The following is a 144,179-nucleotide window of genomic DNA, read 5'->3' as shown; positions in this document are numbered from 1 at the left end:
CTGACAGCCATATATTTGTATATTTTCCTATGTGTAGTATGTGTTGACATATCTCCACCTTTTTGCTTTTCTCCTCCATAATAATCAAAAAAAAAATCCAGAGTGAAAGAGATGAGATAACTGATCCCATAGTTTCCCATGGAGTCAGTTTTCTCCCTGGCAGCCTCATTTATTTTTCTGCTGAAAGTCTCCTTGAGCCAAACACTGAATGGAATATTTCCCTGTCTGACAGTAGATAAAAAAAACAGTATGTAGTCCTCAATATGAGAAACTAAGTGAGAGCCCTCTGTGTGTTCTTTGTTTTAGGCCTCATGCACACGACAGTTGTTTTTTGCGTCCGCAAAAAAACCCGGATGCGGCATCCGTTTTTTTTGGGAGGATCCGTTTATTTCCACAGATCCCTTGTAATAAATGCCCATCCTTGTCCGCAAATGTCAGTTGTGATGCCAGATGTCAAATAGCACCAGATGGAAAAATGTTGCATGCTTGGTTTTTCTGTCCGGCACTCCAGTGTATAGACGCTGGATCTGTGCGCTGGCCAGGCACAACTGATATACTGTATGTGAAGTGGGCTTAAAACTGATATTTGGATGGGTGCACTGGACACACAGATAGTGCACAAGGTCAGATTGACTAGAGCAGGGATGGCCAACCTGGGGTTCTCCAGCTGTTGCAAAACTACAACTCCCAGCATGCCCAGACTGCCTACAGCTCTTAGCCTACAGCAGGGCATGGTGTGAACTGTAGTTTTACAACAGCTGGAGAGCCACAGGTTGGGCATCCCTGGACTAAAGGATCCTCTAGGCTCTGACCCAGTGGTCCAGCAGAAGACAACCCCATCTTGAGGTGACTTTGGACACTAAGATTTGTTTCTGATGGGATGATTCCCATACAGGGGCGGGCTGGGACGGGGGGCAGGGAGGCAATTGCCCCCCAGGCCGCCCTAAAGCATGTTAAAAACGGCCGCTGGGCCGTCTTTAAGAAATATATATATTTTTTAATTCCTCAGGGCCGCACCGCCGATCACATTGGCTGGCACATTATGGGGGGGGCACCATGGGGGAGAGAAGCACTATGGGGGCATCTGGGGGCTCTAAAGGGTCTTTTTTTTATTGGCACACTATGGGGGGCACTATGGCATCTGGTGGCACTAAGTAGGCTTTTTTTACTGGCACATTATGGGAGGCACTATAGGGGAGAGCGGCACTATGGGGCATTATTTGGGGGCACTGTGGGGGAGTGTAGCACTATTGGGGCATCTGGTGGCACTAAGAAGGGGCATTTTTTACTGGCACATTATGGGGGAGAGGAGCACTATAGGATCATCTGCTGAGGGCACTAAGAAGGGGCATTTTTTTACTGGCATATTATGGGGGACACTATGGGGAAGGGGGAGAGGAGCACTATGAGGGCATTTATTGGGGCACTATATAGGGGTATTTTATACTGGCATACATTATGGGGACATTAGCTCAAATGCGGGCACTAAGCGGAAGTATTTAATGTACTGTCATATTATAGGGAGAATTATTACTACTAGGGGGTATTATGGGGAGCTTTACTACTACTGGGGGGCTATGAGGAACATGATTACTAGGGCACTATAGGGGCATTATTACTACTAAGTGTGCTCTGGCAGAGAATTATTTCTATTGGTGGGATTTTGGGGAGGACTGTTACTTTGGGGGGCACCCTGGCACAGTATCAGCTTAGCACAAATATTTTTGGGGGACATTATCTTTATACTATTAGTGTCTGGGCGCAGTTATTTAGAGCACTGTGTGCCAATAATTGTTGAAGGGGGCACTATCTGTGTGGTAGTAGTATTCCCAGGGGGACTGTTTCTGCAGTATAGTATTGGGGGCATAGCGGGTACAGTATTGGGGGCACTATCTGTGTGGTAGTAGTATTTCCAGGGGGACTGTTTCTGAAGTATAGTATTGGGGGCATAGCGGGTACAGTATTGGGGGCACTATCTGTGTGGTAGTAGTATTTCCAGGGGGACTGTTAATGCAGTACAGTATTGGGGGTGGCAGAAAAAGGTGTTCAGAAGATGTGAAGATGATGGCAATGTGGGAAACTAATGTCTGTTTGTCAATCTCTGCAGAGACTGGGGATGGCTAAAAAATCATCATGGCGGTCTGGTCTGAATGGAGAAGATAAAGAAAGAGAACGTCTACAACAAAGGTGACATCACTGGATGTAAGAGGTAAGTGGCGCTATGTAGGAGAAGAGATGCTCCGGCTCCTCCTCCTGCTATTTGCAGAAGGAGGATTCAGAGCTGGGTGAGGACGGCCAAAGGGGGCAGCAGGTCACAGGCGGGTGGCAGATGGTAGGGGGGAACCACAAGCCTTGAGCAGGATCAGGGGAGGGAGGAGAGCGGAGGAGCTTCCTGGCTGTAGCCGGCTGTCTATTGTATAATGTGAAGCAGGCAGTGCAGCCAGGATGGGCCCCCCCTCTCCGTATGATGTGTAGAGACAGGCCGCAACTATAGAATGTCAGCTGTAAAGTGTTTGTTGGGAGTGGCCTATTATATGTAGGAGGGGTTTATAATAATGGGCGGGGCTAAACATGTGCGCCGCGTTTTTCCACTCCTACAGGGTTTTTAGAAATGGCCAGGCAAAAGAATTGGTGCAGCGCGCTACACGTGCCACATTGGGGGCAGTAAATGCAATGTGTTCCTGTATAAAAGAAAAGTCTGCAAAATAAAAATGGGCCACTTGACTGGATTTGCCCCCCAGGACTAAGGCTGCCAGCCCTCCCCTACCTTTTAGGTCTTCTTGATGATCTGTCCTGTGTGTACAGTGATTAGATGCATCGAAATCTTTGCAGTTATAATAGACGTACACATGAACTGTATAGATGGAGGGTGGAACCCCAGAATCACTTCTTCTGGTGGCCCCAAAGAACTCCAGTCTACCTGGTGGTGCAGGTCTTTAACTTCCTGTAGGACATGGACTTTACAGTCTCCTCCAAAGTAACGCAGCATACAGTGTTCCCTCAATCGGGACTGGCAGGTTTTAAAGACTCCTAAAATTAGTTGGAGCTGAGAAAAATAGGGCTGCCTGCTTCCAAAAACAGCGCTACCCCTCTCCACAGGTTATGGGTGTTTTATTGCAGCTAAGCTACATTCTCTTCAATGGAGCTGAGATGCAATACCAGACAAAACCTATGGACAGGTTCCATTTCTAAAAAATTCTGTAGGGTACTGAACTGAGAAGGCTGTATGCGAGTACGTCCGTCTATATACACACCTCTTGTGTCTATTTCTTTAAAGGGGTTCCCTGAGTCCAATTTTCTTCTAAGCAGCACAAAAAGAACAAAAAATCCCAATATACTTACCTTTCAAATCTGTAGTCATTACCATGTCACTGTCCCCTTACAGTGGAATCCATTCGGTGACATGTTGCTCATAATGATCTCCCAGCAGCAGCCTGAAATTGGCTTCTTTGGTCTGTCAGGGCATGTTGGGAGTTGTAGTTTCACGGCAGCTGTAGAGCCACAGGTTAGTGCCATATTTGGACAGTTTTACTACATGGATACTACCCTTTACCGCTACTTTGTAGCACAGTGTCTGGTATCGTGCTGGTGCTGGAGAGATGAATAGTTATATATTCCCTGCTATACAATGGCGCATATCATTATATAACAGTTTGCAGGGATATCATACATTGTCCTACAGTAATGTTATCTTGACTTGTGGTGGGGAGAGATTAATCGCTGTTGAACTAAAATCCAAACCAACCAGCACAGTATTAGAGAAGTCAATTGTTCATATATAGAAGGCTTTCTAAAGCTTGCCATTCACACTGAGCCACCTTGCCACTCCATTCATTTTCTATGGCAGAGAGCCGGGTACAGCGGCAGTTGCATAGAGAATGAATGGAGCGGCAGTGCGCATGCTCAACCTGCAGCTCCATCAGATCAGGGGAACAGGACCCCCATTCTCGGGATCAGTGGGGGCCCCAGCATTCGGACCTTCAGCGATTAGTTAGCTATCCTCTATCCTGTGGATAGAAGAAAACTTGGCACAACTCCTTTAGGCCTCATGCACACGACAGTTGTTTTTCTCGGCCTCCGTTCCATTTTTTTGCGGATAGGATGGGGACCTATTCATTTCAATGGGTCAGCAAAAAAATGCTGCTAGTTCATCCGTTTGTGTTCCGCGTACGTTGCCCGTGTTTCCCTTCAGCAAAAAAAATTGTGGATGTCCTACTTTTTTCACATTTGCGGACAAGGATAGGCATTTCTTACAAGGGAACTGTGGAAAAAAACGGATCCTGCCCAAAAAAACGGATGCCACATCCGTTATTTTTTGCGGACGCAAAAAACAACTGTCGTGTGCATGAGTCCTTAATGTCGGCTGAATCCACTGACCAACTAAGGCTATATATGATATATGGTGCTCATATATCTCAATGTACACTACTTACAGCACATAATTAGCATAAATACATTGATAAATCTCCCCCATACAGCTCTACGAGGCACATTTTGTAAGACCGGCGCCGGCTTCTTCATAACTTCGGCATATCCAGCGCTAGTCTAAGGGTAAGCCAGCTTCCTTGCTGTCTTACATTTAGACCATTTTCTATGCCTAAAACAGCCAGAGAAAATGGTAAATGAGACGGGCCTGCCAGCCCGCCCCCTTCCACGCCCGCACCACACTCAATTTTTTAAACTTGGTGTGAGCGGTGAAAAGTCGCAGGGCCTTCGCGCTTCAATCTGCGCCAGAAATACGCCTAATATATGCATATTTCTGTTAAAAAAATGACACCCTATATCGTTTTGCATCCTTTCACACAGCATACTATAAAACTAGCTACCTGCAACCACCACTAGGGGGAGCTCAGTGCATAAGAATTTAAACAGTTACTATTGAAATCAGTAGAAGCTGTACAAACTATTTGCACTGAGTTCTTTCCAGTCGAGGCTGCTGAAAAATGCAGTGGATGTATGTCAATAAGCAGGAAAGGTTCAGCAGTGAGCAGTCTTCCTCTCTCCATAGTAAGCAGTATCGCAGTGGAGCTAAACTGCTGTCTGAAGTGCTGGGGTGGCTTACTCCCCTCTCTCCATTGAGAACTCCTTGTTGCTCATTTATAATCATTCTATCCATGGAAAACAGTTTTACATGCTGCACTGACTTCCCAATGAACTGGTTTACTGCATCCTATCATAATGGAAAAACAGGATCTAACATTAACTTCAAAATATTTTCTCCAACTATGGTGCATTAGGACCTCATTAGTTTAGAAGGGAGTCATTTCACCAGTCCGTCCATGACCATCTTCCATGTATACAGTAATTCCAGGAGGACCACTTAAAGGCCTTGTCCAGGCTCTGAACAAATATTTGGGGATTGCTGGGCATGCTGTGTGAGGAAAAAAAAACCCTGCTGACCTGCTCTGGTCAGCCCGGTTTCTGCAGCACATCTCTGCCCTCACCACTTCCAGTCCCAGCTGGGCGGGAAGTGCAATGTGCCAACTCCCCGCACATCACCCCTACGAGCCAATCAGTGGCCTCAGAGGTGACATGTGCCATCCTTAATTTTTTCTTCAAGCCTGGACTTCTTTAATTATTCATTTGTTTCAGGAAGCGCATTGTAAATTGAAACTACTATAATTTAATGGGATTATCCAAGACTGAAAAAGACCTCCCAGAGTGGCCAACCCATGGTGAAGATCATACTTACCTGGTCCCAGGGGGTATCTATAGGGGGTGCAGAGGTAGCAGTCACTACCAGGCCCAGGAGCCTGAAGGGGCCCAAAGACCGTTGTGGCGCATAATAAGACACCGGTATTATAGAAAGTGCATGCTGGTCAAGTTGCACTTCTGGCTGAAGGAAAGGGGTTAGGCCAAGAATTTGGCAGGGGGAGGGGGGGTCACCGTTTCAATCTTTGCCTCAGGCAGTACGAAGGCTGCGTGCTTCCCTGCCCCTGTCCACAAAGCACTGAGGGACCAGGGGCCCAAGCTGAAGTCTTGCACCAGGGCCCATTAGCCTTTAGCTATGCCCCTGCTTGGTCCACACTGTTGGGTTTTGTCTCTGTTGCTCCCGGGCCGGCTCTTCCTCTCCCTGCAGTGCTGAGATCAAAATCCGTCAACAGGTGGACATATACCACTGCAGCCAATCACTCCCCTGCTCCCCTTGAGTCACGACAACTGGTCACATGACGCAAGGGGAGCAGGTCACCGCTGCAGCCTGAGTTTGGCTGCAGCAGTCACATGTCCCGCAGGCCGCAGTGGTGACCTGCTCCCCTTGCGTTACGTGACCGGTTGTCGTGACGCAAGGGCAGCAGGTGACTGCTGCAGCGGTCATGTGTCTCCCTGTCAACGGATTTTGATTTTCATCTTCAGAGACTGAACCCAAAGGTGGGGACCAGGTAAGTATGATCACTACTGCAGGTTGACCTCTCTGGGAGATCTGTGTTAGTCTTGGATAACCCCTTTTAAGATCATAACTCTACAGAGAACTAGTAACTGGTTCCATAGCCATAAATATCATCCCAGTATAAGAGGAAAATAAAAAATAAAGCAAAATAAGCAGATAACTACAGATCAAGCATGTCCATAGTCTTAGGTATGTACAAGTCCGAAATAGAGGAGGGGTCTCCCTTCAGGAGCAGTTACAGATGTTGGGGCAGATTTACTGATCCTGTCTAAAATGTGGACAGCGTAAGAAAGTCTAAAGATCCCCCAAGTTTATCACAGGGGCTCAGGCAGGATGATAACTTTTTTTTTAATAGGCTTTATTTTTCTTTTTTTTTTAAGTTACAGAAAAAGAATAAACCCAACAAAGTGGAGGAAAACAACTCCGCAAGGAGCTTCAAACAAGAAACACCCAACCACTGCTATCATGGCCGACAGTCATGGAAGGGAATTCGTATGTTATTATCATATTCCCCAAATGCAGACATTTCGTATTTGTTCCATAGCTTCAATAAATCCCCAATGTCAACGATCTTCCTCACAGACTGACCGCCACTCACACTAACATTCACTCAGGCAGTGACCTACAGAAATCAAGGCCGTTCCTATGGATTAAATGGATAACGAGTTGGCACTCAACCAGACACCCCAAATCTTGTCAAACCTCTCTGACGCTCCCCTGGCTTCAAAGGTCAATTTGTACAAGGGTAGTGTTGCGTTAATGAGCTGAATCCAGTGAAGGTAAAGAAGGCATCTTCAGAGGTTTCCAATTGAGTAGGAGAGACTTCCTAGCATAAAACAATAGTAGCCTACACAAGATTCTCGTGTATTTAGTTGGAATAACGTCATTAACAAGGCCTAGTAGACTAATCTCCGGGGACATAACTGCCGGAAGTCCTAACCTAGAGTTAAGATGTTTGTGTACCTCTTCCCAGGCAGGATGATAACTTGGGTGCATGGCTGCCAAAATTGTGTGCCACAATTATGTTGCACAATGTTGCACATTAAGCGGTGTCCCCTTCTGCTTAACCGTGTCCCCTCCGGCATGTGATTTTCAGTAGATTATTCTTTCTGACTATACTATAAATATGTCTTAAGCAAGATGTGACATTTCATGCCCAAAGTGTGGTGCCAGATCTTGGCTCAGAATAAGCTAGAATTCAGGCACAGTCACAATAGTAAATATGAGCCAGGTCATGTCCTGCTGTACTGCATTACACACAACCCATTGAGTTAAAGGGGACATGTCTGGTGCTTAAAGTGGTGTCCGATTAGGGTATTTTTATGCCATAGAGAGGGAGATCCCTGCTTGGTATCCCCCTCTATGAGCCAGAGTGGAGAGTTGCTCTATACAAGCAGCATCTATTTTGGAAGACTCAGGCAACTCAGCCCTATAACCATCCTCTTTAATGGCACTGCAGGGAAATTGAAAATGCATTGTCAACTATCCCCTACAGCTGATTACAGGCGTCACGGTTCATCTTATGTTCAAGGGACCCTTCTAACAATTAAGAAAATGTTGTAGGAACGCCTTGAACAGCTTATCCAAGTGGGACTGTGTAATGTCTGGTTGCTACACATGGCAAAATGCAAATCTCTAGGGCAAACTTGGGCAAATAGTGCACTATCAAGAAATTCTCTGAGATTTCAGCTCTGAAGAATGCCGAATAATGAATGCAGTTCTAAACTATAAGGGTACGGCCAACGGTCGGGTTTCTGCATGCAGTTTTGGAAGCCAAAACCAGGAATAGATCATAAAAGTAGAGAAAGTATGAGGGCTTGTTCACAGGACTGTGTGAAGCCCGTGCCCGTGCTGTGGACCGTAAATTGCGGTCCGCAATGCATGGACACCGTCCGTGGGGCAGCCGCATGGGGAACGCAGACCCATTCACTTGAATGGGTCCGCGATCCGTCCGTTCCGCAAAAAGATAGAGCAAGTTCTATCTTTTTGCAGTGCGGAGGCAGGGAACGGAACCCCAGAAAGCACTCCATAGTGCTTCCGTAGTGTTCCGTTCCGCATCTCCGGATTTGCGGACCCATTGAAGTGAATGCGGAATGCATACGGAACGGTGCCCATGTACTGCGGGTCCGCAATAAGGCAACGGGCAGCACACGTTCGTGTGAATGAGCCCTAAAGGACAGATACGACGACTGCTCATTTTTGAATTCACTCCGGGTTTTGGCTTCCAAAACTGCATCAAGAAACCTGACCGTGTGGCCGTGCCCTAATACAGGCTGTAACTCAGGAGCCTTACAGTAAATTCTACGTCCCTGTAAACTGTAATTGGTGCAAAAAAGTGGATATATGAATCTGAAACCACACATGCAGTCTTTGTGGCAGTTTTTGATGGAGGTTTTTAGCTAAAGCCACAAATATATCCAAAACAAAGGGAAGTTTAAAAACTAGCACTTCTCCTCTCCTTTGGATACACTCCTGTGTTTGGCAAAAAAATAAATAAAAAAAACTGCCACAAAAACGGCATGTGTGAATCCAGACATATAGAAATATAGGGAAATCTGCCTGGAATCCTATACCTATACACACCATTAACCAATTTAGGATCCAGAACAGACGATCCTCTGATGTCAAGTACGTTTAGCTAAAGTTCTCCAGTATCGCCATGTTTTCAGTCATCATGCGCTTGCCCAGACACACCCTAATGTCACACACCCTAATGTCGCACACCGGAATTGCTTACCAAGAACATTTATTGTTAGCATGGGGTTGAGAAATATGGAGAAATATGGTGGCAACGCTCATCATTCGCATTTCTTTCAGTCTATCATAGCACTGGCTGAGTGCACACCCACCAAATGTGCTGCACCCAATTCTGGTAGTAATGGCGGATGACGTCCAAAACAATGTGCTGCGACCGGCTCTAGAAACACCCTTCAAACAACTTCCTGAAGACGGCTGCGCAGATGAACAGACAGACACACGGCTTTTCTCCAGAGACCTTGGACTGAACTCCGTTAAGAACAAATAGCAGTTTGCGGCAATGTTATTTCCCCCCAGATAAAGCTCTATTTTTACACCCGTGTTTCACCTAGGAAAAGTCACACATACGACTCCCCGGCTTGGCCCCTCCACCCACGCCCTCCTTTAAAGGCTTGTCAAGTCTTGACAGGGCCAGATAAAACGTACACATTCTGAAGCATTGGAAACGGAATTGATGTAGATTACAGGTAATGTAAAGAGAATTCGCAAACAGAACGCAGTGATGCAATTCCTTTGAAACACAGAACTACACTACACACGGGTTGTGAAATGGCTCAATCGTAATAAATCCTCATCTTGCACAAAAAAATCTATGCTTTTTGCTTTACATCAGGGGACATATTAGATCAGTGAATGTATATGATCTATCCTTCTGCAAAGCAGACAAATCCTATTTTACTACTTGTGCAGCGAGCCCCTCAGGAGCCGGTGTAGAGGATGGGAGTGGTAGTGACCCTGATGAGGTGTTGATTCACAATGTACTCCCTCAGGTCGTTGCTCCCAGGGAATCGGTGCTGTGGAAATTGTTGTGAAATAGTTTGAAGAATCAGGCCAGAAGTAAACGTATAAAAGTCTATTTTTATTAAGTGTACAAATAACTGGCTTTACATCCAATAGCAGCGTATTCAAGGTGCAGTTTCTGGCACCAGTGGAGGAGGTATGGTGGACGTTTGGATGACTTATGCATTGGCACTTGTGGGTATAGGTGTCCACTGTAAGGTTCTCACTTGAGTTTTATCTGGCCTAGTGCTGGTATAGGTGATGGGTGTCCTGAGCTGTAGTCCTTCACCTTGCAGCAGGGTCTGTCAAGTTGTGTTTCGCTGATCACTCTGCTGTCTTGTCTCTCCGGTGCCTTCTTGAAGCTGGTCTGTCCGGAGTGTTGGCCTTACAGGGGAATGATATATTGTTCCCAGGAGCAAAAGCTCAGGCATATGCCCTATGTCCTCTCTGTGGCTACACAGGAATTGCCTCTCCTGGGAGGAAGTGGGACCAGCCCACTCCTACCAAGAGGCGAGGAACAGGGTGGTTAGCGCTGTTCCTGTCAACCTTTGCCAACCATATCTCCTCTTACTAGAACACAAAGCCATTACAATGAAAATAGATAACATTACATTACAAATATTTTCAGAACCCCCAGGTCTGTGATACCGCACTTTTATCAGATTCATCATCAATAGGCTTACATAGTAACAGTTTATAAGGTTGAAAAAAGACATCTGTCCATCCAGTTCGGCCTGTTATCCTGCAAGTTGATCCAGAGGAAGGCAAAAAAAAACCTGTGAGGTAGAAGCCAATTTTCTCATTTTAGGGGGAAAAAAATCCTTCCCGATTCCAATGAGGCAATCAGACTAACTCCCTGGATCAACGACCCCTCTCTAGTAGCTATAGCCTGTAATATTATTACACTCCAGAAATACATCCAGGCCCCTCTTGAATTCCTTTATTGTACTCACCATCACCACCTCCTCAGGCAGAGAGTTCCATAGTCTCACTGCTCTTACCGTAAAGAATCCTCTTCTATGTTTGTGTACAAACCTTCTTTCCTCCAGACGCAGAGGATGTCCCCTCGTCACAGTCCTGGGGATAAATAGATGATGGGAGAGATCTCTGTACTGACCCCTGATATATTTATACATAGTAATTAGATCTCCCCTCTGTCGTCTTTTTTCTAACCCTAATTTTCATAATCTTTCAGGGTACTGTAGTCCACCCATTCCAGTTACTTTAGTTGCCCTCCTATGTCTGCCTTGTTCACAGGGGCCCAGAACTGTACACAGTACTCCATGTGTGGTCTGACTAGTGATTTGTAAAGTGGCAGGAGTGGACTATGTTTTTTTTTTTTCCCCATAAAGGGCTCTGGACGCTGTCTATGAGCTCTGCCAGACCTTGGTGATCCATATATCAGAAGATCAACTCTTCATTTGAATCTCTAGCCACAGCCTGCAGGGTATATGTATGGCCTCCCAAAGCATTCCCTAACCCCAATGCGGAGGGTTCAGGAGCTAGATCTATAGAAATCACTCCTTTAACCACCTCCGGACCGCTGTACGCACAGACGCGTCCTGGAGGTGGTTGATTCATTCCTCCTGGACGCGCCGGCGCGTCCTCTCGCGATGGCCGAGATTTCCTGTGAACGCGCGCGCGCTCACAGGAGCGGAAGGTAAGAAAGTGGATCTCCAGCCTGCCAGCGGCGATCGTTCGCTGGCAGGCTGGAGATGTGATTTTTTTTAACCCCTAACAGGTATATTAGACGCTGTTTTGATAACAGCGTCTAATATACCTGCTACCTGGTCCTCTGGTGGTCCCCTTTGTTTGGATCGACCACCAGAGGACACAGGTAGCTCAGTAATATGTTGCACCAAGCACCACTACACTACACTACACCCCCCCCGTCACTTATTAAGCCCTTATTCACCCTTGATCACCCCTGATCACCCCATATAGACTCCCTGATCACCCCCCTGTCATTGATTACCCCCCTGTCATTGATCACACCCCTGTAAAGCTCCATTCAGACGTCCGCATGATTTTTACGGATCCACTGATAGATGGATCGGATCCGCAAAACGCACACGGACGTCTGAATGGAGCCTTACAGGGGCATGATCAATGACTGTGGTGATCACCCCATATAGACTCCCTGATCACCCCCCTGTCATTGATCACCCCCCTGTAAAGCTCCATTCAGACGTCCGCATGATTTTTACGGATCCACTGATAGATGGATCGGATCCGCAAAACGCACACGGACGTCTGAATGGAGCCTTACAGGGGCATGATCAATGACTGTGGTGATCACCCCATATAGACTCCCTGATCACCCCCCTGTCATTGATTACCCCCCTGTCATTGATCACACCCCTGTCATTGATCACCCCCCCTGTCATTGATCACCCCTCTGTAAGGCTCCATTCAGACATTTTTTTGGCCCAAGTTAGCGGAATTTTTTTTTTTTTCTTACAAAGTCTCATATTCCACTAACTTGCGTCAAAAAATTAAATCTCACATGAACTCACCATACCCCTCACGGAATCCAAATGCGTAAAAATTTTTAGACATTTATATTCCAGACTTCTTCTCACGCTTTAGGGCCCCTAGAATGCCAGGGCAGTATAAATACCCCACATGTGACCCCATTTCGGAAAGAAGACACCCCCAGGTATTCCGTGAGGGGCATATTGAGACCATGAAAGATTGAAATTTTTGTCCCAAGTTAGCGGAAAGGGAGACTTTGTGAGAAAAAAATAAATAAAATCAATTTCCGCTAACTTGTGCCAAAAAAAAAAAATTTCTATGAACTCGCCATGCCACTCATTGAATACCTTGGGGTGTCTTCTTTCCAAAATGGGGTCACTTGTGGGGTATTTATACTGCCCTGGCATTCTAGGGGCCCTAAAGCGTGAAAAGAAGTCTGGGATCCAAATGTCTAAAAATGCCCCATAAAAGGAATGTGGGCCCCTTTGCGCATTTAGGCCGCAAAAAAGTGTCACACATCTGGTATCGCCGTACTCAGGAGAAGTTGGGGAATGTGTTTTGGGGTGTCATTTTATATATACCCATGCTGGGTGAGAGAAATATCTTGGCAAAAGACAACTTTTCCCATTTTTTTATACAAAGTTGGCATTTGACCAAGATATTTATCTCACCCAGCATTGGTATATGTAAAATGACACCCCAAAACACATTAACCAACTTCTCCTGAGTACGGCGATACCACATGTGTGACACTTTTTTGCAGCCTAGATGGGCAAAGGGGCCCACATTCCAAAGAGCACCTTTCGGATTTCACAGGTCATTTACCTACTTACCACACATTAGAGCCCCTGGAAAATGCCAGGGCAGTATAACTACCCCACAAGTGACCCCATTTTGGAAAGAAGACACCCCAAGGTATTCCGTGAGGGGCATGGCGAGTTCCTAGAATTTTTTATTTTTTGTCACAAGTTAGTGGAAAATGATGATTTTTTTTTTTTATTGATTTTTTTTTCTTACAAAGTCTCATATTCCACTAACTTGTGACAAAAAATAAAAACTTCCATGAACTCACTATGCCCATCAGCGAATACCTTGGGGTGTCTTCTTTCCAAAATGGGGTCACTTGTGGGGTAGTTATACTGCCCTGGCATTCTAGGGGCCCAAATGTGTGGTAAGGAGTTTGAAATCAAATTCTGTAAAAAATGACCAGTGAAATCCGAAAGGTGCTCTTTGGAATATGGGCCCCTTTGCCCACCTAGGCTGCAAAAAAGTGTCACACATCTGGTATCTCTGTACTCAGGAGAAGTTGGGGAATGTGTTTTGGGGTGTCATTTTACATATACCCATGCTGGGTGAGAGAAATATCTTGGAAAAAGACAACTTTTCCCATTTTTTTATACAAAGTTGGCATTTGACCAAGATATTTATCTCACCCAGCATGGGTATATGTAAAAAGACACCCCAAAACACATTCCTCAACTTCTCCTGAATACAGAGATACCAGATGTGTGACACTTTTTTGCAGCCTAGGTGGGCAAAGGGGCCCATATTCCAAAGAGCACCTTTCGGATTTCACTGGTCATTTTTTACAGAATTTGATTTCAAACTCCTTACCACACATTTGGGCCCCTAGAATGCCAGGGCAGTATAACTACCCCACAAGTGACCCCATTTTGGAAAGAAGAGACCCCAAGGTATTTCGTGATGGGCATAGTGAGTTCATAGAACTTTTTATTTTTTGTCACAAGTTAGTGGAATATGAGACTTTGTAAGAAAAAAAAAAAAAATCATCATTTTCCGCTAACTTGTGACAAAAAATAAAAAGTTCTATGAACTCACTATGCCCATCAGCGAATACCTTAGGGTGTGTACTTTCCGAAATGGGGTCATTTGTGGGGTTTTTCTACTGTCTGGCCATTGTAGAACCTCAGGAAACATGACAGGTGCTCAGAAAGTCAGAGCTGCTTCAAAAAGCGGAAATTCACATTTTTGTACCATAGTTTGTAAACGCTATAACTTTTACCCAAACCATTTTTTTTTTACCCAAACATTTTTTTTTATCAAAGACATGTAGAACAATAAATTTAGAGCAAAATTTATATATGGATCTCATTTTTTTTGCAAAATTTTACAACTGAAAGTGAAAAATGTCATTTTTTTGCAAAAAAATCGTAAAATTTCGATTAATAACAAAAAAAGTAAAAATGTCAGCAGCAATGAAATACCACCAAATGAAAGCTCTATTAGTGAGAAGAAAAGGAGGTAAAATTCATTTGGGTGGTAAGTTGCATGACCGAGCAATAAACGGTGAAAGTAGTGTAGGTCAGAAGTGTAAAAAGTGGCCTGGTCTTTCAGGGTGTTTAAGCACTGGGGGCTGAGGTGGTTAATATATACCTTCACACTGTTTTAGATACTTTACATCCACATGAAAAGGTGTACTAGGTATAGGCATACTATACTGGAATATTGATAATGACTGGCTACAGTTGGGTAGTGGCATATTGTATTTACCATATAGACAGAACATTGTAAAATATACACTCACCTAAAGAATTATTAGGAACACCTGTTCTGTTTCTCATTAATGCAATTATCTAGTCAACCAATCACATGGCAGTTGCTTCAATGCATTTAGAGGGGTGGTCCTGGTCAAGACAATCTCCTGAACTCCAAACTGAATGTCAGAAGGGGAAAGAAAGGTGATTTAAGCAATTTTGAGCGTGGCATGGTTGGTGCCAGACGGGCCGGTCTGAGTATTTCACAATCTGCTCAATTACTGGGATTTTCACACACAACCATTTCTAGGGTTTACAAAGAATGGTGTGAAAAGGGAAAAACATCCAGTATGCGGCAGTCCTGTGGGCAAAAATGCCTTGTGGATGCTAGAGGTCAGAGGAGAATGGGCCGACTGATTCAAGCTGATAGAAGAGCAACGTTGTCTGAAATACCACTCGTTACAACCGAGGTATGCAGCAAAGCATTTGTGAAGCCACAACACGCACAACCTTGAGGCGGATGGGCTACAACAGCAGAAGACCCCACCGGGTACCACTCATCTCCACTACAAATAGGAAAAAGAGGCTACAATTTGCACGAGCTCACCAAAATTGGACTGTTGAAAACTGGAAAAATGTTGCCTGGTCTGATGAGTCTCGATTTCTGCTGAGACATTCAAATGGTAGAGTCCGAATTTGGCGTAAACAGAATGAGAACATGTATCCATCCTCTGATGGCTACTTCCAGCAGGATAATGCACCATGTCACAAAGCTCGAATCATTTCACATTGGTTTCTTGAACATGACAATGAGTTCACTGTACTAAAATGGCCCCCACAGTCACCAGATCTCAACCCAATAGAGCATCTTTGGGATGTGGTGGAACGGGAGCTTCGTGCCCTGGATGTGCATCCCTCAAATCTCCATCAACTGCAAGATGCTATCCTATCAATATGGGCCAACATTTCTAAAGAATGCTATGAGCACCTTGTTGAATCAATGCCACGTAGAATTAAGGCAGTTCTGAAGGCAAAAGGGGGTCCAACATCGTATTAGTATAGTGTTCCTAATAATTCTTTAGGTGAGTGTATGTACACTCCAATTGTCCCAATGCATCTAAAAGTTAAAATTTAGCAGCTTTAAAGTAGAAATAAAATATCTTACTGTATTGGGTCTACAGCTTCTATGCAGACCTATGAGTCTCCGTGGTTACTAACTACAAACAAACTGTGTAGTTTGGTACTGTATTCAATTTAAATTTCCCTCCATATACCCTGGAAAGGGTTCAAAGTTGGGCATCCAGATTAATATATGGAATTGAAGGTTTCTTATAATGAGAGGATTAAAAAATTTGGGCTTGTCCAGCTTGGAAAAAAGATGCACTGGAGGTGATAATACTTATATGTATAAATATATGTGAGGTCAATACAAATGGCACATGATTTATTCATTCCAAGGACTTTACAAAAGACCAGGGGACAATCATTACGTGTGGCTGAAAGGCGATTTACACATCAGTAGAAGAAAAGATTCTTTACAGTTAGAGCAGTCAAACTATGGAATGACCAAGAGGCAGTGGAGGCAGATACTATGTCAGCATTTAAGAATGACTAGATGCGTATCTAGTAGCAAATGGCGTGGAGTGTTATAATTAAAGGGGTTTTCCCATCTCAAACATTGGGGGCATATCGCTAGGATATTCCCCCATTGTCTGATAGCTGCGGGTCCCTCTGGGATCCACACCTTTAACGAGAACGAAGCCCTGAAAGTAGTGGAGGGAGCACTGTGCATGTGCAGGCACCCTTTATTCATTTCTATGGGGCCTCCGAAAATAGCTGAGCGCCATAGAAATGAATAGGAGCGGTGGCCAGGCAAGCGCAGTGCGCTCCCATTCACTCCTATGGAGAGCGCTTGGTGGTGGTCGGACCTGGGGAAACCCAGGGTCCTCTGGCTGCCACCTTCCCTGCTCTGTTCTCAATATAGGTGCGGGTTCCAGCAGTGGGAGCCGCACCTATCAGACAATGGGGACATATCCTAGAGATATGCCCCCATTGTCTCAGATGGGAATACCCCTTTAATCTTAACACTAATGCACGTTTGTACGCAGCCTATAAGCTTGCAGGTAAGTACTGCCCTTAAGTAAGTACTGGCCGAAACGTGTCATCGGGTGCTATATAGCACCCGATGACACGTGTTCGGCTCAGTATTAGTCAGGGAGAGCTGGAGAGCAGAAGGGAGAGATAGTGTTGGGAGTGAAATAGGAATATTTTAGTTTTTATACTTGTTATAGACCCAAAAGTCCTTTTAAGGACTATTGTTGTGTGTGACAGCAATATATATTTTTAGCGCAACCTGCACTAAATTGCTAAAACTTGTTAGAGATCCAAAAGTCCTTTTAAAGGACTATAGTTGTATCTGGCAGCAATATATATTTTTAGCTCAACCTGCACTAAATAGCTTGCAATTGTTTGGCTGCTGCAGACAGCGACATTATCTGCTCTACATCTCCTGACTAATGTGTGCGCAGCCTAAAAATAACTGACATCCAGTGTACTTTTTCCGTAGACGGTGTCCGCTGCGGACAGTTACATTACCTGCGCTACCTCTCCTGTATAACGTTTGCGTATCCGAAATATCAGTGACATTCAGTCAAATTTTTTTGCTGCTGGTGGCAGCGACATTACCTGCGCTACATCTCCTGTATAATGTTTGCCCATCCTAATTATCAGTGACATTAATTCATTGTCATTTTTTATTAGCCGCTGCAGACAGCGACATTACCTGCGCTATACCTCCTGTATAACGTGTGCACATCCTAAATATCAGTGACATTCATTCAGTGTAATTTTTTATTAGGCGGTGGTGACAGCGACATTACTTGCATTATACCTCCTGTTTAACGTGTGCGCATCCTAAAAATATCTGTGACATTCTGTGTACTTTTTTGGCGCATACACTTATAAAACCTGCGCTACTGTGCGTGTGACATACTTGCAAGTATATATACCATTTAATATGCACAAGGTGAGCAGTAAGGGACGGGGAAGTGGCCATGCTGCTGATGGTGTACGCAGAGGCCGTGGCCCTGGGCACGGTAAAACTGTGCCTGCTGCCAGAGCACAAGAAAAACACTCATCCACGATACCTAGCTTCATTTCCCAGTTTGCAGGGCGGCGCAGGACACCACTCTCGAAGTCAGACCAGTGTGACCAGGTGGTCAATTGGATTGCAGCAGATAATGCTTCCAGTCGGTTAAGCACCACCCTGTCTTCTACAAAGTCCAGTCTCAGTAGCCAAGAGTCTGGTCAACAGAATCCTCACCCTGATACTCCTTCCACCCACCATGGAGAGTCTTGGCAAACAAGTGATCCCACACTCGGATATTCTGAGGAACTGTTTTCATCGCCATTCCTTAATTTGGGCCTCTCACCAAGCCCGCTTGAAGAGGGACATGAGGAGATCTTGTGCCCTGATTCCCAAACTCTGGAGCATCCACTGTCAGAAGAAGATGACGGTGGGTAACGGCAATTAGTGTTTCACGAGGTGGATGATGATGATGAGACACAGTTGCCAATTAGTCAACCGCAATTAGAGTCTCAAGAGGTTCATGATGAGGATGAGACACAGTTGTCAATAACTGAGGTTGTTGTTAGGTTAACAAGTCAGGAGGATGACCAGAGTGAGGAAGTGGAAGAGGAGGTGCTGGACGATGAAGTCACTGACCCAATCTGGAAAGGTGACAAGCCAAGCGAGGATAGCAGTACAGAGGGGGAGGGATCTGCAGCACTGCAACGGGCTGGAAGAGGTAGTGGGGTGGCAAAAGGGAGAAAGCGGGCCCCATCAAACAGGCCCACAACTGTTCCCTGAAGAAATCCCCTTGCGGCAATCTCCCTATGTCACCCAGCAATAGAACAGAGGATTTTGAGAGATTTAGGCCCCTGTCACCCAGGCACAGCAGGGGTTCATTCACAGCAAAAAGGGGATCTTGTCACCCAGCAATAGAAAAGAGGATTTTGAGAGTTTTAGGCCCATGTCACCCAGGCACAGCAGGGGTTCATTCACGGCAAAAGGGGGTTCATGTCACCCAGCAATAGAGCAGAGGATTTTGAGAGATTTAGGCCCCAGTCACCCAGGCACAGCAGGGGTTCATTCACGGCAAAAGGGGGTTCATGTCACCCAGCAATAGAACAGAGGATTTTGAGAGATTTAGGCCCATGTCACCCAGGCACAGCAGGGGTTCATTCACGGCAAAAGGGGGTTCATGTCACCCAGCAATAGAACAGAGGATTTTGAGAGATTTAGGCCCCTGTCACCCAGGCTCAGCAGGGGTTTGTATACGCCAAAAATTGTAAAAATGGCACCCGACAATTGAAAATAAGATTTTTTCAATTTAGGGCACTAAAATTTGCATGGCTATAAAATAGTCCTTGAAAAGGCTAGAGGGATGTAAAAGGCAGTAAAATGTGCTTAAGAGCATGGCAACTGCTCTGCAAACAAATGTGGATAGGGAAATAACTTAAAATAAAATAACTAAAAATTACAAATTATTAACCTGCAACTCAGAGAAGGAAGTGGATATGGAGTCGGAGGTTGAGGAGGCGGTGGATGTGGTGTTGTAGGTGGAGGCAGCAATGGAGGAGGAGGAGGTAGCCAACAATGTTTTTTTATTTTTTTATTGGGGTAGGTAGCCCCCAAAATATTGTGACAAATAAAAAAAAAGAAAACAAAGAATCATTGCACTTGACTTGAGTACAAGAATGTATGTTTGATGGTGGTATAAATGTCTATTCTGCACAAGGTACAGACAAGTCTTGTGGGATCCAAGCCTGGTTCATTTTAATGAACGTGAGCTTGTCCACGTTGGCTGTGGACAGGCGGCTGCGCTTGTCTGTGATGACGCCCCCTGCCGTGCTAAACACACGTTCAGATAATACACTGGCTGCAGGGCAGACCAGCACCTACAAGGCGTAAAGGGCAAGCTCAGGCCATGTGCCCAATTTGGAGACCCAGAAGTTGAAGGGGGCAGACCCGTCATTCAGTACATGTAGGCGTGTGCATACATACTGCTCCACCATGTTGGTGAAATGCTGCCTCCTGCTAAGACGTTCCATATCAGCTGGTGGTGCTGGTTGTTGTGGCGTGCTGACAAAGCTTTTCCACATTTCAGCCGTGCTAACCCTGCCTTCTGAGGTGCTGGCGGTGCCCCAGCTGCGTTGGCGACCTCTTCCTCGTCCTCTGCCTTCGCCTTGTGCTTCCACTGTGCCCCCGCTGTCAGGTGGGAATGCCACCAGCAGTGCGTCTACCAGCGTGCGCTTGTACTCGCGCATCTTACGATCACGCTCCAGTGACGGAATTAAGGATGGTACGTTGTCCTTGTAACGGGGATCCAGCAGCGTGGCCACCCAGTAATCAGCACAAGTTAGAATGTGGGCAACTCGGTGGTCGTTGCGGAGACACTGCAGCATGTAATCGTTCATGTGTGCCAGGCTGCCCAGAGGCAACGAAAAGCTGTCCTCTGTGAGAGGTGTATCGTCTGTGTCCTCTGTATCCCCCCCATCCACGCACCAGTGATGGCCATGAGCTGGTCTGGGTGCCACCCTGCTGTGAACATGGTTCCTCCTCCTCCATCTCCTCATCCTCCACCTCCTCATCCTCCAGAACTGTGCCCTGGCTGGACAATTGTGTACCTTGGGTTTGTGGGTGCAGGAACCCACCCTCGGAGCCACTTGGGAATGACTGGCCGGAAACCCTACGAAATGATCCCCCTTCCTCCTCCTGTGCCACATCCTCTTCCATCATCGCCATGAGCGTTTTTTCAAGGAGGCATAGAAGTGGGATAGTAACGCTGAGAACGGCGTTATCGGCACTGGCCATGTCGGTGGAGTACTCGAAACAGCGCAACAAGGAACACAGGTCTCGCATGGAGGCCCAGTCATTGGTGGTGAAGTGGTGCTGTTCCGCCCAAGCGACTCACCCGTGCGTGCTGCAGCTGAAACTCCACTATCGCCTGCTGCTGCTCGTACAGTCTGGCCAGCATGTGCAAGGTGGAGTTCCACCTTGTGGGCACATCGCATATGAGGCGGTGAGCGGGAAGGCCGAAGTTACGCTGCAGCGCTGACAGGCGAACAGCAGCAGGGTGAGAACGCCGAAAGCGCGCACAGACAGCCCGCACTTTATGCAGCAGCTCTAAATTGTCGGGGTAATATTTAAGGAATCTCTGCACCACCAAATTCAGCACATGCGCCAGGCAAGGGATGTGCGTCAAACCGGCTAGTCCCAGAGCTGCTACGAGATTTTGCCCATTATCACTCACCACCAGGCCGGGCTTGAGGCTGACTGGCACAAACCACTCATCAGTCTGTTGTTCAAGGCCCGTCCACAGCTCCTGCGCGGTGTGGGGTTTGTCCTCCAAACAGATAAAGTTTTAAAACTGCCTGCTGTCGTTTACCCCTGGATGTGCTGAAGTTGGTGGTGAAGGTGTTACGCTGACCGGATGAGGAGCTGGTAGAGGATGAGGAAGCAGAGTAGGAGGAGGAGGCAACAGGAGGCAAACTGAAGCGCCCTGCAATCCTCGGTGGTGGAAGGACATGCGCCAAACTGCTATCCGCCTCAGGCCCAGCCTCCACTGCATTTACCCAGTGTGCTGTTATGGAGATATAACGTCCCTGACCGTGCTTACTGGTCCACGTATCCGTAGTCAGGTGCACCTTGCCACAGATGGCATTGCGCAGTGCACACCTGATTTTGTCCCCTACTTGGTTGTGCAGGGAAGGGATGGTTCGCCCTGAAAAGTAGTGGCGGCTGGGCACGATGTACTGTGGGACAGCCACATAAGGTCTTTAAAACTATCCGTCTCCACCAGACGAAATGACAGCATTTCAAAGGCAAGTAATTTATAAATGCTGGCATTCAGGACTAGGGATCGCGGGTGGGTAGGGGGGTACTTTCTCTTCCTCTCCAGCGTTTGGGATATGGAGAGCTGAACGCTTCCGTGGGACATTGTGGAGATGCTTGGTGACCCAGGTGTTGGTGTTGCTGGCAGATCCTCTGTTTGTGGGGTGCCAGGTGGCACTGTCACTCCAGAGGTGGATGAAGAGGCCGCGACTGCAGCAGAAGAGGAAGCAGGAGGAGCCAGAGACCTTTCTTGGTTTTTGAGGTGTCTACTCCACTGCAGCTCGTGCTTTGCACTTAAATGCCTGGACATGCAGTTTGTGCTCAGGTTGAGAACGTTTATGCCTCGCTTCAGGCTCTGATTGCACAGCGTGCAAACCACTCGTGTCTTGTCATCAGCACATTGTCTGAAGAACTGCCACGCCAGGAAACTCTTTGGAGCTTGCTTTGGTGTGCTCGGTCCCTTGCTGCGGTGGGCAGTAGGAGGCGTACTGTCTAGAGGACGGCCGCTCCGCTTTTGCACCCTGCTCCCTCTTCTGCTGTGCTGGTGGCTCTGTGCGACCACCGCCTCTTCCTCCGAACTACATCGGTCACTCGCATGACCTTGATTCCATGTGGGGTCGAAGGACCTCATCGTCCTCCACATCATCTTCCACCCAGTCTTCACCCCTGACTTCCTTGTCGGTCTGCACGCTTTAGAAAGCCCCAGCAGTTGGCACCTGTGTTTCGTCATCATCCGAGACGTGCTGCGATGGTTGGGCATCGGTGCACTCAATCTCTTCCACTTCTGGGGCAGGGCTAGGTGGATGGCCCTGGGAAACCCTGCTAACAGTCATCAAAAAGCATAAGGGACTGCTGCATGACTTGGGGCTCAGACTGCTTGGCTGATTTGCAAGAGGGTGAGGTGAAAGACTGATGGACATCGGCTGCAGGTGCCAACTGTGGTCTTTCAGCAGGAGACTGGGTGGGATACAATGAAGGAACTGGATCCACTGTCAGCAACCCAATCTACTATTGCCTGTACTTATTCAGGCCTAACCATTCGTAGAACAGCATTAGGCCTGACCAAATACCGCTGCAGGTTTTGTCGCCTACTCGCACCTGAGAAAGGGGTTTCACTTGTGCGTATAGCTGGAACAGATTGACCACGTCCTCTCCCTGCAACAGGAGCTCCACCAGCAGCACCACGACCTGGACCACGTCCCTTTTTTGACGCTCTCCTCATATTTTTTGAATTTAGGATCTTGCTCTAAATGAGACAGTATGTAAAGGGTGTATCTCACACGGCCTGAACCAGACTAGGCCTCAATTAAAGATTTCTTTGCACAAAATGGCTGTATTTCAAATGGCTGAATCAAACCCCTGTATATATAGGGGGGGATCACACATGCCCTGAATCAGTGTAGGCCTGAATTAAAGATTTATTTGCATCAAATGGCTGTATTTCAAATGGCTGTATTTAAAATGCCTGATTCAAAACCCTGTATGTATAGGGGGGATCACACACGCCCTTAATCAGTGAAGGCCTGAAGTAAATATATCTTTGCACAAAAAGGCTGTATTTCAAATGGCTATATTTCAAATGCCTGATTCAAACCCCTGTATGTAGAGGGAGTATCTCAGAGGGCCTGAACCTCTGTAGGCCTGAAGTAAATATATCTTTGCACAAAATGGCTGTATTTCAAATGGCTGTATTTCAAATGCCTGATTCAAACCCCTGTATGTAGAGGTGGTGCAGCGTACTCAAGTTGTGTGCAATAGGTGTTTCTGGGTGATGTAGTGCAATAGACACTAACCTGGTACGGCTGACTCTCTGCAAGGGCAGGTATAGGTAAGGATAGTTCGTGACGCCAGTGCCAAGTAAACGGTGGCACGCCGTTTGCGGATGCAGGAATAAATTGAGGAAACGTAGTCTTAAAACAGCACTCCAACTTTAGTAGTTTTCCAGCAGAGACAATAGTGGAATCGCAGTTCCTTGGCATACAGTCGATTTTGCAATTCGGTCGATGCAGGCAATTCAGTTACAGCAAGGTAATTACAGAGTGTTGAACACAGGACTTGCAGCACAGGAGCTAGCACTCTAATTCTGTCTGATCCTGGAATATAGCATATCTTCACCAAGGCCCATTAACCTAGTTCTGGCTTTATATCCTTGGCTATAGCTTTAATCAGTACCTCCTCTGTCTTTCTGAGTACCTCTTGCTTTCCTGATCTTTGCCTCTGTTTCTCTCAGCTTCTGGAAACTTCCTCAGGCTCTAGAAACTTCTGAGCTGTGGTCTAGACTGACTTCTGCACTCCACACTAGATCAGGTTACACTGACTTTCCCTTCCTTGTCTGGCCCTTATATAAACTAGGGCTCCCTAGCTCCCTCTATGGACTAGAAGTAGGAATGACACCCCTAGCAGGCCTGTACGTGCAAGTTTCAGTGACAGGGAAATACACACATTACATTACATTTTATAAAACTGGCATACAACAACTTCCCCATAATTAGGAGGGACGACAGCACACCAAGTGACACTTTGGTAGTGACGGGTATTACAGTTCCCGTACACTACATACCCCACTGCTTTAAGCTGAGTACGACCTCGTACTCCATCATGGGTCGCCCAACTGGAATCTCTACCTGAAATAGAAAATAGAGACATGCAGGCATACATACATGTAATTCATCTGCATTTACATTTACATCAGGTCCAATTGGCAAAGGTGAAGGGTAGTGACAAGGGGCGTCGTTCTCTTCTCTCAGGATAGTGAATGGAACGGGGGCGCTGACCTGGCACAGCGTAACATTATAACCAGGATAGTCCATGACAATGAATAAGTCCATGATAAAACAGTAGAAAACGGTATAAAAGTTCTTGGAGGCTCAAATAACAAACATGAGTCCGTACCCAGGTTATTTCTTATTAATCACAGAGGCTCTCATGCGGTGGAGTCCATCTCTGGGCACATTTCCTTAGTATGAAGTTGCACAATAAAATGACAGCATAATAACGGAACTACCCAGGGGTTTCCTGTGGGTGTAGCACAGGCAAGGGCTCACGTGGGGGAGTCCATTCTTGCGCACAAATGTCCAACAAGGTATTGCCCGTGGCAACTGTTTGGGAGGAGACACCACCAGAATAATCAAAGTCTCCTAAACGGACTGGCGGACGTCCCCTGGTCATCCGGGTAGACCTTCTCAACACAGGGGTCTCCTCTTCCCTTAGCAACGAGGTAGAAGGGAGAGGAGCAACAGGAGGGTCTCCATCCGTGAGACCTCGGTCAGGAACAACTGGAACAACAGGAACAACAATATCCACTACAGGGGGAACTGGATCCAGGGCATCTTGAACCGGCTCTTCTGGAGGTAAAACTACAGTAGGTGCCGGAGCAGGCACCAGCAAGTTCAACCACGGTGTCAGAAGCCAATGCATGGGATCAGCGTCATACCTGAGATTACTGACAGCCTGCCTAGGATCCTCGGGCGGTATTGCTGACTCTGACACAGGATATTCAGATCCGGAACTCTCGGCACTAGGTTCTGGTGTCAGGCAGAGCTTCAACCGGTTTCGGTGTACAATTTGGGATCCCTTGTCTTCCCGGGTGATCTCATAAGTGTGAGTTCCAACATTTGGGATTGCAGTGACAACATAGGGACTTCGCTCCCACTTACTGTCCAATTTGCTGGTACGACGGTTATTCTTTAACCATACCACGGCCCCTATGGTCAAGGGTTCTGCATGGGCTGCCTGATCATAGTCTCTCTGCTGTCGGTCTCTAGCAAGGTCCATACGTTCCTGAACAATGGCTTTGGCTGCATCTAATCGCCTTTGGTGCTCAGCAACCCAGTCGGTGTTAGGTAATGGGTTAATGCAATCAGGCACATGTATGTCCAATGAATGATCAGCAGGCAATGTTCCTTGGCGCCCAAACATCAAGTAAAAAGGGGTATACCCGGTGGAACAATGTATGGTATGATTGTATGTGAACATGAGCTGTGGCAACAGACTGGGCCAATCTCCTCTGTTCTCAGGAGGCACGGCCCTCAGCATCTCTATCAAGGTCTGATTCATTTTTTCACATAATCCGTTACCTTGAGGATGGTAGGCCGTCGTCCGGATCTTCTTACAGTTGTGTAAGCGGCACAGTTCATGGAACAGATGGGACTCAAAAGCAGGTCCTTGATCAGTGAGGATCTTTTCTGGACATCCATAGGGCAGGAGGAAGTGCTTCCAGAACATTTCGGCTGTAGTCTTGGCTGTCTGGTCTCTCACAGGCACTGCTACAACAAACTTAGTGAAATGGTCAATAATAGTCATGGCATAAGCATACCCTGAGCGACTAGGCTCCAGTTTCACATGGTCGATGGCGACAAGTTCAAGAGGACGGATACTTACAATGGGTCTCAGTGGTGCCCTCTGATCATGGTGCTCACTTCGTTTCAAGGCACAGGCTACACACTCTCGACACCACTTCTCCATGTCTTCTCTCATGCCTACCCAGTAAAACCGCTGGCGGATAGTAGCTTCAGTCTTTTGGACCCCAAAGTGACCGGATTGATTGTGGTACATCTCCAACACCATACCTGCATCTCGTCGGGGTATGAGAATCTGGTGTACTCTTTCGTTGAACACTGGGTCTAGGCTTCTCCGTAGCAATAGGCCCTTTTGTATGAAGAGTTGATGGCGCTGTCTCCACAGTTTGATGAGCTCAGGATCTGCACTCTTACGCCGAATCCTCTCAGGGGCTCTGCCACTAGTAATGAAGTCCAACAACTCACCCAGCACTCTACTTTCAGACTGTAGTTTCACCCACCTTTCTTCCTTAGGTTCAGGCCTACTGGAGGGTGAAGGAACTGCAGCTCTGTTATTGGTAGCTCGAGCCTGATCCTGTTGAGCAAATTTGTTATAGAAAGCCGGCATCTCTACATCTTCCCAAGCATCTCGCACATCATCAGGAGCTGTCTCTGTGGGAAGCCTGGATAAAGCATCAGCGTTATCATTAGTACGTCCAGCACGATACTTTACAGAGAAATTATAGTTGGCAAGGCGAGAGGCCCATCTCTGCTCCAAGGCCCCCAATCTAGCTGTATTGAGATGTGCCAGAGGGTTATTGTCAGTGAATGCAATGAACGGGGTGGCGGCTAGATAATCCTTGAATTTTTCTGTCACCGCCCACACTAATGCCAGGAACTCTAGTTTGAAGGAACTATAATTCTGGTCATTTTTCTCAGCTCCTTTCAGGGAGCGGCTTGCATATGCTATCACTCTCTCTTTTCCCTCTTGGATCTGGGCTAACACAGCTCCCAGGCCTCGCTTGCTAGCATCAGTATAGAGATGGAAGGGCTTGCTATAATCTGGATAACCTAACACTGGAGGCTCGGTCAGTTTCTTTTTTAGCAATTGGAACGCTATCTCTCTTTTCTCATTCCACTCAATGGGCACAGGAGTTCTAGGACTCTTTTTGGGTTGCCCCCTCAAGAGTTCCTGGATAGGATCAGCTATTTGAGCAAAATGGGGGATAAAACGTCTATAGTAGCCGGCAAAACCAAGAAAACTCCTCACCTCTTTGACGGTAGTAGGAACCGGCCAATTACGGACAGCTGCTAATTTATCAGGGTCAGGTTGCACTCCCTCTCCGCTTACTACATGCCCCAGGTATCTTACTGCAGGTTTGAGCAGGTGACACTTGGATGGCTTTACCTTCAAGCCATATTTGATAAGGATTTCAAATACTTCTGCCAAATGTTTCAGATGGTCTTCATATGTTTTTGAATACACAATGACGTCATCTAGATACAGCAGCACTGTTTCGAAGTTTTTGTGACCCAAACACCGTTCCATTAGTCTCTGGAAAGTTCCTGGGGCATTACATAGCCCGAACGGCATACAATTGAATTCGAACAGGCCCATGGGAGTAGTGAAAGCAGTCTTTTCCCTATCTGCAGGGGCCATGGGTACTTGCCAGTAGCCGCTGGTCAAGTCCAATGTGGAGAAATAGGCAGAAGAGCCCAGAGCAGTTAGTGACTCCTCAATGCGGGGCAGTGGGTATGCATCTTTGTGGGTTATTTGATTAATTTTCCTATAATCCACACAGAAACGGATACTACCGTCCTTCTTCTTTACAAGAACCAGGGGTGCAGCCCACGGACTACGGCTGTCCCGGATTACATTAGAGTCCTTCATCTCTTGGATCATTTCCTTTACAGTCTGATATGAAGTAGGCGGTAAGGGTCTGTATCTCTCCTTGATAGGAGGATGAGAGCCAGTAGGTATGGTGTGTTGTATGGCACTCACCTCTCCATAATCAGTGGCATGCTTACTGAAGGCCTGGTGGTGCTCCTTGACAAGCTGTATAATCCCTTCTTGTTGTTGTTGGGGGGTAGTCTCGTCCCCTACATGGAGCTCTTCCCACCAGGGCACTTGTGGCTGGGTCACCGGCGAACATCTGCTGTCTGCAGCTGGCGGCTTTTCTGTCACTGGAAGACGAATGATGTCTTGGAAGGACACCTGGGACAGCTGGGCAACAGGGCAATGCTTAGTAAGCGCAACAGGATGATTACTCAGATTAATCAGACGGACAGGTACTTTACCTTGGGAGACGTTCACCAGGCACTTGGCAGCTCTCACATAAGGATAATCCTCCATCTGGAGTGGTTCCACCAGGGCTGGATAATCTCGGCCTTCGACTCCCAGGACAGCACGACACCACAAAAGAGTTTGAGAATTAGGAGGCAAAGTCACAGGCTTAATATCACGGATCCTGCCAGTACAAATTTCTCCTTTCCCATTAGCAAACCTCTGCTGGGCACTTAACACCGTAATAGTCTTTTGAATCACCCTCCTGGATGCAGAGGAAGCAGTGGGCAAAGTCTGATGTAATACAGCAAGTATTTCTGAATAACAGTTTTTGAAAACATTGGTGCCTAGAATGACAGGATGTCCTCCTCTGTCACCGGCCTGTACTACGATCACTCCCTGTTGAGGCAGGGTTACTTCTCCCACCTGCAGGGTGGGTTCCCAGTATCCATGAACCTTTACTGGTTTGCCATTGCTGGCGATAATTTCCACCCAGGATTCAGGCGGTTGGGTCAACTGGTTGGTGTCCCAGAACTTTCCAAATGCAGGCAGCTGAATAGTAGTGACCTGAGACCCAGTATCTAATAGGGCTTCAAAGGGGACCCCGTTGATCTCTATATTGATTTTAGGATGGGATCCTACATAACGTGGCATCCAATTTGGATCCTCTGGACCTAGTGTTCTACCTCCCGAGGGGTGGTCCTCAGCCTCAGGGGTTGCCCGTTTAACTGCCAGCACGTGGATTCTGTGTGTCCCAGCTTTTTGCAGTATGTACACACGGGCTTCTTGCGACCTCTATTACGCCTCCCAGGATCCCTGGGGTGAGTCTCTTGGTAAGGAGGTGGGAACGGCCTAGGAGGTGACAGGAATTCTTCTTCTAGCATTATGGGTTTTTCCCATTCCTCTATTTTTCTGCACACTTTCTCTAGACTTTTAGTGAGGTGATTTACTTGCTCTGTCAGCATGGCAATAGTATCAGTAGCTGACACTTGAACAGCTTGGCCGGCCTCAGCTCGGTTAGTGACAAGCGGTTTTGGCTTGCAGGCTGATGACTCAGATAGGGCGCTCAACTCAGGAGATACTGTGGACCCCAGAATTTTTATAGCCAGTTCTTTAAAGTCCAGAAAGGCACTGTTAGGGTGCTGGGCGGACAGCATCTTTAACTGGGTCCTTATTTGTTCACTAGACACCCCGTTGATAAATTGTTCCCTCAGGGTCTGGTCCCGGTTATCAGCCTCTTTGGGATCTATCTGGATTACAGCCCCTAAAGCCTCCTGAAGTGATAGGGCAAAGTCACGGAGGGACTCACCGGACTTCTGTTTCTTGCCAAAGAAGTGCATCTTTATCTCTGAGGCAGTCCTAGTTTCAAAAGTGGCTCTGAGGCGGGTGAAGATCTGTTCTAGAGTACTCCGCTCAGTAGCAGGCCATGATAACACTTCCCTGCGGGCAGCTCCCTCCAGTTGCGCCAGCATGATTTCCATTTGCTGGTCGGCATTTATAGGGTACAATCGGAATAGTGCCAGCAACTTTTCTTTAAAGTCCCTTAGGGTATGGGTCTCTCCCCTGTAGCGGGGGAACCATGGGGCCCCGAAATAGTAAGGCATGGTAAAGGGCATCATGCTGGGGGCTGTAGGATGATTAGGAGCCGCAAGCTCTCCCGGGGCCGGCTGCTCAGGCACTCCTGGCTCTGACATGGTAGTCTATTGAGAGGTGGCCGCTGGCGACTAAAGTGGCCGGTACACTCCCCTTCCCTCCGGTTACAAGTGCTTACCGGTATCGCTGGTCTTGCGCAGGCCAAGTCTCGCGAGATTCCGGACGTCCTGAGACCGCGGTGACGCAGGAGAAGCAGGGCCGCAGCGGTGCGATGATGAAGAGGGGCGGGACTCTGTGTCTTTGCAGGGATCCGCCCACGAATGTCCTCAGCGGCGCGGGAAACTTTACTCCAGGCAGCCGGTGGCCATCTTTAGCAAAACGCTGTCCATTCACTGACAGCAAGCAGGATTGTAAAAAGTCCACAAAACCACACTCCAATGCGGCGATTTTCTTCCTCTGGGTAGCGCAACACTGCACAGCGCTTTTTAGAGGTTTTTGGTACACTTTGGGTACGATTTTCAGTCCACAAAGTCCACTTGAATAAAACAGGAAAATTGTCACTTTGGTCACAGGGCAACTGTATAAGGCACAAAGTTCACGCTTCTTGCACTAGAAAGCGTGCGTATCCTGTTCGTGACGCCAAAAGAGAAGTGCAGCGTACTCAAGTTGTGTGCAATAGGTGTTTCTGGGTGATGTAGTGCAATATACACTAACCTGGTACAGCTGACTCTCTGCAAGGGCAGGTATAGGTAAGGATAGTTCGTGACGCCAGTGCCAAGTAAACGGTGGCACGCCGTTTGCGGATGCAGGAATAAATTGAGGAAACGTAGTCTTAAAACAGCACTCCAACTTTAGTAGTTTTCCAGCAGAGACAATAGTGGAATCGCAGTTCCTTGGCATACAGTCGATTTTGCAATTCGGTCGATGCAGGCAATTCAGTTACAGCAAGGTAATTACAGAGTGTTGAACACAGGACTTGCAGCACAGGAGCTAGCACTCTAATTCTGTCTGATCCTGGAATATAGCATATCTTCACCAAGGCCCATTAACCTAGTTCTGGCTTTATATCCTTGGCTATAGCTTTAATCAGTACCTCCTCTGTCTTTCTGAGTACCTCTTGCTTTCCTGATCTTTGCCTCTGTTTCTCTCAGCTTCTGGAAACTTCCTCAGGCTCTAGAAACTTCTGAGCTGTGGTCTAGACTGACTTCTGCACTCCACACTAGATCAGGTTACACTGACTTTCCCTTCCTTGTCTGGCCCTTATATAAACTAGGGCTCCCTAGCTCCCTCTATGGACTAGAAGTAGGAATGACACCCCTAGCAGGCCTGTACGTGCAAGTTTCAGTGACAGGGAAATACACACATTACATTACATTTTATAAAACTGGCATACAACAACTTCCCCATAATTAGGAGGGACGACAGCACACCAAGTGACACTTTGGTAGTGACGGGTATTACAGTTCCCGTACACTACAGTGGTATCTCACAGGGCCTGAACCTGTGTAGGCCTGAAGTAAATATATCTTTGCACAAAAAGGCTGTATTTCAAATGGCTGTATTTTAAATGCCTAATTCAAACCCCTGTATGTAGAGGTGGTATCTCACAGGGCCTGAACCTCTGTAGGCCTGAATTCAATATTGGTGCACCAAATGGCGGTATTTAAAATCTCTGAATGTAACCTAAATGTATTAAGGGTGTATCTCACAATGACATCTGCATCAAAGGCTGCCAACAAAATTTTTGGAGCCTGTAATTTCACACGTGCTGATGCTGCAAGGCCTGAAAATAGTGTTTTTTGTCAAATAAGTGTGTTTTTCAAACCCCAGAAAATGATGGGTGTATTTCTAGCTTAAATTGCACACTGACTAATACAGATGTTGTAAATTGCCCAAAAAGTCTTTTTTTGCTAACAGAATATGAATGCTGTGTATATTAAACTTGAATTTAACACTTGCAGATCTAGCAAATACTGTTTTTTGAAAAATAAAGTCTGTTTTTCAAACCCCAGAAAATGATGGGTGTATTTCTACGTTAAATTGCACACTGACTAATACAGATGTTGTAGTTTGCCCCCAAAATATGGTGATTTGAAATGTCCCAAAAGCTCAGATGCAGTGCTGGTGCACAGAGCATGCATAAAATGGCCGCCGCCACCCACCTACCTAACAGAATTCTAAAAGTTTGTATTTTTGGTCAATGAGCTCAGGGCAGGGTAAAACGATAGTGCCCTGCACCCACACAACTATTTGTCTGTAGATCGCTGAGTTAGATTCTCTCCTATGCTCTCCCTGAAATCACAAGTCCAGCAGCATCCTCTCCCTACACTTGTAACAGCAGAGTGACGTGCAGCGCTACGTGACCCAAGCTTATATAGAGCCTGGGTCACATGCTGCTCTGGCCAATCACAGCCACGCCATTAGTAGGCATGGCTGTGATGGCCTCTTGGGGAAAGTAGTATGACGCTTGTTGATTGGCTGCTGTGCAGCCTTTCAAAAAGCGCCAAGAGAGCACCGAACCCGAATGTTTACGAAAATGTTCGGGTTCGGGGTCCAAAAATCCTAAAGTTCGGTACAAACCCGAACTTTACAGTTCGGGTTCGCTCAACCCTACTTGTGGACACTGAGGCTTTCCGCAGCCTGATGGCGACGGCTGTCCCGTGGTACTCTGTCCCCAGCCGTCAATATTTTTCATGGTGTATAGTCCCAGCCTTACACAAGCATGTCCCAGTGCCTTGACTCACGCAGTTATTGGGAAGATCCACTTAACGACTAACACATGGACAAGTGCTTTTGGCACTGCAGTGGGGGAAGCGGAAACAGGCCGTGCTTAAACTGATCTGCTTAGGTGACAAACAGCACACCGTCGCAGAGCTGTGACAGGGGATAAGGGACAAGACTGAGCTGTGGCTCTCGCCACTCAACCTAAAACCAGGAATGTTTGTGTCTGATAATGGCCGTAACTTGGTGGCGCCTTTGGAGCTCGGCTGTCACGGCGGGCGTGCACTCAGTCTAACAGATAACGCACCAACCAGGCTCTGGGCGAGAGACAGGGGAAGGGTCACCTCCTAACTAATCCCTGACCTCCCTGCACTGCTCAGCCCACCTACAGACCTTTAAGGTACAGTTGTGTTCAAAATGATTCAACCCCCACTGAAATTGAGTGTTTTGGCCAGTTTGACATTGATTTTGATCATTTCAGTCATCTTGTTTACAATTAATTCAAATAGGCACTTGTAAGTCAGACAAATATAACATAACATTTATAATGAAATAACCACAAATGTCTTTTCTGTGCTCACATCATTATCAGTTTTATTCAACCCCCAAGTGACATTCAATCTTAGTACTTAGTACAACATCCTTTTCCAGTTATAACAGCTTTTAAACGTGAAGCATAGCTTGACACAAGTGTCTTGCAGCGATCTACGGGTATCTGCGCCCATTTTTCATGGGCAAAAGCCTCCAGTTCAGTCACATTCTTAGGCTTGCGCGCTGCAACTGCTTTCTTTAAGTCCCACCAGAGGTTCTCAATCGGATTTAAGTCTGGTGACTGCGATGGCCACTTCAAAATGTTCCAGCCTTTAATCTGCAACCATGCTCTAGTGGACTTTGAGGTATGCTTGGGATCATTGTCCTGTTGAAAGGTCCAACATCTCTCAAGCCTCAGGTTTGTGACGGACTGCATAACATTTTCATCCAATATCTCCTGGTACTGAAGAGAATTCATGGTACCTTGCACACGCTGAAGCTTCCCTGTACCTGTAGAAGCAAAACAGCCCCAAAGCATGATTGACCCCCCACCATGCTTCACAGTAGGCAAGGTGTTTTTTTCTTCATAGGCCTTGTTCTTCCTCCTCCAAACATAGCGTTGATCCATGGGCCCAAACAGTTCTAATTTTGTTTCATCAGTCCACAGAACACTTTTGTGGTTTGTCCACATGACTTTTGGCATACTGCAGTCGACTCTTCTTATTCTTTGGAGACAGCAAGGGGGTGCACCTGGCAGTTCTGGCATGGAGGCCTTCATTACGCAGTGTGCGCCTTATTGTCTGAGCTGAAACTTCAGTACCCACATCTGACAAATCTTTTTTCAGTTCCTCAGCAGTCACACAGGGACTTTTAAACACTTTGCGCTTCAGGTAGCGCACAGCAGTTGAAGTCAGCATCTTCTTTCTGCCATGACCAGGTAGCGTTTCAACAGTGCCCTTTGCCTTGAATTTGCGAATGATGCTTCCTATGGTGTCTCTTGGTATGTTTAACATCTTTGCAATCTTCTTATAGCTATTGCCCTTCCTGTGAAGAGAAATCACCTCTTCTCTTGTCTTCCTGGACCATTCTCTTGACTTCACCATGTTTGTAAACACACCAGTAAATGTCTAGAAGGAGATGAGTATCACAGTCCTTTTAAATCTGCCTAATTGGTGCTTATTATGCTGGATTGCTGCTCCTTGACATCCACAGGTGTTTTCAATACCTGATCGAAAACACTTGAATGAACCTCTGTTCTTAAGAGTGGTAGTCTTTAAGGGGTTGAATAATTGTGTCAATGAAGAAATCACAAAAAACCCATTTAATACTGTATTACAAAAACAATTGATGTCATTTTAGTTGCATTTGGTTCTTTAAAAAGTCCTTGTAAGATTTCATTCTGAACACAATTACAAATGTACACTAAATTCCCTAAAACCCATTTACAGCATTGGGGGTTGAATCATTTTGAACACAACTGTAGGTATGAGGTGTCCCCGTGCCTGGGCTGACAAAACCCTGAATTCCCTGAGATGGTGAAGTGGGGAAATAGCAGCCTGCTCGCACAGAACCTGGATGGGATAGATGACACAAAACAACCAAACTTGAAATAACACTTATCTTCCTGAGCTGGAACAGACAGCCAACCTTCCTTCCTAGCTTCCAAGACCACAAAGATTAGTATAATCCACCCAGAGCACTTGGCTGGTGTACTATTTAAACTAATGACCCCACCCAGTGCACTTGAGGACAGGCGGATCCAGCACGGCTCCAAAACAAACACTAAACTCGTGCGGCTATCCTGGCCGACCTCCGCACATCGTCAGAGTGGGGCATGACAGTACCCCCCTTCTACGGGTGCCCTCCGGACACCCCGGACCAACCTTATCCGGATGGGACCTATGAAAGGCCCTCACCAGTCGGCTGGCGTTGACATCCGACGCCGGAACCCACATCCTCTCCTCAGGACCGTATCCCCTCCAGTGCACAGGTACTGAAGGGAACCCCGAAGAACTCTCGAGTCGAGAATCCTGGAGATCTCAAACTCCAAGTTTCCCTCGACTAGAACAGGAGGAGGAGGCAATGGCAATGGTTCCACCGGTCTCACATATTTTTTTAGTAAAGACCTGTGGAACACATCATGGATCTTCCAAGTCTGCGGAAGATCCAGCCGAAACGCCACAGGATTGATCACCGCAGAAATTTTATACGGACCAATAAATCTTGGACCCAGTTTCCAAGATGGCACTCTCAATTTGATATTCTTAGTGGACAACCACACCAAATCACCCACACACAGGTCCGGACCAGTCATACGTCTCTTGTCAGCCATTTGTTTATACCTCTCACCCATCCTCTCCAAATTCCCTTGAATCCTCCGCCAGATAGAGGATAAGGCAGAAGAGAATCTCTCCTCCTCTGGCATCCCAGAGGAACCAGACCCAGAAAAGGTACCAAACTGAGGATGGAAACCGTATGCGCCAAAAAATTGCGACTTACCCGTGGACTCCTGCCTACGGTTATTCAATGCAAATTCTGCTAAGGACAAGAATGAGGACCAGTCCTCCTGATTCTCAGCCACAAAGCACCTCAAGTAGGTCTCCAGGTTTTGATTAGTACGCTCCGTCTGACCATTCGACTGCAGATGAAAAGCCGAAGAGAATGAAAGTTGAATGCCAAGCCGAGAGCAGAACGCCCTCCAAAACCTGGAGACAAACTGCGTGCCCCTATCAGAGACCACATCCGAAGGAATACCATGCAATTTCACAATATTATCCACAAAAATCTGCGCAAGAGTCTTAGCGTTAGGCAGACTCGTTAGTGGTATAAAGTGAGCCATTTTACTGAAACGGTCAACTACCACCAAAATCACTGTTCTCCCGGAGGAACTCGGCAGATCCGTAATAGACAAATGCGTCCAAGGACGAGATGGAATAGACAATGGAAGAAGTGAACCAGGCGGTCGAGTATGAGTAACCTTTGACCGAGTGCAGGTTTCACAAGCTGTCACGTAATTCTCAATGCTCTTACGTAACCCTGGCCACCAGAACCTCCGGGATACCAGATCACAGGTGGACTTACCACCAGGATGTCCAGCGAGAACAGTATTGTGATGTTCCTTGAACACCTTGTATCGTAGGCCCTCAGGAACAAACAACCTCCCTGGGGGACAAGAACCAGGAGCCCCCTCCTGGGCTCCCAACACCTCCATCTCCAATTCAGGGTACAGAGCGGAGACCACAACCCCATCCGCCAAAATCAGCGCCGGATCTTCTGAATCACCTCCCCCAGGAAAGCTGCGAGACAAGGCATCTGCCTTGACGTTCTTGACCCCTGGGCGAAAGGTAACCACGAAATTGAACCTGGTAAAAAACAGTGACCATCTGGCCTGCCTAGGGTCCAGACGCTTGGCAGATTGCAGGTAAGCCAAATTCTTATGGTCAGTATACACCGTAACAGGGTGACACCAGTGACGCCATTCCTCAAAGGCCAACTTGATAGCCAACAACTCTCTATCTCCAACATCATAATTCCTCTCGGCGACCGAGAGCTTCTTGGAGAAGAAGGCACACGGGACCCACTTGCCAGGAGATGAACCCTGTGACAGCACCGCCCCAACCCCCACCTCTGATGCATCAACCACCACTATGAATGGCTGAGACACATCCGGCTGCACCAGAATGGGAGCAGACGCAAAACGCTCCTTAACAGCCGAAAAGGCCTGCAATGCCTTATCCGACCAGACAGACATCGGCGCCCTTCTTGGTCATATCAGTAAGAGGTTTTACTAGGGTAGAATAATTCGAAATAAATTTTCTATAATAATTCGTAAACCCCAAGAACCGCATCAAAGCTTTCTGATTCTCTGGTCGGTCCCACTCCAGAACCGCCCGGACCTTTTCAGGGTCCATACGAAAACCGGAATCAGAAAGCATGTATCCCAAGAACGGAAGCTCTTGCACCGCAAACAAACATTTCTCCAATTTGGCTTATAACTTATTCTCCCGAAGGATCGTCAAAACCTGTCTCACATGATCATGATGGGTCTTCAGATCAGGAGAATAAATTAAAATGTCATACAGGTAAACTACTACGAACCTCCCCACCAAGTGATGAAAAATGTCATTGACGAATCGCTGAAATACTGCTGGCGCGTTCGTCAACCCAAAAGGCATCACCAGGTTCTCAAAATGACCCTCATGCGTATTGAAGGCCGTTTTCCACTCATCCCCCTCCTTGATCCGGATCAGATTGTAGGCTCCTCTCAAATCCAACTTGGAGAACACCTTGGCTCCAACAATCTGATCAAAAAGATCAGAGATCAAAGGCAGGGGATATGGATCCCGAACTGTAATACAGTTCAATTCCTGGAAATCCAAACACGGTCTTAGTGATCCATCTTTTTTCTTCACAAAGAACAAACTTACTGCCACTGGAGACTTAGATGGTCTAATATGACCCTTTGCCAAACTCTCGGCGACATACTTTCGCATGACCTCTCTTTCGGGTTGAGAGAGGTTGTAAAGCCGAGACTTTGGCAACTTAGCCCCAGAAATGAGATTAACTGGACAATCATAGTCTCGATGAGGGGGCAATTCCTGAGCTCCACCCTCCGAAAAGACATCCGCAAAATCCGAGAGATACTGAGGTAAAGCCGTAATGGACACACCAGAGATAGATGTGCCAAGACAATTATCCGAACAAAACTCACTCCAACCAATGATTTGTTTCGCTTGCCAGTCTATAATTGGGTTATGTCTAGTCAACCATGGCAACCCCAAAACTATAGGAGCTGGCAAATCCTTCATGACAAAACAAGAAATAATTTCAGCATGTGAATCACCCACCCTTAAGTGAATGCCATGAACAATGTGCGTAAGGCTCCTTTGAGAAAGAGGGGAAGAATCAATTGCAAAAGCACAAATCTCGTTCTCTAACGTGGAAGTACTTAGTCCCAGGCCTTGAAGAAAAAGAAAGTCAATTAGGTTTACCTCAGCACCACAATCAAGGAATACATCAACAAACACATTTTTTGACTCTAGCACCACCATAGCTGAAAGGAGAAAACGGGAACTGCAGGGAGCTTGCATACCATTGCTGCTCTACCACACCATTCATACTACCAAGTGTGAGGGAAGTTTTTTTCTTTTTTCTTTTTCTCTTCCACCTGTGATTTAACATAAGGACAAGAAAAAACTAAATGACCCCTCTTTCCACAATAGTAACAGATTGTGCACTTTTCTAAAGTCTCTACTATCAGAATGGCAAGATATCTGACCAAACTGCATGGGTTCCTCCCCTACCCCAGAGTTATAAGTAATATCACCCTGGGCAGGAGGAGAAACAAAACCACACGCAGGAGGGATCCCCTGCACGGAGGGACGCTTACACCTCTCTCTGATACGTCTATCCAACTGTATAGCCAAAGACATTGCATTCTCTAAAGTATCCGGGTACTCATGAAAAGCCAGGGCATCCTTCAACCTTTCAGATAACCACTGACAAAACTGACTACGTAACGCGGGGTCGTTCCACCCCGACTCAGTAGCCCACCTCCTAAACTCTGTGCAGTAACCCTCTGCAGTATGTTTATCCTGTAGTAAGTTACGCAATTTCGATCCTGCCATCGAGACCCTATCTGGGTAATCGTAAATCAATCCCAGGGCTTTTAAAAATTCCTCCACCGACCGGAGAGCCAGAGAACCGGGCGGCAGAGAAAAAGCCCAGGATTGCGCGTCCCCTTTAAGCAAAGACATGATGATACCAACCCTCTGATCTTCATTACCTGACGAAAATGGACGCAGACAAAAAGGTACAATTTGCATGACTCTTTAAAAGCTGAAAAAATCATCCGTACCCCCTGTAAATTTCTCGGGAAGAGCGACTTTAGGCTCCCCACCAATTTGACCTGTACCTGATGCCAGAACCCTCTGACACTGTGACCGAACTACGCAGATCTGCAACCTCTAGGGATAAACCCTGCATGCGGTCAACCAGTGCATCAATTGACGCCATCACAAAAGCGCTGAGTGATGGCAGTCACAGTATGGAGGATTATAATGTCACGGCGGGCGTGCACTCAGTCTAACAGATAACGCACCAACCAGGCTCTGGGCGAGAGACAGGGGAAGGGTCACCTCCTAACTAATCCCTGACCTCTTTCCCTGCACTGCTCAGCCCACCTACAGACCTTTAAGGTAGGTATGAGGTGTCCCCGTGCCTGGGCTGACAAAACCCTGAATTCCCTGAGATGGTGAAGTGGGGAAATAGGAGCAGCCTGCTCGCACAGAACCTGGATGGGATAGATGACACAAAACAACCAAACTTGAAATAACATTTATCTTCCTGAGCTGGAACAGACAGCCAACCTTCCTTCCTAGCTTCCAAGACCACAAAGATTAGTATAATCCGCCCAGAGCACTGGGCTGGTGTACTATTTAAACTAATGACCCCACCCAGTGCACTTGATGAGAGGCGGATCCAGCACGGCTCCAAAACAAACACTAAACTCGTGCTGCTATCCTGGCCGACCTCCGCACATCGTCAGAGTGGGGCATGACATCGGCAAGCTCACACACATACCATGCCTAGCCCACGTGTTCAACCTAGTGGTTCAGCGGTTTCTGAAAACCTACCCCAATTTGCCTGAGCTACTGGTTAACAGCTTCCGCCGGTCTGGCAACGTTGCAGCAGCCCACCAACATAGATGGTGAGCGGCGATAACGCTATTATCAGCGTAACCATCCGACTTCTGGGTCTACTCAAACGCCCACGGCTCACAATTAAGGCGGACGCTTTGCATGTGGAAGAGGTGGAAATGGGGGAAGAAAGTACACAGTGTGATAGCCAGACCACCCTCAGTTCATCTTCTCAGCGCAAATTGGATGATGATGATGAGGAGCAGGAGACTGTTACCTCCGCTACAGAGGGTAGTACCCATGGAAGTTTTATTCCATCTGATTAGCGTGGATGGGTAGAAGAGGAGGTAGAGGATGAGGAGATTGCTGTCCTCATTAGGAGGACTCTCAAAGTCTTGTCTGTTCTAACTCTGGCACACATGGCTGACTTTATGTTAGGCTGACTTTCCAGTGACCCTCGCGTTGTACGCATTTTGGCCAACACCAATTACTGGTTGTTCACCCTTCTCGACCCCCGCTACAAAGAGAAACTTCTCATCTCTCATTCCTATGGTTGAGAGGACGAGCAAAATGGTTTAATACCAGAAGATCCTTGTGGAAAAATTGCTCCAAAAATTTCCAGCTGACAACGCTGCCGGCAGAGTCCATAGTTCCTTGGCCAACCGAGTAGGGGAGACGAGGGGAACACACAGCAGTTCCAACAGAGGCAGGGCAACACTCTCCAAGGCCTGGGACAGTTTTATGACACCCCGCCAGCACCCTCACCCTGATGTGCGGCCTAGTGTCACAAGGAGGGAAACATTTTGGAAGATGGTGAAGGAGTACGTAGCAGACAGTGTCAGCGTCCTCAGTGATCCCGGTGTGCCTTACAAGTATTGGGTTCCAAGCTGGACACGTGGCATGAACTGGCGCTCTATGCCTTGGAGGTGCTGGCCTGCCCCGCCGCCAGCGTTTTGTCAAAGCGTGTATTTAGTGCTGCTGAGGGCATAATTAATAAGGGCATCCGCCTGTCAACTGAAAATGCTGACCGGTTGACTCTTATAAAAATAAACAAGGCCGGGATTGCCCCTGACTTCTCTACTCCACCAGAGGAAACCGGCTGAACATAAAGGCACTCTAAATGTGGCTTTTATGGTGTATTAAATACACTGTATTCCCATGGACCCCTTCCACCACTAAAATGGGTATGGTTCAATCTCCCTTTTCTCGTCCTCCTCCTCCTCTATCATATCAAGATGCTTACTATGCTACCCTCGCTCCTAATGTTTGAGGGTCAGCTCAACAGCAGGCCCTCACCCATAATGTTTTTGAGGGTCACCAGCAGGCCCTCAACCATAATGTTTTAGAGGGTCAGCTAAGCAGCAGACCCTCACCCCTAAATTTTTAGATGGTCAGCTCGGCAGCAGGCCCTCGCCCACAAAATTTTTTAGATGGTCAGCTCCGCAGCAGGCCCTCGCCCGTAATTTTTAAGATGGTCAGGACGACAGCAGGCCCCCGCCCACAAAAAATTTTAGATGGTCAGCTCGGCAGCAGTCCCTCGCCCACAAATTTTTTTAGATGGTCAGCTCAGCAGCAGGCCCTCACCCCCAATGTTTTTTAAGGTCCCCAGCAGGCCATCAATCATTTTTCAAAGGTGTGTATGATGCCCTCCTTTATGTGTAATAAAGGGTGTATTGCTGTGCCGGTTCCTTGTAATTTTTGGCAGACCTTTCACTTAGTGCATAGGTTTTATGAGTGTAGGAGTCCCACTACCTGAACAATTGTACCACAATGTGAATGAGGCCCTCCTTTATGTGATATACAGGTTGTATCGGAGTGCTTCTTCCTTGTAATTTTTGGCAGCACTTGCACTTTATATATGTCACGAGGGTATCAAGAGCCACGTCTGACTCAGTTATACCCGGGGTCAGGAGGTCGCAGCGGGTGGCTGCACGCTCTATATCTAAAGATCACGTTGTTTCTTAGTGATTGTTTTCTGTGTTTGCCTTGCTATCCTTTTTGTCTCAATCAGGGATCCGTAGCTTCTCCTCCTCAGCTGTTTCTTGTCTGCCACTCCCAACCTCCTTATATTCTCCCCTCACTCTTCTCTAGTTGCCAGTTATAGAGCTTCCTGCCTGGACATCTATACTGACCCACTGGAGTTGTGAATCCTGGTTGTCGTTCCAGAGTGCTTCCCTCCGGATCCCTGTTGGGCTTCTTATTGCCTCTTTTTATCCCCAATAGGCCATGGACACATCTGTCTATGGATTTCATCACTGACTTACCGTTGTCTGCGGGTAAAACAGTTATTTTGGTAGTAGTAGACAGGTTTAGCAAAATGGTACACTTTATTGCGCTACCCGCACTTCCTAATGCTAAAACTCTTGCTCAGGTGTTTATCAGTGAAATCGTGAAGCTTCACGGGGTCCCTTCCGATGTGGTTTCGGATCGGGGAACCCAGTTTATTTCTAAGTTTTGGAAAGCTTTTTGTTCCCGTTTGGGGGTACACTTGTCCTTTTCCTCAGCTTTCCATCCTCAGTCGAATGGACAGACTGAGCGTACCAACCAAAACCTAGAAACATATTTAAGGTGTTTTGTGTCTGAAAACCAAGAGTTGTGGTCATCATATTTACCGTTAGCTGAGTTTGCCATAAATAATCATTATCAGGAGTCCACTGGCAAGTCACCATTCCTTGGTGCATACGGTTTTCATCCCCAATTTTGTACTTTCAAAGAGGGGGGGTCTTCTGGGGTTCCCGAAGAGGAAAGGTTTTCTTCATCTCTTTCTTCGGTATGGCAGAAGGTGCAAGTTAACTTGAAAAAGATGAGTGGTAAATATAAATGCATGGCCGATAAGAAACGGTCGCCAGGTCCGGACCTAGGGGTGAATGACTATGTGTGGTTGTCTACTAGGAATATTAAGTTGAAGGTTCCCTCTTGGAAACTGGGCCCTAGGTTCATTGTTCCTTATAAAATAGTAGCCGTCATTAACCCTGTGGCTTTTCGCCTGGAGCTACCTCAGACTTTTAAGATCCATAACGTCTTCCATAAATCGTTACTTAAGAAGTATGTTCCACCTCTAGAACCATCACCGCCGCCACCTCCTCCTGTTATTGTGGATGGTAATCTGGAGTTTCAAATAGCCAGAATTGTTGATTCTCGTCGGGTCTGCCGCTCTCTTCAGTATCTGGTGCATTGGAGGGGTTACGGTCCCGAGGAAAGAATGTGGGTTCCAGCGTCAGAGGTAAACGCCAACAAGTTAATTCAGGCTTTCCATGCCTCTCATCCGGAGAGACCTGGTCCTGAGTGTCCGGAGGCCCCTCGTGAAAGGGGGGGTACTGTCACGAGGGTATCAAGAGCCACGTCTGACTCCGTTATACCCGGGGTCAGGAGGTCGCAGCGGGTGGCTGCGCGCTCTATATCTAAAGATCACGTTGTTTCTTAGTGATCGTTTTCTGTGTTTGCCTTGCTATCCTTTTTGTCTCAATCAGGGATCCGTAGCTTCTCCTCCTCAGCTGTTTCTTGTCTGCCACTCCCAACCTCCTTATATTCTCCCCTCACTCTTCTCTAGTTGCCAGTTATAGAGCTTCCTGCCTGGACATCTATACTGACCCACTGGAGTTGTGAATCCTGGTTGTCGTTCCAGAGTGCTTCCCTCCGGATCCCTGTTGGGCTTTTTGTTGTCTCCTGTTGTCGCCCACCTGGGATTATATGTTGAGTTTGTATTGTCTGTCCTTCCCTTGGTGTTTTCCTTTAGAGCTAGTGGTGCGGACTAGTGTTCCCACCGCCCTGTTCACTATCTAGGGCTCAGCTTAGGGAAAGCCAGGGCTTTAGGCACGTGATCGGCGTACGGGTGAGGAACCCGTCTAGGGACGTCAGGGCAGCCAGGTGCCAGCCGCTAGGTGAGTCAGGGGTCACCACCTTCCCTCTCACTTGGGCAGGGCCTTCCTTGTTCCCTCCCTCTGTGTCACGTATGTGATAGTCACGCCGACCGTGATAATATACTAGTAAATATACAGGAAAGAATGTTTCCTAACAATTTTTCCTCTAAAATCGATTTTATCTTCGGTTTTGTGCGTATTATTGTGTGTAAAAGTGCCATACTACTTAGACAACATCGTTCCCAGCAGCAACCTGGGAGTCCAAGATGCATCCAGACATCCTCCCCATGCTGTTCCTGAACCATTTCAGTGGTGTTTCTATCAATTTCTGACCTTTTCCTATGAACCAGACACCCTCCCCTTTTCAGAGAGGGGGGTGTCTGGTTTAATGCTCGGGTTCTCCAATTGACTTCCATTGTGCTCTGTAGAGCGCCCGAGCATCCCAAAGTGTTCTACTCGAGCACCAGAGCACCCGAGCACTTTGGTGTTTTTCTTCAGCAACTACCCCTTTTTCTTACTAACCTGCAGACAGTAGGAGAAGGGGCCAATGTGACTTCAGTAACACATGACTGTGGCAATAACTTCTTGGAGGAACATACTGATGAGGGCCCTTCACTGAAGACTGTGGGAACCTACTGTATGTTGAGTCAACCATCTCCATTACGGGAGGTCCAATTTTGATGCATATGTATCAGCTTTTCTCTAGATACTGAATGAGCACCGTATATAGCATAACACAAGGCATATTGCTATTTCATTATACCTGAGATTTTCCCTCCATTACTATACTATATTGCTTTAGATAGCAGGAACTCTGGGTTTGCACTGGTTAAAAGAGGGGCTTATAGCTGGCAGATCAGTGAGCACACTCTGTAATTCCCACTAATAAAATACTTTTTCTCTATCCATTGAGTAATTAGTTTACAGCCCCTCTATGTTTGTTTATCCATAAGAGCTGCTGTTAAATGGATTGGGAGAGCAATTGCTTAATGGCACCATTCAGAAGCCGAGCCTGCATATCATGGGGAAAAGAGAGAAAAGTATTTCTAGCGGAAACTAATCCTACTCCTAATGGAGTTACAGATTTTATGGTAGGGGGACCATTTAAACATCTCAGCTTTCAAGACCCCTATGATTATGAAATCGGGAGGTTGGTATGCTTAATTTTCCTAATTCCTTGCACAATATATATGCATCTATAGTGCAAGGCAGGGGCGTAGCTAGAAATGCATGGGCCCCATAGCAAAAAAATTTCATGGGCCCCCTCCCCCAATCTCCCACCGCCACATATCTATGGGGCCTCCCACCACCCCTTCCAGAGCTCCCACACAAACACCCATCCTAGATCTCCCACCGCCATGAGCATAGAAAAGTCAGAGGAAAAAACAAATAAGCCGCTGCTCCATCCCCATTGACTATAATGGGGACGGGGATGGAGCTTCGGTGCAGCACGGCAGTGTGCGGTGAAAGGCTGGCGGACGAAAAAGTACTGCAAGTCCGACTTTTTCATCCGGTGGCCTCTCACTGCGCAGTGCCGTGCTGGGCCGGAGCTCCGCCCCCATCCCCATTATAGTCAATGGGGACGGAGCAGCGGTCCAGCGAAATAGCGGCAGGACGGATCCGACAGGCTGAACAGCCTGCCGGATCCGTCCTGCCGCAAGTGTAAAAGTACCCTTAGTCTGTCATATAAGGAGGGGGGGGGAAGAAACCCCAGAACTAGAGTGTGCCCCCCAAAAGAAGGAAGGGGCGCCCTCCTTATCACTGCTGGCATCTCTTTTTAACTTCAGATCATCAGACTCTCACTCACTAATTACAGCACACACACCTCTGTAGTGTCCACCATCAGACAGGGGAGGGAAGAAACCCCAGTTGGGGGGCACACTCTAGTTCTGGGGTTTCTTCCCTCCCGTCTGATGGTGGACACTACAGAGGTGTGTGTGCTGTAATTAGTAAGTGAGAGTCTGATGATCTGAAGTTAAAAAGAGATGCCAGCAGTGATAAGGAGGGTGCCCCTTCCTTCTTTTGGGGGGCACACTCTAGTTCTGGGGTTTCTTCCCTCCCCTGTCTGATGGTGGACACTACAGGGGTGTGTGTGCTGTAAATTTGTAATTAGTGAGAGTCTGATGATCTGAATTCTGAAGTTAAAAAGAGCTGCCTGCAGACCTGCAATGATAAGGAGGGCGCGGGGGGCCCCAAGAGAGGGAAGGGGGCAGGGGCACCCACGCCCTCCTTCACTTCAGGTCTGCAGGCAGCTCTTTTTAACTTCAGAATTCAGATCATCATTATCAACATCATCACGATACTGATCATCATAATCTTCTTAGTACTAAGTTCTCACAATTCTTTTTCACTTAATCACTTACTTTTAGAGGCACACTGGCACAGTCAGAACAGCAACAGCTGTTACAGCAGGCACTGGGCAGCCGCAGGCACAGTCACAGAGGCAGCTCACAGTGGAGTGGACGCCGGAGTGGAGACCACTGACCAGTTGAGGAGGAGGCAGGAGCACCGGCCGGGAGCAGACTGGAGAAGGGTCGGACCGGTCACCGGTCCCACATCGCAGGCAGGCTGAGCTGAGGCACAGGCTGGCAGCAGTGAGACTGACACTCTCAGTCATACTCAGATACTGCTGCGGCGGGAATCTGACTGGCGCCGCGGCGGGAGTTGAGACCACTCCCTCCTAGACTCCAGGACCAGGTAGTACACACCCCGTGACCCCGGCCCGACCCCCTCCACCGCAGCCTATCTCATCTGCTGCCCGGCCCCGTCGTGCCCTTACTGCCCTGCTCTCTCCTAACTCCTTCTCCCCAGCCAGGCCCGGGCCGCGGACTGCCCACGGACGGGCCGGCAAGTGTATGTAAAAAAATAAATAAAAAATCAACAGGCCCGGGCGGGCCCCCAGTGGCGTAGGGCCCCATAGCCACTGCTATGGTTGCTATGGCGATCCCTACGCCACTGGTGCAAGGCATATATATGGTATTTTTATTGAGGTAAAAAAGTGGTAACTGGGTACTTACCTAGCACTGAGCTGGAAGAAAAGGCAGATACAATGGCTGTTGTATAGCTATAGTTTTGCCAAATTGACCAGCTGTTGATGACAAGTCAAATATAAACTCACTGGTCATAAATGTAGAAAAAGGATGAAAAACTATGTTTCTATTAATAAATTAATGCCATTGAACATTAAAGGGGTTGCTACATTTTTCAACCAACACTTGAATCTGAAGAGTTTTGTAATTGCACGTAATTAAAAAACGGTATATTCACGTTATTCAATAAAATGTTATCTGAATAGCACCACCTGCAGTTTTTTTTCCTTATTTCTCTGTCCAAGGTCGCACATGCTCAGTTTCATCCTTCAACTACCACAACCTACTATTAGGCCTCTTTCAGACGGGTGTTGCGGGAAAATGTGCGGGTGCGTTACGGGAACACCCGCGATTTTTCTGCACGAAGTTCGGGCTTGGGATCGGTGTTCTGTAGATTGTATTATTTTCCCTTATAACATGGTTATAAGGGAAATAGCATTCTGAATACAGAATGCATGGTAAAATAGCGCTGGACGGGTTAAAAAAAAAATAATAATAATAATAATAATAATAATTTAACTCACCTTAATTCACTTGATCACGGAGGCCGGCATCTCCTTCTGTCTCCTTTGCTGAACAGGACCTGTGGTGAGCATTCATTACAGGAAAATGACCTGTGGTGACGTCACTCCGGTCATCACATGATCCATCACCATGGTAAAAGATCATGTGATGGATCATGTGATGACCGGAGTGACGTCACCACAGGTCATTTTTCTGTAATGAATCAAGTGGATTAAGGTGAGTTAAATTATTTTAAAAAATTTTCTAACCCCTCCAGCGCTATTTTACTATGCATTCTGTATTCAGAATGCTATTATTTTCCCTTATAACCATGTTATAAGGGAAAATAATAATGATCGGGTCTCCATCCCGATCGTTTCCTAGCAACCGTGCGTGAAAAATCGCACTGCATCCGCACTTGCTTGCGGATGCTTGCGATTTTCACGCAACCCCATTCACTTCTATGGGGCCTGCGTTGCGTGAAAAACGCAGAATATAGAGCATGCTGCGATTTTCACACAACGCACAAGTGATGCGTGAAAATCACCGCTCATGTGAACAGCCCCAGTTGAATGCAGTGCGGGTGCAATGCGTTCAACTCACGCATCGCATCCGAGCGGAATACTCGGCCCTTAGAAGTTGTAACAGTTACAGGGAGAGCGCTGCAACAGAAAGAACACACCCTTGAGAAAGTACATGCTCCCCGAGCTGCCAGCCTGAAATCTAGCGATGGAGCAATGAATGAGAAGATATCTGGATCCATGTGGGGTACAGGGCTGATTCTAGTTTTGTTAGAAAGATATTATTACTATATGATGTCTGATTTTCATTTTTTTACATATATCCTGGGGTAACCCCTCTAAGAATTGTACAGGTGCTGTTAATAATTTTAAACCTATCCGCTTTCATTTTATACTGTCAATACATGTCATGCCTGAAGGCTGACCAGATCTTAGGCTGGAAAGTGTCCTGTGTGTTACCTTCTGTAGATGCCCCCTTATGGTATACCACATAATGTCCAAATAATACATTGATACAGGGTACAAATAACCATACCATACAGCGCCCAAATAACATTGCTGAAAGGTGCCCAGATAACCAGACAGTTCACTATATAGCAACACTAACCAACCAATAAACTCAGTAATGTAGTTAGTTGTAGTTGCTACAGTCTTGGGCACCAAGAATGAGATCAGAGCTGCAAGCTCACGGCCATCTTGGCACCCCTTTCTGTTTTGTGATACGCCTTTTGCACCCATAGAGGTTGTCCAACCCATAAGTGGACTGTCTAATATATTAGTCTATCACATTACAAGTAGACTTGCCTATTCTTCAAATTATTGGTTTCCCCATGATTTCTCGGGGCTCTTGCAGGCATCCACACTTACTTGATATTCTTTTTATTTTTATTTTAATGGTTAAATGGTTTTTTGGGGATTTTGTAACCAATGACCTATCCTCTCGATAGCTCATCGGTATCTTATTGGTGGAGGTCCAACCCCCAGGACTCCAGCCGATTAGCTGTTTGAGAAGGCACCGGCACAGTAACGCTGCGGCCTTCTAGCTTTCCTAGGCCCTGTGACTTCATGTTCATCAGTCACATGGCCTAGGCTCACCTCAGCCCCATTGAAGTGAATGGAGCTGAGCTGCCATACCAAGCACAGCCGCTATACAATGTACGGCGCTGTGCTTAGTGAGAAGAGAGAAGGCGGCGGCGCTCATAGGAGGGACGGTGCCTTCTCAAACAGCTGATCGGCAAGGGTCCCGGATGCAGGGACGGACTGGGAACTTAAAGTGGCCGTGGAAAAAATACTAAAAGTGGCCCTGTTTTGTAGTTGGGTCCAAATTGATGGAAGGCAGCGCCAGCAATACCATATTGTGGCACATTATACCACCCCAACAGAGCCACAATTATTATACCATTATACATTATACCACAATCTTTCACAAAATACTGCCAATAGCACAAAATAAATCCCCAAAAATTTCCACTGGCCGGCTGTGAGGAGGGAGGTGGCCCCCTGGGCATTGGCCCACCGGGAAATTTCCCTGTAAGGTCTATGGCTAATCCAACCCTGCCCAGATGTCCCAGAAAACCTCTTTAATCCTCTATATATTAAGGGTATAAATCCATACCATGAACACAACCCTTACATATCATGGATATTTGCTGAGGCCAGGTCCACTTTTCCCTCTGCAGTATGGCCCATCAGTATAGCTGTTTTTTTCAAACCAATATGTGCCTCTCAAGTGACATGTGTTAACAGTACAAATATTACCTTTGCTACAACACATTAGATATGTTTTCTACCTCAGGAAACTTCAAGATACCAGCTCTGCACTTGTTGTGCTAAATAGGGGTAAATGAAGCATTAAAATGGATCCCGATTTAGAGAAATGTGCAATTAGAGTAGAAGTGCAGAGTAAATATGGTACATGTGCGTATGCAAGTGTGAGAATGACAGACTGGAACAACCACCGCAGTGATCTTTGTCCTGTCTGGGAGCTTTCCGCCTCCTCATATCCTTGTCACCAAGTCAACCAAGAGCAGATTATCTGTAAGGGTCAACACATTTCAACCAAACCTCCAGAAAATACCCCTTCAATAATCAATAGACTTGCTATCATAGCCTGTATTGATAGCATTGTGATCCCGGCCAGCTAATATCTAATGTTCCATTTCTCTAGTAAACAGCTCACAGAAGGTCAATTTACTGCGTCCTGACTGGGACTGCCAGGGAATCAGGTCACAGGTGGTATGTTTCCCTAAATGGGAGAAGACAAAGCAATCTACAGTTATGTTAGTGGGAATATAGATAAAACTGCAGTGCAGTACAAGGAACCACTTCATTTAAAGGGTTTTCCTCATCTCAGCAGCCTCGTTTTTGAAAAAGTATTCAGGAGAGACATGAGCGGATTAGGACAGATTGGCTCTAAAAACCCTGGTGATCAGCTGGGGGAAGTAGCAACCCTGCAGGGCAAAGGTAGTATTATATGTTAGCAGCGTCAGATTGAAGTCACTCAGACTCACCAGAAGAAATTATTCTGAGGGCCCACCCTGTGTGAGGGACCTCTCTCTATGATTCCATAATAGGGTCCATAAGAAGAAAAATGATTTGTATTCATCCATGATCTGGAGCACAAAGTTCAAATTTCACTAGACCACTACCAGCCCAGGTGGTCTACAAAAGTGTTCCTCAACTCCAATCCTCAGGGCCCACTTGCCGGTCATGTTTTCAGGATTTCCTTAGTATTGACCAGGTGATATAATTATTGTCAATGCATCAGGACTTACCCCAAGTATGTATTCTGTGGGATATTCTCAAATCATGACCGGCAGGTGGGCCCTGAGGACTGGAGTTTAGGAACACTGGTCTACAGAATACAATCTCCAGTTATTTCAATCCAATAGGTGGGGGTCCCACCTCTACAACTGGCTCCCCAGTGTGAATGGAGAGAAAGCCGCACATACTACCTTATTTAAAAAGTTCCCACTCTTAGAAGACCACTTTTCAATGCCTTGGTTGTGGTCATCTCAAAGATCCTTCATTCTAGCTGTTTTGGATGAAACTTACTTTTTGTAAATGGATCCTTTTATAGGTTGATGCCATTATGATCACTCAGGTCCAGTATTCAATGGTGACACCATAAAACCATATGTGAAAATTGTCAATAATTTTCCTGGAAAATATAAAGATTGCATTTTGTCTCTGGTCTCACATTAGAAATTCTCGCTAGATGTTTGTAGCATAGGGCAACCGAGTACAACTTGGAGGCTTGTCTGAGACATTTCAGGACAATTGATACAAAACAATTATAAGTATATTGTCAAAACGATGATTATCACCTGCTTAATCTGGTTTAGATCTGTAGAATATTCATATTTCGATCTTTCATAAAAATAAATTGTGTTCAGGATTGGTTGATTACAAAATATCATAACAACTGCATTGTTACAAATAATCAATAACTTTATGAATCATGTTGGGCCCTTTTCCTTTAAAGGGGAGAGAGGCCACACAGAACATCTTTGACTCTGGATGACCCGGCACATTTGAATATTACACTGACAGCCCTTTTGGTTTCACTGGGTACTATGTAATACCTCACGTCCCCCGTGGTGGCGCTGCAGGGATATTTAAACACTTGATGTCAGATTCCCCTACAGAATAAAGCTGATTGCTGGACATTCCATTAGGAGGACATCCTGTGATCAGGTCAGCAAAATGGAATTGTTTGAAGCAGATTCTGGGGGAGATTTATCAAGACTGGCGTACCTACATGCCAATGTTGATCTCACTGCGCTGGCATGAGGTGCACCTATTTCACCCAGACAGCCCCCTTCCTGATCTGAGCAACAGAACATTTCATGGGCTGTTTGTTTATATTTTTTACACTTCCTCCTAGCAGTGTTGCTGATGATGTCACCGGCACTGATGGGTGAGCTTCAGCTAGGGCTAAAGCCCCCCATTAGTGCCAGTGACATCACTGGGCTCACTGCTAGGCAGAAGCCTCTGTCTAGCTTTACCCATGGAGAGCCCAGTACATCACCGGAACGCCATAAAAAGCCTTTGCCCTGTGTGATTCAGTGCACGGCAAAGGAGAGCATCAGAGCATGAAATGCTCCAATGCTCATATCAGAGGGGCTGCCTGGGTGAAGATGGGGATATGTCTGGGTTTAGCTCTGAACACGGACAACCCCTCTAACAGGTAGGTGCCTGTTAATAAATTAGGCACATCTCTGCCCTGTCGTGCCCCAGAAAATGAAGTCTATGACAGGTAGGGGGACAGATAGGACTTCAGCTATAACTTCCACCAGTTTCTGGTGTAAGTTATAGTAAATCCGGAAGGCCAAGTAAAGCCCTGCCCCTTTTCTCACCAAAAGGGGCAAGAAGCTTAAAAAGTCACAAATTATAGCACACATATTGTGTGCCATAATTTGAGACTTTTTTACACCAATATGCCAATAGTGGCATAAAGGGCTTAATAAATGCCCCTCTTTACGTTTAATGTTCCAAAAAATCTATCCAACAATTTCCAAAAAGCTTTTAAAAATCCTTTTAATGTTTCCAAAATTTTGCGCTGATCATATTTGATTGCTTAGCTAACTACAGGTGCCCATACACCTTCAATAGCTGTTGACCAACTACTCATCCAGCTATCCTTCCTGACACTCCCATACATATGCAACCTTGACTCAGCTGTGCATGCATATGTTCTCAATGGGGTGAGCGGAAAAAGCCACTGCCACCTCTGGTAATGGCTTCTCTTCCTTGTAGACAAAGCATTGGATATTTGAATTCAACATGCCCAAAACTTCTATACCCCAACATCATATGTGGTGGGCGCATAAGATCTGCTGGTTCAGCCGACCTTAATCATATGTCTATGGGCACCATAAGAAACAATAATTATCCAAAAATTGCTAGGTCTATGACCACTTAGGGAAAGTACTCATCAGATGACTACATGTGTATCTCTAGGAGGTGAAGGACACCATTAAGGGAGGTTCTACTGATAAAGCTCCTATGTCTTATCTTCCATTCAGATAGTCATTCATATGTGATAGGTTTATCACATCAGGTGTACAGATGGAAGCTACTGCTGCAGGACACATGTTAGCTCAAGATGCTGTCTTTAGTCCCTAATCTTCATGATAATCAGTTCACATTCACAATGTGACCCAATGTGCTTGGCGTCCAGGTCAAATACACGACTCACCTGTGTGACATACAAAGTAAGAGACAAATATAGGGAAATGGTCACAAAGAAAGAGTGAAACAGCTGCACTTATCTTACAGAGGACACTCCCATCTGATGCCAATTGCCAAATCACATGAGCCAAGGAGCAGCCAATGTGACTGTAGCACAGAGGCCATTCCCTGCAGGTAACGCTTACCTGTCAGCTAGCTGTGCAAACTTCACAGAGGAGGACTTAACCAGCTTCTTATGTTTTCCTGATACACTCACAGCCATGAACACGGATGACCAGTACTTCTCCACAGCCCACATCTACAAGGACTCTTGTGCATTTCAGAGGAACCAGGGGCAGGACTACAGCCCGAGCCCACCAGCATGTCTTTACATGGGAAGACAGCAGCCTTCTGCCTATACCAACTCAATGATAACTTTGGATCCAGGAAGCCCCCCAGATATCTCACCATACGAGGTGCCACCTATATCAGAAGACCCAGTTGTGCCTCATCTTCACCATCATCATCATCACCATCATCATCACCCTGGGATCCCCCAGCAGCAAACAATGCCTTTTCCTGAGGACACAGAAGCTGGACTCTTAGATGAACGGAACAGAACCATTTTACCTTTCCCATGGATGAAATCCACCAAATCACACACCTGGAAGGGACAGTGGACAGGTGAGTGCCAGGATAGCTCATGTACACTTTACAGTAGAGTTGTCAGACAAGATAACCTGTCAGGTTGTAGTGTGGTGGGTTACAGGAAATAAAGACCTCTAAAATCCACATTACTGTACGGTAATACCGTACGTGTATGGAACCTTATAACATGGCGGAGTCAAAATTATATTGTAAAACTAGACATCTTCATAATTAAAGAAAGTGTAATATTCACACCCTGGACACGGTTAGTGGAATTGCACAGCAAAACTTAATCAAGCTCCTTTTTCACACACACACACACACACACACAGTACAATACATGCCTATGTATAACACATACAAACACACATACAGCATGTACACACACATATGTATATATATTAGTAGAAGAATGAGGCAGCAAAGAAAGGGTGGTAGACCCGCTTTATTCACCCCATACCCAACGTTTCAGCTCAGCACAATGAGACGTTTCTCAAAAAAAATAAAATTTCTAAAGGTGTAACTATAGCCACAGCAGCCATACCACTTGCTGGAGGTCCAGAGGCTGAGGGGTCCCAATCAAGTGCAAGAACATAAGCATACGGAACATATATATATATACACACATACACAACAGTATAAAGCATACAGGACATATATATATATATATATATATATATACACACACACACACACACAGGCTATTCTACAACATATACACACGAGCCTACAGAACAGACATACCACATATATACAAGTATATAATATATACATATAAGACAAAGCTTCACAAACATACTATTCATTCAGTATATAAAAGCATAAGGAGCAGGCATATATTCACACAAATTGCAGTATGCATTATATATAAACTATGCAATGCATATATATATATATATATATATATATATATATATATATATATATAAAGATGAGATGAAGCAGCACAATAATAAAAAAAAAACGTAAATATTGGTCCAATATAAAGGGGTCCAACTCACAATCTTGAAAATCCAGAGAAAAGCAAAAACAGCACTCCAATGTAAATTCATAGGTGTTTTCTTCACCCAATGTCCGAAGTGCACTGTATATATTTGGATTTACATTGGATCGCTGCTCTTCCACTGCTTTAATATATAGATATACAGAGTAAAATACATACACAGATATAAAGTACATACACAATTACATACATGTGCGATTTGTAGCCTCCATGTATGTGTTGTATATTTACATATTGCACACATAAATATAATTCTATACAAAACACACACATCCATACACATATCTGTACAGTACATACACATCTATAGAGTACATACACACACATATATATTATATATATATATATATATATGTGTGTGTATGTACTGTACAGATGTGTATGTAAGTGTATGTACTGTATATATATATACACACACACAGTACATACACTTACATACACATCTGTACAGTACATACACACACACACACATATATATATATATATATATATACACACGCAGAACATACACATACTGTATATACCCATCTACACAGTACATACACACATATATACAAAACATAGACATACATACACATCTATATAGTACATACACATGCATACACATATATACAGTACATACACTTTACATATCTGTACAGTACATACATATATATATATACAGAACATACACATACTGTATATACCCATCTATACTGTATAAACAGACATACATACACATCTATATAGTACATACACACATCTATATAGTACATACACACATCTATATAGTACATACACACATCTATATAGTACATACACATCTATACAGTACATACACGTGCACACACATCTATACAGTTCATACACATACACATCTATACAGTACATACACATACACATCTATACAGTACATACACGTGCACACACATCTATACAGTACATATACATACACATCTATACAGTACATACACATCTATACAGTACATACACGTGCACACACATCTATACAGTTCATACACATAAGCACACATTTATACAGTACGTACACATACATACACATGTATACAGTATATACATGCACACCTATACAGTACATATACATACACACATCTATACAGTACATATACATACACATCTATACAGTACATACACATCTATACAGTACATACACGTGCACACACATCTATACAGTTCATACACATAAGCACACATTTATACAGTACATACACATACATACACATGTATACAGTATATACACATGTATACAGTACATATACATACACACATCTATACAGTACATATACATACACACATCTATACAATGCATACACAAATACATTAGCACACATACATACACATCTATACTGTACAATCATATACATACGCAAACATCTATACAGTACATACACACAGTGTCGGACTGGGGTACTTAGGGCCCACCAGTGTAACAGATTCTGGGGGCCCACCAGTGTAACAGATTCTGGGGGCCCACCTTAGGGCTCTTGCACAGTAACTTAATTTTTTTTCCATGTCCGTACCGTTCCCTTCACTTCAATGGGGCCGCAAAAAAAAAAATGACTCCGTGTGCATTCTGTGTCTGTATGTCCGCGTGGCTGTTCTGCAAAATGATGGAACATGTCCTATTATTGTCCACATTACAGACAAGGATAGGACTGTTCTATTAGAGGCCGGCTGTTCTGTTCCGCATAATGTGGAATGCACACACCCGGTATCCATGTTTTGCGGATCCGCAATTTACAGACTGCAAAACATCCAACGGTCGTGTTCATGAGCACTTACAGTGATAACAGAAATATTACAGATGAAGCATGATGGCAGACACAGCAAAATACAGCAAACTTACATGTGGCAGAATTTACACATATTCGGACATCCTGCACTTAAGTCAGTCAGAAACAAGACACATGCAGCGCACACCAATCATTGGATAGATCTGGGACACGAGACACTTATACATGGGTCACATGCCACATACTGCACATGCACCACTCATACATAGAACTTATATAGCAGACACCAATCACACATAGGAAACACGCAATGCACACGCCAAGACATTTATACCTAAGCCTATTAAGTGCAGCACAGTTAAAGGGGTAAAAGGGGTTGTCTCACTTCAGCAATTGGCATTTATCATGTAAAGAAAGTTAATACAAGGCACTTACTAATGTACTGTGATTGTCCATATTGACTTTTTTCCATCACATTATACACAGCACGTATCCATGGTTTTGACCACTCTGCAGTCCAGCAGCGGTGGCCGTGCTTGCACACTATAGGTAAAGGTATTGGCCTATGAGCCCTTCAAGCCTTTCCCTATAGTGTGTAAGCACGGCCACAGCAATATGGATAATCACAATACATTAGTAAGTGCCTTGTATTAACTGCATGATAAATGCCATTTCCTAAAGTGAGACAAACCCTTTAACCCCTTTAAGCATAAATGTCTGGCATGAAATTTAATAAATCTTAACCTCCTCCTCAGATTGCACATAATCTACATTATAATTAAAAGGGTTGTCCTACCATAATGACCTATCGCCTTTCTACAGGATAGGTGATAAATATCAGATTGCTGGGGGTCTGACTGCTGGAACACCCACTGATCATGAAAAAAGGGTCCTGAGAGATTCAATTACATTACCGCCAATCTATGTACACAAGGGTCTTAAGACCACATTCCCTTGATCATGGGGGTCTTAGCAGTCAGACCCCCATAAATCAGACTACTTATCACCTGTCGTGTCATAGCTGTTGGACCTTTTCACATTCCCTATCTTTAAAGGTTTTCTTTGGGTGTAAAAAAATAAATAAAATAAAAATTAAAAGTCTGGCCCAGAATATGTGTCAAAGTAAAATAGAAATGCTCGCCTGTTAAAGGACCTGTGTCCTCTTTTCTAGTTATCCTCTATCCACAGGATCGGGGATAACTAAGTGATCCGTGGGAGTGTGAAATCTGGAGCCCCCACTGATCCCCCTTCTTGATTGAGTGGCAGGTCGAGCATACGCCTTGCCGCTCCATCCATTCTCTATGGTGTCACTGAAGATGGCAGAGTACAGCGCTGGCTATTTCCAGTGGTCCCAAAGAGAATAAATGGAGCAGCAGGGCGTATGTGTGGCCTGCCACACCATCAAAAAGGGGGAACAGGACCCATTCCTGGGATCAGTAGGGGGGTCGCAGAATCGGACCCCACTAATCATATAGTTATGCCCTATGGTGTGGAGAGGATAACTTGAAAACCTGGACAACCCCTTTAAATCCTCCACCAGTATCTCTTTACATGGAAGCAGTGATGCCTGTAAATACGGAATATCATCACTGCCGCCATGTAAACCATACGTGTCAATACTGGAGAATGTGACACACTGTGCAGAATTTTTCGGGCATAAGTCCAACCCCTTTGCAGGTCATAACCTTTAACAAAGCCCAAGCAAAGGTGCTAGAGGAGCAACGTGAGCAAAGGGCACAAACTGAGGGTCATAACTGAAGCAGAGGCATTAGGGTCACCTGAGGCAGGGTAGTAGTGTGGATCTTGGAGCAGGGGTAACTGGAGAAGAGGCAATATTAGCAGTGCATTTAGAGTGGGGGCATCTGGAGCTAGGGCACTAATGGGGTGCACCTAAAGCAGAGGCATTAGGGTCGCCTGAGGCAGGGTAATAGTGGTGATCCTGGAGCAGAGGTATTAGGGGGGCAACTGGAGAAGAGGCAATATTAGGGGTGTATTTAGAGTGGGGGCATTTAGGGGCATATTGAGCTGTGGCAATAATGGGGGTGCACCTAAAGCAGAGTCATTGGTGAGATCTAGGGCAGAGTCCCCCCAATGCCACTCTGAACTCTGCAGAGAGCAGCACACATACACAGATATGAGTCTACTACAAACAAATCCCAGTCTCCTACAGCTCACTACTGTCACACACCTGAGAAATCAGCCCAACACCGCAGAGGAGTCCTTCTCTCCAGCAACCACAGTTTCCTGACAGCAGGGAGGGCAGGAGGATGGCCAGACATGTTCTGTCCTCCTTCACTGCCAGCAGCCGGGAAGTTTAGAAGATAATGCGGGGCCTCCTGTACAATTTACACCAGTAGGAGGCTGCATCACTGTGCGATACTGCCCCCCAGTGGCTACAATAATTATCTCTCCTGAGAAACAAGAGAAATAATTACTCCTCCGTCTTATCTCCGGGCGCAGGAGACTAGGGGCTCACTGAGGAATCCCGCCTCCCCGATGGGCAATCCAAGCCTGCATACACACATCTATACAGTACATACACACACACACATCTATACAGTACATACATCTATACTGTACATACACACATGTATACTGTACATACACATATATACTGTACATACACAAATACATATCTATACAGTACATACACATCTATACATTACATACACATCTATACAGTACATACACATCTATACAGTACATACACATCTATACAGTACATACACATACATATACATCTATACAGGACATACACATATCTATACAGTACATAAACATCTCTATACAGTACATACACATCTATACAGTACATACACATCTATACAGTACATACACATACATATACATCTATACAGGACATACACATATCTATACAGTACATAAACATCTCTATACAGTACATACACATCTATACAGGACATACACATCTATACAGGACATACACACAGTCATCATTAGTCATTTTCCCCAGTATGGAAGCAGCACCCAGTTCACTTTGAGGAAATGCTTGGAGTGACTGACAGCTATTGGAATAGACCCTTTCTATACAGAGGGTTCAGCTACAGAACAATATTGCTCTATCTCAATGTACAATGTTATCACAGGACCCATTATACACTTTTTGTCACACCTGCAAAGCAAATATTTTTTTAATCACACTGTTCAAACATAGTGTTGAAAATGTATATTCTAGTAATTTTCCTGGCAGATATGTAATATATCCCCTGCCCTACAGCCCTGTCTACACAACACATACACTGTGGTGCAATGGGGATTAGCAACTCGATGTTACATTCAGTAACATACAAACATACAGAAAACACTGTGCATATCGTACACGTATCACTTAAACATTGCTGGAGCGGTATGATGGAACTATGCTGGAAAAAGTACATGAGTGTTAGATTTAAAGACGGACATGCAATAAATAAATACATGATATATATATCTATATATATTCCTCAAAATTCTTTAAAAAAATATGAGAATCGCCAACATATCGGAATTTATATTTCAACACTTTGAACCACACAGGTTAGCTTTTACTACATGTATGATTTACATTTTTATCTATACAATGTTTGCTAGATATTTTCTCTGTTGCGATGATAGAACAGAATTGTTTCCGGGTGCCAAGTCCTCGTTTTCTATTGATTAATTGATTTTCTGATTTAAAAAAAAAATTCTGAAACATATTTCTTTGTTAATTTATTAATAAATTAATGGTTTCATTATTTAAAAATTAACAAAGATAAATGATAGTTTTGTTGTTAAAGTCAGTAAGTATCATGAGGCCTATTCAGAAGGCTTCACGTGCCATCCTAACTTTATTTACCACAGAAGAAACCATACGAAGCTCTCTAATTAATATTATGTTACTTCGGTTATATAACACATATACATGATAAGGACAATATCATCGATTTGAGCCGTGTAGTTGTAGGCTGCAGTCAGCAATATAAGACCTATAGTTGGACACATTTATTTTAAATGAAATCCCCAGTCAGGAAAGTAATATCTGAAAAGAAATATGGTGCTTCTGCGTCGCCCATCATGTTTTTCGGCAGATAGCACTTTGAATGTAGAAGTTGCCACTAATTTAAGAGACTGCTAACTTAGAAAACAAATTTGGCTGTCACTAATGTAACATTTATCCTTATTAATGTGAAAATCAGATTATTAATAAGAATCATTGTGCCAATTTGGAAGAATGTCTTATAGAAGACCATTATTATATCTACTCTACCTTTCTATCTATCTATAGTTATCATATTTTATTAGCATCATGCCCCGAAATACATTATATTTATTTACATGAAATTACTATTTCACTGCACTTTTTATGGAAATTATAATAACATTAGAAAAGAATAAGGATAATAAAACATTTAGGCTACCTGAAAATGAGGTGGATTATTTGAGTTTTTTCACCCGAATTTTGTGAGGAATAAAAAGGCGCATAATACAGTACCAGGAAAAGGAATGAGATTTGACAAATCTCTGTGCATATTTTTTGTACTGAAATTTAAAATCCACAGCAGGTCAATAATTTTTGTGGATCTTTCACCCAACACAGGGTGAGATGGGGACAAATCTCCCCGTGTTTGCGTGGGTTTCGTCCAGGTTCTCCGGTTTCCTCCCACACTCCAAAGACATACTGATAGGGACCTTAGATTGTGAGCCCCATTGGGGACATCTTGATGCTAATGTCTGTACAGAGCTGCAGAATATAGGTGAAACTCGAAAAATGAGAATATCGTGCAAAAGTCCATTTATTTCAGTAATGCAAATTAAAAGGAATCGCATTAATGCAGCTTAAAATTAGAATTTTGTGAAAAGGTTCAATATTCTAGGGTCAAAGTGTCACACTCTAGTCAGCTAATTAATCCATACCCCCTGAGCAAAGGGTACCTCAAAATTGTGGCTTTGGGGTTCCATAAGCGGTAAGCCATAATCATCCAAATTATTACAAATAAAGGCTTGAAATAGACTCATTACATGCAAAGCGAGATATCTCATTTGTTAGTTTCACCTTTTAAGTTGCATTACTGAAATAAATAAACTTTGCACGATATTCTAATTTTTCGAGTTTCACCTGTATGTCAGTGGTGTATATAATATGGTAGAAGAAAGAAAGAAAGATGGATGGTTGGATGGATAGATAGATAGACAAGATAGATATTAGATGGATGGATACATAAATAGATAAACAAATTTTAGAAATTTTAGACTTTGTAAAAAAATTATTTCCTACATTTCCATATTATATCATATAACTGGCTTTTTTAATTCTTTGCACTTCTTTTTTATTTCATCGGTGAGGTGTTCAGATTACATTAGTTTACGCTCATTTTGCAGACTAGGAGAATTCCTGGTTTATATCACCTGTCTGATTACATGAAATAAAACCGAACACTTTGGGCTTTCATAAAAAAAATGTCTACAGAATTGTTCACCAGTGAATATTATTCACATGGGGCAAATTTGTAGTAGCAATTTCTGTGATAGAAAAATCTGTTCCATACTTCTGATTGGGATCGTTTCTGAAGAATGTACACTTGTCATCCCCTCATAATGTCCTGTGAATAGGATTGGACAGGGAAGAAATGCAATTATATTCGAAAATAATTTCTGTCTGGCTATTTGTGATCAGCAGGAAAATGTTCTACTGCAGATCAGATTTGGGGGTTGACCCTATTCAATTTGGATACATTTTTGATTCACATGATATATATTTTTTGACTCTATTTGTATTCAGCATTATATTTCATGTATTAGGTAAAAAGCTATAACACGAATAATAATAATAATGATCTGTAGACCTGATAAAATTATTTCTGTAAAACAATATATTTACATTTGAATATAAGAATAAACCGTCCATAGAGTTAAATATTAGTTACAACATACTAGAAATAAAATCATGGATTATTAAACATAACCTCCTGCTAATAATACTAAAACAAATTGATAACATCTATTTAAATCTATTGAATCAGTAAGAAAATTAATTGCAGTTTCGATTGAATCATTATGTATTTGATTGTTAATGATAAATCATTGTGATTTTAAAATTATTCCATATTAGATCATTTAACATTTTTAATGAAACTAGTGCATTGAACTACTGAGCAGCTTAAAGCATTGCCATCCTTCTGTAAGCTGCAACTGGAGTCCACACAGCAGGGACAATGTGTTTTGCTATTTATTAAGTAATTAACTTGAAAGATACTTAATGGAGTTGATTGTACCTTGTTGTTATTGCTGTCATACATGTATATGGAATTATACAGTGATATTTAAGGGTGCATTGACACCAACAGAATATCGGACCAATAACTGGTGTGTATGACAAAAGACAAAAGACCAATGATTGGTCGGAAAATGTCAGATAATCTGTTGGTGTAAATGCACCCTAAGGCTAAATTCACATCACCGTGCCGTGTTTTGCGGGCTGCAAATTGCGGATCAGAAAAACACGGATGCCGCTCGTGTGCGTTCTGCAATTTGTGGAACGGAATATGGAAAAACAGGGCAACTGCCTGGGGCGGCAGCAATGAGATAGAGCAGGGTAATGTTATTTATGTGTTGTACTACTAGAGATTGATTTCGACCATGTTTTATGCTGATCATACACATTTAATAGATATTGGCAGACGGATCGCTTTTCCGACAGCTATCTCCCTCCAACTCAGATTTGTTTCAGCTTCCGTGGTGTTTCTGTCCGTGCATCCGCACCGCTGATTTTTTTGCGGTGCAGACGGATCACGGACCCCGTCAAGTTGAATGGGTATCAATCCGTCCCGGTCACCGCACGGACGTTGCCTGTGCATTGGGGACAGCAAATTGCGGTCCCCAATGCACGGAACAGCTGAACAACAGCCGTGTGCATGAGGCCTTAGAAAGAGTGTCCATGATCCTATGCATGCTAAAGCTGTGTACATGGACCTTGGCCCATAGAGTCCCTACAGTTGCATGTTCCTCAGCTTGGTGCCTCTATATGGCACAGCATTTTCCTCTAGAAGCAATACTTCTGGTAGAGAATACCTTTATAAAAAACATCTAATCATACAGTACATGGGTTTCCAAAATTCAAAGTACAAATAGATGCAGTATAGGCATTGCCTTCTGGATCCATATTTCGCATTCTACTCATTAATATTTTTTTTACATTATGTTTTTCTTTTTGTATTTGATACACTGATCTAAACTGAATTTTTGCACAATTTTGCTAAATTGTATTTCCAGTGGGGATCGTAAGGACACTTTACTCGTCCAGGAAATAACAATAAATTAGTTGGTAAAATAAAGTATCTTTATTTTATCAAAAATAAGTTCATCACATCTTCCCACGGTACACCACTTAATCACTTCGAACAAGAAGCGGCGTGCTGGGCTGTTCCATTGTTTATGCCTAGACAAATGACGCCACCGTGATGCAGGAATGATGGGGCAGTACAGAACAGGTTAATGCTATTCATTGCTTCTTTTTTTCTCAATCATTTTTTGGAATCTGGTTCTTTTTCAAGTAGGCGATGGTGTTGGTTCCTGATTGTAATTATACTCACCGATCACTTTACATATTTTAGAAATGAGAAATGTGGCTTTAAATATATAGCATAGGAACATGAGATATGCGGTATAGATCTTTTTTTATTACTCCAAAAAATCAATATGGGCTCAGTTACACTGACAATTGTGACCTTGTGTGTCTCTGATTTGTATGTCTTTGTATGAGGGAGGGATTAGGCAATGTATGTAATAATAATCTCTATGTGGCGCCACCGCCAACACACTGCGTGGCGCCTTGTCTTTTTATATCTGTTGTCCGGTCTGTACTCAGTTCTCTTTCATGTAAAATTGGAAAAAAAAAATTCCCCTTTGGAACAGAAAGAGCTAGATTCTGCCCAGATCCAAAAACCCTTCTGCTTTACCTGTAATTTTCGTGTTGACCAAATTATGGACTGGACACCGATTAAGAAAAAAAGAAATGCTGTCCAATCACTTCTGCACACAAAACATACAGTCTCATATGTCTACAGTAACACCAGTGTGACCCTGGTAGACTTTAAAGGGTATCTATCATAAAAATAAAAAATAAAAAACTTTTAACTTGTCATAGTCATGGTGGTGGACCAAGTGCTGAGACCCCAGCCGACTGGTAAATCAAAGGGACAGAGGAGCTCAGCTGTATGCTGTGCCCCATAGTTCCTGGTGGGACTCCTTGGTTAGATATGAATGTCTATGAGCCTGTATCAAAGTTTTTCTTTGAAAAGTCTGATGCAGGCGATGCAGGTTTTTTCCGCGCAGATTTTGACCTACAGTGCGGATTTTAAAATCCGCAGCATGTCAATTTATTTTATTTTCCCTGACCGGATTTTCTCCCATCACTTCAATGGAGAGAGTAAAATCTGCATGCGGAAAATCCACACCAAATCCGCATGCAAAGCCGTACCAATTGATGCGGATTAACCTCACGGATTTCCCTGTGAACACCTGCGGATTTCAGTGCGGATTGACCGCACATAAATCCTGCATGTGTGCATTTACCCTAAGGCTACATGCACACGACCGTTGTGTGTTTTGCGGAGGACAGGTTATATTTTTTTTTGCGGAGCCACGGAACGGAGCAACGGATGCGGACAGCACACGTAGTGCTGTCCGTATCTTTTGCAGCCCCATTGAAGTGAATGGGTCCGCATCCGAGCCGCAAAAACTGCGGTTCGGATGCGGACCAAAACAACGGCCGTGTGCATGAGGCCTAACGGGTAGAGGTGGAACGTTTTAGGCTACAGCTAAATGGAGACTTTTTGTAACACTATTGATTATTTTACTTATTGAATAGTGACAGCCGCAGTGCACAGCTAAGCATATTCTGTTGGATTGCAGCTGTAGATTGATCATTAAAATGAATCCGTGGCGCTCCAAAAAGTTTCTGTGCGGCCCCAGCCTTAGGCTAGTTTCACACTAGCGGCAGGGGACTCCGGCAGGCTGTTCCAGCGGGTGAACAGCCTGTCGGATTCGTCCTGCCGCTAGTTCACGTGTGCCCCCGCTCTGTCCCCATTGACTATAATGGGGGCACGGGCAGAGTTCCGGCGGCAGCACGGCAGCACACGCCGAGAGGCAGCCAGACTAAAAGTACTGCATGCAGTAGTTTTAGTCCGGCTGCCTCTCAGCGTGCGCTGCCGTTCTGCCGCCAGAACTGCGCCCCCGCCCCCATTATAGTCAATGGGGACGGCAGTCCAGGGGCATACATGAACTAGCTGCAGGACGGATCCCACAGGCTGTTCACCCGCTGGAACATCCTACCGGAGTCTCCTGCCGCTAGTGTGAAAATACCCTTAGGCAACAATTGAAATTCATTTTCATTTTTATTTTTATATTTAGGGCTGATGCAAACAGCGAGTTTTGTGCACAGAGCCAGATATGGCAGCCCACGGCTAAACAGCTACCTGCTACTGACCACACAGTGTGATGACACATTGGGGTACTTCTCTTCTAGAAGCAACGCTAAGGGGACGGTCACGTGGTCAGGATTCCTGATGTAGTTTTGGAAGCCAAAATACGGAGTGAATCATAAAAGAAGAGAAAACATAAAGTACAGATATGACTTCTCTTTTTTTAATTCACTCCAGCCTTTGGCTTCCAAAATTGCATCCAGAAACCTGAAAGTTTGGCCGTACCTTTATAGGAGACAATACTTTTTGTGTCTATGACATCATATGGAACATGCCATCTTTTTTTATTTTATTAGAGCTATATACAGATAATTAGAGATGCATACAGATAAACTTGATAGAGCGCCATAAAATGGTTGTGTGTATGACCTTAGAGGTGGAAGGTTTGGTTTAATGCAAGCATTATTATTAGATTTAAAGGGTACCTAAGCCTATATGTAACATATAGAAGGTGTGACTGCGCTTCTGCACCTTCCACTTGCATCGGCTCTGCTCTTGCAGCATGTGGAGTACTGATCCATAGAAAGTTTATAGGATCTTTAATCCTCATGCTGCAAAAGCTGAGCAGAGCAGAAGATGCAGATTGCTCTGAGAAGCGCGGCTGCTCCTTCCTTGATTTGCAGGAAAGATTAGTTACCCTCTAAGGTTAGGTCTACACGATGACATTTGTCGCGCGACAGATAGGGCACCACTACACTGCAACATTTGTCGTGCAACATTTTGTTGCACCAATGTAGCACAACAATTTTTATAATGGCAGTCTATGGTGTCGCACTGCAACATGCAACATGCTGCAACTGCGACAGTCGCAGAAAAATCCATCTCGAATGGATTTTATGCGACTGTTGCGTCGCAGTCGCAGCATGTTGCATGTTGCAGTGCGACACCATAGACTGCCATTATAAAAATTGTTGTGCTACATTGGTGCAACAAAATGTTGCACGACAAATGTTGCAGTGTAGTGGTGCCCTATCTGTCGCGCGACAAATGTCGTCATGTAGACATAGCCTAAATGTGTTCATAGATATGTCAATAACTAAGCAGACATGACCCTTCTGAGAAGCCATCTAAGAGTACGTCCAAGATGGACTTCCAATTCCGCATTGAATCCGCAACAGAATCTACTAAATGTGGATCTTGCTGTGAAAATCCACAGAAAGAATTGACACTTTGAATTGACATTTTTAAGCGGTTAAAGTCCCATCCTCTTCTCAGCCACTGTTATACGCTGTGAATTAACCACCCAGAAACCAGGCAAAAAAAATCGGCAGCATTTCCACTACATGTAAATGTAGCCTTAAAAATGATATTACACATGTGACTGCTGGTGTACCGTATGATCATTTGCCCAAAATCTATTTCACCCAACGTCCCCTATAATAATTTTTAATACTATTCTGATATTAAACAATCCTAATATTCTGCACTCTGTCAATATCCTTTTCTGTACGAGTTCTCCTACTGTAACAATACAAGAGTGGATGAAATCATGTATATGCTGTCAGGAGGGATCCCTGCATGCACCAAATATTTAATATGTATTTTTTTATTTTTTATTATTTATTTGTTTATAAATTAATATTTATTTAGTTTTATTTATTTTACTCACTTATATAGCACTGACATATTCCGCAGAGCGGTACAGACATTGTCATCACTCATTGTCTCCAGTGGAGCTCACAATCTAGATTCTTTTGGAGTGGGGCAGAAACATACAAAGTCCATGCAGATGTTGTGCCTGGTTGGACATATGTGTCCAAATGTGGACAAATATGTGTCCCAGCTCTATCATTCTACAGTGTTTACCCTCAATCCGTCCATGTCCTGAAAATTACCTGTGGCCAAAATGCTTTTACAAAGCTCAGATAAATTGCATTTTAACCACAATATTAAAGGCTGTTCACTAGTGACCCATATGTCTCGGCTACAGACGAGCAAAGTTTTCATAAATTTGATTCAGCTGCTTGGCTGAATGTGACTAGTTTCTTTGTAAGTAGTGATTGCGCTGCTCCCCTTATTTCATCCATTTGCTCACAAGGGGCCAGCTGCTGTCATCTTGATTGAAGATCTAGCACAAAATTTCACGCGGCCCGGGATGATATCATGGTGACGTCATACATCACTGTGCACAGGATTTCGTGCCAGATCTTCAATCCAGATGGCGGCGGACAGACTGTCACGAATGTTTTTTTTTTGTTTTTTACACTATTTCAGGTAAAAATTGATTCGCTAACATGAACCACGAGGAAATTCTGGGCTTTTTGGCAAATTGAATTTTCCCTGAAATTCAGATCAAACTCCGTTTTGTGGACTTCGGTTCGCTCAACAATAGTCTGATTATTCAATTGTGTGCAATTTTGTGGTTCCTGAAGGATGTTGGGTTATTAAATGCTATGAATTATTGGACAGCCATGAAAACTTATTTTAAACTGATCTGCGCTAGCAGAGGACTTTCAGGAAGCTCAGATCTAAAGAATAAAGGGATTGTCCAAGTGTTCAATACTGATGACTTATCCTCGTCGATCAGCTGTGTGAGGAGACGCGGCACTCCGTGAGAGCCGCAGCCTCTTCCTAGGCCAGGGATGTCATGTTCATTGACTACGTGGCCTGTGTGCAGCTCAATGCAATTCAAGTGAATGGGGCTGAGCTGCAATACTAACCACAGCCACTATACAATGTACAGCGCTGTGGTTGATGAGCTGCGAGGAGGCAGTGGTGCTCACTGGAGCTGATCGTAGGGGTGCTGGGTGTTGGACCCCCAATTTGTCTCTGGGAAGTCTTCTGCTGGTGCTTCTGTATATATTGTAACGGTATGCTTAAAACAACTGCTGGATTTTTAAAAAGTGTGTATGGTCAGATGCTAAATTTAAAGGGAGCAGGTCATATTGAATATGCAGTCCAATCTGTCATAGAGCAGGAGGACATGTGCAGAATGATATGTAGTTTTATGGGGAAAATATTTCAGTATAAGTTGTAATTTTTAATTTTTTAATTTTTTTCCTTTTCCTGCTTATTCTGATCTTAGGAGTCCCGTGGGAGGTCCTTCACAGAGATTGACAGCTATATGTGTGTATACACACACACAAGGAAAGGCTGTCACTCACTGTCAGGGGAGAGTCAGCACACCTCCATACCCATAAGTCAGTTGGTCCCATTGAAATGATCAGCCTTGAATGACTTTGCCCTTATGTTTATGGACATCTTAACCACCCCCAGCCCCCACTGAGCAGCCTGAAAATGAGGGCTCTTCTCCAGGCTAAAATGCAGCTACAACCTTGGCTTTTAGAGATGAGTGAAGTATTCAAAAATTTGATTCGGCTGCTTCTCCAAATTTTACAAAAACGTTCACTTTCTGACAAATTATTTTGTCACAAAGCGCATTTCTATGTAGGTAGTGGGTGCAATGACAAGGAGCGGCGATTGCGCCGCTCCCCATCATTGTACCCCTCAGATTCCACGTTCATAACTGACAGTAATAATAACAGTGTAAAATTAGAAAAAAAAACAATCAAATCATGCTTAGTTCATCCATTTGCTCGTGACGGGCCGACCGCCGCCATCTTGATTGAAGATCTGGCGAAAAATCTCACGCGACCCGTGATGACATCATCGCATCGGCTGGCATGGTGACATCATACGTCACTGTGCATGGAATTTCGTGCGAGATCAAGATGGCGGCGGCCGACTCGTTGCAATCAAACAGATGAGGTAAATATGATTTTTTATTTTTTTTAAACCATTTCAGGGAAAATTGATTCGCTACCACGAAGCACGGGGAAATTCGGCTTTGCAGTGAATCAAATTTTCCCTGAAATTTGGTTTGAAGTCCACTTGGTGGACTTCAATTCGCTCAACTCTATTGGCTTTAAAACACAACCAAGATTCTAGTCACTATCTAGCCCAAATAAGCACAGGTTGAAGTGAGAGCTACATTGCACTTGCAGCTCTCACTTCAGCCTGTGGGCTAGTGTTAACCCTTCATGTTATCTCGACTCCTTACACATCAATAAATAGAGCTGAACAAATCAATTCTAAACAAATAAGAGTTGTTTAGAATTTTCCAATAATTTGGCCTCTTTCACACGGGCGTCCTGGATTTGCTCCGGATGCGTCGCGTGTGCATTGTGGGAAAACTGCGTGAGTAGGCACGCAATTGCAGTCAGTTTTGACTGCGATTGCGTTCCGATGTTCAGTTTTTTCCGCGCGAGTGCAATGTGTTTTGCACGTGCGTGAGAAAAAACTGAATGTGGTACCCAGACCCGAACCCGGACTTCTTTACCGAAGTTCGGTTTTGGGTTACGTGTTCTGTAGATTTTATTTTCCCTTATAACATGGTTATAAGGGAAAATAATAGCATTCTTAATACAGAACGCTTACTAAAATGTGGCTTATGGGGTTAAAAAATATATTTTTTTAAATTAACTCACCTCATCCTCTTGTTCGCGCAGCCGACATCATCGTCTTTCTTCTTCTTTCAGGACCTGCAAAACGACCTTTGATGACGTAATCGCGCTCACCACGTGGTGATGTCAGCGCAGGTCCTGCTGAATGAAGATAGAAGATCCTTTTACCACGTGGTAAGCGCGATTACGTCATCAAAGGTCCTTTTGCAGGTCCTGAAAGAAGAAGAAAGAAGACTATGCCGGCTGCGCGATCAAGTGGATGAGGTGAGTTCATTTTTATTTATTTTTTTAACCCCTCAAACCACATTTTAGTAAGCAATCTGTATTAAGAATGCTATTATTTTCCCTTATAACCATGTTATAAGGGAAAATACAGTGATTAGACTTTAATGGGGTTGCTCATCCCTATCATCTCCTAGCAACCATGCGTGAAAATCGCACCGCATCCGCACTTGCTTGCGATTTTCACGCAGACCCATTCATTTCTATGGGGCCTGCGTTGCGTGAAAAAACACAGAATATAGAACATGCTGCGATTTTAACGCAACGCACAAGTGATGCGTGAAAATCACCGCTCATCTGCACAGCCCCATTGAAGTGAATGGGTCCAGATTCAGTGCGGGTGCAATGCGTTCACCTCACGTATTGCACCCGGGCAGAAAACTCGCCCGTGTGAAAGGGGCCTTTGGCTTCCATTTGGGTGAATAGCGCAAAATACAGAGAGCACAGCAGGGCAGGGAATATAAAGACAGAGAATCACATTAGCCCAGGCAAGGCTTGCACATAATGCCTTGTACTGAGCCTTACAACCAATCAGGAGGGAGGATATAAACATTTGTCCTATGCACTATGTACTGTCCCTAATGGAGACGCCATTATCAGCTTGTCCACTGATGGGACAGGACATCTCTATAACAGACACACCAATTAGACACAAAAAATTGTGAATTTAGGGTCTTACAGGGACAGGGTTAGGAATTGAGAAGATATTTTTAATTAGATCAATTGAATTAATTGATAAAAACACAGGTTTTAGCATTAGGGACAGGATAGAGCTGTTTACATGTATACAGACTCTGCTGTACTGTGCAGTTTCTAAACAGACAGTATACTTTTATGTGCAGGAGCTAGCTCACAGCCCAATGAATATATAAATATATATATATATATATATATATATATATATATATATACAGTACAGACCAAAAGTTTGGACACACCTTCTCATTCAAAGAGTTTTTTGTAGATTCACACTGAATCACAGATTCACACTGAAGGCATCAAAACTATAAATTAACACATGTGGAATTATATACATAACAAACAAGTGCATTATAGCTTCACTGGACACTGTGCAATTGTACCTTTTACCCCAAAAAACTGTTGCAAAGTTTGTACAATTTATACGTGTACAATAAATGTATTTTCCAGCATCCCCAGCAGCATATATTTTTGTTGAAGATTTTGTCTAATTGTGTACTTTTTTACTACTCCCCCTACCCCTACACAGCTGTAAATCTCTTGTTCATCAGGTTCAATACTATACTGCTGCTGCAGCCACAAAAAGGGAGAATTTTAGGATGCTTGTTCAGAAATTGCCATTGCTTTTTCCAGGTCCATTACTTTTTCACTTTTCCATTCTCATAGCCATATGCGCTCATCTCCATAGTCATCTGCCTGTGCTGCGGCGGGGCAGGGGAGGGAGAGGCGTGTCCCTTCCCCTTCCTCTGATAGGCTGTCGGCACTAGGCCGGCAGCCTATCAGACGCCGGCGCGATGACGTCATCGCGCCGCCTGAGCCATACAGCGCAGGACACAGGCCGGAAGAGGCCTGCATTGCATCGCTGACATGGAGGTAAGTATAAGTGTTTTTGTTTTCCAATAGTTTTACAGGCACATTATGGGGGGCTCTCCTTACTGGCACATGATGGGGGGCTCTCCTTACTGGCACATGATGGGGGGCTCTCCTTACTGGCACATGATGGGGGGCTCTCCTTACTGGCACATGATGGGGGGCTCTCCTTACTGGCACATGATGGGGGGCTCTCCTTACTGGCACATGATGGGGGGCTCTCCTTACTGGCACATGATGGGGGGCTCTCCTTACTGGCACATGATGGGGGGCTCTCCTTATTGGCACATGATGGGGGGCTCCTTACTGGCACATGATGGGGGGCTCTCCTTACTGGCACATGATGGGGGGCTCTCCCTACTGGCACATGATGGGGGGCTCTCCCTACTGGCACATGATGGGGGGCTCTCCCTACTGGCACATGATGGGGGGCTCTCCCTACTGGCACATGATGGGGGGCTCTCCCTACTGGCACATGATGGGGGGGTTTCCCTACTGGCACATGATGGGGGGGTCTCCCTACTGGCACATGATGGGGGGGGTCTCCCTACTGGCACATGATGGGGGGGTTTCCCTACTGGCACATGATGGGGGGGTTTCCCTACTGGCACATGATGGGGGGGTTTCCCTACTGGCACATGATGGGGGGGTCTCCCTACTGGCACATGATGGGGGGGGGGTCTCCCTACTGGCACATGATGGGGGGGTCTCCCTACTGGCACATGATGGGGGGGTTTCCCTACTGGCACATGATGGGGGGCTCTCCCTACTGGCACATGATGGGGGGCTCTCCCTACTGGCACATGATGGGGGGCTCTCCCTACTGGCACATGATGGGGGCTCTCCCTACTGGCACATGATGGGGGTCTCACTACTGGCACATGATGGGGGTCTCACTACTGGCACATGATGGGGGTCTCACTACTGGCACATGATGGGGGTCTCACTACTGGCACATGATGGGGGTCTCACTACTGGCACATGATGCGGGTCTCACTACTGGCACATGATGCGGGTCTCACTACTGGCACATGATGCGGGTCTCACTACTGGCACATGATGGGGGGATCACTACTGGCACATTATTGGTGGGCACTATAGGGGCATCTACTGAGGCCACAAAGAAGGGGTATTTTATATGTGGGGCTCTGTACAGGAGTATTTTATACTGGGACAACTTATGGTGGGTACTATAGGGAAGGGGGGAGAGGAGTACTATGGAGTCATCTACGGGGGGCACTAAGAAGGGGTATTTTATACTTGCAAATTAGGGGGGACACTGAGGGCATTTACTGGGGCACAATATATGGGGCATTTTATACTGGTACATTATGGGGGGCACTAGGAGGAAGGGGGCATTTACTGGGGGCACTATATAGGGGTATTTTATACTGGCACATTATGGGGACATTAGCTCAACTGGAGGCATTACAAGGGGGTATTTTTTGCACTGTCACATTATAAGGCCTCATGCACACGTCCGTTGTGCCGTTTTTCGTGATTTTCTGCGGACCCATTGACTTTCATCCGCGTCCGTGATCCGTGGTTCCAGTCCGTCAAAAAAATATAACCTGTCCTATTATTTTCGTTGAAAAAATTTTGCGGACCCATTCAAGTCAATAGGACCACTAAAAAACACGGAGGCACACAATATTGTCGTCCGCGTCCGTTTTTTTTCCTATCATTTTCATGGCAAACCTGTCTTAGATTTTTTTTTTTACTTTTCTTTATGTCTGGTGATCCTTCAAAAATAAAGGAAGACACACGGAAACAAATCACGGAACAATGGAACCCCATTTTGCGGAACGGAACACAACAACGGTCGTGTGCATGAGGCCTAAGGAGAATTATTTCTACTGGGGGGCATTATGGTGGGCTTTATTACTCCCCCCATGGTATGAGCCCCTAGTAGCAGCACCAGCCTCTCCCTGCTCTGCTATTCCTCTGCCCTTTCTCCAAATCCTTATTATGAAATCTTTCTTATTAGGATAAAACACAACATCAGCTCCGCCGAGCACCCGGCCAAAGTGTTGAAGTGGTGTCCGAGATCCCCAAGGGCCAAGCCAAGTAATTGTAAGTTTTCATGTGAAATATGTTTGTTATACACATATAGCATACACTGTGCCACACAATATACAGTATACCTCTACACTGTGCCACACAATATACAGTATACCTCTACACTGTGCCACACAATATACAGTATACCTCTACACTGTGGAGTCTGTTATATAAGCACCCTTGTTCTGTGGCGGTGGACAGAAAATAATCTGGAAGTGCCCCTCCGAGACCAGGCTCTGGATCCGCCACTGGACCGCTCACAGGAGTGTACATTTCTTCTAAACTGTAATCCGTATCCTCTGAACTGCAGAAATCAGCACTCGCTCGGTAACAACTAACAGGCAGTGCCTGTAGGCTGTAGCCTGGCCCTGTTACCGAAGCTAGCCGAGTGGTGTAAGGTTAAGGTACTAGTAGAGATGAGAGGCCGCTTAATCCTGATTTAAAGTTAAAGTTACTGCAGGATATAGATTATAGTTTAGAAATGTCAAATGTACACTCCTGTGAGAGACAGGGAGGGGGATCTGTGGATGACACTGTTATAGGGAGGGGGATCTGTGGATGACACTGTTATAGGGAGGGGGATCTGTGGATGACACTGTTATAGGGAGGGGGATCTGTGGATGACACTGTTATAGGGAGGGGGATCTGTGGATGACACTGTCATGGGGTGGATCTGTGGATGACACATATAGCATAAGATGCTATATACGGTATGTGTCATCCACAGATCCCCCCCATAGCAGTGTCATCCACAGATCCCCCTCCCTATAAAAGTGTCATCCACGAGCAACTAGTACATGTTGAAATCTGAGTGATTGTTTTTATTTTTTAAAACCACAGACAGCAGGATTTAGGTTTTAGGTATTGGGTTAAGTATCGCAGCATTTCTAAGCGTACTTGTGTAAATGTATCGTTGTTATTGCTGCCCCCCCCCCCCCCCTTCCCTACTTTGGTCCTGGCCCCCAGTGTGCCCCCCCAAAATTTGAAAGCTAGAGCCGCCACTGGACATATGTGTCCAAATGTGGACAAATATGTGTCCCAGCTCTATCATTCTACAGTGTTTACCCTCAATCTGTCCATGTCCTGAAAATTACCTGTGGCCAAAATGCTTTTACAAAGCTCAGATAAATTGCATTTTAACCACAATATTAAAGGCTGTTCACTAGTGACCCATATGTCTTGGCTACAGACAAGCAAAGTTTTCATAAATTTGATTCAGCTGCTTGGCTGAATGTGACTACTTTCTTTGTAAGTAGTGATTGCGCTGCTCCCCTTATTTCATCCATTTGCTCACAAGGGGCCAGCTGCTATCATCTTGATTGAAGATCTAGCACAAAATTTCACACGGCCCGGGATGATATCATGGTGACGTCATACATCACTGTGCACAGGATTTCGTGCCAGATCTTCAATCCAGATGGCGGCGGACAGACTGTCACGAGCAAATGGATGAGGTAAATATGTTTTTTTTTGTTTTTTACACTATTTCAGGGAAAATTGATTCGCTACCATGAACCAGGAGGAAATTCGGGGCTTTTTGGCAAATCAAATTTTCCCTGAAATTCAGATCAAACTCCGTTTTGTGGACTTCGGTTCGCTCAACAATAGTCTGATTATGCAATTGTGTGCAATTTTGTTGTTCCTGAAGGATGCTGGGTTATTAAATGCTATGAATTATTGGACAGCCATGAAAACTTATTTTAAACTGATCTGCGCTAGCAGAGGACTTTCAGGAAGCTCAGATCTAAAGAATAAAGGGATTGTCCAAGTGTTCAATACTGATGACTTATCCTCATCGATCAGCTGTGTGAGGAGACCGCGGCACTCCGTGAGAGCCGCAGCCTCTTCCTAGGCCAGGGATGTCACGTTCATTGACTACGTGGCCTGTGTGCAGCTCAATGCAATTCAAGTGAATGGGGCTGAGCTGCAATACTAACCACAGCCAATATACAATGTACAGCGCTGTGGTTGATGAGCTGCGAGGAGGCAGTGGTGCTCACTGGAGCTGATCGTAGGGGTCAGGGCAGGACTAGGACAAAAAATAGGCACGGGCATTTTTGACTGAGCAGCCCAATCACATGACCCCCAACAGGCCCCACCCCCTTGCAGTCTAAGGGCGGAGCCAAAACCGGAAGCACAATTGAGAGGCAGGGCCAGCCACCAGTAAGATAGGAAGGCTTCAGCCAACACACAAGCTTCTTTGGGGGTCCCCAGGTGACATTAGGGGTCTTAGTACGATCCAGCCACCTAATTCGGCAGAAGATGCAAGTAATCGACTGGACACAAAGCACAGCATGCAGCGGTTTATGTCCCGCTGATTCTCTGCATTTTTCCTAGATTGTGGCCGGATCTCTGCCGTACCCCATTATAGTTAACCCCTTAAGGACACATGACGTATGGGTACGGCATGTTTCCCGAGTCCTTAAGGACACATGACGTACCGGTACGTCATGTGTTGTTCCGATCACTGCCGCCCGGCCGGCTGTGATCGGAACAAGGTGCCTGCTCAAATCATTGAGCAGGCACCTCGGCTAAATGCGCGGGGGGGGTCCCGTGACCCCCCCCATGTCCGCGATCGCAACAAACCGCAGGTCAATTCAGACCTGCGGTTTGTTGCGCTTTCTGCTGTTTCTGATCGCTGCGGTCCCTGACCGCGGCGATCAGAAACTTTAGTGTGCCGAAAATATATTTTTATCACCCCCCCCTGCACCTCTGAATGATTTTAGCCCGGTGGGAGGTGCAGGGGGGGTGTTGCGGGCGGTGGGGGCGGTGCGGGAGGCGGGCGGTGCGGCAGGAGGGATCGCGATCCCCCGCCCGCACATTGCTGGCACCCTGGTATAAACGGCTGACATCGGTGATGCGATGTCAGCCGTTTAACCCTTTCCATACAGCGGTCCGTACGGACCGCTGTATGGAAAAAGTTAACAGTAAGAGGGAGCTCCCTCCCTCTCCGATCGGGGGGCTGCTGTGCCTTTGCAGCCCCCCGATGGAGAGGGAGAGAGCTCCCAGACAGCCCCCCGCCAGATCCCATCCTTACCCTTCCCCGTCTGCGCAGTTCTGAGCAGACGGGGAAGGTTCCCATGGCAACAGGACGCCTTTCAGGCGTCCTGCTGTCCATGGTGCTGAACAGATCTGTGCTGAAAGCATAGATCTGTTCAGTGTAAGTAAAATACAGTACAGAACAATATATATTGTACTGTACTGTATTATACAGACATCAGACCCACTGGATCTTCAAGAACCAAGTGGATCTGGGTAAAAAAAAAAGTGAAAAAAAGTGAAAAAAAAGTAAAAATAAAAAAACACATTTATCACTGATTAAAAATTAAAAAAATAACATTCCCTACACATGTTTGGTATCGCCGCGTCCGTAACGACCTGATCTATAAAACGGTCATGTTACTTTACCCGAACGGTGAACGCCATAAAAATAAAAAATAAAAAACTATGATGAAATTGAAATTTTGCTCACCTTACTTCCCAAAAAAAGGTAATAAAAGTGATCAAAAAAGTCGCATGTACGCCAAAATTGTAGCAATCAAACCGTCATCTCATCCCGCAAAAAATGAGACCCTACTTAAGATAATCACCCAAAAACTGAAAAAACTATGGCTCTTAGACTATGGAGACACTAAAACATAATTTTTTTTGTTTCAAAAATGAAATCATTGTGTAAAACTTACATAAATAAAAAAAAAGTATACATATTAGGTATTGCCGCGTCCGTATCGACCGACTCTATAAAAATATCACATGACCTAACCCCTCAGGTGACCACCGTAAAAAAATTAAAAAAAAAACTGTGTAAAAAAAGCAATTTTTTGTCATCTTACATCACAAAAAGTGTAATAGCAAGCGATCAAAAAGTCATATGCACCCCAAAATAGTGCCAATCAAACCGTCATCTCCTCCCGCAAAAAATGAGACCCTACTTAAGATAATCGCCCAAAAACTGAAAAAACTATGACTCTTAGACTATGGAGACACTAAAACTTTTTTTTGTTTTAAAAATGAAATCATTGGGTAAAACTTACATAAATTAAAAAAATGTAATACATATTAGGTATCGTCGCGTCCGTGACAACCTGCTCTATGAAATTACCACATGATCTAACCTGTCAGATGAATGTTGTAAATAACAAAAAAAAAAAAACGGTGCCAAAAAAGCTAATTCTTGTTACCTTGCCGCACAAAAAGTGTAATATAGAGCAACCAAAAATCATATGTACCCTAAACTAGTACCAACAATACTGCCACCCTATCCCGTAGTTTCTAAAATGGGGTCACTTTTCAGGAGTTTCTACTCTAGGGGTGCATCAGGGGGGCTTCAAATGGGACATGGTGTCAAAAAAACAGTCCAGCAAAACCTGCCTTCCAAAAACCGTATGGCATTCCTTTCCTTCTGCGCCCTGCCGTGTGCCCGTACAGCGGTTTACGACCACATATGGGGTGTTTCTGTAAACTACAGAATCAGGGCCATAAATAATGAGTTTTGTTTGGCTGTTAACCCTTGCTTTGTAACTGGAAAAAAAATATTAAAATGGAAAATCTGCCAAAAATGTGAAATTTTGAAATTGTGTCTCTATTTTCCATTAAATCTTGTGCAACACCTAAAGGGTTAACAAAGTTTGTAAAATCAGTTTTGAATACCTTGAGGGGTGTAGTTTCTTAGATGGGGTCACTTTTATGGAGTTTCTACTCTAGGGGTGCATCAGGGGGGCTTCAAATGGGACATGGTGTCAAAAAAACAGTCGGCGCACCTTTCACTCTACGCCCCGCTGTGTGGCCGTACAGTAGTTTACAGCCACATATGGGGTGTTTCTGTGAACAGCAGAGTCAGGGCAATAAAGATACAGTTTTGTTTGGCTGTTAACCCTTGCTTTGTTAGTGGAAAAAATGGGTTAAAATTGAAAATTAGGCAAAAAAATGAAATTCTCAAATTTCATCTCCATTTGCCAATAACTCTTGTGCAACACCTAAAGTGTTAACGACGTATGTAAAATCAGTTTTGAATACCTTGAGGGGTGTAGTTTCTTAGATGGGGTCACTTTTAGGGAGTTTCTCCTCTAGGGGTGCATCAGGGGGCTTCAAATGGGACATGGTGTAAATAAACCAGTCCATAAAAATCAGCCTTCCAAAAACCAAACGGCGCACCTTTCACTCTACGCCCCGCTGTGAGGCCGTACAGTAGTTTACGGCCACATATTGGGTGTTTCTGTAAACAGCAGAGTCAGGGCAATAAAGATACAGTCTTGTTTGGCTGTTAACCCTTGCTTTGTTAGTGGAAAAAATGGGTTAAAATGAAAAATTAGACAAAAAAATCAAATTCTCAAATTTCCTCCCCATTTGCCAATAACTCTTGTGCAACACCTAAAGGGTTAACAATGTATGCAAAATCAGTTTTGAATACCTTGAGGGGTGTAGTTTCTTAGATGGGGTCATTTTTGGGTGGTTTCTATTATGTAAGCCTCGCAAAGTGACTTCAAACCTGAACTGGTCCCTAAAAATTGAGTTTTTGTAAATTTCGGAAAAATTTCAAGATTTGCTTCTAAACTTCTAAGCCTTATAACATCCCCAAAAAATAAAATATCATTCCCAAAACAATTCAAGCATGAAGTAGACATATGGGGAATGTAAAGTCATCACAATTTTTTGGGGTATTACTATGTATTACAGAAGTAGAGAAACTGAAACTTTGAAATTTGCAAATTTTTCCAAATTTTTGGTAAATTAGGTATTTTTTTGTGCAAAAAAAATAATTTTTTTGACTTCATTTTACCAGTGTCATGAAGTACAATATGTGACGAAAAAACAATCTCAGAATGGCCTGGATAAGTCAAAGCGTTTTAAAGTTATTAGCACTTAAAGTGACACTGGTCAGATTTCCAAAAAATGGCCTGGTCCTTAAGGTGAAAATGAGCCCGGTCCTTAAGGGGTTAATGGGGCTGGCGGGCATTTTGTCTGCATCCAGCAGTGCCGGATCCAGTGAATTCTCAGCTGGAACAGCCTGCCAGGATCACTAACGCAGATGTGAAAGTAGCCTAATACAGCGCCCCATACCTCTTATATCCAGTGACGACTCCTCTGATGTAGATATCACCACCGTGATAATTTCTTTCAGCAATCTCACGTCTCTGCAGAGTTTGACAGACATCTTAGTTTCCTACTTTTCCATCATCCTTCAATTAACATCCCATCATGCACCCCCAATACTGAGAAGCTGTGCATCCCAAAACTGTACTGCAAAAAGAACTGTGCTAAGCTGATGCTGTGCCAGGGTGCCCCCAAAGTAATGGTGCTCCCAAAGTCCCAACAATAGTAATTATTTCTTTGCCAGAGTGCATTTAGTAGTAATAGTGCTCCTACAGTGCCCCCAACAGTAATTGTGTCCCACAAGTAATAATGCCCCCATAGTCCCCCAGTTGTAATAAAGCCCACCATAATGCCCCGATAGTAATAATTCTCTTTATAATGTGTGACAGTAGAACCCCCCCCCCCCTTATAATGTGCATCAGTACAAAAAATGCCCCGTTGTGTGGCAGTAAAAAAAGAAATACCTTGTCTTAGTGCCCCCAGTAGAGCCAATGTCCCCAGAGTGCCCTCATGTGTTCCAATGACCCATACTGTGTGCCACTACAAAAAACACTTAGTGCCACCAGTTGAGCTTAGGTGCCCATAGTGACCTTATAATTTGTGCCAGTATAAAATACTCCTATATAGTCCCCCCAGAAGATGCCGCCATAGTGCTCCTTCCCCGTCTCCATAGTGCCCTCCATAATGTGAAACTATAAAATGCCCCTATAGACTGCCCCACATAGATACCCCCATAATGCTCCCATCCTCTCTTCCCCGTAGTGGCATCAAAATGGGTGCCAGTATTAAATGCCCCTTTATAATGCCCTCATAGTGCTCTAGTCCCCCACTTCTCCATAGTGCCCACCTATAATGTGCCAGTATATAGGGCCCCCATAGTGCTTCCCCTCTTCTCCATAGTGCCCCTGTTTTGTGCCAGTATATAGGCCCCCCATATTGTGCCAGTATATAGGGCCCCATAGTGCTTCCCCTCTTCTGCATAGTGTCCCCCCATATTGTGCCAGTATAAATGCCCCATAGTGCCCCCCCATATTGTGCCAGTATATAGGGCCCCATAGTGCTTCCCCTCTTCTCCATAGTGCCCCCCCTCATGTTGTGCCAGTATATAGGGCCCCATAGTGCTTCCCCTCTTCTCCATAGTGCCCCCCCCCATGGTGTGCCAGAATATAGCCCCCCCATATTGTGCCAGTATATATGGCCCCATAGTGCCTCCCCTCTTCTCCATAGTGCCAACCCCCCCTATATTGTGCCAGTATATAGGGCCCCCACCCCCCTTCTTGCCACGGTATAGTACAAAATAAAAACAATAAACTCATATACTTACCTCCATGCTGCTGTCAGCGATGCGATGCAGGCCTCTTCCGGCCTGTGTCCCGCGCTGTACGGCTCTGGCGGCGCGCGCGATGACATCATCGCTCCGCCTGCACCGGCCTCTGATAGGCTACAGGCCTAGTGCCTGTAGCCTATCAGAGGAATGGGCAAGGGAGACGCCTCTCCCCTGCTCCATTCATCTGTATCGCTGTCCTGAGGACTGCGATACAGATGAATATGGAGATGAGCGCTTCCACAACGGAAGCGCTCATCTCCACTCCTGCCCGGCTGCTGCCACATTAATAATAAAAAAAAAAAAAATTTAAAAAAAAAAAAACTCAGCCGGCGGCCCGGCTGATTGTTTTCGGCCCGGCCCACCGGGCAAATGCCCGGTCTGCCCTATGGCCAGTCCGGCCCTGGTAGGGGTGCTGGACCCCCAATTTGTCTCTGGGAAGTCTTCTGCTGGTGCTTCTGTATATATTGTAACATACCGTTACAATATAGCAATACAATATAGCTTAAAACAACTGCTGGATTTTTTTAAAGTGTGTATGGTCAGATGCTAAATTTAAAGGGAGCAGGTCATATTAAATATGCAGTCCAATCTGTGGTCAGCATGTCAGAGCAGGAGGACATGTGCAGAATGATATGTAGTTTTATGGGGAAAATATTTCAGTATAAGTTGTAATTTTTAATTTTTTAATTTTTTTCCTTTTCCTGCTTATTCTGATCTTAGGAGTCCCGTGGGAGGTCCTTCACAGAGATTGACAGCTATATGTGTGTATACACACACACACAAGGACAGGCTGTCACTCACTGTCAGGGGAGAGTCAGCACACCTCCATACCCATAAGTCAGTTGGTCCCATTGAAATGATCAGCCTTGAATGACTTTGCCCTTATGTTTATGGACATCTTAACCACCCCCAGCCCCCACTGAGCAGCCTGAAAATGGGTTCTGTTGGCTGAGGAGCTGCAGGAAGGGGGAAGGTGCTTCTGAGGGCTCTTCTCCAGGCTAAAATGCAGCTACAACCTTGGCTTTTAGAGATGAGTGAAGTATTTAAAAATTTGATTCGGCTGCTTCTCCAAATTTTACAAAAAACGTTCCCTTTCTGACAAATTATTTTGTCACAAAGCGCATTTCTTTGCAAGTAGAGGGTGCAATGACAAGGAGCGGCGATTGCGCCGCTCCCCGTCATTGTACCCCTCAGATTCCACGTTCATAGCTGACAGTAATAACAGAGTGTAAAATTTGAAAAAAATTATAAAAATCGATCAAATCATACTTAGTTCATCCATTTGCTCGTGACGGGCCGACCGCCGCCATCTTTATTGAAGATCTGGCGCAAAATCTCACGCGACCCATGATGACATCATCACATTGGCTGGCATGGTGACATCATACGTCACTGTGCATGGAATTTCGTGCGAGATCAAGATGGCGGCGCCGACCCGTTGTGATCAAACGGATGAGGTAAATATGATTTTTTTTTTTTTTTAAACCATTTCAGGGAAAATTGATTCGCTACCACGAAGCACGGGGAAATTCGGCTTTGCAGTGAATCAAATTTTCCATGAAATTTGGTTTGAAGTCCACTTGATGGACTTCAATTCGCTCAACACTATTGGCTTTAAAGCACAACCAAGATTCTAGTCACTATCTAGCCAAATATCTATAACCAAATAAGCACAGGTTGAAGTGAGAGCTACATTGCACTTGCAGCTCTCACTTCAGCCTGTGGCTGGTGTTAACCCTTAATGTTAAATTGACTCCTTACATATCAATAAATAGAGCTGAACAATTCAATTCTAAACAAATAAGATTTGTTTAGAATTTTCCAATAATTTGGCCTCTTTCACACGGGCGTCCCGGATTTGCTCCGGATGCGTCGCGTGTGCATTGCAGGAAAACTGCGTGAGTAGGCAAGCAATTGCAGTCAGTTTTGACTGCGATTGTGTTCTGATGTTCAGTTTTTTCCGCGCGAGTGCAATGAGTTTTGCACGTGCGTGAGAAAAAACTGAATGTGGTACCCAGACCTGAACCCGGACTTCTTTACTGAAGTTCGGTTTTGGGTTACGTGTTCTGTAGATTTTATTATTTTCCCTTATAACATGGTTATAAGGGAAAATAATAGCATTCTTAATACAGAACGCTTACTAAAATGTGGCTTAAGGGGTTAAAAAATAAAAAAAAATATTACTCACCTCATCCTCTTGTTCGCGCAGCCGACATCATCTTCTTTCAGGAGCTGCAAAACGACCTTTGATGACGTAATCGCGCTCACCACGTGGTATACGTGGTGATGTCAGCGCAGGTCCTGCTGAATGAAGATAGAAGATCCTTCTTTCCTCATTCAGCAGGACCTGCGCTGACGTCACCACGTGGTAAGCGCGATTACGTCATTAAAGGTCCTTTTGCAGGTCCTGAAAGAAGAAGAAGAAAGAAGACTATGCCGGCTGCGCGAACAAGTGGATGAGGGGAGTTCATTTTTTGTATTTTTTTTTAACCCCTCAAACCACATTTTACTAAGCATTCTGTATTAAGAATGCTATTATTTTCACTTATAACCATGTTATAAGGGAAAATAATACAGTGATTAGACTTTAATGGGGTTGCTCATCCCTATCATCTCCTAGCAACCATGCATGAAAATCGCACCGCATCCGCACTTGCTTGCGGATGCTTGCGATTTTCACGCAGACCCATTTATTTCTATGGGGCCTGCATGTCACGACGGGGAGTGGGGAAAACCCCCCACCGTTCAAAGGCAGAGACTGCAATGCCAGATAGGAAGGAACAGGGAGCAGGTCACCACCTAGCACAACCCTGAACTCACCTTAGACTCCTACCGCATGAGCCGCCTCAGAAGGTAAGGGGGCTCATGCTCACCAACCTTTGACCCTACTATCCCTACAAAGCCCTAGGCCTAATAACAGGGCAGAGACCACCCATTCATCCAACACCACGGATGAATGGTGTCTCAAACGGCCCAGTGGCAAGCAGGATAGAAGGCCATGGGCTAAACAGTACGGCAGGTAAATTACACAGTAACATAACTATGCAATCCTCACTTACCTGCCGTAGCCATGATGGAAGGTGGCTCCAAGCTGGAAAAGCCCAAAGGAGAGTCTTCGCTTAAACCCCTCCGGGGAAGCCCGCCCCTTCCGGAGCCTCAGGCTACTTTCACACTAGCGTTCAGGGCTCCGCTTGTGAGCTCCGTTTGAAGGGGCTCACAAGCGGCCCCGAACGCATCCGTACTGCCCTAATGCATTCTCAGTGGACGCGGATCCGCTGAGAATGTATCAGTCTGGCAGCGTTCAGCGAGCGGACACCTGAACGCTGCTTGCAGCGTTCGGGTGTCCGCCTGGCCGTGCGGAGGCAATTGGATCCGTCCAGACTTACAATGTAAGTCAATGGGGACGGATCCGTTTGAAGATGACACCATATGGCTCAATCTTCAAACGGATCCGTCCCCCATTGAATTTCAATGTAAAGTCTGGACGGATCCGTTCAGGCTACTTTCAGACTTAGAATTTTTTTTAAACTATAATGCAGACGGATCCGTTCTGAACGGATACAAACGTCTGCATTATAGGAGCGGATCCGTCTGAGCAGACATCAGACGGACCTGCTCTGAACGCTAGTGTGAAAGTAGCCTCATACAACAATCAAACCTCCAAGCGAAACCCGCACCATAACTACATACACCAGGTGGGGGGAGGAATGACAGAAACACACCGGAGGGGACAACAGACAAAGCAAGAAATACAAAATAATAAATAAGGGTGACTCACACAGACATAATCACAAACAGCCCAGGAGCAGAGCTCCACACCAAGCTGACAACCAAAATCAAACTGACCTTTAGGCTCCACCACACCAACATATAAGGCCTGAGGTCCCACCCACCACAACACCTACCAGACACACCTTAACCCCGTGCATACCAAAATGGGGAAACACCACATCCAAGGAAAAGTGCCTCACATGCAAACCACATTGCCAAAGGCAACCGCATGTGAAGATACAGAGTCACGACCTAACCACGGGTCGTGACACTGCGTTGCATGAAAAAAGCAGAATATTGAACATGCTGCGATTTTCACGCAACGCACAAGTGATGCGTGAAAATCACCGCTCATCTGCACAGCCCCATTGAAGTGAATGGGTCCAGATTCAGTGCGGGTGCAATGCGTTCACCTCACGTATTGCACCCGGGCGGAAAACTCGCCCGTTTGAAAGGGGCCTTTGGCTTCCATTTGGGTGAATAACGCAAAATACAGAGAGCACAGCAGGGCAGGGAATATAAAGACAGAGAATCACATTAGCCCAGGCAAGGCTTGCACATAATGCCTTGTACTGAGCCTTACAACCAATCAGGAGGGAGGATATAAACATTTGTCCTAGGCACTATGTACTGTCCCTAATGGAGACGCCATTATCAGCTTGTCCACTGATGGGACAGGACATCTCTATAACAGACACACCAATTAGACACAAAAAATTGTTAATTTAGGGTCTTACAGGGACAGGGTTAGGAATTGAGAAGATATTTTTAATTAGATCAATTGAATTAATTGATAAAAACACAGGTTTTAGCATTAGGGACAGGATAGAGCTGTTTACATATATACAGACTCTGCTGTACTGTGCAGTTTCTAAATAGACAGTATACTTGTATGTGCAAGAGCTAGCTCACAGCCCAATGAATATATAAATATATATATATATATATATATATATATGCAACCCTATTGGCTGATGATGTTTTAAGCATTATAGCTTCACTGGACACTGTGCAATTGTACCTTTTACCCCAAAAAACTGTTGCAAAGTTTGTACAATTTATACGTGTAAAATAAATGTATTTTCCAGCATCCCCAGCAGCATATATTTTTGTTGAAGATTTTGTCTAATTGTGTATCTTTTACTACTACCCCTACACAGCTGTAAATCTCTTGTTCATCAGGTTCAATACTATACTGCTGCTGCAGCCACAAAAAGGGAGAATTTTAGGATGCTTGTTCAGAACTTGCCATTGCTTTTTCCAGGTCCATAACTTTTTTACTTTTCCATTCTCATAGCCATATGAGGGCTTATTTTTTGCGGGACAAGTTGCACTTTCTAAAGCCACCATTCAGTATTGCATATGATGTAGTGGGAAACTGGAAACAAATTCCAAATAGAGTGATATTGGAAAAAATACACAATTCTATAACAGTTTTATGGGTTCTGTTTTTATGGCGCTCCTTATGTAGTAGGACTGACCTCTTACTTTCATTCTCCAGGTCAGTCCGATTACAGCGATACCACATATGTATAGTTTTTCATGTGTTTTAAAACTGGGAAAAAATAAATAAAAACCTTAAAAAAATAAGCCGTTTCTTTTCATCCCCATATTCTGACCCGTAGTTATGTGTATGGAGCTGTGTGAGGGCTCATGTTTCGAGGGGGAACTTGTACTTTTGATACCATTTTAGGGTGTGTATGAGTTTTTGATCACTTTGTATTATTACATTTTTTGTGGGAGGTGAAGCGACCAAAAAATTGCAAATCTACCATTTGACTTTTTTCTCCATCTCATCGTGCTATATGGAATAAATATTTTTATATTTTAACAGTACTAGCATTTTCATATGCAGTAATGCCCATGATGTGTATTTTTTTATTGTTTATGTATTTTTATTTTGGGGAAAGGGGGAGTGATTTGAATTTTTATATGTTTTTATTTTTTTAAATATTTTTTAAAACCTTTTAAAAAAAATTTACATTTTTTTTAAAATATAATTCCCATAGGGAACTATAGCAAGCAATCATGAGATTGCTTCTGTCATAGGATTATACTATGTTCCTATGGGGCCCATTACAGACAGGGGGTCCATAGAAACTAATGTGCTGCAGGATCATATCATTCAGCAATACAGAGGCTGGCGCACACAGACTCCTAGGGGAAGCCGGTACACGCCGGAAGTGCGACTGGGCGCCATTTGTACAGTCCCGCCAACATATATGCTGCTAGGCGGGAAGGAGTTAAATTGAAGAAAAAATTAAAAAGTTATGACCACTGGAACATATAGGATGAAAATGTCGCTGGTCCTTAAGGCTAAAATGAGTGATATCACTTACGGGTTAAAATGCACTTCAGTGGGCCGGCTCAATTTACTTCAGCCATAATTAAAAATCTACAATGAAAAAGTGACAATTTCAGGAGGGTTTTTCAGTTTTAATGTGACTGTTGGGGGGTTAAAGGGATATTCCCATCTTGTTTATGTCATATCCACCTCTGGGACCCGCACCTATTTCAAAAACGGCGATCTCCACCCTCATCTCATGGCTGCTATGAATGGAAAGGTGGCAACGTGTGAGCAGCAACCTCCATTCACTTCTATGGGAGCTCCAAGAATAGACAAGAAAGCCTCCATAGATATTTTCAAAACTTTAGGTTTGCATTGCTTTTTGAAGGTCAGAATAGTGCAATATGCTGAGTTATTTTACGGCTGACCCATGATAAAGCTCTGTTCACACTAGGCCATTCAATCACTGAATAGCACCTCCTTCATGACCCCTAAGCTCAGAAAGAGCACATATTTATAAATTTATGAACAGATATACACCACTTTTGTAGTGTATATCTGCCGCAGATTCTGTTGCACGCCATGTCGCAGCACAATCTGCGACTTTATCCCCCTCACGCCAGGTCTAAAAACGGGGACGTGGCATGGGCGGGCCTGTCTCATTTTTCATTTTTTACGCCTGGTTTAGTTGTAGAAAATGGTCTAAATGTAAGACAGGTCAGAAAATGTCTTACATTTAGAACTGGCGGAGGATCCACCAAAGTTATGTAGAGGCCGGCGCCTCTTAATAACTTCACCGGATCCACCGCCAGCACAGGGGCTTTTTAGACGTCGGTCTTGATAAATGTGCCCCTACAAGTTTTACTTGAATCTTTTCCCATAAAACGATATATCCGTCTGCTGAGGTGCACAAATTGCGCTGCATTTTCATGGTGCTGGTTCCCTTTAAGTCAATGAGAGGTCCTCTAAAAACAGAGACTGTAACACCAGTATGAACAGAACCTTGCTTTACGTCAACACTTTAACATGCTGCCTGCAGATTACACTGTATATTCATGGAGACAGTAATTTACAACTATAGCAGAATAGATTTTTTGTAATTTCTGTCGGGATTTAAACTGATTCAATGTCCGCAAGATAGCAGATAAGTGTATGACCATTGGAACCCCCACCAGTCACAGGGATCCTGTAATCTCATTAATTAATGGAGTGGCATTTGAGCACCACTGCCCCATTCATCCTTCTGGGACTGCTAAAGAGAAGTCGAGTACAGTTCTCAGTCCCATAGAGATAAATAGAGCAGTAGGAACAAAAGCTGAAGCCAGGAGTATAACAAATTATCACCACAGAGCCCCACAGCAATATTTGAAATTAGTCCCCACTTAGGGCTCGTTGATGCCCGTTGCCGTATTGCGGACCGCATTTGCAGATCCGCAGTACACGGGCACCGTTCCCCATCACGGATGCGGACCAAATTAATTTCAATGGGTCCGCAAATAACTTGCTCTATCGTTTTGCGGAAACAAAGGATCGCGGACCAATTCAAGTGAATGGGTCTGCGATCCCCATGCGCCTGCCCCATGGACGGTGCCCGTGCATTGCGGACCACAATTTGCGGGCTTCACACGGTCACGTGAACGACCCCTTAAAGGGGTTTTCTGAGTTTTTAAACCCTTCAGGGCTCCATTTCCTATTGCATATGATGAAGTGGGAAGCTGGAAAAAAATTCAAGTACGGTGGAATTGGGAAAAAAATATGCAATTCTTCCACAGTTTTATGGGTTTTGTTTGTACGCCGTTCACTATGTGGTAAAACTGACCTGTTCCCTTCATTCTCTGGGTCAGTCCAATTACAACAATACCACATTTATATAGTTTTTCTTGAGTTTTAACACTGATAAAAACTTTTTGCAGGACAATCTGTAGTTTTATTGATGCCATTTTGGAGTGTGTTTGACTTTTTGATCACTTTTTATTCACCGTATGGGATAAATATTTTTTATTATACGGGTGTTTTTGGCAGCAGCAATGCCCATGATGTTTAATTTTTATTTTTTTATTCTAGGGGTGTCATTTGAATTTTTATATTTTTAAAAACGTTTTAAGTCACCCAAAAGGACTATAACATGTAATCATTAGGCCTCTTTCACATGGGCGTCGCGTGTGAGGGCCGGATAGGATGCGGGCGCGTCGCGGGAAAATGTGCGTTTTTTCGGCGTGAGTGCAAAGCGTTTTAATGCGTTTTGCACGCGCATGAGAAAAATCTGCATGTTTGGTACCCAGACCCGAACCCGGACTTCTTCACAGAAGTTCGGGTTTGGGTTAGGTGTTGTGTTTATAAAGGAAAATATTAGCATTCTTAATACAGAATGATTAGTAAAATGTCCATTGAGGGGTTAAAAATAATAAACAAATTTAACTCACCCCATCCACTTGGTCGTGTAGCGGATCTCCTCTTCTTTCTTCAGGACCTGGGTAAAGGACCTTTGATAACGTCACTGTGCTCATCATATGGTCCATCACCATGGTGATGGACCATGTGATGGATCATGTCATGGACCATGTGAGGAGCGCAGTGACGTCACCAAAGGTCCTTTTCCTCCAGGTCATCAAAGAAGAAGGCAGAAGATAAGCCGGGCTGTGCGAACAAGTGGATGAGGTGAGTTAAGTTATTATTATTATTATTTTTTCTATTTTACTTAGCATTCTGTATTAAGAATGTTATTATTTTCCCTTATAACCATGTTATAAGGAAAAATAATAATGATCGGATTCGGGTCCCCGTCCCGATCATCTCCTAGCAACCATGCGTGAAAATCGCACCGCATCCGCACTTGGTTGCGGATGCTTGCAATTTTCACGCAGCCCCATTCACTTCTATGGGGCCTGCGTTGCGTGAAAAACGCACAATAATAGAGCATGCTGCGATTTTCACGCAACGCACAAGTGATGCATGAAAATCACCGCTCATGTGCACAGCCCCATAGAAATTAATGGGTCCGGATTCAGTGCGGGTGCAATGCGTTCACCTCACGCATTGCACCCGCGCGGAAAACTCGCCCGTGTGAAAGAGGCCTTAGATTGCAACTTGTATTCTGCAGGATTCAGTATATTCCAATGCTGTACTGCTACCTGCAGGCCAGCATTTGAACATAGGATACTAGTAATCAGCCTGTGAGCCCTTAAACAAGCTCAGGCCTATTACTGATATGGGCTGCCTTCCTCGATCTTAGCCAGGGGAAGTTGGCCTGGGCCGGGAAGCAAGTGGCTCCTGGTTTTAGCCCTGAGGTGTTAAATGGCTGCAATCAGCATTACCGTAAATTACAGACATTAGCCTTGAGCCTTCTGTCGAAATCAGGACAAATTCAGCAGTTATTGCACCCGCTGCCATCGCGAACATGTACAGTAGAGGTCCGGAAGAGGTCAATATTATTGATCTATCCTGAGGATAGACCATCAATATCATATAGGCGAAGGACCAACACCTGGCATCCCCACCGTTCAGCTGTTTGAGGAGGCTGCGGTGCTCGGTGAGCGCTTCGGCCTCCTTGCAGCTTACCAAACACAGTGCCATCCATTGGATAGTGGCTATGCTTGGTATCTCAGCTCAGCACTATTTACTTGAATGGGGCTGAGCTGCACCTAGGCTATATGACTGATAAATGTCACTGGCCTAGGAAGAGGCCGCCTTGCTTACCGGAGTGCCGCAGTCTCTTCAAACAGTTGATCGGCAGGGATGCCAGGTGTTGGATCCAAGCCATTATGATATTGATGACCAAACCTGAAAATAGGCAATCAATATCAGAAGCTTAAAATGCTCCAATCTGCTATGTGTCTATTCGTGATGCACAGGGAGAATGCTCAGGAATCATGTGCACAATGAGGTCACAGTAGTGAGATTGTCCACACAGTGATGTCACACTAGTGATAAATGCACACAGTGATGTCATAGTACAGGGAAAATACTCTCAGCAAAGGAAGCATTCATATAGTGATGCCACAGTACTGGAATCATGCACACAGTGATGTAACAGTAATGTGATAATATACACAGTGATGTCGCAGTAGTGAGAAATACACACACTGATTAGAGTTGATCCCTGTAACTTGTTTCTGGGTCCGATTCTATCAGTTCAGCCCAAACAAATTTAACTTGCATCTCTGGAGCCCTAATTGCCCTGAAAAGTCTTGTATGTCACTCTGGGTTCTCCTGGGACTGTATCCAAGCCATTTCAAGCTCTTTAACACCAAAACAGCATTAGTAATGGAAGATTGATAGCAGCATATATAGCTATGGGTAACCGGATGGTAACCGGTGGTAACAAGAAGCCTGTTTAACCACTTCCATTTACCCTTCTTCCTGACCTGGCACATTCTCTGTTTTTTCAGTAAATGCGTCTTTGAAAGCCATAACTTTTTTTTTTCCGTTTAGTTACGTAAATAGTTTTTGCACCTTTTTTTCGGTCCTACATGGGGATTTATTTTTATGTCATTTTTATTTTGGTATTTTTTATTTTTTATAACCAGAAAAATATAAAAAAGGGGAAAAAATTTAAATTTCTTTTGTTAATAGCACAACGTTCAACTAAAATATTTTTTTATTATTTTCCTTTTCCATAATGGTCGTTTTGATATATGAGATGTATGGGTTACGGTTGCTGGGGGTGGGGCTGCGGTTTTATTTTATTTTGTCTTTGCATTTATTGCTGTAACTGGGGTTGACATATTAGTCCCAGTTACATGAGGCATAAAGCCTCCAGGGAGGTTGTACATCGCTGTATAACCTCACTGCACAGCTGATCTGGGTCTGCTAAGACCCAGCAGCATTCTCAGACTGCCGATCCACAGCAATCACATGACCGCTGGGACTGGAGCAGGAAGCAGCAGTGCTGCTTCCTGATCTCTATATACAGCGCTCTTCGAGTGCTGAGTATTGATTGATGGGGAAGGCAGGTAAAAAAAAAAAAAAACTTCCCTCCCTTCTCAATGGGATGCCCTGTTGTCACTGATAGAGGGCTCCCCCATCCAGCAGCCGTACAATTAGCGTGCAGCTGAGATCTCTGCACAAACATTTTAAAACTTCCACGCAGAGATGAAGATCCACACCCCGGAGGTTTATAGTCTGTGGGTGGTTGGGATCTGTTTAAAAACACATTGCGCTGTCAATTTTTTCTCTAATTAAAAAAGGGTCCAAAAATGATCCCTTTTGGGAAGGAGATGTCCGCTGGTGCTTATACACAGGTTAGGGTGGGTTCACATCAGCGTTATGGATTCCGATATGGCTTTCCGTTATAACATGGTTATAATGTAAAATAACGGAATCTATAAGACAGAAGTCAAAACGGCAGCCTTTAAGAGGCATTCCGTTTTGATCCGTCATAATACAAGTCTATGGGAATCATAATGGATCCATCTGGTTCCCATTATGCAAGACAGAAAACAAGTCGACAGGACTTTTTTTTCCGTTCTACATAACGGAAACGGATGGATCCATTATGATTCCCATAGACTTCTATTATGACGGATCAAAACGGAATGCCTCTTAAAGGCTGCCGTTTTGACTTCTGTCTTATAGATTCCGTTAACGGAAAGCCTTTTAAAGGCTGGACTGGACACCTGCATAATGGAAACCAGGACGGATCCGTTCTGCTGCCCATAGACTTGTATTATGACGGATCAAAACGGAATGCCTATTAAAGGTTTCCGTTTTGACTTCCGTCTTAGGCCTCTTTCACATGGGCGAGATTTCCACGTGGGTGCAATGCGTGAGGTGAAGGCATTGCACCCGCACTGAATCCGGACCCATTCATTTCTATGGGGCTGTGCACATGAGCGGTGATTTTCACGCATCACGTGCGTGAAAATCGCAGCATGCTCTATTTTGTGTGTTTTTCATGCAACGCAGGCTGCAAGCAAGTGCGGATGCGGTGCGATTTTCACGCATGGTTGCTAGGAGATGATTGGGATGGGGACCCGATCTTTATTATTTTCCCTTATAACATGGTTATAAGGGAAAATAATAGCATTCTTAATACAGAATGCTTAGTAAAATAGGGCTGGAGTGGTTAAAAAAAGAAATAAATAATTTAACTCACCTCATCCACTTGTTCGTGCAGCCCGTCTTCTCTTCTGTCTTCTTCTTTGCTGTCCAGGAGGAAAAGGACCCGTGGTGACGTCACCTCATCACATGGTCCATCACATGAACCATCACCATGGTGATGGATCATGTGACGGACCATGTGATGAGCACAGTGACGTCACCACAGGTCCTTTTCCTCAAAGAAGAAGAAAGAAGAGAAGCCAGGCTGCGCAAACAAGTGGATTAAGGTAAGTTAAATTATTATTATAATTCTTTTTAACCCCTCCAGCCCTATTGTACTAAGCATTCTGTATTAGGAATGCTATTATTTTCCCTTATAACCATGTTATAAGGAAAAATAATAACATCTACACAACACCTAACCCAAACCCGAACTTCTGACAAGCGCTCCGTACAGTATTAGAATGTATTGGCTCCTATGAGCCGAAGTTATTACTTCGCGAAGTCTCGCGAGACTTTGCATAATAACTTTATAAATCAATTTCCACTGTAAAAACCCATTTCCCGAACTCGGGTTCGGTTCCAAGTGGTACCTTGGAAGGGTACCTCAGAAGGGTAATAGTACCGCAAAAATGTAATTTTTGTGGGTCTGACTGGTGCTTGGGATCATTAGGCAAGGTTGCACCTAGAGAGGGTTTCCTAGTGCTCAGAAACAGCCCTTGGGAGAGGGAACCACTTTAGAGAGGGTAAATAATTTCTTTCTGTAGCAACCACTTATAAAGGTACCCCATATTGGTCAATCTCTACTTAGACGTTAAAAGTGTTTCTTGACAATAAGGTGATCAGAAATCGGCCCTGCTGGGACCCTCAATAATTAGCTGCAATCTGCAAGAAAACCTCTTACTAAGAGCTCAATTTCCCACAGGTGAAATTAAGGACTGTGCATTGCCCTTTAAAATCAATGGATTAACTTGTTGTAGACCAGAAGGCGCTGAGCAGATGTATATGTGCTTCAACAGAGTCTTGTGACCCAGTAGACAGTGGGTGCTTAGAAATTGGCTCCCACCCCAAGACATAAATAAGGAAATTCCAGCACTCCAAAGGTTAAGAATGCAAATTGTGATTCATTTCATGTGGCTACCCATGTGAAGATAAAAGAGAGATAGGAGGCAGCGCCTCATGTGTGGTGTAGTATAATAATTGGTACAAGGGGTAAGTAAAAACTCTTACCAGATGATGTTGTGAAGAGTCACAACACCTATATGAAGCTTGTGCTGATTTTCCCGATCAGCGTGCGGGGTGCCTGCTCTGCTGCCTAGGTTCCAGCCCCGTGCCTTGGAAGCATTAGTCGGGGAGAAGTTCGTTGCAGAAGAAGAAAGAAAATGAACCTTTTGGATGGCGCTGTCAGCAGGAGTCAGAAGCAGGTAAGTATTGATAACACAATACTTTTTATTTCCAGTCAACGTGTTTCAGCGGCGGAGAGCCCCCTTCATCAGGACATTATACAACCTGTTGTATATTGTCCTGATGAAGGGGGCTCTCCGCCCCTGAAACACGTTGACTGGAAATAAAAAGTATTGTGTTATCAATACTTACCTGCTTCTGACTCCTGCTGACAGCACCATCCAAAAGGTTCATTTTCTTTCTTCTTCTGCATGTGGCTACCCATGTGACGTTTCGATCCTGGTGGTCCTTCATCAAACTATTGCTTTGTAGAGAAGCAAAAGAATGAACCTGGCTCTCAACTCCTTGTGTTTTAACACACTTTCCCTAGCGCCAGTTTCATTCTTTTGTTTCTCTACGCGGCAATAGTATGATAAATGTCCTGTGGGATCGAAATTTCACGTGTGTAGCCACATGAAAAAAACAAAACACTATTTGCATTCTTATCCTTCAGATTGATACATAGTTTTGTCAGAAAGGATTCTGTAAAAAAAATTTTTTTTCAGTTGCAACCCTGCCGAAGCTTAGAAAGAGCAAAGATTTAAATCATTTAAATACAGATCCTTCTGAATCTTTTCCCACAAAACTATATATCAATCTGCTGAGCTCTTCCTGCTCTAAAACATGAGGTCTGCAGATTGCAAGTACAATTACATTGACAGGTTCCCTTTTTATAAGGTTTTACATCTAGTATTGAGCATTCAGCCTCCTAGTGGCTGCTGTAGGCAGACAAAATCTTATCATAAGGGGAAACACGGGACGACCTCTATGAAGATTTATTTTGAAATTAATCAGCATAAAATGTTGCACATTTTTACGTTATTTTTTAGTTATTAATGGTTATATTAGCCTAATGCATGGGAATAACAAAGCAGTGTATCCATCTGCTAGGAATCAGTAACATACCTGTAGTCTAATCAGCGTAGTTCATTTAAAATTATTGAAGTTCACATTCAAAGATTTACATTAATCAGTTTAAGACTGGGCCCTTTACTCCCCTCCTGACCAGGTGCATTTTCCGTATTTTCTTTTTAGCACATGCAGCTTTGAAAGTCATAACTTTTTTTCTGTTCGGTTATGTAAATAATTGTTGCACCTTTTATTTTTGTGAAACATGGGGCTTTATTTTTATGTCATTTTTATTTTTGTATTTTCTTGTTTTAACTTTAACTTTTTGTTTTTATTATGTCCCTTTTCCATAATGAAAATTTTGCTATATATGAGATGTATAGAGTATGGTCACTGGGGGCAGGGCTAGAAGCTGCAGTGTAGGGTGTGGTGGCATTTTTTTTAATTCATTTTCTATTTTTTATTTATTTATTTTTTTACACTGTGTGTCATACACGACCTTTGGGGGACTTTACTTTTTTTTAAAATATTTATTGCTGATTTCTCCTGTAACTAAGGCTGACATAGCCGTGCCAGAGTCAGGGGGAATGCAGGTCTCAGACAGATTGTGCGGGGTCTGTACAACCTCAGTGCAGTGCTGATTTGGGTCTGCTCAGACCCAGCAGCTCATGCAGACTCATAGCTTCTGACGATCACATGACCGCTGGGACCATAGGGGGAAGCAGCATTGCAGCTTCCTGATCTCTATATACAGCACTTGTTTAGGACTGTGTATACAGTGATGGGGAAGGTGAGGATGGTGAAAAACTATCCCTGCCTTTTCTACGGGGAACCCTGCTGGCACTGACAGCAGGCTCTCTACTCCCTCAGCTGCACACTTTATGTTTTAGACACAGATAAGTGCTGACCACCCGGACATATGTAGTCAACGGGTAAGTGGTTAAATACATCGCCCATCTGGAATACTCACTATGGTAATACAAGTGGGGGGATTGCGCACTTATGTGCTAACAATCTCTGTCCCAGAGGTCGGACACCCACCAATCTAATAATCTTCACTTATCTAGTGTACAGGTGAGAAATGTCATGGGCTGGAATGTCTCTGCAATGGTCAGATGCTGGTTATTCTAAATCTCAAGTCACTGAAAATACACAGTGTAGCCGCCACTTGCTATAAACAATGCCAGAACAGTAATTGTAGGCAATTGATACCTAATTCATAGCTTTCCAGATACTGCATGAACTTTCATGTTTTGTGTCACTGAGTATACAAAGACAAATCTAATCGAACATGAGTCAAACCTAACAAATGATTATTACACGGGCGCCAGGTTTTATTTAGAGTCAATCAATAAACTCTAAAGTTTAATTGCTGAACATGAGAAACTAGATTGTACAGGTTCAGCTGGACATCAGAAAGGAACCTGAAAAGTCCAAGGTTCTAGAAGACAAATCGTTGTGGTTTGTCCAATCGCAGCTCTGATCAGATCCCATACTTCAAAATGTATTAACATTTTTTGTTGCGTGGTGATTGAATTCAGACCCTAGAATTGCCGGCAAAATGAATTCTAACCCCAGTTTAGACCCCAAAATGAATTTGGTATCCATATCAGACCTCAAAATTAATTCAGCCCACAGACCAAACCCCAAAATTAATTCAGACCCCAGATCAGACAAAAAAAAATAATCGGACCCCTTTATTTTTACTTACCTCTTAATAATAATGTCTAAAACTGTCCATACACGATAGATTAAAAATGAACCTGACAACCATTTAATGTTTATGGGGACTCTCCCCTGATGGTAACTATGGAGGAAGAGACCAATCTGACTATTGGATTTCAACATGTCCAATCTTTTTGTTCTTATGGAACATTAGCCACCTCTAGAGGTGCCTGGCAGCAGTTTATGCCACTCTCTCCATTGACAGTACATGTACACTCAGCTAAGACCAGGGTGACTGACTATCTAAAGTGTATGGTCAGCCTAAGGCTAAATTTATGCCACATGTGGTGTGTAATTTTGGTGTGTATTTGTGTATGTTTTTTTAATGGCAGTCTATAGCAGGTATGTGCACTTGCATTTTACTGACCCCCACAGGAAGAAAAGGAATCTTACAAGTGATATTCAGTTTGCTGAACAACTGTATCTGACAGAGATAGTCCGACTCCTAAGCTGTTCCAACAAAAACAGTAATGCGCTTTATAACCAGGTTGTAATAAAGTACTAAAACAGAATCATAAAAGATTATAAGTACTATAGAGATAGCTGTTAGGGAAGCTCTCCAGTCAGAAGAATGTTGTATAGACCTGAAATCAAATCTGTTTATCAAAAAAGTATCAAAGATGATCTGCCTTAAAAAAAAAAAAAACACATTGGGCCTAAAAAGCAATTCAAAAAGTTCTAAAAAGTATTCTAAAAGTATCTAAAAAGTAGCAGTACTGGAGCATCTCTTCAAATAAATCGGCATTGTCCCATTCCCCTGTTAATCCTCCTAAAATGCATAAATAACTTCATAGTTGGGTGTTACTAGTTGGGTGTTTTTGTATACTCTAGCACTATCCAACCAGTGCTACTAGTGTCAGGGGAATGGTAACATTCATTTTCATAAATTTCTAGGAGGAGTACCAGAAGAATGGCAGGACACTTAAATATGAGAATTGCTATTTCATGGGGAACACAAGCATTTACTAAAACAGGATTGGTATCAGAACCTCCAAGAGACATCCTGCAGTCGCTGAGACAGGAGGTGATGGCATTTTATTATGAATATTATTAATTTTAGACAACTTTATTTCCAGGGCATTGTACTTATAAAAAAGGGTTTACATACATAATATAATACAAACCATAAGTTGGAAAAACATGAGCTACGGTAATTGAATGACAGAATAGTACAGAGGAGGAGAAAACTCTTCCCATGAGGGCTTACAATCTACAAGGAAAGCAGGAGGAGACAGGAGGTGAGGGTTACATGATTGACAGATACAGATGAGAGGATATCATGTACAAGAGAAGGGACATCACAAGTAGTGTTGAGCGCAAATATTCGAATTACGAATATTTATCTCGAATATCGCAACTTCGATAATTTTTTCTATCTGAAGTTATGATTCCTCCCTGCTTAAGTTGCTTGTCAAGCAACTTAAGCAGGGAGGAATCATGACTTCAGATGGAAAAAAAATGACGAATATTCTAAAAAACAAATATTTAGCACTATATCCTATAGTGCTATATATTCGTTTTTGACCCAAGCCTGTATTGATCGCGTAATATTCGCATATTACGCGATCATTGCCTTGCCGATTTTCGAGTAAAAAACAAAAAATGTAGAATATAACGAATATTCAAATTCGCGAATATTCTACAAAATATTGCATATTCGAATATGACCCCTGCCGCTCATCACTAATCACAAAAAGCTATGACTGCAATCATGTTATATGATGTTATATCTGTACCTAGTAATTAGTTGTTTTCTCTTTGAACTTAGTCTTTAACCACAAACTTCTAGTGGAAATTGAAGACCACCATGTGATAGCATCCCTGAGAACCAACATTGAGATCCTATAGGTGAAAGTGATGTTCCAGTATTTTACTATTGATGGCCTATCCTCAGGACAGGCCATCAATATGTGATCAGTGGGGGGGGGGGGGGGGGGGGGGTCCAACACCCTGTATCCCTGCCAGATGGCTGTTCATAGTAGCTCCGGTGCTGAAAGTTACCGCCAGAACTACACCACTCTGTAGTGGACGGAGCTGGTTATCATTCATTTCAATGATCAGCGCTGTAGTGATCAGCTTCAGTCACTACACAATGGATAGTTAGGTAGTTCTGGCTTTATCTTCTGGCGTCTGAGCTACTAGATAACAGCTGATTGGCAGGGGTGTAGGGTGTTGGACTGTTGATGGTCTAACCTGAATATAAGCCAAGTCATGGACCTTTATGTCATATCCACAGGATATGCGGATCCCACTTCATGCTATACTTTTTTTTTACTGGATGTCTCTGTAGCAAAGTCTATAATGCTAGTCGATACAGTGAAAAAAGTATACCAATGCATACCTCTGCAGAATATCTCAAAAGGACATTCTTTTGGCATGTTTTGGATTGTTTGGCCCTATGGATACATCACCTTCCTTGATATATATTAAAGTAATAACTCTAACTGATCCACATACAATTTTAGTGTCTGCCTGAAAGATTTTATATATCACATACTCACAATATAAAGTTTTCCATTATAAACGGATATGAGAACAATGTGTGAACAGACCCCTGGGTTGGGTAAGTGCTAAAGAGAGCTTGTCAGAGGGTAAATGCAGTCGAGTGGTTCTCATGTAAATGCCCCAGGCTGAGTGGTTGCTACATCAGCAACTTTCTTAAATGATGAAGCGTGTCCAGTGGCAAATTAAATAGACCATAGTCCCTGAGCTGTGTCCCAAACTTACAGACCCCAGACCAAGCCTTCTAAACGAATACAGAGCTCAGACAAGACCCTACACCTTACATTCTGCCCCTCTGTGGTGCCTCACTGATGCTCTGCATTCTGGATTCAGTACCTGTACAGATATGGTCATGTGACTATATCTGTGCAGGTCCTCCAACAGTAACAGGACCTGCACACATATGGTCATGTGACCATATATGCACAGGTCTTTCTGCAGGTCCTACACAGATTAGTGCCAGGGATCAAGCAGTTTTCTCACAGCTTCTGTCATGATTATTGGCATATTGCAACAAAACTGTCCCAGCAGTCTTGTGAATCGATGTTGGGTGGCTAAGACATCAACAGCTTTCTTTGACAGAGATAGTGTTCGGCTATACCACTTCCCTCTGCCCTCAACGCTAGCCACATGCCTCAGTTGCACCAAAGCTATACTCCTGTATTTGAGGCAAAAAGTTGCAGAACAATTTGTGACTATTACAAGGACTTTATCAAAGAAGTAAATAGTTACAGATATGGCAGCAATGTTTTAACCCTACATAATTAGCTGCATCTTTGTCAAGACCCAGCAATTTAAGTAGGGTCGACACATTGCTGCTATATCTGCATACGATCATGGTATAATGGCTCAAATAAAGGTAGCATTGCAACTGGATGCCTTTTCTAAAAGAACTTGACCATGTTTGAATTCAGTGGTGTAACTAGAAATGACTGTGCCCTACAACAAATTTTTGAATGAGGTCCCCCCCCCCCCACTAGAAACTTGTTTGTAACTTCCAAATCCCATTGAACCCCCAATCCTGTGGCTAGTCAAGATTATGCTCTCAGACGAGGCCCGGGAGCCGCTCAGTCCATTTCCTACAGTGTCACTGTATATAATGTCATGGTATAATACTGTTGAGGGGGGCCCTGACAATAACATTTTTTAGTCCTCCTCCTGGGTGTGCCCTTTCTGAGTTTGGGCCCTAAAGCAACGACTTCCCCTGCTTCCCCTATAGTTAAACCCCTGTTTGAATTCTTGTGATTGTCATGCAACCTCTCAGGGAAATGTTGAAGTTGCAACCAGCATGAAGACCTGGTCTAAGTCGATACCTTTAATACTATATCTCTATAAATTTTGCATTTTTCATTGCAGGTGGCTCATATATGATGGAACAAGAAGAAAATAAGAGAACAAGGACAGCTTACACAAGAGCACAGCTTCTGGAGCTGGAAAAAGAATTCCTCTTTAACAAATACATCTCAAGGCCAAGGAGAGTTGAGTTGGCCGTCATGCTGAACCTGACCGAAAGACACATAAAGATCTGGTTTCAGAACCGAAGGATGAAGTGGAAGAAGGAAGAAGACAAGAAGAGAGGACGAGGAAGTGACCCCGAACAAGACTCTGTGGTGTCCTCTGCTGATATTATAAAGGATGAGTCTCAGTGTATGGGAAACACACTACCCACCAGAGACTTGGTGCTGTCACCACCATTGCCAACTTCTTCATCCTCACAAGCCAACTCTATGACATCCTCCAAACAAGCTGAAAAGCGATAGAGATAAATCTTTTCCGTTGACTCTAAAGTATTACAGCATATTGAACTCAATAGACTTAGTTAACATAGATCAGGCCATGCAATGGTCCTGGCTATTATGTGTAAATGTGACCTATGCTTTATGTAGTCATTATTGACAAAGTTTCACATTATATGTATTGAAAGTGTTCTGTAGTACAATGCATAATGGACAGCAGAAATATGAAGATCATATCTTATAAATATCATCATTCAACTAGCTTTAAGCAGAGGCTGATTTTTGTATTAGCTTTTTCCTTTAAATGGTCACTAACTTTTCACACAACTTTGCAAAAATCAATAATACAAGCAATCACAGGAAACTTTTTAATATGTTTTATCAGTGAGAAATGTCTAGCTCTCTATGTTTTATGCTGTTTACCACTCCATTCCTCCTTGTTTTTAATTTGGAAAAATGCTTTACTTCTGGTCATATTACATGTGTCAATTCAAGTCTATAGGGAGGGGTGTGAGCTGCAGCATTAGTGAGACAGAACTCCAAGAGAGACACTAAAGAGATAGCACAGCTACATAGAAAGTTTCTATCTCAGCACAAGTACTTAGTACACAAACATACAGGTCAGAACGTCTCTGTAATGTCCTCTACGATCCTGTAGCTGCTTCTGACTGACTGTGAGACAGTTAGGCCTCTTTCACACGGGCGTTGCGGGTGACGTGCGGGAAAAGATGCGGGTGCGTTGCAGGAAAATGTGCGATTTATCCCCGCGAGTGCAAAGAGTTTCAATGCGTTTTGCACGCGCATGAGAAAAATCGGCATGTTTGGTACCCAGACCCGAACCCGGAGTTCTTCACAGAAGTTCGGGTTTGGGTTAGGTGTTGTGTAGATTTTATTATTTTCGCTTATAACATGGTTATAAGGGAAAATAATAGCATTCTTAATACAGAATGCTAAGTAAATTAGGGATGGATGGGTTAAAAAAAGATATAATATTAAACTCACCTCATCCACTTGTTCGCGCAGCCCGGCTTCTCTTTCTTCTTCTTTGATGACCTGGGAGGAAAAGGACCTTTGGTGACATCACAGCACTCATCACATGGTCCGTCACATGATCCATCACCATGGTGATGGACCATGTGATGAGCGCAGTGACGTCACCAAAGGTCCTTTTCCTCCCAGGTCATCAAAGAAGAAGAAAAAAGAGAAGCCGGGCTGCGCGAACAAGTGGATGAGATGAGTTTAATTATTTTTATTTTTTTTTCAACCCCGCCGTCCCTAATTTACTATGCATTCTGTATTAAGAATGCTATTTTCCCTTATAACCATGTTATAAGGGAAAATAATAAAGATTGGGTCCCCATCCCGATCGTCTCCTAGCAACCATGCGTGAAAATCGCACCGCATCCGCACTTGCTTGTGGATGCTTGCGATTTTCACACAGCCCCATTCACTTCTATTGGGCCTGCGTTGCGTGAAAAACACACAATATAGAGCATGCTGCGATTTTCATGCAACGCACAATTGATGCGTGAAAATCACCACTCATGTGCACAGCCCCATAGAAATGAATGGATCCGGATTCAGTGCGGGTGCAATGCGTTCATCTCACGCATTGCACCCGCGCGGAAAACTCGCCCGTGTTAGGAAGGAGATTCTCCTCTACTTTCGGTGTGCAGTAGATGGCAGCTGGTCTCCACCGACCATGTCTGAGAAAGATGAAAACTAGATATTCTCTATGTACAGAAGAAAACTTCTACAAAATGCCAGATGCAAGTGACATAATGGCCAAAAATATTGTTTTTCCTGAAGTACACAAACCGTGCTACTGATTAATGTAAAGTTTGCTGAAAGGTTAGTGACACTTTTGCTAGGGGTATGTGGGCAAGAGTTCTGCTCAGGTTTATCCTGTACCTTTGCCACATGCGTGTTGTGTACCTCACATGGTATTCTGCCTTCAATAGACATTGGGTTACAAGAAGCCCAGATATCTGGCTGTCCTTCCATTTTAGGTGGGGTGGCCTTTATCAGCACCTGGAGGCCTATTATAAAGTTCGCTATAGATTACCTACTCCTCTATATATATGCCCCAACTGTACCTCTCCCCCTATTTAAACCATATAAAAGTATTATGAGAGAGCAGATTGTGTATAGCAGGGGTCAGCAAACTGTGGCACACGCACCAGAGGTGACACGCAGACCACATTCTGCTGGCTTTTCAGTCATGTCGCCATTTGTTACGCGCTATATCTTAATGAAAAAAAGACCCTTCATATGTGCCACACATGACATGTGTGCTAGGCCCGTCCCTCACACTTCCTGCCCCGGCCTCCACAGAGGAACAATAGCAGGTTGTGGGACTCTGCTACACTGCTGTTCCTCCTCAGGACTGCCACAGAAAGGTATCTGAAGAGACTGGGGATGGGGAGAGCGTGGTGAGCTTGGGGAGATAGGGGAACGAGTTCTGTGACCAGTTTGGAGGTGGGGGGAGGATAGTGAAATGGGGGAACGAGTACTGTGACCAGTTTGGAGGTGGGAGGGAGGATGGTGAACTTGGTGGAATAGGGAAACGAGTACTGTGACTAGTTTGGGGGATGGATGAGGATAGTGAAATGGGAGAGCAAGCACTGTGACAAGTTTGGGGGTGGGGGTGAGAGATAGTGAAATGGGGGAACGAGCACTGTGACTAGTTTGGGGGTGGATGAGGATGATGAGCTTGCATGTTATTGCTAGGGGGATGATGAGGAGTCAACTTTCTAATATTGGGGGCGATGGTGATCGTGCATTTGATTGCTGGGGGAGAATGATGGGGAGCAAGCTTTCTGACTACTTGGGAAGTGGAGGGGATGGTGAGCCTGCATGTGATTCTTGGGGGGAAGGGGGTGGCAGGGGGATGGTGAGCGTGGAGATTAGGAGCTGGTTATGATGGGAAACCAGCTTTCTGACTACTTTCCGCCATATACTGGTCCCCCATATATTGGTCACTTAGGCAGATTGAGATGAGCAGTGATATGCTTTATCATCCATATATTTACTGGAAGGCAATTTTCCTAAAAAGTTAGAAGTCAGGCAGTGTTGTTGAGAATTCTGGGATGCAGCTAGTAAATATCTGGTTTACATCACAGGTTTGTATTATATGACTTTGTATGACACGGCACACCGAGAGCTTCAGCTTAGATTTTTTTTATGGCACTCCGTACAAAAAAAGGTTGCCGACCCCTGGTGTATAGCAAAAGACTCAAAGTGTGAAAGGATGTATAAGCAACGTCCCTCTCACTGCAGTAAAGTCTTTATACCTTAGAGTCCATTGCTTGACCTTGTAGATTCTGGAACTTCTAGTAATTTATTTTCTCTCTGGAATACTGTAGAGAAGAGATGGCTTTCTTGATGCACATGTATCAGAGTTAGTGACTCTCTGGCACTCAGGCCTAATCTTCTCAGGAGTGAACACATGTAGCTCCTCTCTCTTCCTCAGCTAACACTAGACTCCACTAGGGGCAAACCTAAGTCCACCTCCCAGCTTTCAACAAGTCAGGATTGTTAAAAAAATGGGTACAATGTAATACAACATTATATAGAACCAAATAACATTAATTACAATAACCAATTTGGAAGTACCCAATTCTGGGGTTTCTACAGTTTTTTCGTACATGCTCAATGAGGGGCGGTTCTTCATGGGAAAGGGATGAAGCCTGAGATGTACCATTTTGCGTCAAAATTGCTCCACAAATCTTGCGTAAAAGTGTGTTTCAAAGTAAGCCAAGCAATAGTTGGTATAGAGTCAGAGAAAAGAACCTCCCTGTACCACATTTATCATCCAGCCCGAGACCCTGTGATAAATCTGGTGCCGGTCTAGACAGCTGGTGCCAGTCTAAGCTTACTCCATTTTTAGGACTAGTAAATCTGGTACATTGTTTCATCTCAAACTACACCCCTTTCCATTAACCCACACCACTTCTTCATAAATAGAACTTTATGAAATATTATGCACTAGAAATGCACTAAATCTTGGCACATTTTACGGTAAGGTCTGGGCACAATCTTACTGTGTAGTAAATTTGCCCCCATTACATTACGGTCATTAAAGTCATCAAGATCTGACCACTAACGTCCATGGCCAGCTCTAATAGTTTGGTATTCAATATTCGTGGAGACTTTAGGTTTGCCCTAAAGGTGCCCATAGGCCTTCAATGGCTGGGGCCAACAGTTATCTCTCCTAAATACCCCCCCCCCCCTAATTATACACAGTGGAGAATATCATTTATTTTAATGAGGAGAGAGGAGAAAGCTGCTATGACACTTCTAGTGGTGGCTTATCTCCCAAAGGAAAAAAAAAAAGATCCAAAGACCCCCAATCCTTCTCTCCCCAGACATCATTCTGTCTGGGGAGAGTAGGGAGTTCCCATGCACATTAGACCATTGGCTGGTCCTGCCAAAAACAATGTGTTCAGCAGTCAATTGTATGAGGTGTATGAAGGCCTTCACTGTGCTCATTATATCCCCTTTGTCCTTTCTAATGCACCTGATCAGTCTGACACTGATGTTTCCTCCACAGCACTTTGCAGGGATTTTACATGAATGAACTCCAGAAGTATTTCTGTTATATGACTGTATTGTAACACTAGGCTCAGTGTGTGACTTTGTGACACAATATTTGTAAATTCGCTTTGAGAATTAAAATGATGCAAATGAACACAGCCGCTCAGACTGATCCAACAGAGTACCAGAGGATTCTCCGGTGGGCCCACGCTCTAATGCCATAGTGGGCCCCAAAGGTCCATGGGAAGAAAAACCTTTGGAGCCTTAGGGTTTATTTCTTTGAATCAAAACCTATTAGACTTTATTGATGATATAGGGTTTGGGCTTTGAGAATAATTTCCTCTGGTGGACCCAAGGAGCCCCAGTCTGATGGTGCAAATGAGCAGAAGCATACACAGGTATCATCGGGGGCCCAAAGCACAACTTAGTAATGGCATCCCCTTCTTGTGATATTTCTGCTGTTTTATTATGTGGAGGAATTTTTAATAAGTAAAAAAAAAGTTACACTCCATCTCACCCACTTTACCTGATTTCTATGAAAAAGTGGAACAGGTTCTTCATAGACATAGAAACAGAAACATAGAATGTGTCGGCAGATAAGAACCATTTGGCCCATCTAGTCTGCCCAATATACTGAATACTATGAATAGCCCCTGGCCCTATCTTATATGAAGGATGGCCTTATGCCTATCCCATGCATGCTTAAACTCCTTCACTGTATTTGCAGCTACCACTTCTGCAGGAAGGCTATTCCATGCATCCACTACTCTCTCAGTAAAGTAATACTTCCTGATATTAGAACTAGCTGACTGCCTCAAATACTTCTGTTCAGTTTTTACAAAGGAAAATGAAGGAAAAGGACCTCAGTTAGGAAAGAAGACTAATGAAGGTTCTAAGTCAGCTGTCTAAAATTAATACAAATAAGTCACAGGGGCCTGATGGGATACACCCAAAGCTATTAAAAGAGCTCAGCGGTGAACTAGCAAAACCATTAACAGATTTATTTAACCAATCACTGGCAACAGGAGTCGTCCCAAAAGATTGGAAATTGGCAAATGTTGTGCCCATTCACAAGAAAGGTAGTAGGGAGGAAGCGGGCAACTACACTGCGTGCAGAATTATTAGGCAAATGAGTATTTTGACCACATCATCCTCTTTATGCATGTTGTCTTACTCCAAGCTGTATAGGCTCGAAAGCCTACTACCAATTAAGCATATTAGGTGATGTGCATCTCTGTAATGAGAAGGGGTGTGGTCTAATGACATCAACACCCTATATTAGGTGTGCATAATTATTAGGCAACTTCCTTTCCTTTGGCAAAATGGGTCAAAAGAAGGACTTGACAGGCTCAGAAAAGTCAAAAATAGTGAGATATCTTGCAGAGGGATGCAGCACTCTTAAAATTGCAAAGCTTCTGAAGCGTGATCATCGAACAATCAAGAGTTTCATTCAAAATAGTCAACAGGGTCGCAAGAAGCGTGTGGAAAAACCAAGGCGCAAAATAACTGCCCATGAACTGAGAAAAGTCAAGCGTGCAGCTGCCAAGATGCCACTTGCCACCAGTTTGGCCATATTTCAGAGCTGCAACATCACTGGAGTGCCCAAAAGCACAAGGTGTGCAATACTCAGAGACATGGCCAAGGTAAGAAAGGCTGAAAGACGACCACCACTGAACAAGACACACAAGCTGAAACGTCAAGACTGGGTCAAGAAATATCTCAAGACTGATTTTTCTAAGGTTTTATGGACTGATGAAATGAGAGTGAGTCTTGATGGGCCAGATGGATGGGCCCGTGGCTGGATTGGTAAAGGGCAGAGAGCTCCAGTCCGACTCAGACGCCAGCAAGGTGGAGGTGGAGTACTGGTTTGGGCTGGTATCATCAAAGATGAGCTTGTGGGGCCTTTTCGGGTTGAGGATGGAGTCAAGCTCAACTCCCAGTCCTACTGCCAGTTTCTGGAAGACACCTTCTTCAAGCAGTGGTACAGGAAGAAGTCTGCATCCTTCAAGAAAAACATGATTTTCATGCAGGACAATGCTCCATCACACGCGTCCAAGTACTCCACAGCGTGGCTGGCAAGAAAGGGTATAAAAGAAGAAAATCTAATGACATGGCCTCCTTGTTCACCTGATCTGAACCCCATTGCGAACCTGTGGTCCATCATCAAATGTGAGATTTACAAGGAGGGAAAACAGTACACCTCTCTGAACAGTGTCTGGGAGGCTGTGGTTGCTGCTGCACGCAATGTTGATGGTGAACAGATCAAAACACTGACAGAATCCATGGATGGCAGGCTTTTGAGTGTCCTTGCAAAGAAAGGTGGCTATATTGGTCACTGATTTGTTTTTGTTTTGTTTTTGAATGTCAGAAATGTATATTTGTGAATGTTGAGATGTTATATTGGTTTCACTGGTAAAAATAAATAATTGAAATGGGTATATATTTGTTTTTTGTTAAGTTGCCTAATAATTATGCACAGTAATAGTCACCTGCACACACAGATATCCCCCTAAAATAGCTAAAACTAAAAACAAACTAAAAACTACTTCTAAAAATATTCAGCTTTGATATTAATGAGTTTTTTGGGTTCATTGAGAACATGGTTGTTGTTCAATAATAAAATTAATCCTCAAAAATACAACTTGCCTAATAATTCTGCACTCCTTGTATAGGCCAGTAAGCCTGACATCAATAGTGGGGAAATTAAGGAGAGGATTGTGGAACATCTAAAATCCCATGGATTAAAAGATGAAAAACAGCATGGGTTTACTTCAGGGAGATCATGTCAAACTAATCTTATTGATTTTTTTGATTGGGTGACTAAAATAATAGATGGCGGAGGTGCAGTAGACATTGCTTATCTGGACCTTAGTAAGGCTTTTGATACTGTCCCACATAGAAGGCTTATCAATAAATTGCAGTCTTCGTGCGTGGACTCCCATATTGTTGAATTGATTAGGCAGTGGCTGAGGGACAGACAGCAGAGGGTTGTAGTCAATGGAGTATATTCAGACCATGGTCTTGTTACCAGTGGGGTACCTCAGGGATCTGTTCTTGGACCCATATTGTTTAATATCTTTATCAGCGAAATTGCAGAAGGCCTCGATGGTAAGGTGTGTCTTTTTGCTGATGACACAAAGATTTGTAACAGGGTTGATGTTCCTGGAAGGATACACCAAATGGAAAAGGATTTAGGAAAACTAGAGGAATGGTCAAAAATCTGGCAACTAAAATTTAATGTTGATAAGTGCAAGATAATGCACCTGGGGCGTAAAAACCCAAGAGCAGAATATAAAATCAGTGATACAGTCCTAACCTCAGTATCTGAGGAAAGGGATTTAGGGGTCATTATTTCAGAAGACTTAAAGGTAGGCAGACAATGTCATAGAGCAGCAGGAAATGCTAGCAGAATGCTTGGGTGTATAGGGAGAGGCATTACCAATAGAAAGAGGGAGGTGCTCATGCCGCTCTACAGAGCACTAGTGAGACCTAATTTGGAGTATTGTGCACAGTACTGGAGACCATATCTCCAGAAGGATATTGATACTTTGGAGAGAGTTCAGAGAAGAGCTACTAAACTAGTACATGGATTGCAGGATAAAACTTACCAGGAAAGATTAAAGGACCTTAACATGTATAGCTTGGAAGAAAGACAAGACAGAGGGGATATGATAGAAACCTTTAAATACATAAAGGGAATAAACAAGGTAAAAGAGGAGAGAATATTTAAAAGAAGAAAAAACTGTTACAAGAGGACATAGTTTTAAATTAGAGGGGCAAAGGTTTAAAAGTAATATCAGGAAGTATTACTTTACTGATAGAGTAGTGGATGCATGGAATAGCCTTCCTGCACAAGTGGTAGCTGCAAATACAGTGAAGGAGTTTAAGCATGCATGGGATAAGCATAAGGCCATCCTTCATATTAGATAGGGCCAAGGGCCCTAGTATTCAGTATATTGGGCAGACTAGATGGGCCAAATGGTTCTTATCTGCCGACACATTCTATGTTTCTATGTTTCTATATTGCTCTTAAACCTTTGCCCCTCTAGTGTTATTCACGTTAGAAAAAAGACGACTGAGGGGAGATCTAATTACTATGTATAAATATATCAGGGGTCAGTACAGAGATCTATCCCATCATCTATTTATCCCCAGGACTGTGACTGTGACTGTGACGAGGGGACATCCTATGCGTTTGGAGGAAAGAAGGTTTGTACACAAACATAGAAAAGGATTCTTTACGGTAAGAGCAGTGAGACTATGGAACTCTCTGCCTGAGGAGGTGGTGATGGTGAGTACAATAAAGGAATTCAAGAGGGGCCTGGATGTGTTTCTGGAGTGTAATAATATTACAGGCTATAGCTACTAGAGAGGGGTCGTTGATCCAGGGAGTTATTCTGCCTGATTGGAGTCGGGAAGGAATTTTTTATTCCCCTAAAGTGAGGAAAATTGGCTTCTACCTCACAGGTTTTTTTTTGCCTTCCTCTGGATCAACTTGCAGGATAACAGGCCGAACTGGATGGACAAATGTCTTTTTTCGGCCTTATGTACTATGTTACTATGTTGCTATGTTAATTTAAAACTATGTCCTCTTGTAGCAGTTTTTCTTCTTTTAAATATTCTCTCCTCTTTTACCTTGTTAATTCCCTTTATGTATTTAAAAGTTTCTATCATATCCCCTCTGTCTCGTCTTTCTTCCAAGCTATACATGTTAAGGTCCTTTAATCTTTCCTGGTAAGTTTTATCCTGCAATCCATGTACCAGTTTAGTAGCTCTTCTCTGAACTCTCTCCAAAGTATCAATATCCTTCTGGAGATGTGGTCTCCAGTACTGCGCACAATACTCCAAATGAGGTCTCACTAGTGCTCTGTAGAGCGGCATGAGCACCTCCCTCTTTCTACTGGTAATGCCTCTCCCTATACACCCAAGTATTCTGCTAGCATTTCCTGCTGCTCTATGACATTGTCTGCCTACCTTTAAGTCTTCTGAAATAATGACCCCTGAATCCCTTTCCTCAGATACTGAGGTTAGGACTGTATCACTGATTTTATATTCTGCTCTTGGGTTTTTACGCCCCAGGTGCAATATCTTGCACTTATCAACATTAAATTTTAGTTGCCAGATTTTTGACCATTCCTCTAGTTTTCCTAAATCCTTTTCCATTTGGTGTATCCCTCCAGGAACATCAACCCTGTTACAAATCTTTGTGTCATCAGCAAAAAGACACACCTTACCTTCGAGGCCTTCTGCAATTTCGCTGATAAAGATATTAAACAATATGGGTCCTAGAACAGATCCCTGAGGTACCCCACTGGTAACAAGACCATGGTCTGAATATACTCCATTGACTACAACCCTCTGTTTTCTGTCCCTCAGCCACTGCCTAATCCATTCAACAATATGGGAGTCCAAGCACAAAGACTGTAATTCATTGATAGGCCTTCTATGTGGGACAGTATCAAAAGCCTTACTAAAGTCTAGATAAGCGATGTCTACTGCACCTCCGCCATCTATTATTTTAGAGAAGATACAAGCGGCACTTCTGCTTTCAGCGGTGCGGTGCGCGCGTCCCGGGAGGAAGATCCACAGATAATGGTATAGTAAGGACCAGCACTCGCTTCAGTAATAATTTCAAATAGATTTAATGGTCACATACAAATGATAAGTGACGCGTGCGTTTCGGCTACTGTGAGCCTTTGTCAAAACCTAGTGTGTACAAGTTACAGACAATTTAAATAGACCGCGATAGAGCAGGAAATGACATCAGGTTACCATGGCAACATTGTAAACAAAGGACACAACAATGCAGAGATAATGATAGAACAGGTGGATGAGCAGCTGACATTAATTGCTTGATAGGGCACCAGGCTAGGCACTGCTGTAAGCTGTGAATCATATAATGCTGGGGATGTAATATAACATGCTGGATGCTAGTTATTATAACAAACTAATTCAGAGAAAAAAAGAGAAAAAAGAGCATAATTAATTCACAGTACACCATGCTTTACACTGCCACATTTTGCTAAACCTTGTTATATGATGCAAAATACTGAATGCAGCGGTGCTGCTATTATGCGTGGTAAACTTACGCTCTGATCAAGCACTGAATGATATATTTCCAAAGATATAATATAACATGCTGGATGCTAGTTACTATAGCAAACTAATTCAAAAGAAAAAAGAGGAAAAAGAACATAATTAATGCACAGTACACCATGCTTTACACTGCCACATTTTGCTAAACCTTGTGATATAATGCAAAATACTGAATGCAGCGGTGCTGCTATTATGCGTGGTACACTTACGCCCTGATCAAGCACTAAATGATATAGATTGGAGTCAAGTTCTCTGTGGAAGAAAGAAAGAGGGAACATGTTGAGAGAGTCACTGCACAATAAAGTTTATAAAAAACTGTTTAAGTCATAATCACGATTTAATCCCTTTGGTTCTAGGGTTTGGAGGCGATGGATCCAGAAGGCTTCTCTTTTTTTGAGCATTCTACACCTGTCTCCTCCTCTCCTGGGCAGTGATACGTGCTCTATAATCTGGAAGCGTAGCTGGGAAATGGCATGTCGGTGTTCCTCAAAATGATGTGGGATGGGGAGTAGTAAATTTTTCTTTCTAATAGTAGATTTGTGTTTACAGAAACGGTCTTTCATCCTCATGGAGGTCTCACCGACATACACAAGACCACAGGGACACTTCAGGAGATAGACAACGAAATTACTATTACAAGTAAAGAAGCCATTTATTTTAAATTTTTCCCCTGTGTATGGGTGGGTGAAGTGTTCCCCTTTAATGACACTAGAGCAGTGTATACATTGAAGGCATGGGTATGTCCCATTCTTGGGTGTTGAGAGGGTGGCCTGGCGCTGGGTATGTCTGTCACTACCTACATCAGCCCTGACTAGGATGTCTCGGATGTTTTTGCACCTTTTGTAGCATATCATAGGGGGAGATTGAAATTCCGTGACATTGGGGTAGGCTCTGCTGAGAATACTCCAATGTTTGTTGAGGATAGTCCTGCATTTGTTGACCCAGGGGTGGTATTTCACCACAAAAGGGACCCGTGGCGGTTTAACACTAGTAGTGGTACTGTCTTTAGGCGGTTTCGCCTGTTGTGTATTTAACAGATCTCGCGGATAGACTCTGTCACGGAATTTGTCTAACATTTCCTCCTGACGCGCCGTTCTCATGTCGGTGTCAGACACTATCCTATTCACTCTCTGTAGTTGTGAATAGGGAAGTGATTTTTTGACTGCAGGTGGATGGTTGCTGGTGAAGTGCAGCAGACTGTTGCGGTCAGTATCCTTGGTGTACAGGTCTGTATGTATCTGTCCCTTCTCATCTTTTATGACCCAAGTGTCAAGGAAATTAATTTTAGACATATCTGAATGCATGGTGAACTGCAGTTCCTTCCACACAGAGTTGATGTAATTCATGAATTGTTCGAGGGTTCGAATGTCGCCCCGCCACACGCAAAATATGTCATCGATAAATCGTCTCCAGAAAATGCAGTGGTCCTTATATAAAGTGTCATCATATATATATTCTTTTTCGAACCATGACATATAACAGTTTGCATAAGGCGGTGCGGCATTCGAACCCATCGCGGTCCCCCGCTGCTGGCGAAAAAAAGTGTCCTGAAATAGGAAGTAATTTTCATGCAGTATGGTGGTGAGCAAACTTAGGAAAAAGTTTTTTTCATTGTCATTATAGGTGGATAATGCCAACAACCATTCAACTGCCCTAATGCCTTTCACATGTTCAATGGATGTATAGAGGCTACATACATCAAATGTAGCCAATATATCACTTTCCAAGAGTTGGAGATCACGTATTTGTCTCAGGAAATCATTGGTGTCAAGTAGATATGATGGTGCTTTTTTGGTAAGTGGAGTAAGTGCTTTTTCTAGAATAATAGCTGGGGCTGACAAGATGGAATCTGTGAGTGCTACAATAGGGCGTCCTGGGGGGCTGGTGAGGGATTTGTGCACCTTTGGTAATGTGTAGAATACAGGTGTGGTGGGGTGTTGATGTATAATGTATTCCCCCATTTTCACATCAATGGTATTGTTTTTAATGTAGTCATTAGTGATTGCCTGTAGCTTAGCTTTAATAGTATATACAGGGTCAGAGGTCAATGACTGATATGTATCAACATCAGATAACTGTTGCAAAATCTCCCCCACATAGTACTCTCTATCCAGCACGACCAGGGCTCCCCCTTTGTCTGCAGGTTTCACTATTATAGATTTATCCTCCAACAATTGTACAAGAGCATCTCTTTCTAGAGGTGATAAATTTTGTGACATATGATAATCCCCTGTCCGGAGACCATGCATATTCTTGGAGATGTCACGTTGTACCAGAGATATAAACGTTTCAATGGGATGGTACGTTTTTGGTGGTTGAAATCTACTTTTGGTCCTTAAACCAAATTGTTGCAAGGATAGTTTTGAAACGTCCATTGTCTCATTGGTACACTGTGATCCTGTCTCAGTAGCAAAGTGCGCTTTGAGCCGCAGGTTACGAAAAAACCTTTGGCAGTCCATTTCCAGTTCAAATGTGTCTAAATGTCCAGTGGGGCTGAAGGATAAACCCTTCTGCAGCACTTGCATTTGAAGTGGACTTAAAATATTAGACGAAATGTTCAGGACTAAAGATGTGTCTGTACCTGTGAGCGCGTGGTCCTCGGTGCGTCTATTATTTTAGTCACCCAATCAAAAAAATCTATAAAATTAGTTTGACATGATCTCCCTGAAGTAAACCCATGCTGTTTTTCATATGGCACTCATATATCTGGAGAATTTACTTCAACACTCGTATTTTACTATATTAATTTAATATTTCATAAATCACAATATTGGTTAATAAAAGTCATAAATTTCATGTAAAATATACAATAAAAATAAAATAATGTATTATAGCATCACTAAAGCAACGTGTTGTGATTAATACCACTAAAATAGCGTAAAAAAGGAACAATATATAATCACATAGGCTTAGCAGCACCAGATAATATCCACCACAATCAATTGGACCGAATTTTTCAATTGTAATAGTTGCATACTATTATTATTGCATACTATTTTATCTCTATCCAAAGGTCAGCTTCACATATGGCTCAGTTCGAATAGTTAGTATGAATGGTAAGTGTTGAATATACCCGCACCATACGTTTTAGTAATTCATATTGTCACTGTATCATTATCATCTCTGTGTACAGTATAGTCCACAAGTTAATTGCGATGTTTAGTTGTGTGGGAATTCAGCTCTAGGTGGCGTCTCACCTGTTTAGAGCTATAATATTCCCTTACCTACAAATCAATGCGCGGCTTCCTCCTCTGGTCTCCGCTGCTTCAGCGTCCCTCGTGCTCCAATCCTGGTTTGTTCCAGTCGAGTGGAGGTGGATCGATCAAACTCCAGGCAGTTCTTTGGGGCACTTGTTTGTAAGTGGGACGGATCGGTTTCCCAATCGGCAGACGATAAAGAGGTAAATATGTAAATATTCTCCAGCGTACGCAAAGACAGTGGTGTTGCAAAGTCCAGATTCCTCCCAGACGCGTTTCGAAGTCCCATAGGTTACTGACTTCTTCCTCAGTGGTAACCTGGCCCATATTGCAATACCGTTTTTATATCCTATTTCCTAATTGGATCCGGTTAAAACCAAATCCTGACTTGGATCATGGCAAAGATCATAACAAAAACCCGGGCCAGATTGTGGTCAAAAAATCTGATTAAGACATAGTTGGTATTAAAATACAATCATTTAGGGGCATTACATCTCTTCTTATCATATAAGCATCACATAGATATGTTTCATTAGAATCTTACTTCCAAATACCCAAATCGCGGATTGCAATAATGATGCGATTTTTGTGCTTTTTATTTCCTCAATGCGTTTTTTTCTCTAATGCTGCTGAAATACCATCATTAACAACTGGGATGGAGGATTTCACGATAGCTATGTTCTTTTCTAATCTATACTCTTCTTTCTCTTTTTTGTGTTCGATATATCACTTCACCTTCACCTTATGGATACCTATGAGGGGATCCACAGTGTATATAGCATATATAAATACTAATAAGAAAAAATGAAAATAAAAATAATAGTGATACAAATAAAAATATAAATATAAAATATGAAGTATAAAGTATATGATATATAAAATATAGAAGGACTTATATTGGGCATGATGAACATGAGATTGCGGTCGATTTAGAGATGGGTGCCCTCCACCAAGGAGCTGTCGGACGTACGTAACAAAAATACCATCCGACAGCGCATCGGTGGACGGCATCCACCCAAGAGCTATTCAGGTCTATAAAAAACCAAAAATTTCGAGCTCGGCATTTAATACATGTGGGATAAGGGTATCCAACTCAAAAATCCATCTTGATTAAATTCTGGACATGGATCATATGATTAAATTCTTTATCATATGGATAAAATGTCCAGAATTGAATCAAGATGGATTTTTTAGTTAGATACCCTTATCCCACATGGATTAAATGCAGAGCTCGAAATTTTTGTTTTTTTATAGATCTGAATAGCTCTTGGGTGGATGCCGTCCACCGATGCGCTGTCGGATGGTATTTTTGTTACGTACGATTGACGGCTCCTTGGTGGAGGGCACCCATCTCTAAATCGACCGCAATCTCATGTTCATCATGCCTAATATAAGTCCTTCTATATTTTATATATCATATACTTTATACTTCATATTTTATATTTATATTTTTATTTGTATCACTATTATTTTTATTTTCATTTTTTCTTATTAGTATTTATATATGCTATATACACTGTGGATCCCCTCATAGGTATCCATAAGGTGAAGGTAAAGTGATAAATCGAACACAAAAAAGAGAAAGAAGGGTATAGATTAGAAAAGAACATAGCTATCGTGAAATCCTCCATCCCAGTTGTTAATGATGGTATTTCAGCAGCATTAGAGAAAAAAACGCATTGATCTTTGCCATGATCCAAGTCAGGATTTGGTTTTAACCGGATCCAATTAGGAAATAGGATATAAAAACGGTGTTGCAATATGGGCCAGGTTACCACTGAGGAAGAAGTCAGTAACCTATGGGACTTCGAAACGCGTCTGGGAGGAATCTGATCTTTGCAACACCACTGTCTTTGCGTACGCTGGAGAATATTTACATATTTACCTCTTTATCATCTGCCGATTGGGAAACCGATCCGTCCCACTTACAAACAAGTGCCCCATAGGACTGCCTGGAGTTTGATCGATCCACCTCCACTCGACTGGAACAAACCAGGATTGGAGCACGAGGGACGCTGAAGCAGCGGAGACCAGAGGAGGAAGCCGCACATTGATTTGTAGGTAAGGGAATATTATAGCTCTAAACAGGTGAGACGCCACCTAGAGCTGAATTCCCACACAACTAAACATCGCAATTAACTTGTGGACTATACTGTACACAGAGATGATAATGATACAATGACAATAGGAATTACTAAAACGTATGGTGCGGGTATATTCAACACTTACCATTCATACTAACTATTCGAACTGAGCCATATGTGAAGCTGACCTTTGGATAGAGATAAAATAGTATGCAATAATAATAGTATGCAACTATTACAATTGAAAAATCCGGTCCATTTGATTGTGGTGGATATTATCTGGTGCTGCTAAGCCTATGTGATTATATATTGTTCCTTTTTTACGCTATTTTAGTGGTATTAATCACAACACGTTGTTTTAGTAATGCTATAATACATTATTTTATTTTTATTGTACATTTTACATGAAATTTATGACTTTTATTAACCAATATTGTGATTTATGAAATATTAAATTAATAAAATAAAATACAAGTGTTGAAGCAAATTCTCCAGATATATGAGTGCCATATGACAAACTGCTATTTATTTATTATTCTTTGGTGTTTGGAGTTAACGCCTTGAGATATTGAGCACCACTCCATCTTACTTATAGGTAGAGCCACCTCATCCCATCAATTTTTCCATGCTGTTTTTCATCTTTCAATCCATGGGATTTTAGATGTTCCACAATCCTCTCCTTAAGTATGGTTTCCATTAATTTCCCCACTATTGATGTCAGACTTACTGGCCTATAGTTGCCCGATTCCTCCCTACTACTTTTCTTGTGAATGGGCACAACATTTGCTAATTTCCAATCTTCTAGGACGACTCCTGTTACCAGTGATTGGTTAAATAAATCTGTTAATGGTTTTGCTAGTTCACCGCTAAGCTCTTTTAATAGCTTTGGGTGTATCCCATCAGGCCCCTGTGATTTGTATTAATTTTAGACAGCTGACTTAGAATCTCTTCCTCTGTAAAGACACATGCATCAAAAGATTCATTAGTCTTCCTTCTTCGCTATTCTTCTGAATAGCGTATTTCTCAATGCACCTGTATTTATGTCAGACAACTTGCATTAATGCAATGATAAATCCCCCCCATACAGCTCTAAGCCCCATCTCCCATCATATAGTGCTGCGATTAGAGGGAGAGTGTGTAGAGCAGGATGGGAGTGGTAGTTATGGCTCTGAGGCAGGTAGTAGTTCTCACAGTTCACAGTCGAAATCTCCCCTCCAGCTCTCCCTGGAGCTGAGCAGTGACAGTATGACGCACTCTTCGTTACTCCGAGGCACTCTTTCATGTTGGAACTCCTGCCTGGAGGTAGTTGGGGTGCCTTTGATGATTGATGTTTGGTAGGGTGCAAGGCAGCGGTGCGAATACAGATGCTGGCTGATTGTGGAGTCAACAACCAGGCCTGTTGCTTGCAACAAATAAAGTCTTTTAATAAAGTTCATTATAGGGATTGTAGTACAAGTAGCAGCAAGGTACAGTTCTAAAGTATATCACAGTACGATATTCTCTCAATAGCAATGTATGGACAGTGACAACGATGGATGAGCAACTTCTTCAAATTCGTTTTGGGTCAATTGGACACAAATCAATTATACTCCAATTGGCCTGGAAATTGGTATATGACACTTTGAGGTCTCAGTGTTTTAAATATCTTTTCATTATATCCTTTATTTATTTTTCTTTTTTTTTACAGATTTTAGCTCCCCCCGTCCCTTTAAGCTGTTTAACACAATGTCAGCTATAGAAAATAATGTCACAGTGACACTGACAAACATAACTATGGGAAAACACATTGTTGATAGTGTTAAACAGTGTGTTTAAAATTATAACTCGCCATCATATTTTCTATGCTTTTTAATATAAGAAACCTTCCAAAAATTGTCCCTTATTGGTGGCAGATGGTGCTTAAACACACACTGTGCGATCAGAAAAAAAGAATGGCTTGGTGAGACCAAGCATCCAAAAATGATGTTTTAACAGGGGCAGATCACTGCCCCGGTTTATACACAGGTTTTTGTCATAAAAAACTGTGGCTTGTTCTGCACAAGCTTCCAAAAATGATGCATTAATAAGGGGAAGAATACCTGCCTGTATTTATACACACACACACAAGTGTAAATTGTCAGAAGAATGGCTTGTTCTGAAGTTGAACAAGCCTGGAAAAATGTTTCCCTTTATTTGGGAGAAGCAGCTCCTAAAGCTGTGGAAAGGTTAAGGAGCAGCTGTGGAAAAGGTAAGGTGTGTAGCTCCACAGATTAGTAGGACAGTGTCAAGAGGAAGCGAGGTACTTGCCTGTTTTCTATATATTGGGCTGTCTCAGGATCTACGGGTATCTAGTAGTTAGTGCTGGTTACCAGAGGGGTGACATGTACTGAGTGGTTGCACTGTCTAAAGTTGTTTTATTTTAAGGACACGGTACTGCATGTGCATGTGGCCAGACTGCCACAAAGGAGACCAGGAGAAGGAGGACACTCTTCTTGCTCTAGGTGGCTGCCACTTCTATTTTCCCACAGTAACTAATATTACCGCTCCATGTGGTTCAGTAGACCCATGGTGGCTATGTTTGTGTCTAAATGTCTAGATCTTGCACGTGGCAATGTTTTTGTGTTCTGGCACTGCAGAGAAAAACTGCCAGACAGGAGATACTCACACAGAGCTAGTGGCGCCTTAGCTTGGCTTAGGTCTGGCACATTTTGACCTTGCACATACAATATCAATGGCATTACCAGTTCCTGAGCTGACCATTATAAAAGCAGATCTGGCCCTGGCACTTTTTTGGGAGGTTCTGGCCTTTGCTTTCTATTGCCACCACTGCAGCCACCAGCCTCCTCTTCTGATGTCACATCCTCGTTACTCCAATACGACTCTCAGGTCCTGTCCAACAAACAATCATCGTCAAAGCCCTCACCCTCTTTACTTTTTTCAGACTGTGATATGTCATCTTGGCCTCTTTGTCCCCCCTCCTTATTTCTTGTTCTGTATTTGTCCCGAGTGCCACTCTCACTACCAATGCCCCCACTGCTACCACCATGGTGACAAGTGCCACTAAGACCACCACCAACACAGCTATGCATGGGATCCCCCGGCTTCGCCTGAACCTCCTCCTCATGGCAGCCCAAAAGCAGACTGCTCTCACATCTTCTACAAATAGGGTTTTGTTGCCTCTTCTTAGGAAAAAAAAAAGGTGACCCTCTAAAAGGTGGCAGTGAAGATAGAAAGGATGCAACTGAAAAGATTCTCTGGATTGGCAAGGAGGAGGAGGAATGCTGTGACCCCTGGCTCCAAGCCACAATGTCAGACTAAGAGGTGACATCCACATAATCCTGCTGGGACTGTGAGGAAGAGTGAGCCATCTAGTCCAGAATCTCATTCTCTTGGTCCGTAATAATGTGGTGCCTATTGGATGCGAGAGCGAATTGTGGCCTCCTACTACTTCTACTACTACTACTGGTCAGACAGCTCATGCTGCTACTGCTGTTTATACTGCTGCCCACATTCTGAGGCTCCAATGATGAGGCATGGGTCTTTTGTTTTGCATTCTTCTATTTTCCAGACATTTTATTATGAGGCCTGTAAATGAAAAGTCATGGGTTTGGTACACAGATTATTAAACAGTACTAGCAAAATTGCAACTGTTTCTTTCTGTAATTTAAAGACAGGGGTGCAATAAAATTCCCCCCCCCCCCTTCTACAGACACACTGCACACTGTTATTGACAATTTTCAATGGTAATAATGCAGTCTTTGCAGTAAAATGTGTTTGCTGAACTGAACAGTATCTTGCAGTAATACAATGCGTTCAATAACATGGGTATAATAATGGTTTTTTTGCAGTAAAATGGTTTCAATATAACATTGGACGGTATCATGCAGTAATATATAATGCCTTTATTAACATGGGTATAATAATGGCATTATTGCAGTAAAATGTGTTTGTTGTAGCAATGAACAGTATCTTGCATTAATATAAAACATGCTCAATAACAGATATAACAATTGCGTTATTGCAGTTAAATGCTTTTGCTATAACACTAAACAGTAGCTTGCAGTAATATACAATGCATTCAATAACATGGGTATAATGCACTCAAATGCCCAATTACAATGTTACAGGCAGTGGGTATGGACCCGCTGTGCCAACTAACCAGTTTGACTTTGAGCTAAACCTAAGGGCGTTGTCCTGGCAGTTTCCTGGTATTAACCCTGGTATTCATCCCCTATACAGGGATCTTGACTTCGCCACAGGGAACCAACCAAGATACTACCTCCTGCAGTAGTTTTGGTATAGATGGCAGCTGGTCCATGGGGATCAGAGACACCGGCGCGAAGCACGAAGGATTCAAGCAAAAAGCGTAGTTTGAACACAGTCCAAGGTCAGTGCAGGCTGAGTACGTGCTTATTCCACATAGCAATTCCAAGGTTAGGACAGGCTGAGTGCGTGCATAGTCTAGGTAGCAGTTCCAAGATAAGGGCAGGCAGCAAGGATCAGAATCGGTAGACAAGCAGGGTTTGGTACATGGGTATTCAGACAAGAGATCATCTACACTGGTTATTAGAGATTAGAAAACCTCAAAACTCAGGCAAGGAGGTGGATCCACAGCACAGTTAAATAGAGAGTCTTATCAGCACCTTAATCAGTAGATGGACAGGGAGCATGAGAAATGGATTAACTCTTGCAGTGCTGAAAGGAAGTTCACTGAGCACTGGTTCCAATACACACAGGGAGAAAGAAGCTAAGCCCATGCATGCTTGGTACAGCACAACGGTGGCAGGCATAGACAATTGATGTGACATACAAACAGTAAATAGAAACTGTTTTTTAGAAAGAAAAGGGGACAATTTCTTAGAATTTGTAGCAAAATGTATACTATTTCTATGAACTATAGAAACTTTTTTTTACAAAAAAAGCTGGCTGGTTGTTCATACAGAAAAATATGAGTTTTATGCAGGATTTTGTAATGCATAACTTGTCAGCAAGCTGTATGAAACAAATGGGACAGTGACCAGTCCCTCACTCTCTATGCGAAGATTTCCCTGATAAAACCCTAAAATCTACCCAATTATATCTCCCTATTTTCTCGCTATAATGCCTCTTGTGTGCCTCCATGGTGTCTCTAGTACAAATAGATCTGTACCGAACTTTACGATTTTTGGTACCCGGACCATGAACTTTGCCGGAAAAGTTTGGGTTCGAGTTCGGTGTTCAGGCATTTAATAAAGCTTGCTGAAAGACTGCAGGGCAGCTAATCAGCAAGCTTTTAAGCTGTGTGCCCTTAGAAGCCATCACAGCCATGCTTACTTATGGCATGGCTGTGATTGGCCGGTGCATCATGTGACCCAGCCTCTATATAAGCTGGATCACATGTAGTACCACCCATCAGCTCTCAGTAGTAAAGGGACAGAAAGCAGGCACCTGAAGTGAGGGACAGTGTTAGTGCGATTTTTTTATGGGTGCAATACACCATCTTTGCACCCTTGACACAGAAAGCTAATCATAAATCTGGCTGTTAATTCTGTGGGTGACCTACAGCGATTTTTTTTGTGGGTGCAATGCAACATTGTACTTTGTACCCCTGACACACAAATATAATAGTTAATCCGTCTGTTAGTTAAGTGAACGTCATATACCTATTTATTGCGTGAAGTACACCTGCACTGCATACGTGACAGGGAAAATGATATAGTTAATCCGTCTGTTAGTTAGGTGCGCGTCATATACCCATTTATTGAGTGAAGTACGGGGGCGGAGTCTAGCAGCCAAGCCGGATGCACGCTGCTCTGTGAGCTCCGCTGCAGGCATAACTAGAGCGGGCAAATTTCAGCTTTTTTCTAAGCAGCAATGGGCAAACTCACTAAAGAGAACGGTAAAGAAACCCCTGGTCGACCAAAATTGTCTTCCAGTCAAAGCGACATGGATAGACTCATCAAGAATACAGAAGCTAGAGGTGAAACCAAGATGGCTGCGGTGCGCAGCACTAATGGCGGGAGGTGAACCTGATAGAGACAGCAAGCAAGAGGATACAGCCGCAGCAGATGACCTACCTATCATCAGAGAGTTTATGAAAGGGCTCCTTAATGCAGCTTTAGAACCCATACGGCAAGACCTGAAAGAAATAATGCAGCAACTGGGATCCCGGGTCGAGGCGCTGGAGGCTGCTCAAACTGCCACAACTGAATTCGGTGAGCAAATCACACAACTTAGATCATGCTCAAGCCCACATCAATTATCTGTACTCCCTAATTGAGGACCAAGATAATAGAGGGAGATGCAATAATATAAAACTTGAAGGGTTCCCTGAATCTGTTGGCCCATACGTGCTGCGCACCACAATTACGCAGTTCTTTGAATTCTTTGTTTCAACCGAAAAACACCAGTTATTTAGTATGGACAGAGTGCATCACGCCCTCCGACCACTGCCTAAACCTCAACAGCCCCCCAGGGACTTGATATGCCGCCTGTCAAGCTTTTTGGCCAAAGACCAAATAATGGCAGCAGCCCGGTCTAACAGGGCACTAGAGAATGAGGGGTCAGCAACTACTGTTTTCCAAGACATCTCTCCCATGACCCCAAGGAAAAGGCGACATTTAAAACCACTATTAGAGGTTCTACAGAAATGTCAAGTGAAGTATAGATGGTTGCACCCCTTCGGCCTCCTGATCAAAACCCCAAATCTCAAGATCGTTATCAGGGCAGATACCGATCTTGAGAGGATCTATGGAGCATTGGACATTTCAAGTCTTGACATCCCAGACTCGTGCCCCGCATAAAACGTTGCTTCCCTTCCTTCCTGATCCCTGGCAAGAAGTTCCAGCCAAGCCCCAGAAACCTAAGAAGACATCAGGATCTTAAGAATCAAAGAGTGATATATAAAATATTAAATAACTTTCCAACCCATGCACCTCAGCTTGAACAGTTCACTCCTTTTCTAAGCCTTTACTCTAATGCTTTTCTTCCCTCCTCTCTTCCTTCTTCCCTTCTTTTTACTCTTTCTTCTCTTTTTTATTTCTAATGATGATGGTATTACGCTTCCTTTCTTTTGTCTTACATGCTGGTTTCCAGTTGTTGGAGTAGTTTATTATGGGGCTGCAATGACATCTGTTGTGTGCTCCCTGCTCCACTCCACATAATGTAAATATATACAGCCCGTTTCTGAATGCCCGCTCTGGTAAATGGGCTACCTTGTATGGACCGCCTCTCAGGTTCAAATGACATACGAGTCAGGTTTGCTTTCTGCTCACGCTGGCTTCTTTATCTACTGTTTTACTTTAAATTGTTGCATTAAGTTTTTCCTTTACCTCTCCCCTTCCCTCTAGCTTTCCCTCCCCACACCCCAGAAGGCTGCATCTCAAGCATAGGTACAGGTCTGGAATTATGGCTAAAGACTATTATGTTTTTAGAAATGGCTAACCTGCAGGTATGTACCTTTAATGTCAGAGGGCTTAATGCCCCAACAAAAAGGAGCCAGGTCTGCCACTTCTTACATAAAAAGAAAGTGGCTGTGGCTTTGATACGGGAGTCTCACATCCGCGCCAATCATATTCCAAAGATGTCCCACCAATTACGGTATACAACTAATGGTTTTATAATCCTTCACCCCGTACAGCAACGAAAGGAGTCAGTATAGCCTTTCATAGAAAGATTCCCTTTGTACATCATGCAACGATGGTTGACGAGGAAGGTAGATATATCTTTGTCAAGGGTACTATAGGCACTCAGATGTTTACCTTTGGAAATGTTTATGCACCTAACACTGCACAAGCGCCCTGGCTCAGTCAGGCCATTGCTAAATGTGGCGACTTCGCCGAAGGGACAATTATGCTAGGAGGTGATTTTAATGTTGCTCTGGTCCCAGGTCTAGATTGTTCGACTGGGTCTTCTGCCATGTCTTTATCGTCCCTGCGCAAGGTTAAAAATGCTCTCTCATCTCAAGGATTAGTGGACGCGTGGCGGGCAATGCATGCAAATGAAAAAGATAACACTTATTTTTCAGTATCTCACCATTCCTACCAAAGACTGGATTACATTTTCTTTCCAATACACTCTCTCCAACACTGCATCTCCTCGCATATCGGAAGCATACTTCTATCTGATCACGCCCCTGTTTTTTTCACTATTGTAATTCCTGCAATGCAGAAATCAGAGTTTATATGGTGTCTAAATAAAACTCTGATAAGCGGACCACATACTACTAAAATAGCTGGTCAACTGGAGGAATACTTCAGATTAAATGAGTCCCCTGACATCTCAGACTCAGTGTTATGGGATGCTCACAAATCTGTTATGAGAGGCCACCTTATCGCTTTAGGGGCACATGTCAAAAAGCAAAGACTAGCAAAAATTCAGGATCTCTCATTGCAGATTTCATCCTTAGAATCACAACACAAAAAATTCTTAGCAAACAATGTCCTGACGCGCCTGGACACCCTGAGAGCAGAATTAAAAAATATGTTAAATACTCAAACCGCTAAGCTATTTTTAACTACCCAATATGAATATTATGCCCATGACAATAAAGTATCGAAATTACTATTATCCCAAATAAAGAAGATCCTCCTTTATCTCCCTTATTAAATCTCCTAGATCACAGGAATACCGTAAAACAGACCTAATAGCGAAACAGTTTTGTGAATACTATAGTAAATTATATAATTTTCAGAAACCACTGTCGCCTTTGCAACAAGACTACAAAATCCAGCAAATTCAAAATGGGCTCAATACACTAAATCTCCCCTCTTTGAAACCTGAACAAGCTCAAAAACTAGAACGCCCATTTTCCCTTCTATAACTGCAAACGGCCCTAAAAGAGTCACCCACAAATAAAAGCCCTGGTCCAGATGGTTTGCCTATACATTACTACAACTCATTTAAAACTATACTATTACCGCGTTTGTTAGTAGTCTGCAATGCAGCGCTAAAAGGTCAGCCTTTGGCCTCATGCACACGGCCGTTGTTTTGGTCCGCATTCGGGCCGCAGTTTTGGCGGCTCGGATGCGGACCCATTCACTTCAATGGGTCCGCAAAAAAAAAATATAACCTGTCCTATTCTTGTCCGCACTTTGAGGTAATTTGGCAGCCATGGCAGGAATTCTGTGGTTTTCAAACACCCTAATTCAACAGCTTCAAGTACAAAGCATTTTACCCTTCCAGTCCTGTCTTATATATCCATTTTGTCTATAGAGGACACAAAATCCATTAGTTGATGGAACTGAGATGTAGCTCTCACCCTCCTCCCTTCCTTCCCCCTCCCCCCCTTTTCTACCCTTTTACTCCCCTTACTCCCCTACCCAACCATATTTATGTTATTTTTCAATGTGCTTCAAGATTGTACTATGTATACTACGCCAAAGATTGTTTTATACAAATAATTGTGACTTCACTGTCGCTGTGTGATTCCTTGTACTAATGCGAATATCCTTCTGTTAATGCAGTCTTGATATGTTGTACATGATCTTAAATGTTCAAAGATTGTTATACATTAAAATCCAATAAAAACTATTTTTAAAATAAAATATTGCGTGAAGTACAACTGCACTGCATATGTGACAGGGAAATTGATATAGCTAATCCGTCTGTTAGTTAGGTGCACGTCATATACCCATTTATTGTGTGAAGTACACCTGCACTGCATACGTGACAGGGAAAATAATATAGTTAATATGTCTGTTAGTTCGGTGGGTGACCTCAAAGAATGAGGTGAGCATCAAATAAGGGACGTGGCCCCGGTCGTGGTTCTGCTGGGGTTGGTGGAGCTCCCATTGCAGGGAGAGGACGTGGTCGATCTGTGCCAGCTACACACCCAAATGAAACACCTTACTCAGGTGCACGTAGGCGACAGAACGTTCAGCGTTATTTTGTAGGCCCGAATACCGGTGTATGAATGGTGAGGCCAGAACAAGTAGAGGCGGTAGTAGATAGGGTGGCTGACAGTGCCTCCAGTTCCTTCACATTGTCTCCCACCCGGTCCACTGCTGAAAGCGCAGAATTGGCACCTACAGCCCATGGGCATCTGTCTTTCACCTCACTCCCTTGCAAATCAGCCAAGCAGTCTGAGCCCCAAGTCATGCTGTAAGCCGTGTACCGGGGTGGGCTGTCCAGGATACAGCGAAGTCACAGACGAGGAAAGTGACACAGACACCGGCTTTTGCTAAGAAAAACTTCTTTACTGAAACACAGCAATATCACCTACAGATCAGTTAGCATGAAATAAAGTTACATACAATCAGCCTGCAGCTGAGACCCCTGTGTTGCACAGCACAGTGACCTACAATGGTAGCCGGAACAATTTACCTAATGCGAGCAGAGTTAACACTGCCTCGCAAAACCTGTTATTACCCTAAAGTACAGGAACGATTGTTTGGGTTATAATATACAGGTTAGCCCGCGGTGCAACACAGGAACTTACAATCTTATTAGCCTATACAGTGTTTCCCCCACCCTTCCCAAAACTGGTAATGTGGAACGTGCCTAATATATTACCTAATATATTACTCCCGATAAACACGCTGGGATGACTGGAGAAGTTCTTTCTGCTCTCCGAAGTGAACGACAACTTTAACTGTTAATTCCGTGTAATGAATGATCCACAATCTGTAAAGCCTGCCACACACAGACCCTAACTATCTAGCTAATTGCAGGTCTCAACTCAGTCTCTGATACTTCAGGCGTCACTCTTACAATGTGAGGATTTTACTGACCCGGGTCTGCTCTGTCTCCACTTATGATTCCGAATCGAACAAACAGTCTTTCGATCAAACGTGCTGTACCACAGAACAGGTAATCCGTTCCTCAGCTCTCAGTAGTACTCCTGGCAGGCGTCCTCTCTCCTGATCAGCATTTGGATCCTGGACTCGATCAGCTCCCTTTTACTGGTCAAGAAAGCACGCTTCCAAGCACTTGGATGTGGAGAGATTCACCTAAGTCTGTCTTTCTCCCTCCTCACAAAATGGCGACTGCTTCCTGTCTTCCCTGCAGCTTGTTAACCACACCCCTCATGCATATTGTGTGATCCGAGCAGAGAGTGAGCTGTGAGCTGTGCATGGGAAACAGCAACCTCTTGTGGCTAAACATTGAAACAACAGTCTAGAACTTAAATGGAACAGTATTCATGCAATGAAAGCTGCTTCTTAATCTCACAATGCAGCAGTCTCTTATGCTTTTTGATGACTCTGCTGGCAGGGTTTCCGAGGGCCGTCCACATAGCCCTGCTCCAGAAGTGGAAGAGATTGAGTGCACTGATGCCCAACCACTTATGTTTCAGGATGTGGACATGGGAGGACCACCGCAGCACATCTCTGATGATGACGAAACACAGGTGCCAACTGCTGCGGCTTTCTGCAGTGTGCAGACCAGCAAGGAGGGCAGGGGTGAGGATGATGAGGTGCTAGACCCCACATGGAATCAAGGTCATGCAAGCGATGTGTGCAGTTCGGAGGAACACATAGTGGTTACATAGCACCAGCCGCACAGCAAAAGAGGGATCAGTGTGCTAAAGCAGAGTGGCCGTCCCCTAGCCAGTACGCCTGCTACTGGCCACCACACCCAGGGACTGAGCACACCAAAGCCAGCTCTAAGGAGTTCCCTGGTGTGACAGTTCCTCAGACGCTATGCAATCAGAGCTTGTAGCGAGGCACAAATGTTCTAAACCTGAGCACCACCTGCATGACCAGGCATCTAAATGCAAAGCACAAGCTGCAGTGGAGTAAACACCTCAAAAACCACGAAAGATCTCAGGCTCTTCCTGCTCCCTCTTCTGCTGCAATCTCGGCCTCTTACTTCCCTCTGGAGTGACAGTGGCACCTGCCACCCCGCAAACAGAGGATGTGGCAACACCACCACGTCTGTCACCAGTGGTGGATCGAGGAGGGGGGGCAACGGGGCAATTGCCCCCCCCCCCCGAGCTGGCGGCGGCGGGGCACAGGGAGATGAACGCTTCTATTGTGGAAGCGCTCATCTCCATAGTCATCTGTATCGCCATCCTCAGGACAGCGATACAGATGGCTGTGCTGAGGCAGGGGAGGGAGAGGCGTGTCCCTTTCCCTTCCTCTGATAGGCTGCTGGCACATGGGGGGCTGTTATTAATACTGGCACATGGGGTGCTGTTATTAATACTGGCACATGAGGGGCTGTTATTAATACTGGCACATGGGGGGCTGTTATTAATACTGGTATATTAGACGGTCAATAGATATCAATTTTACTGAAGGCCAGTTGACTACAGGCCCCCAAAATTATTCATTCACCGTACAGAAAAGAACAATTGATAATGTGGCTGGAGGTACATTAGGCGGTCACCGTAAAAACAATTTTACTGTTGGCCAGTTAGATTACAGGCCCCAAAAATTATGCATTCACCATACAGAAAAGAACAAGTGATTATGTGGCTGGAGGTACATTAGGCAGTCACCGTATAACAATTTTACTGTTGGCCAGTTAGATTACAGGCCCCAAAAAATATGCATTCACCGTACATAAAAGATCAAGTGATTATGTGGCTGGAGGTATATTAGACGGTCAATGGATATCAATTTTACTGCAGGCCAGTGGACTACAGGCCCCAAAAATTATTCATTCACCGGGCAGAAAACATCAAGTTATTATGTGGCTGGAGGTATATTAGACAGTCATTGGATATCAATTTTACTGCAGGCCAGTACAAATACATGTTAAATCCATATGTTTAAAAGAACCAAAAATATAAAATTGGATGAAAAACATGGCTTACGAAATCCCCCCTCTTGAATAAACCCCAAATAATAATAGCTGAAATTCGATAACACGTGGTCATCACAGGCCCCAACAATTTCGCATTCACTGTACAGAAAAGATCAAGTGATTAAGTTGGGACCCGAACTTGACCTGAACTTGACCCCGAACCCGAACCCCATTGAAGTCAATGGGGACCCGAACTTTGGAGCACTAAAATGGCTCTAAAAAAGTAATGGAAAGGGCTGGAGGGCTGAAAATTGCAGCAAAATGTGGTTAAGAGCATTGCAAGTGCTCTGCAAACAAATAAGGATATGGAAATGACTTAAAATAACATAAAGTACGTAAAAATAAAAAATAATAGTCTTGATCTTGGAGGACGAGTTCCATATGGAGTAGGAGGTTGAGAAGGTGGTGGATGTGGCAGTGTAGGTGGAATCGGTGGTGGAGGAGGAGGAGGAATTAGCCTACACTGCTTTTTGGTTTTATTTTAAATTTTTTTATTTTTTTTTGTTTAAATTTGGGTACACCCCAAAACATTGGGCAATATAACCTGTGATAACCCCCTCCAGCCGTGCTAAACAAACGTTCATACAATACACTGGCTGCAGGGCAGGCCAGCACCTCCAAGACGTAAAGGGCAAGCTCCGGCCATGTGCCCAATTTGGATACCCAGAAGTTGAAGAGGGCAGACCCATCAGTCAGTACGTGTAGGCGTGTGCACCCATACTGCTCCACCATGCCGCAGGTCCCCGTGATGTCCACGATCCAATTGGATATCTGCACTATCAACTTTCGATGTTCTTTTCTGCGCCTACCATGTTGATCACGGTTAGCAGCGAATCAGGGTTCCACGCTGGAGAGGGAGCGTGAGAAAAGGATTATACATACAAGGGAGGTCAATGTATGAAATTAAATGTGATCGAGCGGAAATGTGGACAAATTATTGAAGCCGAAGCTTCCAAGTAAAGGAGGGGGCGTGCGGCAATGTACTTAGATTTAGCATCTATTTGTTATGAGATTGGGGGGCATTATATAGACAAATGTTCCATTACTAACGAACCAGCATTACGTATATTATCATTGTTTTGATAAATATAGACGTGTATTATATGGTTGATATGAAATAAGTACCTAGCACTAACAGAATTCCCCATTATGAACTCTGTGGACTTCTCACTCCATATAGATATTTGCTATTTAGCACCGACCTTTTAGGACTTACACATTGTAATATGTTTGAATATATGTATCTAACTTGATTGTTTCAGTAGTTCTAATCCAGCTCATGTTAATTATTGTGTTATAGATAAAAATGTGACGGCAGATGAAGGTCCTATGTGACCGAAACGTCCGGTCTAAGAATACTGTTCATACTCACTAATACAAATATTGGGCAAATGGGATGAAACTACTATATGATTTGTATATACAAACTAAGAAGACAGTTTGGCATCAGCAGGAGCTGCTCAAACCCACATGCAGTTGTGCATATATATAGGGGAGCAAATCCTGCACTTGTGGCCCGTTGCTAATGGCAATCCCCAGCAAAATGCATACAATGGAGGATGCCCGCGGCGAACCACAAGTACCACAATAGACATCCTACACAAGGTAACAAGTGCGGATGTGATAATTCATATAACAATATAACAAAACAATAACAAACATAGGTGCACTCTGCAGTCTCACTAATTCTCAAACTGATTTTAAAATTGAGAGATTAGTCAACATGTCCTACGGTGTAGAACATGTCTTAAGCCCGGACACCACGACAAGGTTTCTCAAGTAGCCCGGGACCCTACACTCTCCTACCTGAGCCATATGGGCAATACCAGGAGCCAGTGGGCAAATTACAGGAGCATAGGGCCGACTCGCAAACAACTCACCAGTTACCTCCAGCATGTGGCCATGCTTGCAATGGGAGGAGGGAGGAGTCTGTGAGTCCCACTCAAGACTTGCTGATATAGCCCAGGCTCCTGGTATTGCCCATATGGCTCAGGTAGGAGAGTGTAGGGTCCCGGGCTACTTGAGAAACCTTGTCGTGGTGTCCGGGCTTAAGACATGTTCTACACCGTAGGACATGTTGACTAATCTCTCAATTTTAAAATCAGTTTGAGAATTAGTGAGACTGCAGAGTGCACCTATGTTTGTTATTGTTTTGTTATATTGTTATATGAATTATCACATCCGCACTTGTTACCTTGTGTAGGATGTCTATTGTGGTACTTGTGGTTCGCCGCGGGCATCCTCCATTGTATGCATTTTGCTGGGGATTGCCATTAGCAACGGGCCACAAGTGCAGGATTTGCTCCCCTATATATATGCACAACTGCATGTGGGTTTGAGCAGCTCCTGCTGATGCCAACCTGTCTTCTTAGTTTGTATATATAGATTCCTGGAGGTGTATAAACTCCTATTTAAATGTGCCTGTTTTCCATCTACAGGTCACATTAAGGTGCACCTGTGAAGCCTGGGCTATATCAGCAAGTCTTGAGTGGGACTCACAGACTCCTCCCTCCTCCCATTGCAAGCATGGCCACATGCTGGAGGTAACTGGTGAGTTGTTTGCGAGTCGGCCCTATGCTCCTGTAATTTGCCCACTGGCTCCTGGTATTGCCCATATGGCTCAGGTTGGAGAGTGTAGGGTCCCGGGCTACTTGAGAAACCTTGTCGTGGTGTCCGGGCTTAAGACATGTTCTACACCGTAGGACATGTTGACTAATCTCTCAATTTTAAAATCAGTTTGAGAATTAGTGAGACTGCAGAGTGCACCTATGTTTGTTATTGTTTTGTTATATTACTATATGATTTGAATGAATAAATCCTTTTGAAATTGCAACACTGAAAACTGTGTGCCTCAACTTTACTACGTGTAATAAAAAATTATAGGGAATGTCACTGGGGTATTTTGGATTTGGAAACATTAGACAGGAGAAGCCCTGCTGCTGCTTTGTTGACTCTAGATAACTTCTGCCTGATCGCACGTCCCCGTGACGTCCACGATCCATTTGGATATCTTCTCTATCAACTTTCGATGTTCTTTTCTACGCCTACTATGTTCATTATAGTTAACGGCGAATCAGGGTTCCACGCCGGAGAGGGAGGGTGAGAAAGAGATACCACATCCAAGGGAGGTCAATGGCTCCAATGTGATCGAGCGGAAATGTGGGACAAGTTGTTAAAGTTGAAGCATCGAATGAAAGGAGGGGGCTCGTGTCAATTAAAGATGAATTTTTGAAATTTAATTCCCTGTCACCTATGCAGAGCAGGGGTTTTTCTACGCCAAAAATGGGTTAATGTCACCCACCAATGGAACAGACGATTCTTTAAAATTTCGCCCCCTGTCACCTATGCAGAGCAGGGGTTTATTCACGGCAAAAATGGTAAAATGTCACTCAAGAATGTAACAGACGCTTTTGCACCCTGCTCCCTCTTTTGCTGTGCTGGTGCCCCTGTGCGACCACCGCCTCTTCCTCAGAACTAGACAGGTCACTCGCATGACCTTGATTCCATGTGGGGTCTAGTATCTCATTATCCTCCACATTATCTTCCACCCACTCTTTACCACTGCCCTCCTTGTCGGTCTGCATACTGCAGAAAGCCGCAGCAGTTGGCATCTGTGTTTTGTCATCCTCAGAGACGTGCTGCGGTGGTCTTTCAATGTCCTCATCATGAAACATAAGTGGTTGGGCATCGGTGCACTCAATCTCTTCCACTTCTGGTGCAGGGCTATGTGGATGGCCCACGGAAACCCTGCCAACAGAGTCATCAAAAAGCATAACAGACTGCTGCATGACTTGGGGCTCAGACTGCTTGCCTGATTTGCAAGGGGGTGAGTTGAAAGACAGATGGCCATGGGCTGTATATGCCAACTCTGATCTTTCAGCAGGGAACTGGGTAGTAGACAATGCGAATGAACTGTAGGCACTGTCAGCCCCCCAATTTACTATAGTCTGTACTTGTTCTGGCCTCACCTGATTCGTACTTTCCTAAATGCTGTGTAGGCCGCAAATGTACTTTCTAGCACAAAAGATGAGCATTTGTCACCGAACAATGTAACAGACGAATTAGTGAAATGTATTTCCTTGTCCACTATGTAGAGCAGGGGTATATCACAGCTAAAAATTGGTGAATGTCACCCAACTATGTAACAGAAAAATTTGTGAAATTTATTAACCTGTCCACTAGGTAGAGCCGGGGTATATCACAGCCAAAAATTGGTTAATGTCCCCCAACTATGTAACAGAAAAATTAGTGAAATTTATTAACCTATCCACTAGGTAGAGCAGGGGTATATCTCAGCCCAAAATTTTGGATATGTAACCCAACAATGTATCAGACAAATTAGTGAAATGACTTAAAATAAAATAAAATACGTAAAAATTTACGAAAAATAATCTTTATTTATGAGGTGGAGGTCCTTATGGAGTAGGAGGTTGAGGAGGCAGTGGACGTAGTGGTGTAGGTGGAAGCGGTGGTGGAGGAGGACAAGGTAGCCAACACTGTTTTTTGGTTTTAATAAAATTAAATTTTTTTAAATTAGGGTACACCCCAAAAGAGTGGGAAATATCAAAAATACAACAATGAGCAATTGCGCTGTAGTATAACAATGGCTGGGTAAGGCCAGTATACATATCTATTCTGCACAGGGTACGGACAAGTGGGATCCATGCCTGGTTCATTTTAATGAACGTGAGCTTGTCCACATTGGCTGTGGATAGGTGGCTGCGCTTGTCTGTGATAACGCCCCCTGCCATGCTAAACACACATTTAGGCAGGCCAGCACCTCCAAGGCGTAAAGGTCAAGCTCAGGCCAGGTGCCCAATTTGGAGACCCAGAAGTTGAAGGGGGCAGATCCGTCATTCAGTACGTGTAGGCGTGTGCACACATACTGCTCCACCATGTTGCTGAAATGCTGCCTCCTGCTAAGACGTTCCATATCAGCTGGTGGTGCTGGTTGTTGTGGCGTGCTGACAAAGCTTTTCCACATTTCGGCCATGCTAACCCTGCCTTCTGAGGTGCTGGTGGTGCCCCAGCTGCGTTGGCAACCTCTTCCTCGTCCTCTGCCTTCGCCTTGTGCTTCCACTGTGCCCCCGCTGTCAGGTGGGAATGCCACCAGCAGAGCGTCTACCAGCGTGCGCTTATACTCGCGCATCTTAAGATCACGCTCCAGTGACGGAATTAAGGACGGTACAATGTCCTTGTAACAGGGATCCAGCAGCGTGGGCACCCAGTAATCAGCACAAGTTACAATGTGGGCAATATCCTCTTCCATCATCGTCCGAAGCGTTTTTTTCAAGGAGGCATAGAAGGGGCATAGTAACGCTGAGAACAGCGTCATCGGCACTGGCCATGTTGGTGGAGTACTCGAAACAGTGCAACAAGGCACACAGGTCTCGCATGTAAGCCCAGTCAATGGTGGTGAAGTGGTGCTGTTCCGCAGAGCGACTCACCCGTGCGTGCTGCAGCTAAAACTCCACTATTGCCTGCGCGCACAGATGGCCCACACTTTCTGCAACAGCTCTGACATATCGGGGTCATTTTTAAGGAACCTCTGCACCACAAAATTCAGCAGATTTGACAGGCAAGGGATGTGCATCTAGTCCCAGAGCTGCTACGAGATTTCGCCCATTATAACACACCACCAGGCCGGGCTTGAGGCTCACCAGCACCAACCACTCATTGGTCTGTTGTTCCACGCCCGTCCACAGCTCCTGCGCGGTGTGTGGTTTGTCCCCCAAACAGATACGTTTTAAAACTCCCTGCTGTCCGGATAAGGAGCCGGTAGTGGATGAGGAAGCGGAGTAGGAGGAGGAAGCAACAGGAGGCAAACTGAAGCGCCCTGCAATCCTCGGTGGTGGAAGGACATGTGCCAAACTGCTATCCGCCTCAGGCCCAGCCGCCACTGCATTTACCCAGTGTGCTGTTAGGGAGATATAACGTCCTTGACTGTGCTTACTGGTCCACTTATCCGTAGTTAGGTGGACCTTGCCACAGATGGCGTTGAGCAGTGCACACCTGATTTTGTCCCCTACTTGGTTGTGCAGGGAAGGGATGGCTCGCCTAGAAAAGTAGTGGCAGCTGGACACGACGTAGTGTGGGACAGCCACTGCCATACGGCTTTAAAAACTCTCCGCCTCCACCAGACGGAATAACAGCATTTTAAAGGCCAGTAATTTTGAAATGCTGGCATTCAGGGCCAGGGATCGCGGGTGGGTAGGAGGGTACTTCCTCTCCCGCTTCAGTGTTTGGGAGATGGAGAGCTGAACGCTTCCATGGGACATTGTGGAGATGCTTGGTGGCCCAGGTGGTGGTGTTGCTGGCAGATCCTCTGTTTGCGGGGTGGCAGGTGCCACTGTCACTCCAGAGGTGGATGAAGAGGCCGAGACTGCAGCAGAAGAGGAAGCAGGAGGTAAGGCTATGTGGATGGCCCTGGGAAACCCTGCTAGCAGAGTCATCAAAAATCAGAAGAGACTGCTGCATGACTTGGGGCTCAGACTGCTTGGCTGATTTGCAAGGGGGTGAGGTGAAAGACTGATGGACATCGGCTGCAGGTGCCAACTCTGATCTTTCAGCAGGAGACTGGGTGGGAGACAATGTGAAGGAACTGGAGGCACTGTCAGCAACCCAATCTACTATCGCCTGTACTTGTTCTGGCCTCACCATTCGTAGAGCCGCATTAGGCCTGACCAAATAACGCCGAAGGTTCTGTCGCCTACTCGCACCTGAGGAAGGTGTTTCACTTGTGCGTGTAGCTGGCACAGATCGACCACGTCCTCTCCCTGCAACAGGAGCTCCACCAGCAGCACCACGACCGGGGCCACATCCCTTATTTGACGCTCTCCTCATTCTTCGCAAATTTAGGATCTTGCCCAAAATGGGTGTTTTTTTAATAACAGAATATAACAGCAGTATCTATTGCTTGTATTTCACACTGACAGATGCAGCAAAGGCTGCAAATTTAGTATTTTGCCCAAAATGGGTGTTTTTTAATAACAGAATATAACAGCAGTATCTAACGCTTGTATTTCAAACAGACAGATGCAGCAAAGGCCGCAGATTTTGTATTTTGCCCAAAATGGATGTCTTTTTAATAACAGAATCTTATTGCAGTATTTCAAGCTTGTATTTCACACTGACAGATGCAGCAAATGCCGCAAATTTTGTAATTTGCCCAAAATGGGTGTTTTTTTTTCAATAACAGAATATTATTGCAGTATTTCAAGCTTGTATTTCAAACTGACAAATGTAGAAAAGGCCCCAGATGTAGGGTATTGTAAAAAAAATTGTGTTTTTTTATAAACCCTGAATATTATTGCAGTATTTCAAGCTTGTATTTCACACTGACAAATGCAGCAAAGGCCCCAGATGTAGGGTATTGCCAAAAATGGGTGTTTTTTTAAACCCAGAATATTATTGTAGTATTTTTAAGCTTGTATTTCACACTGAAAAATGCAGAAAAGGTCCCAGATGTAGGGTATTGCCAAAAATGGGTGTTTTTTTAAACCCAGAATATTATGGCAGTATTTCAAGCTTGTATTTCACACTAACAAATGCAGCAAAGGCCCCAGATGTAGGGTATTGCCAAAAATGGGTATTTTTTTTACACCCAGAATATTATGGCAGTATTTCAAGCTTGTATTTCGCACTGACAAATGCAGCAAAGGCCCCAGATGTAGGGTATTGCCAAAAATGGGTGTTTTTTTAAACCCAGAATATTATTGCAGTATTTCAAGCTTGTCACAAAAGCACATATGCTGTGCTGGTACACTGAACTTGCATAAAATGGCCGCCGACGCCCACCTAACTAACAGACGGATCAAAGTTCTTTTTCAGTGTCACTGGGCTCAGGGCAGGGTAAAAATATTGTGCACTGCACCCACAAAACAAAATCGCTGTAGATCACTGAGTTAAACAAGCACTTCTGATAAAAGATTCTTTCCTATTCTCTCCCTCACAGCAGCAGCATCCTATCCCTACACTAATCAGAGCAGAGTGACGTGCAGCGCTACGTGACTCCAGCTTATATAGAGGCTGGGTCACATGCTGCACTGGCTAATCACAGCCATGCCATTAGTAGGCATGGCTGTGATGGCTTCTAAGGGCACACGAGTTAAACACTTGTTGATTGGCTGCTCTGCAGCCTTTAAAAAAGCGCCATTAACTCACCAAACACCGAACCCAAACCCGAACTTTTACTGAAAAGTTCGGGTTCGGGGACGGGGAACAAAAATCCTAAAGTTCGGTACGAACTTTACATTTCGGGTTCGCTCAACCGTAATATCAATTTTACTGCAGGCCAGTGGACTACACGCCCCAAAAATTATTCATTCACCGGACAGAAAACATCAAGTGATTATGTGGCTGGAGGTATATTAGACGGTCATTGGATATCAATTTTACTGCAGGCCAGTGGACTACAGGCCCCAAAAATTATTCATTCACCGTACAGAAAAGAAAAAGTGATTATGTGGCTGGAGGTATATTAGATGGTCAATGGATATCAATTTTACTGCAGGCCAGTGGAGTACAGGCCCCAAACATTATGCATTCACCATACAGAAAAGATCAAGTGATGATGTGGCCGGAGGTATATTAGAAGGTCATTGGATATCAATACAGGCCCCAAAAATTATTCATTCACCGTACAGAAAAGAACAATTGATAATGTGGCTGGAGGTACATTAGGCAGTCACCGTATAACAATTTTACTGTTGGACAGTTAGATTACAGGCCCCCAAAATTATGCATTCACCGTACAGAAAAGATCAAGTAATTATGTGACTGGAGGTATATTAGACGGTCATTGTATATCAATTTTACTGCAGGCCAGTGGAGTACAGGCCCCAAACATTATGCATTCATCGGACAGAAAACATCAAGTGATTATGTGGCTTGAGGTATATTAGACGGTCATTGGATATCAATTTTACTGCAGGCCACTACAAATACATGTCAAATACATATGTTTAAAAGAACTAAAAATATAAAATTGGATTAAAAACATGGCTAACGAAATCCCCCCTCTTGAAAAAAACTCCAATGGTAATAGGTGAAATTTAATTAAACGTGGTCGTCACAGGTGTTGAATTCCTCTGAGATCCATGCCTCATTCATTTTTAGAAATGTGAGGTAGTCCACACTGTCGTGAGCTAGGCGAGTGCGCTTATCGGTCACGATCCCCACTGCTGCGCTGAACTTCCTTTTGGACAGGACGCTCGACGAGGGGCAAGCCAACAGTTCCATGGCAAATTGTGCCAGCTCTGGCCATAGGTCAAGCCTGCACACCCAGTAGTCAAGGGGTTCCTCGCTTCTCAGAGCGTCCACATCGGTCGTTAACCCGATGTAGTCGGAAACCTGTCGGTCTAGGTGTTCCCTGAGGCTGGATCTAGAGGGCGGCTGTCGATGGATTGGCTGGAAGAATGATCTCACATCCGAAGTGACCAACACATCTTCAAACCGCCCTCTTGCATGCGTGGTAGGATTGGTACCCGCAACTGTTTCTCTGTGGGTGGAAATTCCTCTGCCAGTGCCCGCAACAGCAGAATGCAGCATCTCTCTAAGCAAGGCCTGGAAATACTGCATTCTGACAGCCCTCTGTGATGCTGGTAACATGTCCGCCATTTTGTGTTTGTACCGGGGGTCTAAGTACGTTGCCACCCAGTACTGGTTCTTGCCCTTTATGCTTTTTATACAGGGGTACCTCTTCAAACACTGGAGCATGAAGGCCCCCATTTGCACTAAATTAGAAGCGGTGGATCGGCCTGGCTCCTGCTCATCACCCAGAAGAATGTCGTCCTCGGTCTCCTCCCCCCATCCACAGACAACACCAGGGTTTCCAGAAAAGTTTAAAGCCTGCTCTTCTTGGTCCTCCTCCTCCTCCTCCCCCCCCCCAGGCACCATCCTCCTCTGACTCCTCTTCAGACTCCTGCTGTACTTGTCTCAGATGGAGTAGCCCCCCCTGGGAATTCATTCAGCATTGCGACTTCCTCATCTTCCTGCTCCTGCTCCTCGACGGCTTGATCAATGACACGACGCAATGCACGCTCCAGAAATAAGGTGTAAGGTACGATGTCACTGATGGCGCCCTGGCTGCGACTGACCAGTTTGGTGATCTCATCAAATGGTCGCAGAAGTCTGCATGCGTCGTGCATGAGCAGCCACTGGCATGGTGAAAAAAAACAAGCTCCCCAGAACCTGTCCTGCCGCAGAGTTCGTACAGGCAGTCGTTAACTGCACATTTACTGCTGGAGCAGCTTATCAAGCATATACAAGGTGGACCCCGGGGTATTTGGCAACGAATCGCTGCACGACTAAGTTCAGGACGTGAGCCATGCACGGCACATGTGCCATTTTGCCCTGTTTCAGCGCGCTCAGCAGATTGGCACCGTTGTCGCACACCACTTTACCAGTAGTGATGAGAGGCAGGGGCAATATTCGAATTTCCAATATTTCGCAAATATTTTACAGAATTCAGATAGAGTGCTCCAATATGTTCGCGCTTGCGAATTTTCGGCAATATCTGCTACACTATAGATCATTCTAACCTACATTGACTATCTCCCCCTATCTATCTGAATTATATGTATAAGTTAACTGTCTAATGTAATAACACAAAGCACAGAGCACAGCAATGACACTGCTGTCTGTTTCATAACTGCAATAAACTTTTGAAAATTGCTGCTGGGGAGATTCTTATATAGTAAGGGGTAGGCAACTTTTCTATTGGTTGCTAGGGATGTTGCTAAACTGTGACAAAGCCTTCTCATTGGCCCACAAGCTAGAAGAAGGGAGGGATGATCACCTGATGCAGGGGTGGGCTGGGCCGGGGGGCAGGGAGGCAATTGCCCCCCAGGCCACCCTAAAAAAAAAAACTGCCGCTGGGCCGTCTTTAACAAATATTTATATATATATTTTTTTATTATTATTTTTTTATTCCTCAGGGCCGCACCGCCGATTACCACAGGCGGCGCGGCCCTGGATGTAATTGTGGCGGCGGTGGTGGCGGCGGGCAGTAGGAGATAAGCGCTTCCACTGTGGAAGCGCTCATCTCCATATTCATCTGTATCGCCATCCTCAGGACAGCGATACAGATGGCTGTGCTGTGGGGCAGGGGAGGGAGAGGCGTGTCCCTCCCCCATTCTTCTGATAGGCCGCAGGCACTAATGCCTGCAGCCTATCAGAGGCCGGCTCAGGCAGCGCAATGACGTCATTATCATCGCGCCGCCTGAACCGGGCAGCACACAGCAGGGACACAGGCCGGAAGGGCCTGCATCGCTGCTGATGGAGGTAAGTATTAGGTTTTTTTTTTCTTTCTTTGCGGGGAAAGCTGTCACTATGGGGGGGGGAGCTGTCACCATGGCTATGGGGGGGAGCTGGCACTATGAGGGGGCTGCCACAATAGGGGGGGCTGGCACTATGGGGGAGCTGGCACTATGGGGGGGAGTACTGGCACTATGGGGGGGCTGCCACAATAGAGGGGGCTGGCACTATGGGGGAGCTGGCACTATGGGGGGGAGAACTAACACTATGGGGGAGCTGGCACTATGGGGGGAGAACTGGCACTATGGGGGAGCTGGCACTATTGGGGAGGCTGGCACTATGGGGGGGGAGCTGGCACTATGGCTATGGGGGGGAGCCGGCACTTTGGGGGGGCTGACACAATAGGGGGGGCTGGCACTATGGGGGAGCTGGCACTATGGGGGGGAGAACTGTCACTATGGGAGAGCTGGTACTATTGGGGGAAGCTGGCACTATGGGGGGGAGCTGGCACTATGGGGGGAGCTGGCACTATGGGGGGGGCTGGCACTATGGGGGTGCTGGCACTATGGGGGGGCTGGCACTATGGGGGAGCTGGCACTATGGGGAAGCTGGCACTATGGGGGGAGCTGGCACTATGGGGGAAGCTGGCACTATGGGGGGGCTGGCACTATGGGGGAGCTGGCACTATGGGGGAAGCTGGCACTATGGGGGGGAGCTGGCACTATGGGAGGAGCTGGCACTATGGGGGCATTTCTTACTGGCACATTATGGGGGCACCATGGGGGAGAGGAGCACTATGGGGGTATCTGGGGGCTCTAAAGGGGCTTTTTGTAATTATTGGACATTATTTGGGGGCACTATGGGGGAGTGGAGAACTATTGGGGCATATGGTGGCACAAAGAAGGGGCATTTTTTTACTGGCATATTGTGGGGGAGAGGAGCACTATAGGGGCATCTGCTGGGGGCACTAAGAAGGGGCATTTTTTTACTGGCATATTATGGGGGACACTATGGGGAAGGGGGAGAGGAGCACTATGAGGGCATTTACTGGGGAACTATATAGGGGTATTTTATACTGGCATACATTATGGGGACATTAGTTCAAATGCAGGCACTAAGCGGGGGTATTTCATGTACTGTCATATTATAGGGAGAATTATTACTACTAGGGGGTATTATGGGGAGCTTTACTACTACTCGGGGGCTATAAGGGACATGATTACAAGTATGGGCACTACATAGGCATTATTACTACTAAGTGTACTCTGGCAGAGAATTTTTTCTATTGGTGGGATTTTGGGGGGCACTGTTACTTTGGGGGCACCCTGCCACAGTATCAGCTTAGCACAATTATTTTTGGGGGACATTATCTTTATACTATTAGTGTCTGGGCGCAGTTATTTTTTAGAGCACTGTGTGCCAATAATTGCTGAATGGGGCACTATCTGTGTGGTAGTAGCATTTCCAGGGGGACTGTTTCTGCAGTATAGTATTGGGGGTGGCAGGAAAGGGTGTTCAGAAGATGTGAAGATGATGGAAATGTGGGAAACTAATGTCTGTTTCTTAATCTCTGCAGAGACGGGAGATGGCAGAAAAATCATCATGGCGGTCTGGTCTGAATGGAGAAGATGAGGAAAGAGAATGTCTACAACAAAGGTGACATCACTGGATGTAAGAGGTATGTGGTGCTATGTAGGAGAGGAGATGCTCCGGCTCCTCCCCCTGCCATTTTCAGAAGGAGGATTCAGAGCTGGGTGAGGACGGCAAAGGGGGACAGCAGGCCACGGGCGGGTGGCAGATGGTGGGGGGAACCACAGGCAATGAGCAGGATCTGGGGAGGGAGGAGAGCGGAGGAGCTTCCTGGCTGTAGCCGGCTGTCTATTGTATAATGTGAAGCAGGCAGTGCAGCCAGGACGGGCCCCCCCTCTCCGTATGATGTGTAGAGACAGGCCTCAACAATAGAATGTCAGCTGTACAGTGTTTGTTGGGAGTGGCCTATTATATGTAGGAGGGGCTTTTAATAATGGGTGGGGCTAAAATGGGCCACTTGACTGGATTTACCCCCCAGGACTAAGGCTGCCAGCCCTCCCCTGACCTGATGTGTACTGTGTTAAAAAACATTTTAAAAAAACGAATATTCGTTATTATGAATATATGGCACTATATTCTAAATATTTGCAAATTCTCGAAGTGCCGATATTCACAATAAAAATTTGCTTTCCGAATATTCGCGCTCAACACTATTTACCAACTGTCAAATTGAGCGGGGTTAGCCACTGATCGGCCTGTGACCACAGAGCTGAAAGCAGTGCAGAACCGGTGTGGCTCTTGGCTTCCAGGCACAACAGCCGCAGCATAACATGGTAACATCTCACCTGGCACGTCGAATAGGT

The 144,179-nt window shown here is 44.3% G+C and overlaps 1 protein-coding gene across 1 annotated transcript; it reads left to right on the top strand.

Moving 5' to 3' along the window:
- The first annotated feature begins 53,261 nt into the window (after window positions 1–53,261).
- Window positions 53,262–101,936, top strand: PDX1 (pancreatic and duodenal homeobox 1). Its single transcript, XM_040422612.1, has 2 exons — window positions 53,262–53,664; window positions 101,533–101,936. The coding sequence occupies exons 1-2, from the start codon at window positions 53,262–53,264 to the stop codon at window positions 101,934–101,936; spliced, it is 807 nt and encodes a 268-aa protein (XP_040278546.1).
- The last annotated feature ends 42,243 nt before the right edge of the window (window positions 101,937–144,179 follow it).

The sequence above is a fragment of the Bufo bufo genome, chromosome 3, assembly GCF_905171765.1.
Source record: "Bufo bufo chromosome 3, aBufBuf1.1, whole genome shotgun sequence".
Classification (NCBI taxonomy): domain Eukaryota; kingdom Metazoa; phylum Chordata; class Amphibia; order Anura; family Bufonidae; genus Bufo; species Bufo bufo.
The sequence above is the reverse complement of the archived record's forward strand: the minus strand, read 5'-3'. Positions and strand labels throughout refer to the sequence as shown.

What these genes read in the sequence shown, in the direction of transcription:
- PDX1 (XM_040422612.1), top strand. Translation starts at nt 53,262, where the DNA reads ATGAACACGGATGACCAGTACTTCTCCACAGCCCACATCTACAAGGAC. An exon ending in CTGGAAGGGACAGTGGACAG is followed by an intron (nt 53,665 to 101,532) that starts GTGAGTGCCAGG and finishes TTTTCATTGCAG; the next exon opens with GTGGCTCATATATGATGGAA.